Source organism: Thunnus albacares, chromosome 6, assembly GCF_914725855.1.
Source record: "Thunnus albacares chromosome 6, fThuAlb1.1, whole genome shotgun sequence".
In the NCBI taxonomy this organism is placed as follows: domain Eukaryota; kingdom Metazoa; phylum Chordata; class Actinopteri; order Scombriformes; family Scombridae; genus Thunnus; species Thunnus albacares.
The window spans coordinates 8,167,459-8,302,224 of record NC_058111.1 but is presented as its reverse complement, the minus strand read 5'-3'; the positions used below and the strand labels follow the sequence as shown (position 1 = coordinate 8,302,224).

The 134,766-nt window shown below is 38.1% G+C and overlaps 1 protein-coding gene across 6 annotated transcripts; it reads right to left on the bottom strand.

Moving 5' to 3' along the window:
• Positions 1-21,145: 21,145 nt before the first annotated feature.
• cntn5 (contactin 5) lies at positions 21,146-129,783 on the bottom strand. 6 transcript variants are annotated; one of them, XM_044354354.1, is made up of 25 exons: positions 129,701-129,783; positions 97,297-97,415; positions 84,348-84,557; positions 76,596-76,719; positions 76,308-76,483; positions 66,748-66,843; positions 62,935-63,138; positions 57,942-58,044; positions 52,408-52,589; positions 49,056-49,192; positions 48,771-48,900; positions 46,079-46,223; positions 42,188-42,315; positions 41,589-41,788; positions 39,136-39,256; positions 37,241-37,399; positions 34,158-34,307; positions 33,854-33,913; positions 33,158-33,228; positions 26,043-26,277; positions 25,842-25,951; positions 25,531-25,717; positions 25,252-25,364; positions 24,356-24,524; positions 21,146-22,070 (listed from the first exon to the last, which is right to left on the bottom strand). In XM_044354354.1, exons 2-25 carry the CDS (start codon positions 97,349-97,351, stop codon positions 21,961-21,963), a joined length of 3,375 nt encoding a protein of 1,124 aa, XP_044210289.1. In that variant the 5' UTR covers positions 97,352-97,415; positions 129,701-129,783; the 3' UTR covers positions 21,146-21,960. The 6 variants fall into 6 exon arrangements, with proteins under 6 accessions (XP_044210289.1, XP_044210290.1, XP_044210291.1 ...); XM_044354355.1 differs by having other exon boundaries at positions 41,601-41,788; XM_044354356.1 differs by having other exon boundaries at positions 41,613-41,788.
• Positions 129,784-134,766: the final 4,983 nt, after the last annotated feature.

The window sequence follows — 134,766 nt, the reverse complement described above, 5'->3', positions numbered from 1 at the left end:
GAGCCAGTGGAAGAGTTTTAGGGTCCCAATGCAGAATTTGCCTCCAGCCCTACTCCACATGGCTTTTAACCACAAATCACATAAAAAAAAGAAAATGCATAAACATGGTGAAGTTTAATATGAATGAAGGTTCTGTGCAAATACAAAAATACTATAAAACCATGAGATAATATAAGCAAATGGTAACTTTATGGCTAAATCGTGGCTTTAAGCACTGTTTGCCTTGGGTCAGCTTTGAGTCAGGACAATTAGCTTCTTAGCATCAGTATGTAGGTTTCTATTAATACACTAATTTGACAAAGCTTTAAAAAAATATATTTTAAGACTTACTGTATGTTTTTGGCTTAATTTTGTGGTAAATTTTGCTTTTGCTTCATAGCGAAACTCAAAAATACAAACAGCTGGATTCTGTAGTAGGCCTCTTCAGAAATTCACCAAATATTTAACTCTGCTAATCATTACCCAGGGAGGGCTCCAGTTAAACACTTTCACAATCATTTTTGCAATGTTACACTTGTCAAAATTTGATTTTTATCTTATTATTCTGAAGTTTTAAGTTAACGAATACCAGAGGGCTTACTTTGCAAAGTCACGAACTGTATACTTTGTAGAAATTATGGCTAACAATACATCATACTGGAATTAGTGAAGGTTTTAGGAGAAGGATCTGAATTAATACCTTGGTAAATGGAAGTAATTATACCAGAGCCTAATTGGAGTCAGAGGAATTTGTCACATTTTCCTCATGCAACAGGGGAGGATAATAATGATGATGTCACAGTATTTTGCTAGGCATGAGGCAGAGGTTTTGTCACCAGTAGCACTGGGTCTTTTGGATGACTCTTTCTACTAATGGTGCTTTACAACATCAGGGGGCCGAAGAAGAGGCTGTATCTTTAAGACAAAGTGTAAAAACGATCTCCGCAGAGAGGCGGATGTTGCAGTATTGACCGGAACCAACACAGACAAATGAAAATACATTAATAATTGAATGCTTTGCAATCAAGGCCAGACTATGAGCTCAGTGAGGGGAGGCTTTTGCTCAGTGTCATTTGGAAGGCAGCCTTGTTCCCTACTTCCTTGATAACTAACTAGCAGCCTTTCCTAATAAGATAGCTGGTTTGGCTTTAGGTAGCAGAGAGATAAATCATCGGAGACAGTTAACCTTCCTGGGCAGCGTCTTGTGGCTACACTGCAGTTGTTAGTGTGTGTTAACGTCATATTTCAGCAACAGCCAGTAGGCGCTTGGTCAAACTGCATCTTAAAAAAATATTACAATATATTATGTTCTTTTTATCAGTATGGCTATAGTACTGTACTTGTGAACTATATAAGTCTTGCTTGGATGCTTCAGCCGATCAAGTAAAAATAATTTCAGCAGCATACCAGGAATATTTTGTCAAAGCTTTGACAAGCATGTCTTGCTTCAGGACCACACTGACATAATGAATCTGCCAAAAACAGGGGGCCTTAAAAGGTTGCTTCCTTTGTGTTGTATAACATTTTGATGTTCAACTTAAAGAAATGGTACATTTATTGTTTGAGACAGGGCCATCAATCATGATGCCCTAATATATAACAAAAATAATGGGTAATACAAATGGAAACAGAACAATGTTCCCAATATAAAGTCATGCTGGTTCTTGATAATTGTATCTGTATTCTCTGATGAAAGAACTCATCATTATCTTCTATCACCTCTGAAGTGGTAAACGATTTCAAAACGATCTGATTTCAGTAGCTTGCTATAGGTGTGACACAGTGTTAAGCCTATTTCTGACTTGCGACACACGCACTCGAATTGCCTCTGGCAAGAGTGAGCTACAGTCAGACAGCTGTGAGGACATGGATCTGGAACGAAGACTGGCCTCTGGCTGCACCTGAGGAATAAGCAACAGCGTCTGCATCTCTTTCCCTACACATATGCATTTGCAGTGATGAAATTTCAAGTCTGGCAATGAAACCAAATAGAATCCTTGAGTGATTCATTGGAAGATGTGTAACACTCCTCGTGGTCACTGCTAAAATCATATTAAACTTGCATGTGACAAAGCTGGCTGGGGTGCCCAGTTGGCCTGGGGATATGTGTTCATTGCTGCCGCAATAATGTCCTTGCAAGCATTATCCATTTGGTGGGATATGACCATAGGAAAAGCTATGGTTCAGTGATCAGGTAATTCTCTGAAAATAAAGCTAAATATGCAGTGCATTCCAGCTATGTGCTGCTTTTGGAAGAATTATGCTGAAAGTAGTCTAAAATATTGCCTTAACAACACACCGGTAGAGACTTGTGGACAAGTGGTTTGCTGTACGAAGCATGGCTAATTGCAATCTAAAATAGCTGCCTGTAGAGTCTTTGAGGGAAATTTGGTTTAATTAAGATGATACTCAATAGAAAACTGTGTCCCTGTACTCCTCCCTCATAAAGGCATTCGCACATTCATATTAGTCATGCAAACATGAGTCTACTGAGAAACAGTGCACATGTCTTTCTCTGTGACTGCACCTATGGAGACCAACCAAGAACCATAACATGACTGCTTGGGAGCATGCACGCACACTGCACACACAAAACACACACTTGCTAGAACCACACAGGCTTTTTGCACACGCTAAGTGGGTGAGACATCTTTCACATATCGTACATGGGGGCGAGGGGGGAGTGGGGAGGGGGAGTAGATATGAGACACACATCTTTCCATGTCCTCGGTTTAGTTAAACCGGGCCACTGTGGCCTTGCCTGATAGAGAATCAGCAGCTCAAATGGAAAAAAAAGGCTTGTATATCACCACAGATATCAATAATCCATGCACAATAAGCATTGATTAGCTCCGCGATGAATTATGTGCAATTCAGACAACTTCTGATTCGATATCCTCTGACATCGCTGCATCACACATTGGGGCAGTCACTGTGTGTGTGTGAGAGGATGTCTGGTCTCCTTGTGGCTGTAGAAGTAGGGGGGGGGGGGGGGGGGGGGGGGGGCGGGTGGTGGAGGGGTTGTTGGTTCCTAACATGCCCCAGTCAATTCCAGCTCTCGTGCCATCATTCTGCAGCAGCAGTCCTCAGGGGCGCAGTTTGTTACATCGACACAGTGAGCAGAGAAACGTGATACATTAGTGGAAACCCTGTTGCTCCGAGTTAATTGCTGTGTGCACTCTGCAGCAGTGAACTGGGTTATTGGGTGAAATATGATGACTGTGAGATGGACTACGAAAAAAAAAAAGTTTCTGCTCAATGCACAGCTCTCAATTTTCCATCTGAAAGTGCAGAGATGATAGAGTTTAAGATGTCACACTTGACATATGTATTACTGGCCGGGATGCTGCTAACAGTTCTAAGAGGAAGACATTTCATATCACATTCAGTGTTAACCATAGCTGCACAGTGCAGGGCAGCAGCATATATAAGCAAATTTAAGGCAATATTGTTGTGTTAATTATGCATTTGAGACTAAACGGATGTTTCATAAAAAAAGACAGGATTAGATAACTAGACTTCTTGTGATAGCAATTACGTCTAAATAATATGATCTGTTTTCCCCAATTAGCAATTGACACTGCCATGCATGCTCTTGATTTAAATCAGGTATTAAGGTAATTGCACAATTTCCGGGTGGCACTCAGCTTAGTTCCAGAGGAGAGCTTTTGAGAACAAGACCTGTCACTGTTTTTCCAGCTCATGATTAATGACCCTAATTTACAAGGTTTTTTTTTTTTAAATCCAATCATGCTCTGACATTTCCTATCAGATGAGTCCTTCCTCATTCTTTCCGTTGTTTACCTCCTGACAGTGCAATCTGCCAAAGTGGCAAGTGCTGGGCTCTCGTTTATGACTCCCATGTCCAGATGACGTTTGAGCTGTTATGCGTGATTACCTCTTCTTTACACAAAGAGGCATCTCTAAAGCATGTGAGTGTCCACAGGGATTCCATTTATTGCTTTTCACGGCACAGTGAAAATTGGGGTGGTAAGCTTTTTTTAGCTTGAAATGCCACGGCTGCATATGAGTAGAGTCTGGAGTCAGGTAAAGGACACATCCTCTGGAAAACGCTAGAGCTAGAGAGTAAATGCAATCCAGCACACATGAAAGCTTCGTCTATGTCTCTGCATCTGTAGCTTTTGACTTACAAATCTTCTCAGTGCACATAAGAAAGGTTGTCCTCGGGAGCAAAGCGGTTTTATTTTTTGCCTCATTGACCTTCATAAGGTGATACCTGTCCAGGCAGACCCCAGGCACAAATTTAAGTCTGGGTGATAAATTACAAGAGCTGTTCCACCGGCTTTGTAAGCAAACAGTTTGTGTGCTTTACTGGGACTTTGGCTTTAATTTGGAGCTGCAGAAATAATACTCACACACTCCGCGTCCCTGTCAAGCCAAATAAACTACTCTTAGGTACCTTCATCTATTGGCTCCATACTGTGAGGATGTTTTGGTACATCACCAATCATTGAACTGAATGTGAAAATCTGGAACAGTGGAGTAGAGAACAGCGCTTAAGAGATTTTAGAGTTACTACACTAGAGAGAAGCCTTTGTTCTTATTTTTAAAACCAGATTTGGGATCCAGGTTACCACTTCAAGTGCTGGCAGCTGCTTTTGTTTTCCTCTGAATCTCTGGGTAGACTTTGATTCCATTTTAGCTCAAAGTAGAATATTTCACATCTAATACATCATTGAAAAATGAATGATTCACTTCTCTTTATGGCCCAGAAAACAGATTCTTTCCACCTTGTCCTTTGACCATAAATAACCGAGTTTGGTTTGGAAGAAAGAGAAAAGCAAAACTGAACTGAGACTGAATTTTTAGACTTTGTGTACAAAATATGATGAGAAAATGTGACTCTTTTTTGCCAGTTTTCCTTAATAGTCAGAAGAGATTTTTTCTTTAATTTCCTGAGGTTTTTTTTTTCTTACCTCTTCACACTTAGAAAAACACATCATATCCCTGCTGAGCCGTTTCTGTTGGTGTTCAACCCCGAAACATGATGTTTTATTAGTTTATAAAAAGACCCATGGCTAAAAAAACCAGTAACATGCAATAACTGGAGTAATTTATCAGACAGTTCATTTTAACCATCTGGGACTTGATAGCACAGGATCCAGTTGATAGCCTAATCCCAACAGAAAACAGCAGATTGCACGTACTGTGTAACTGGATCATTCTCTCTCTTGTAGCTTATTCCATCTGGACAGCATGCTTTTGACCAGACATCCTTTTTGAGTGCCATTTTGGTTGGAAATGATGCCATGGCTGTTATTTTTTTCCTCATCAAATACTGGGCTTTAGTAGCTTTTGTGGAATTATTTGATACTGAGAGAAGTCTGGTAAAGTTTAGGAATAAACTTTATTTTTAACTTAGACATGGAAAATATGAACACGAGTTAGCAATACAGTAAACTGTTCTTCTTTATTTCCATATGTACTTACACTTTCATTTGCTGCTTTTTCAAATATGTTTTAAGACTGCTTTCATCATGACGAGAGCCTCCTGAAACATATTTGTTTGTTTTTTCTGATACCATTTTTCAACAAAGGTTTTTATTTAATTTTTGCAGAGTGTGCATTTTTATTAAAAACAACAGAGTTGGCTGAATGTGACCATGAAATTAGTGTATTTTTAGCAGAAACAAACAAAAAAATCCAACAGAGTGGTCACAAGTTAGAAGTTATGGGTGATCAAATGTCACAGTTTCAAATTATGTTGTTTGTGAGGTCTGTGTCCTGTTAGGTTCTTTGCTGAATGTGACTTCGTTGACTGGTTTATTAGTATTCTTCAAACAGACCTGAGGAAGCTGTTGAGACGCTCTTGATCAGATAAATCAGTATTAAGGGTTTTTATCAGAGAAAGAATTACACAGGTCCTCTGATGCTTCAGACTCTTCCTCACGGAGGCTGAATTATAATTTTTCTTTCTTCAAAAAGTGTTCCAATCATCCTCTCTTTTCATGGTTAAATTTAAAGCCCATCAGTTTTATGTCACCTGAAGTTTCTCTATCCAATATATTTCTTCTGCAGACAGAGAAAAAGGGACCAAAGAGATTAACTTCCACAGAGCATGCTAAAGAAGAAATCAAGCAAACAATTTTCCCCAAATTCAAAATTTCATCACTGTGATACTGCAAGTTCCCAGAGGCAAAGAAGAGGTATTATTATGTTTCTCAGTGATGCCCTATAACTACATGCAGTAAGTGACTGAGTGTTGGTGACCTGCTGAAACTATGAGAAAAGGCAAACTTCCACTGTAAATAAGCAACACTTGAGATTTTCAGGTTTCCAGACATTCTCTGTATAGATGTGAGCTGCATATTGTAGGTATATGTCACTTTCAGTTACTGACACAAAGGCAATCTTTAGCCATTGGCAACGAAACAAAAAGTGCATTGGAGCTCAGGCTGAATAACTGTTATTGGGTCTATTTCATGTTTGAAAAAATATCAGAGAGTTGAGCAAAGCTCCCTCAAAAGAGATCAGTTTTTTCTTACAGAGGAATGTGCTTTGAAGGAAAGGCTTAATAACTACGTAGCTTTCAATTCTGAAGACACACAAGTACATGCCTCCACTGCTGGTGATTGACTGATAGAAGCTTTGTTTGCTCTCTCCGGGATCCCACAGCTCTGAGCCAGGTAATTGAAAAGAAAAAAAAAGTCTTTGTGTGGGTCATACCTGAGAAAAAAAAAGCCCACACAACTAAAAGCAGTATGTGGCTGAAAGGAACACCAGTCACTGCTGTTTTTCTGCTCTACACAGATATTAATATAGCCTATGATTCCACGCTTAAAATGCATTTAAAATTAACTTAAAATTTTAACAGTCTGTCCGTGTGGTTTATAGAATATCATCTGACAGGTTAAATGCAGCCGCAGACTAGAAAGAAAGGCTAAAATCCTGATATGGCACAGATGAGAAACAATAAATCCATAACACTACCAGCCTCATCAGCAGTTACATAATTCTGGATGGGAACAATAGACTGATGCCCCACAGACTACATTCATTGTGCCGTACTGCATCACAGCTGTGCCTTTCAATCAAGCTTCTTTGATTGTTTTGTAATTAGACCCAGAAAGAAGGAATTTAATGGCAGGTAGTCGCCCCCTTCCAAGCGGCTAATTGTAATATAAAAACCACAACAACGACTACTATTGATAGTAACAAAAAACAATTGTCAAAGATACAAAATTAAATAACCATATTTTTCTTCACATTTTCAAGTGTACTTACCAAAACAAGACTATATCTATAGCCCCATTAAAGGCCTCAAAATAAAATTGTTAAAATGGATTATATATATATATAGACGATGGCAAAACATTAAAATAATATAAAGGTACAGCTGAGGCTAAAGTTTCAGAGGTTATAAACTGAAGTGTTGGACAATACGAATTTTGTATTTCTGTGTGTGCTGCTAGATGACAAATGAGTCCATTGTCAGTCCATTAAATAGTTGTTGAGATATTTCAGTCTGGACTGAAACAGACTGAAATCAACAAGGAAAAGGCGAAAGGTAAAAAAAAAAACAGTTTGCAATTCCAAATATGAGATCGTTTAAAAAGCAATCCCAAGATGATAAAATTCCCATGTCGGTTACTTATATTTGATAACATACTGTAAGATCATGTGAGACTATTAATAACATGAAGACAATCCACTGTAATATCTGGAGATTAAGGACTTCAAAGCCTTACAAAGAAACAGACATCTACAACAACTTGAATTTATAACCACATAGCTTTAGTATCCAAGTTTGATATCCAAGCAGGCATAACTTTAGTAAACTAGGCATAGTAGACATATGGGCCCAGCCATTTCTAAATGCTGTTCATAATATTTTCACAAAATGGACCAACCAGACTGCATTCCACATTTCTCATCACAGTCCTCATTCTGCAGCAGATGTTGCGCACAAAATGTCAAGTTATCATATTCACTCTCACAAACATAATACTAAACATTGTAAAACGAGACTTCCCGGCCTGCGTCCGATTGCTAGGTGAGTTCAGGACTAATGACTGTCTTGAGTGTGTGTAAAGACAGCTTCAAAACTGTCATCCATCTCCTCACCGGAGTGTCCTTACACCAGCACAAAGCTGGTAAATAAGCAACGGGGAGTGGAGACTGCAGTTGACAGAAGCTCAATAATCCAAGGTCAGGGCATTTAACAGACAAAGACAAAAGGCTTATCTAAACACTTTTCTTTTACCTCACATCACCAGTAATGCCAGTCAAACCAAATGAGTGACAGCTTCCACTTTAAAGATTTATGCTAATCTAAAACATTGTGTTGAGCTCGCCAAGTCAGATGTTGTTACATTATCGGACTTTATGAGCCTGTCAGGAGAAAAGATGCCCAAAACAATTAAGACAATCTTCCTGATAATTCGCTGGATGTATCTTGATTATAACTGGGAAAATATAACATCTGTCTTCAACAATTTTTTTCTATTTATATACGAAATACTGTGTACAAACAAGGTATCACAGCAACCACACAACTGTATACCTCACTTTCAACTCATGTTTGTTCTGATTTATCCTTTACTTGAAAGCACTTTCTACCCTTAGCTGTCACGTGTCATGTGATTTGATGTGCAGCTTTGCCAAACATCTCTCACTGTTAAATCTGAGATACTATAAGAAGGAGAAGAGGAGAAGTGACACCTGATATTCTGATGCTCAGGTGTGACAAATCCCTCTGCGAATGTGTCATAAAACAGCTGCAGATTATAAACAGGCTGCTCGGTGAGGGATGTGATGCGGCTGAATGATACGAAACAATCAAGAAATGTGATTATAAATTATTCCTCACCTCTTCTGGACATCATAATACAGGTTAATATCCACGGATGTTGTCCAACATCTGTTTTGCTTTGGGTAAGGATTTGTTTATTTGGGTTGGGAGGCTGATAAATAAATTATAAATAAGTTATATTTCATTTATATATTCTAGGAAAATGCATGATGCTGCATATTTTCTCTGACAGTGGATCTCAAGTGATGGAAAAATCACGCTTTTAGCATAAAAATCACAGTGTAAGTATAATTGACTTGAAAAGTCCAAGTTAACTTACTCTTACAAGACTTCTATATTGATTGCAAACATGCAGTGTGTGCCTACAGTCGTTACATATTTTAAGGTTTACATTTTCCATAACACCTTTTTATTGAAACTCATTAATTCCACTGGGAAGACAGCGTCTGCTATGTTGGCCGACTCTCCCTCTCTTGCCTCGCTACATCCCACCCCTTTCGTAAACAAGGACACATGTGCTGGTATTGCTGTAATTAGGAAGACCTTGTGTTTACAAAAATAGCATCCATTTAAAAGCACTCATAATACTGTTCGCACTAAAGACGCCTAAACATGCCATGTCAAAAATAATTCTCTTCTTTAGTCTACTGACTTCTGCTCTGTTTCTGTATCATCTCGAGTGTTTCTGAAACTTTCTGCATATAGTCACTGTGGTTCAGGAGGTACAGCCGTTATATGTATGTAGCATTTTGATATTGCTAAATCATTACCATGTTGATTTTTGAGACACATTTTTTTGGTGGATCCACCTGCCTCTGCATTCATTAGAGAGCTGACAGTAAAGAGCAACATGAAGGCTGAAACAAGGAGGATGATGTAGAAAGGTCCAAGGCTAGATTCAGTCTCAGCTCCCTGAAGTTTGATGGTGACCTCCATGTTGCTCTCATCTTCCTGCTACACTTTTTTTCAAATTATTTCTATATTTTGACTTCTAGAGCATAACTGTTTGACGAAGCTTTTTAACTAACTATATGCAGAGATTTATCTGCCACTGCTGTCTGTGCAAAATGGCTCATAAACATGGCAGTGTTCATGCCAAAGGATCAAGGCCTCAGGGACAGTCTGGTGGGAGACCAATTGAGCTGCAGCTTACATGTACAAACTGGCATTTCAGAAAGATTGAAACTGAGGGCTGCATCTCATTGTTTTCACAAACGGCTTGATCTGAGGATTCTAGTGGTCTGCCATTGTTTGAGTAACCACAAAGACAGCTTTTGTGTGGAAATGCTAAACTGAGATTAGCTCCAGCAGTCACGCAGGCTACACGGAGCATCAGAAGAGTTGCGCAGTAATCACACAGTTGCTCTGACCGCGCGGAAAGCCCTGTAAGGGGACCCCTTAAAACAAACTGTACAGCTGCTCCAAAAGAAACCCAAAGGAAATCTCTGAAGATTATCCACCAATTGCACAAGTTAAGACATCCAGCAGAATATTCTGAGACCCATATTACATTGATTTTGTGCCAGTGTACAATACAGTAAACTTATCAGTGGCTCTATTGATTTCAGTGGTTCTGTTCTGTAGGATAAATGGCTGGCTTGATGTCAAGTACGTTCATGCAAAATCGCCATTTTATTCATAACCTCCAGACTCCTCAACATAGGTTGAAAAATGTCACGTTGGAGCTGCACTTTATTGCAGTCATCTATCAGTACTTGTGGTTGATGTTGGTGCTTCCATGCAGTGCCTTTACAATAATTTCAATTTCACCAGAGTATCAGATCGTTTAGATTTTACTAACGTAAATAGGGTATCCATAAATCATTTTTCTTTGTTCGGATTGTTTTTTTCTAACCCTGATAAGAATTCTCTGTTGTTAAAATGGATAAATGGTCTCAACAATACGCTTATCTCCTCATGTGCAGTATCAAACGTGTGCGTATGGCCATTTTAAAATGAGAGGCATCTCATTTACGGTGAGGAGTTTGCACGCTGTGATGTGTGAAGAGGATAGCTCGACAGCTCCCACCATTATTTGATGATTTATTGTAATTCTCTCAGTATGGGCATCTGCTTTGTTTTCAGATCTTTAATTTCCAGCTCCCCGTGGCTCTACCCTGTCGTGTATTTTTGCCTATGCTTTGTCACAACCATAAAGAAGCTGTCTGACACGCTGATTTGTCTCAAAGACAATGATAATCAAGAAGCCCTCTCAACAGTAAAGACCTTGATGTCCAGTCCACCTGAACAGACAGTACTGCCATCTGTGGCCCATCCCAGCTGTTTGTAGTGCATTTTCAAAATTAATTTGGCTTCTGTTTTGCTCTGTACAGGAAAATCCATCTGACTAATCTACCAACCAAGGAAACACAATCAGCACATGTGACATACTGGTCTGTACGAAGGGTAAAGTGCACTGCTCTCGAGAGCAATTTCCTCATTTGAGCTCTAAGTCAATAAGGTCAAACATAGGACATTAATCACTGGAGTTAAGAAAAAAGAGAAGATCTCTACATCTCAGTACAAAGAGAAGTGGCTCTTTGCTCAACCTGTGAGCGTAAACCTAGATTTCCAGCCTACAGCTCATTAAATCTGAATTGAATTTCTTTTTAGTTGCCTGTGTTGCAGATCTGTATTCACCTCGGGTGATAAACCTCTTCTGGCTACCAATTAAGGGAAAACATTTACATGCACAGCCCAATTTAAATGCGCCACCATCAGAGCAGACATGCTCAATCACCTCCAAGTCCGTCTCATTCATCATGGTCTTACTTACAGCTGCAATCTCCTTGTATATTGATTCTGCAGCACGGGTGTATACCTGCTTTCACTCAAGAGTCTAGGAGGACATTGTAGCTCGACTGGGACTATACCCCTGGTCGCTGTTGAGCTTTGATGTTGTGCAATTGTCATACAGGGAAAACGTACTGACAGCACCTTGTGTAAGACATCAGAGGTGAATGATTTAAGCCTTGAGCGTATTGGCAGTCTGTACGGTATCGATGCTGGCATTGATTCTACAAGTATCATTGTTGTATCCACCCTTTAGATGTTGGTTGCCTGCAGGGCTATTGAGGTGTATACCGACATGACCTGCTGTAGCTAGCTATTTTATACTGGGAAGTATTCCTCTGGCCAAAGAGAATGAAGTTTGAATTCAGAATTATAGACTTATCAAGAGTTGGTTCACCCAAATTAAAAACATTTTTTTAACTGTTAATGTGCAGATTTGTGATCCATGTAAGTATTCATGGAACCGGGAAGACATGCAACTGCATTAGCAGAATGGGGGTCTGTTAATTATAAACAAACAGTTAACATGTTTTTGTAATTTGTGTGAATTCATCCTTAGAAAACAAATGTTCACACTCAAGCAACACAATCAGTTCATAACTTGGATATTTCATGTTGTAGCTGTGAAAAAAACATCTTATAACACTTTTCAATATGTATTTTAACCATAAACCGCTGTATGGTACAAACTTCAAACCTGCATAATATTACATAATATTGAGTAGCCTGGCTAAAACAAATACTTTTATCTGTCTTTTGCTTGTTGAAGGTCTGTACGTAAAACTTAATGTACATGCATATACTCCTTTCTTTCATCCTCATGGCCACAGTTTCCAATTTATCATTTAAAGACCTTTTGAATAACACAATACAATAAGCTCATTCATCTTTTTTTACAATACATCCTAGCTCCAAGGAATCTTAGGAGCTAATTGAAATCACTGTGAATAGATTTAATAGACGCTGTTGTTGTTCTTTCTGTTTTTTTTTCAACTGTGATCAGATTTAATGAGTGGTTTATACTCTATATATTCCATGCAGTTTGTCAGATAATATATTTTGATTTCATGCCTCATGAAACAAAGAGGAGTGCTTCACTGAATTATATGAAATGCTCTTTTAGCAATATCCTTACAAAAAACACTTGGTAAGTATTCAGCGTCAGAATGACAGTTAGACAGTTGCTATGTGGGTAAATGAGCTGTTGTTACTTTGCACATTTTAGATTTCAAAAATCAGGCGTATTTCAGTCAAGCTAAAATAAGAGCAAAGCTATTAGTTTGCCAGTGTGAAAGGGATTCAACTTTATTCTATCAGCCATGGAAATTCTCAGATCTCTTCTACTGCGGAGTCTGAAATGGGCAAATATGGGGCTTTCTGATAATCCAGCCAATTTAAACTTAGAGAGGAACAGCAAAGAGGAGCTGGTAGACGAGGAGAGTGTGGCCTCTTTACTGTTTTATTACTTAGTTTCACTTTGAAGGAACCCTCAGATTGCCTCAACTGATCCAGGTTTTACTGTGGCCTGCCACCCAGGGAATCTTTAAATCAGGCAATATGTCAGCCCCATGAAAGGTTCGCTGCACCTGGCTTTACTGTAAAGTAGGCAATGAAGCTGTAAAAGGCCAAGCGATGAACTGGATGCTCCCTTGCACAGCCGGGCTCCAGACCTAAGGATAAACCCAGCTTTTACCTTTCTCTCCCTCCTCCATGGAAATTGGAAGGTGGGGGCTGCAGCAAGGTCTTAGTGACAGGTCAGGACAGTTCAATCCATGAAGAAGTCAGTGCATTAAAGGAACTGATGAGACTTTGATTCATCTGAATCTAAAAGCAATGAATAAAACATTGGGTATTACTCTCAGATCCACTTGTTATTAAGGTCTTAAAAAACTGAATATATCAAAGACAAAGGAACGGTGAAGGTGGACTGATCCAGGAGACAACAGGAAACCTCTGAGAAATTCTTGTAGCATACCACATATCCAGATCACAGGTGTACTAAGTGTTATTTTCAGGAGGAAAACGGTCAACTTAAAAAAAAAAAAAAAAAAAAGGAGAACGGCTACAGCAGCTACTTTTTCTGTTTTGAGACAGGTAAATCCACCAGGCAACCTAGACACAATTATACAGTATGTGACCATCTGCAGGCACCCTGCATTTCCTGCCATCCAGATTGATGACAATTGTCAAAAACTCATGCATGCAGTATGACATTTTGGTGATTTACTGTTTTTACAGTTTTTTTTTTTTTTTTTTTTTTTTTTTTTTTTTTTACAGATGGTGAACTTCCTTACTTTCTCCATGTTAAAAAACTGTTTATGCTTCTCTTTCCTTCCCATTTAAGAAATCATTTTAATGATATCTGAGCAATGAATTAAAAGATTTGGGCTCTTCAGAAAACAAATTCCAAACTTCAAAATAATTGTTACCCCTTCTTGTAGAAAAATGTAAACATCATTACAAGAAGATGGTCGAGTGGATGAATCCTAGTGACTTTTCATGTTAGGTCACCAACAGGTAGATAATAGAAAAGTAACGCACACCAAGGGGTTGTAGTGAGGTGCTGATCACTGAAAGTAGACCTGAGAGTAGGAAAAAAGTGTTGCACATTGGCTCTATATGCATTTATCTTTGATTCGGATGACGTTTCGGCCCTCAGGCTTTCTTCAAGATCATCAATCATAGTAGTAAACAGGCACTGATATGTTATATAGGCCACAACCTCATAACACATCTAATGGTGATTAGATAATCATGTTCCACTATAAGGGTCAGAAAAAGCAATCGAGAGGCGAATCAAAACTTTTAACAATGACAGGAACTACAGCCAGTCAGTTCTCTATGTTTCATACCACATATAGAAATTAACCTACAGTGAAATCAAATGACTGTATAATATTTACAAGAGAGTATTCTAATAGTGCAGAACAGATAAAGAGAATAATATACTTGAATCTCATTGTCAACTCAATGATATATTCAAAGAATGACCTCTCATGGTATATAAAAGAGGTAAAAACCTGGAGAGACCATCTGTTACACTCATATTTATCTCCTCTTCAATTAACACAAGCCCAAGCTACTTTAACACCTACAGTATCCCTGAGGGTGACCGCCGCTGTGGTTGTTGTAGTCAGTGTAATTATACTTACCATTATAACAGTTTTAAACATCCTCACACAGGTAAAAGGAGTCATCTCAAGTCACACTAAGTTGATAATTTATCCTATCGCTTGCCCCTGTGGTAAGTCATATGCTGGAAAGACAAGTAGAGCACTGAGAACTCATATCGCTGAACATAAAAGCACTATGATATGCAAAAACATGAATTATCCAGTAGCAGCACATTTTGTTAGAATTTAATCATCCCTTTTCCTCGCTAAGATATATTGGTATTGAGAAAGTATCACTCCCTCCAAGAGGAGGTAACTTGGATGTTTTCTTTCCAGGACGGTACGCTATCGGATCCACCGTCAGAGAACTCTGACACCTCATGGATTAAATATGGATTATGACTTGAAGTGTTTTCTGTAATGTGTCTCTGTTTATTGGATATTTAAATTAAGTTGTTTATGATGTCCATCCAGATCTGATTTTTCTTCTCTGTATATCTATTAGAAATCTATTCAAAATAAATGTATTTTTAACATATTTGTATATACTTAACTAAAAAAAATTGGAATGTCTAATCACCATCAGATGTGGCCTATATAACATACCGATGCCTGTTTCCTACTATGATTGTTGATCTTGAAGAAGGCCTCAGGGTTGAATAAGAGAGAAATGCATATGGAGCCAGAATGTGCAACACTTTTTTCCTACTCTCGGGTCACCAACAGGTCACAATTTCCAGTATTTCAGTTCAAGACAAGAGTCTAAAATGAATGACTGAATTCCTGTCAGCCTCAGCTGTGCTCTGAGACTGAAGTAAACATTTTAATGTCAGATTTTAATTCTCTCCAATAAACCAGCTGTGTTAAATTATTTGTATTTCTGGAGTAGTTATGCCTTATGTAGCCAGTAGTTGCATTATAGTCAGCTCCATGTGATGGATGTTCTGGACATCTCCCTGTTTGATAGTGGTTTGTTGCTGACGTGGTGATATAATAACTTAATTAATAATAATAACTTTATTTATACAGCACTTCTCAGAACACAGTTGCAAAGTGCTTTATAATAAAAACAGAACACATTTAAAATGCAAAGAGAATAAAACAAACCAAGCCATGAAAACTAATCACATTGTAAAAACACAAATAGAGTAAAATGAAATAACATGCCATGAAATATAATGAAATCACTGAAAAGCAATTTTTAAACAAGTGGGTTTTTAACAGTGATTTAAAAGATGAGACAGAGTTTGCAGCCCCTGATCTCCTCAGGCGAGTTGTTCCAAAGTCTGGGAGCCCTGACTGCATATATTCAAGTCTGTAGGATGTGAAGACTTTTGGCACTTTGCCACTGATAGTCAAGCTAACTGGATGACTAAATGTCTCACATAATAACAGATTAACTGGAGGTCCAGGGGAGGTAGGAGCAGTAATATGTCCCCTAATGCTTACTGGATGCACAGTGTTAGAATGTTACTTAGTGTTTTATTAATATGTTTTTTCTTTTTTGTATTTTTTTATTTGTAAGAAATACTTGAACTGGTGGATGCTGGTAACCTAACAAGCTAAAAGCTAAACTCTATGATTAGGTATGTTATCATGCTAACACACAAACCTTCAAGCCAAATGTTTTGTCCCACTAGATGAAAGCATTTGCAATGTGTGTTCTTTCATTTTTAGCTTTATTTTACCTTTCTGTTGTGTACATTTTAGACTTTTGGTCTTGTATTGACTTTGTTACACCTGTAATTATGCAGAATATGAATCAGATTTGACAAATATAAGAAAAACAGTGGTGTTGAATTTGTTGTTTTGCACATTTCTTTTAAATTTAACTTCACACAGGAGTCCAGAATAAACACCATCTGTCTGTTTATCTCAAAACTAATATATAGACTGGCATAAATGTTGCCATGTATATTACTGCCTCATGGACCAGCACCACCATCAGGTTCAAACTGTATCTACTGAGGCATTACTTACACAGAAAATGTACTTTGCACATTTGTGCTTTCATCAGGAGGAAAACTTTAGATTTTAGTGACTGCCTTGCCTTTTTCTCTTGTGCCACCATCAGGTCAAACTTTGGCCATCTTCATATTAAGTTATCTACATGGTACAGTATTGACTGTGAAAGTAACAGCTAACTGGGGAGATTATAAGGGCTTGGCAGAGGTCTGCACTCAGCTGACTGCTTTCTTGCTTGACCTTTAAATCTCCCTATGCAGCCCACTTCCTCCCATATACATTGCACCCAGATTATCCACAGATTTACAAATCCATCCCATTATATTTCCTCACACAATGGGTCTGGAGAAAAGTAGCTTTGGATCCTCAAATTGAATCAGCAAGGATTTGGCTGAATTCCAAGATTCCGTGATAAACAAATCACCATTCCCGGGTGACTTTTACCTCCTGAAAGGACTTAGACCTTCAGGGGTAATTCCTGGGGATGTTGATTTCTTTTGAGTAGTTTCATAAACCATTTTGGAAATATCTGCAATCAGACATCATGTGGTTCAGCAAGGAATGAACATTTTGGTATAACGGGTAGTTTGGTATACGAGACAAATTCCAGGAACACGTTAATAGCATGATACTATAATTGCAATGCAATAACTGTTAGCTTTCTGAGGCTTGAGTTTTTGTTGAAACTATGTTGAAGGACAGTTGATTCAGTTTCAGTTTGTGAGTGAAAAAACACAAAGACTGAACTACAAGGGGTGGAAAGTTTAATCAACAGGATTTGTCTTTTTTTTTCCTTTGCAGATTCACTCTTAAATGTGCTTCCCTAATGAGGCCTCTCAGCAGGGCACTTTTGCTTTAATTTCTTATGAAGGAGGGTTCACAGTATATCAAATTAGCTGGTGTTTTTCAAGAAGTTTTGCTCTAATAGCACACCATCTGCCATCACAAAGGCAAGAGCACAGTTCTGCAAATAGTGGATCTTTGGTTTAGCTTTAAATACTGTTTGTTTGATGGAGTGTTTTGACTTCCCGGTTCTAATAAAACCTTCCTTACATGCAAATGCACTTTTTCACAATAGATTTTAGTGCATTATCGGGTCTAAATAATGTATTTTTTTTTCTTTTCCTCCAAATATCTCTATTGCAAAGACAACAATAGAAATATAAAACCAACACTAGTCCCACAACAAACCATCATGCTGAACCCACAACACAAATGTTTTGTTGTAACAAGTAATATACTGAAAGATTTGCTGCATATACAGTCTCACAAGTTCAGCTAAAAATGTAGAGCTTGCAGGGAAATAAGGAAGATAACTTAACAGTAATAACAGTCTGATGAAACAACATAAAAAAGAAAAAAAAAAGTCAGATTTTTTTATGTCCCGCAAACTTCAACAGAACAATACACTGAGCACTGTGGTTTCCTCACAGTACCTCTCTAGTACAGCTGGTTTTAGAGGTCAGAAGACAACTTCAATTATAACTTCAATAATTACTGGACTGGTGCGATACAATGCTGGATGTTGACTCGCTGTGCAAAGCTGCTCCTTTAATCCTTTTGTTCACAGTCTTCTACAGAACATGGCACACTTCCCTAATTCTCATTCTCTGCCATCCGTGCCACTGCCAGGGGGGACGAAAAGGCCGAAAATCCAAACATCACAAGCCTCCAACAGCAAACGCAAATTAGCTAGTTGCATCTGAAGTCCCAACAGTTATAGTTTTACATTTATACAAAACATATTTATATAGAAATACAGAATGTCTTATACTGCAGCAGAGACAGGAAATAACAGCAGCTGAGAAATGATCTTATCTGGGAAATCTTTCATTACCACAGAAGGTTTCACATCACCCATAAGCTTTTAATTATACAATTAAAGACTATTAACCAGACATATACATTGGTTGAAAATAATGAATTGGGAACACTTAATTAAAGCTTATTGAGAAAAATTGCATACAAAATTGAATTAGGCTGAAACCACAATTATGGTTTTTAATTCAATGGAATCTTTGAATGGTCCTAAAAAAGAAAATTCCTGGGGACACACACACCCCTTATTCTGCCATTACACCTAAATCTTGAGAAATATTTTAGACCCCACCCCTCCCCCATTTCGTCTCTGTCTTCCATAAGTGGTACCACATTAAGCACTGGCTCCTGTCTTGACTCATCAATGCCCTAAAAAGCCGTTCACATTAGTTCATTTTACCATGTTGGTGTAATTTATCAAAAACTGTGTGATCTAACAGTTTTGGTAAATGCAACTTAGTCCCTGTCCAGACACTAACATCGAATAAAAGACAGAAAACACATTGGACAGAAAGTCTCTTACTGTATGATATTACAGTTTACCTTTAACTGTAGTTTGAGCCTCCCCCGTTCATGGCAGCAGCGTCTGTTGGAGGGCCCTACTCCTCTGGCAATTTCAGGATGAGTGTTAAACTGTGACCTGCCTGAAAAGCAAAGTCACAGCTCAGCCCTCAATCACAGCACCAATTCTCCAACAACAATGCCACCGAGACAATTTAATACTTGACTTTGTAAGTTTTAGAAGGCTAAAGGACATTTGGGAATGTATGAAGACAGAAGTAGTATCAACTGCTACTTGTAGGATATTGTATTTGAAGGTTTTTTTTGGTGCAGAGGAGTCTCTCCTTGTGGATATGGTTTAGGTTTCAGAGAGAGTGCAGTCAGAGCAAAGAGGAAAAAGAGAAACATATCCCATGTTAGTTTAAAGCCATCATATTGTGTACACTGAACTCTGTTGAAATTGAAAATCCAAAACCATTATTTTCAGCAGCATTGCATAATTATAGTACATGTATTAACAAGCGGACATGTCCTCCAACTTGAAGTTCTGACCAGGGCGACAAGAAGCGTCTGTCCTGTTAAGGCGTCCTTCAGGCAGCGATGTTGAATCCTTCATCTTCAGGGTTGCTGTTAGATTATGTGTGTTGCTTCAGTATAGTGTGACTTCTCAAGCCTGGAGCTCATCCAACACAAAGATGCATGAGGTGTACACACTTTAGATTAAAATTAAACAGCGATACTGACAGTAAATACTTTTCGTAAGACCACCTTTATATTCATGTCAGAAAAAAAACAAAACAAAAAAAACCAAACCATTTCAATGATTAAAGAAAGCCATAGTAGCTCAGGTTTCATGAACCACAGCTTGATGAAAATATATACTTCTTCTATAATTGTAATTAGGGTAATCTAAAACTGTGAAACCAACCATTTGTTGATCTCAAGCAATCTGTATTAGCCCTCTAATAATCTAACATAACACAGATAACTAGAAAAGTACGGTACAGTGTATCCAAGCACACACACAGAAACTGACATTAACCTAAGGGGAGTTCATGTTTTAATTGCTGACACTATAGCTTCTGGCTCTCTGAACCAAATGGGTCCCCTTGCAGGATACATAATCCATTATCATAAATCAGATGCACCAACACAGACAGGTGCTGCATGAATAATTAAAGGTTGGTACATTAGCACTTGTGCGGAGGTATGTGTTAGAGCTGACGTCACGGAACGGTCTAAAAGCACCACAAAACCCCTCCATCCACATTAAACAGCTTAATGCTTTGCACTACAGACGGAAATAATGTACAAGTTAGAAAGAGGAGGCCAACTTCACCATCCCCCCCCTCCCCCTCTGAATGAACCAAAACAGAGAGGTCTAATAGAAGAGGAATATCCATGGGATAGACAGCGCTTTGAGCAGTGTTTGTCCTCTGTTTTGCTGTGTGGTCCTATCTGTTGTGGTTGAGCTGGTGTACCCTTGTCTGAACCTGAGCGGGTGAGCCAGGTTACTCTGACTCTGTAATGGAGAGTCCAGGGAGCTGGAGGCAGAGCAAGCAAAAGGTCTGTTCAAGCAAGCGGGCTTTAGGACTACAGATCTCCATTCTAACATTAATTACACTTGAGGCAAATTCATTTGGATTTCTGCCCAGTGAGAGATAAGCTTTTATTGCAGACAAGGCAAGAGAGGAGCCTGAGAGGAAGGAGAGATACTCTTGATGCTGCCCTAGTTGGCTCTGCAGTGGTTCTTTTTATCACAGAAAGTTTTTGTGGCCTCTAATGTCACGTGCAGGGAATTCAATCAACCAGCATTTTACATAAGAAAGTATAGTGCAGAACTGTCTGATAGACCAGCGACATTTGTTACGATTGCAGATGCAATAAAGACGGAAAGTGTCTTGGTGAATTTGGATTGTTTCGAGTGATATATTTTAGGTGCACTGTAGTGTAAGTGACGTGTTGACTAGTAAATGAGTTAATCAACAAAAATGTATCATCACTTTTTGTCATCCATTAATTGTTTGTTATTTATCAAGCAAAAATATGTTTTCAGCTTCTCAAATGTGAGGACATTTTATAGACTGAATGATTAATTACCTGAAGAAGATAACAGATCAATAATGAAAATAATTATTTGTATCCCTGGTGTATTACTATAAATATATCTATTCTAAAAGTTAAAAATTACAAACAACAAGCATTTAAAAAATATACATCACATTTATTTGTACTGACACCAAGAGTCCGTACAGAGTTGTCTTTGTCTAATGATGTGTTTTGGGTACTACAGGTAAGCACCTGTTTCCTACTTCCGTACATCCAACAGTCAACAAACTGTATCACCAAGCATTGCTTAATCGCTACCAAAAAACAGAGAGTTTGACATAGCTGACACACACCACTGTGTTTTTTCTCTAAAGGTAACACAATGTACAAAAAGCAAGTCTGGAAATAGTAAGATTCTTGGTTCCATAAAAAACTTTTTTTTCTCCTCAATGTGTGAATAAGAAAACAATGCACTTATCTCTACTGAGCTTCTGCTGCATTGCTTGTTAGGCAGCCAAGGGGTAAATTGATGCAGATAAGTAATGAAAAGAAACAGGCCGGCTGATCCCTGTATTACTACCACAGCAGCTTTCGAGGAATTGTTCACGCTCCGGAGAGCCCCAGAGCTGTAGGAGCCGTCTGGAAGTGGTTAGATGCCAGTCAATGAGACGAACACATGATGTTAAAGTAAATGATTAAACCAATCTTTCCACACAATGTACACTACAGTACAACACTACTGTGATGTTGGAAAGAACTGTGCAAATCAAACGTCCAGAGCCATAAAAGAACAAGGAACTAAAAAGGGTGTACTCTGAAGAGTCGCATGTTAACTGGCAGACTCAACCCCCTTCGGCAGGCCTCCGGCCCTTTAGGATGGGTAAGGCCAAAGCAAGCAGGCAGTCAGAGTTAATAAGGGAGCGGAAGACAGGTGGCTCCCTCCACGAAAATGAGGATGGCACAGTGGCCTCACCAGGAAGCTGAAGGCACCAGAAGAACCAGAACCAGGAGCAGTGCTGTCCATGTTAGGCTCTGCGGCAGGCAGTGCACTGAGCACTGGTTGCTTTTTGCTCGAACACCTGAGAGAAGGGAGCGGGGGTGGGAGGGAGAGATATATTTAATGCTGATTAAAACAAATATACGAATAAAAGTTCCAAATCTGCATTCATTTTTAAAACAAAATAATTTCATTGATCTTTTTAATGAATTGGTGACAAGGACAAAAACAGCAATCCACTACCCTGCAAATCTGGCTAGTCATGTCCATAGACGCCTGAGCAATGAATCAAGTGGAGAAAATGCATTCTCATTTTTAACGGGGAGCAAAGTTATGGTTTTGCTACCCCACTTTTGTCTTTTTTAAAATAAAACTTATCATACAGTCCCCGCAACACGCTGATTATATTTAAGTAGCCTACGTATATGAATGATCATTTTACTATTTTCTGCAACTGACAAAAACAGGTAATAAAAAATTTAAAAAATCACATTTTTGGACCACCCTTTGAGTTGATTCAGTTGAACCTGTCGCTGATCGTTTACCACAGCATGCTTAGGCTGTCAATCACAATCTGTCAATCCACACAGGAGTCAGACTGTTTACAAAGGTGAGAAACACACCATTAGCTTAATTGTGATCATTGACTGAAAATAGAACCAGGGTTTCTGTCAGTGTATTGCAAGCCTGAGTTGATCCCCTGCCGGGGGAATTTAAAAAAAAAGTATTTTAAGATGTTTTCTAAACTAGAATGTGTTATACAAGTAGCGTAGCTCTTTTAAGGAATAGCTCAGTGCATAGCAAGTGTGCTGTTGAGAGAAAGAGAGAGCGCGGAACGATGACGCTGCGGCGACACTGGTCTGCGGTACACACAGATGAGAGCCAGAGGACGATTGCAGCTTAGAACCAGAACCGCAGCTACCTACCTGCCATCCGGAGAGAGACACGCAGAGAGCAGGCTGAGCAGGCTGACCAGACAGAGAGCAGCTGCTCACTAACAGCTACGTGTGTTTACAGCAGAGAGCAGGAGGGAGGACAGATGTCTCACTCTGATACGACTCTGCTGCGGATGGTCACGGAGCAGACACTTTCAGTTTATAATTGTACCGTCCATCGTCTGACTAATTATTGATAACATGCTTAGTATTTTACAAATTAGAGTTTTTTATTTGATGAATGTGGGCGCTGATACACCAAAGTAAACTGAATGGGTTTTATTACTATCAAAACAAGCAAAACGACGGTGGGGGCGGTGGGCAAGTAATGTAATCGGTGCCTGAACACTGTGTAACACCTTTACACACAGTAACACATTTTACTCAGCCCTCCACCACGTCCATTTTCTCACACAGTGAAAAGCAAATTCATAACTAACAATAATAAGAGACCCTGCTTCACCACAACTGGCTCAAATCAGTGCAACTCTGAGCTCAACACACCAGGTAAGCTAAGAGTGTTTCTCAGGCGGAACAGGGTTGGATGGGATGAAAACCATTTTGGACAGGAGGTGGGCTACCTCAAGAGTGGTTTGGGAAACACTGACCCAGAAGAACAGTTGAGGAAATCAGTAAGCCACAGTTATAAGGCTCTTCATTTCTATTGCTGACAGGAATCACAGTTGTGAACAACAGTCATTATCTTACATCAAATGACATCAGATTTAACATTGATTAACCAGGTTTAATTATCCAAAATCATATTGTGATGTGTTGCTATTTCATTTATATAAATTGTTTGTCCTTGTTTGACCTTAAAGATGCCCTACTAGCCTGCAAACTACTACCATTTTAGGCTACATCATGTTTTTATAAATATAATTTCAAATATGAAATAGCCATTCTTCTAATAATCATATCCTGTCCTGTTCTTGATGCATTTTTGGTTTTCATAGCACTTTCAATCTAACAAATCTCGACTAGTGCAGGTGGCTGTTTCTTTACTGAATCCAGGAGGTTAGGTGGTGTAGAAATCCAGGAAATTTGTTTTAAATTACATTTTTTTTTTCTGAGGAAGGACCCTCAGACCCCCCACCAATTATGTATTTTCCAAGTTTGTTCCGCCATTTTAAAGCATAACCAGGCGCCCATGGTCATGTTGAACTGAGAACTGCGTTCAGTTCGTCCTGTTGCTTGGAAGTTAATTGGCTGTGCAAGAGTAGGAAGGTTTGTGTGAGCGAGGTAATTAAAACAGTATTAGCCAAAGAAAACTTGGCTCGCACAACAGCTGTGGTGACTTAATTAAGGGAAGGAACATACACATACGCTATAAAGAGAAAATAGCCTGTGCATAGAGATTGGATTTCAGAGGTCATGTAATGCAGTGTGTGGCTATGTGGCTGGGGAGGCAACTATCTAGCTTCAAGCTTACCAGAGGAAGTGACAACTCGAACTTGGGAGCTGACTGCTCCCTCTCCCCCTTCACTGAGGGCGCGCACCTCAATGATATACGTGCCTCCCTCCGGCAGTGAGAGCATGGTGGAAGGGTTAATGGTTCTTGTCACCTGGTTGTGGCCCCTCCCCTCCTGTCTGAGTAACACCTGCAGAACATGTGCAAATAGCCACTTGGTTTACACTTTTAGAACTATGAAAAACGACATTCTGACTTGCTTCAATTCATTTTTTTTCTTTAAACAGTGTTAAGATAATGAAGTAAAAGTCCTGTTCATTTTATGCATTGACAATGCTACATTAGTTGCAGTATGAGTACTTCTTGGCTTGGATGGACATAAAACTCTCCCATTTGAATCAACACTGCAATGATTGAGCAGCTATGTAAATATCTGGTCTTTTAAACAATATGCCAAAGTTACAAGACTGTGTGCATTAAAGTCAACTACAATGCCTAAGGATTTGGCCAAATAATACATTCAGCAGTTTAAAATGGTTCACTTTCAAATTCTGGGTCAATGTCAGATGAATTCATCAACTTTTATTTGATGATTTGTTTCTAACTGCAACAATGTAAGTTTCTGCATTTGGTAGAGCTCTGATTTGCCCCTCTCAATGGCTTCTTCTCCATAGCAACGGCAGCTAAAACTCATGGGTATTGTACTATTTCTCAGAAACCAAGTTGAAATATTTAAAACTTAAGGCCATAACATATACCTATACTATTGTTATTGTGCTTGTGCTTCTATTTGGAGGAACATCAAGGATAATAATTACAAAACATCTTCAAATGGGAATTTATAGAGGTAAAAAATGTTTTCCTGTGTCTTAAGACAATGAATTTGAAGAAAGACGACATTAGCAAGAGATCATTACCATGTACCCGATGACATCAGATTCGTTGTCTTTTGCCTTCACTGGGTCCCAGCTTAAAGACACGTTGTTGCCTTCTTGAATCCACATTAGGTTGGTTGGAGGCTGTGCAGGAGCTAAGAAGAGAACACAATATTCTGGATGCAATTTCCAACATACTTTATGAGTATAAACCAACTAGGTCAATTATCACACTTTTTACGAGGGGATTTAGAGGGAACTTAACAGGTAGCCCCTATTCCATATATAGTATTACATGATTAGTGTCAGTGCTGTACTCACGGGCTTTTCTGGTCTTGGCTGTGACAGCAGCACTGGCAGGACCCTGGCCAATGCTGTTGAATCCTTTTACTGTGATGAGATACAGACTGTTGCCCTCTAGTCCTGTCAAGACCATTGAAGTTTCGTTTCTTACAGTTCTTTGTTTTTGCCCGGACTCTTCCTGCTCTGCATCCTTCCAGTAGCTGACCTGTTAACACAGAAGAATGTCTTGGTGCGCTATGCATTGCTTGTGCAAAATGTCATATACAGTATGTATAAGTGCAAGTGTGCAGAGAAACGCACACATGCACACACAAAGATTGTACAAAAACCTCATATGCTCTTGGTCTTCCAGGGCCAGGATTGGGCTGTTTCCAAGTGACCCTTATTTCTGATGAAGAAATGCTGTAAGCTTTCACATCAGATGGTGCCTCCCTCGGCTCTGTGAACACACAACATAGTGACCATTTTGAAATGCAGGAAGCTATTCCTTGTGTATTTTTAAATCCATCCAACCACAGATATGAACTCACCGCCCTCAGCAGAATGGATGATGACAACCTTGCTGAAAGGCCCATCTCCCTTATTGTTATACACTCCAACCTTCACTTCAAATGGGGTAAGAGGAGGGAAGGTCTCGTCTCTGTACTTGTATGTCGTAGAGTCAGCTGAAGTAACCATCTTCTCCTTCCAGCCTCTGGTTCCGTTGGCACGAAATGCAACGATATACCCAAAGCCCTCACCATTTTGGAACTCCTCAGACACAGGCTGAAAATATCGGAAAGAAAGAAACCATCATCCAAAAGTGTCTTTCACTGAGTTTAAACACTAATCTGTTTTACCAGCACTTACGCTCTGTAACTGAAGGGGTATTATTTGCACATTCTCTTATTTAAACAGCTTCTTTGGTGCAAGCAAGCTTTCCAATTTAAAAAAAAAAAGACTCCTACCTCTATGGTAGTCCCGTATAACCAGTTTTCAATTTCCTACCCATTTACTGTAACTGTCTGCCAGTGTTAATAAAGATGCAGTCAATCTTGAGTAATGGAAACAAATCATATCTGGCTCAGTTGTGCCCATTATGTAGCTATTTATCTTTTCATGTCTGACAGGAGGATTTTTGGGAGGCAGGTTTTGTGAGCTGACTTCCATGCTTATCTATGGTTTTCCTGAAGCTGTGAAACTGGGAGCTGTCTTCCACAGCTGCTCTACACTTAATCAAATCAAATGCCAATTTATTAAGTGAGCTAAAATTTAATTAAAATGTGAGCTGCAGGGATTAAATCTTTGCCTAAATTTAATAAATGACAAACACCTGTACACCTGTTTTTGGCAACAAGTCCGTCGCTCCTGCTGTAATGTGGTGATTTGCATAGGCTTCAAAGTAATATTGTCCCCTGAAGGCATCACCCAAATTAGCCATCTAGTCTACAGAGGGAATACTGGTGGATGGAGATGTAGCTCACATTTCATTAAACAACGACCAATCACCATGACTGCCTAATTACAGGGATGGTCAGTGAAAATGAATTAGCTTTCATCAAAGTTATTATCAGAGCTGGAAATGCTTTTAAAGCGATGCCAAGGAATATAGGCCTTTAAAAAACAGCATGAACAAATTAGATAGTTAAAGGACCAGTGTGTATGATTTAGTGGCACCTAGTGGTGAGGTTGCAGATTGCAACCAACTAACCCTTTCCTCTCCGTCTCCCCTTCCAAGCATGTAGGAGAACATATGGTGGCCATGAAACTCACGAAAAACGTGAAAAACGCAAAAAATGTGAAAGGCGAGAGCCAGTGTTTGGTTTGTCTGTTCTGGGCTACTGTAGAAACATGGCGGTGCAAGATGGTGAGCTCTTCAGAAGAGGACCAGCTCCCTATGTAAATACAGAGCTAATTCTCAGGTAACAAAAACAGTGATTCTAATTTTCAGGTGATTATACACTGATTGAAACATACTTGAATATTATACTCCATTTCTGCCATGTCCGTTCCATTACATACCATTAAATTCTACACACTGCATCTTTAAGTCTAAAAACACTTGCAAGTTTGGGAATTGAGATAGTCACAGATAAGTGTGGACACAGTGTAAGAGGGCTGATATAACTGAGATAAGTCTTGTGGATGAAATTGTGGGGCGTGCTGTGCTCAGTGATGGTGACTGTGGGGGCATCACTAATGGTCCTCCCAATGGCTGCCACAGAAAAAGCAGTCTCTCACCGTCGACTCTAATGAGAAGCCTGAATGAAGCTGCAGAGACTGTTTAGTCATTCATCCTGCTTAATAACCCTGCCCACCATGACCGTCCAGGCTCTGACAACTCTCCACAGATGATTGGAGAGGCAGAACTGCTATGCGCTCACATGCCTCGACTGCCAAAAAGGGCTAACATTCTTGCTCCGTCTCCTTTAATATCCATCTCCATTGATCACTGACGGAGTCCTGATTTATTTCCAAAAGCATTTAGCAGAAACGAGAAGAAAGGGGGCAGAGCCAAAACGACTTAAAAGTACCAAAAGGAGAACACTGAATCTAAGTGGAGCGTCTCAGCATTGTCCTGTGATACTCTTGAAAACTGACAGATGCATTGATGAGTGACCAACTCTTGTACCCCACAGTGGGCAGAGAAGAGACATAATTTTCTAAGATGGACTTTAATTTTTCACTATTGTACACTCACTCACTTCAGCGTGGAACTGAATTGATTGAAAAATGGCTGAATTAAAACAAATGAGCAGACTAAATAATGGTCACATACAGTTTTATGCTGAGTTGAAGTAACAAATTGCTCTGTTCACTGGGGTTTGTAACTGAAAGCTGCATGGGTCTCATCAAGATAATTTTAATAATAAGAAATTTGGGTGAGAAATTGTTTAGCTACAAAGCACTTTAAAGAAAAAAAAATGCTCAAATTAATGCACGGCTTGAAAGGACTCTTTATAAGGGTTTTACGTCTAACCGAGCACCAATCATGGTTTTGTGTAATTTTAAGCATCCCTTGATTGTTCTTCCAACTTGGGGTCATTTATTTATTTATAAGGAGGTCGTCATTATGTTATACTAGCCAAGCTAATGACACTCTTGAGTTATAAATAGAAAATGGTTTACCACCAAACACCATCCCATCTGGAACGGACATTATCCCCCATAATGTGCCACTGAGGTGCACTTCTCCTCTTGTGAAGGTTATCTTCCCAGTGGCAGTTGGGCTTCCATACTTAATAACTACAAGAATAACTGTCAGTTGATTCCACATCTGTTCACTGTTCCCCTGTTAATATATCCTTCAACTGATCTCAATTGCAAATTCTCAGCTTCGCTCATAGTAATTCTGTACATGCTGTGCCCTGAACCTGGCTGAGAGCCAAGCTGTCCACTTGGTAACAGTTCATACATGGGTTGGTGTGAGATTTATTACATTTTTTATAACGATTGTCAAGATTGAGATTACAAACAGATATTCATAAACATCACTGGATTTATTGGGAACGACTCTGAGATTCAAGGTTAATCATCATTGTGCCTCTCTGGTGGGACCGAATTTAAAATTCACTACATCTTAATCACTTGCCCGGCGGACGTAGCTCTGTGTAATACAGGCCCCAGCTGGCCTTCTTTGAGCTTTGTCAGCAAATTTTGCAATTGTGACCAAAATGTGCCCTCGAACTCCAAGACACTGAATGGTTAAACAAATTTCTAAAAGAATAAAGTGGAAACCTCTTTAAAATGAAGTGAGCTGTGATCTTGAGGTTGTGCTGTTGTTAATGATAAAGCTGGAGTTAATCCCTGCTGTTAATAACAGCATGAACAAAAAACAACACTTACAAACATGCTCTATAAATCTGACAATGAGAGAAGCCTGTGATAGACACTTAAACACTGTGTGTGCATGTGCTGGAAATATCAGTCTGTAAATGGCATTCCCAATCTATATTTCAGTCAATAGTTATTGTTTCAACTAAATTAAAGGTTTGCCTTGACAAAGTGATGTTATTAAAACATATTTTTGTTACATTCATTCCAATAGGCTCTATGTGTTATAGTAATGCTTAATATTATATTGTATTCTTTGCTGCTGCCATGACCCCATTTCCCCTGGGACCAATAATGTTTAATCTTTCTTATCTCATATAGGTGCGTCTTATTACAATAACCACTTCAACCTCTAGTCTTGTGGAAAACAATATTTCCCCAGTAGGCTTAAGCACTTATCCCTTTGGTTTACTTTTTCGTTGAAACAGTTGAAGCCTCTCTTCCAGGCTCAACCTGCTCCAAACCTGCAGTATGGAGTTCAAATTTGGTGAAAGCAATTAAGGGGAAATCATGTAGAGTACTGCAGGGGATGGGTCTTCCATGTCTCCCCTTTCAAATTGAAAAAAGATCACTATGCCCTCACCTGAGACCCCTTACAGCTTACAGAACACTGTCTCCTACGGTACAGATAGCTGTGAAGACTGTATCCTCCACCTCTTTGCTATCCCACTGGATATAATGTGAATCTCTTTCCTCTTTGTCTATCAGACAGGTCATGGCTTCCTGGAGTTCAGTGCATCCACACCTGGGTTGTTTAATCTTTTTCTCTACAGCTATGGTTCTGACCAGTTTATCTGCTGAAAAGGACTGGTACACTATAGGTGTAACACTATTTAACTATTGAGTATGTGCTCCCTTTTTTAACTTGCTGTAGAAGCTGAGAGTTGGATAGCTTAGACTTTGAACAATCACTCAACAACACATTAGAACTTGCAAGGGAATGCTTACTGAAGCCAACTTCAATCACATTATACTGTGCATACTTAAAGAAGACTGAAGCATGTACCTCAAACTCAAAGCTGTGCTAAAGACAACCATTTAAAAGTTGCAAAAAGGTTGAAGGTTATTGGTTATTTGGGTTGTTTGGTGTTGATGAGATGCTGATGAGAAGAAACATTGTTGTGATAATTAGATACAACAGCAAAGATATAAATGTGAAAACAGTGAAAAACAGTTGGAAATTTGATGCAAATAATTTGTCAGCCAAAAGGTACAATTACTTTTTAATCAGTTTTTCATTAAAATAAAAAATAAGCTACTTATTACAATCAATACATCAACAACTGTTTGAACAGATTTTTCCATCCACTCTAAGTAACTACCTGTACACCAGAGTATGTTCCCTTGGGTGGGAAGACCAAAACATCACTGAGTGTTTAGAACAGAAAATGTGAGCTTTCCTCGAAAGGGTAGAAGTTGTCTGAGCTCCGGTGTTGATGACCTCCTGTCCTCAACTCTGTTCTCTACATACTCCGGCAAATCCCTTGATACGTCTGTCTTCTTACATTTTAAGTACATCTCCAGACTCTTGTCATCATTTTCTAACTTGAGCCGCTGAAACTTTTCCTTTATGTTTTAATTAGATCCCACTTTGATGGTTCTGGGAATAAGATGGCAAGCAAACGCAGCTCCCCAGCCCATACTGAACAAAACTGCAGCTACTCATCATATCTCACCTGAAGTGAATGCAACTGACTGTAAACTAATGCGATCATCTGTATATCTTAAAATCATTAGACCGTTTCTTTCAAGCTTAGGAACCACAAGGACTAGCGTCGTCCATCAACCATGCTTTATCCTCCTTAATAATGTCTGACAAGTATTCCCAGGCAACAAAAAGTGAAAGTTTTTAATGAATGGCACGTGCAGTACCAACCTCAACATGATTATTAACTCACATTCACATGCAGGATTTATTACTTGGTGACAGTGAAATACCTAAGGGAACAATGGCGAAGCAGTAGTTTCAGTATGGCAGTTTCACATGAACCCTGTTTCAGTGGGCTTGTTTCATGCGGATTAAAACAGTGAACCTGCGGGTTTAGAAATGTTCTAAGCAGCGGGTGGGTGCTGATAAATGAAATCTGTTTTTTTCCCCCCCTTAACATAAGGATTTATCATCACATTTTTTATCTTTGTGAGTTAATACTTTCCCAAGTTAAATGATGAATATTTACACCCTATAGGTTTCTTTCCATATTTAATCATGCAAAATATCCTAAAAATAATCATCATTCTGTGCTTTTATGCCTGGGGTTTGCAGAACTGCAGGCGCTGCTTTGTTTCAGAGGGTCACAAGCAGAAAAGGCCGGGAAACACTGGCTTATAAGATAAAGATGTTCATTTAAAAGAAATAAACTCCTAAATCACATGGTGAGAAATGATCAAAAATGTTTAGTATGTTGGTTGGGGTTATATTTATTATCATGCTAATATAACATGCACTTGCATTGGTGTTTACAATTATTGTCTTGACTAGTTCTTTCTTCAATTTGGCCTGCAGGATTTATGCTTATTTTAAAAACTGTGTGACTACAGATTACTGTAAACCTGCTTTAAGGGTGGGTGATTTTGTTGAGTCAAAGCTTTAAAGTATACTATGCAGGATTTGCCGGTTGGTGTTTGTGAACACATAGCATTCAAAGTTGGCCCTCCCTCCCTGGTTCAACGAGCGAGCAAGCGAGAGAGAGAGAGAGAGCAGCAGTGGGCGAGCGAGCTAGACAGTGAATGAAGAGAGCGAGCAGCGCTGGTGAGAACAAAGCTGTGAATCAGATGAATAAAACGTTATTTTCTGATTGTTTCACAGTGGTTACGTTCTAAAGCACAAATAAATACGCCCCCACACCTCCGCACAACCCTGCAGGAAGGTGCCGCATTGCCGGATTTTGTGTGAATGCGGAGCTTCATCCTGTCCGTTGTGGCCTCTCTGCTCTGAGTGTGTGTAGCTCAGCCCCGCCCTCGGTCAAGCAGACACACAGACCTGCAGCTCTTTATACAACCGTGACACAGAGACAGAGAGCAGAGCAGAGCAGAGGAGAGAGACGGAGACAGCGACTACACTACGAGTCCCAACCTCACACCCTGAATGCTGTTATTGGCTGGGGGCTACACACCCACTACCCAAAGGTTGATGCCCAGAAGCGTCCTGAACACAGCAAAATAATAAGAAAATAAGAAAATACAGGCAGAGGGCAGGGTCTCTGCAAATAAATACACTGCCACACACTCATAGTGAGTCATAAGTGATGATTGAGAGGGATTACTTTTGTATGAGTCCCCTGCATAGCATACCTTTAAAGCACTGAGGTCACACACACACACACACATACACATATATATAAATGTATACAGTATATAAGCACAGCCAAATGTTGAGCTAATCTATTGACTGCAATCACGTTCAAAATCTTCAAATTATACGGAAAACGTTAGTGAACTAATTATAATTGGAATTTGAATTCCAGTATAATTACTGCATGACCTGTGGCAGTTCCTGCCTCACTTTCTTAAGAAAGCAAAAGAATGTTCTATAAAGTAATCATCTTGAATTTCAACAATCTTAAAGGCCTCTCTCATACAGTATGTAGATATAAAACATTATTATATTCTTGCTGAGGAGTATTGTTGTTGAAATTCTGAGATACAATAGGAAACTGCAAAGATTGTTTTTGAGCCAGAGTAGACTAAATAAAAGCTTCCATTAACTCCTGTGTTTATTCAACCAAAATCTGAGTTTGCTAAACTGAAACACCAGACCCACTGTGACATTTTTGTGTTTTTGCACATGTGTTATCACGCTTGTGCTACAAAGAGAGGTTGTCAGAGGACTTACCTCCCAAGAGATGACCAGTTCGTGCCTGCGGCCATTCCCTCCACTAACGTTCGCTGGTGCAACTGATGGGACTGTGTGAAACAGAGAGGTTACCACTGCATCGCAGACCGCACAACACAAACTGATTTCAACATGTTTTTGAAAACTGTGGAAAAGATTAAAATATTAAAAAAAGAATACTGTTCAGTTAGTTCTTTAAGGCCAAATCCTCCATTTTTATGTGAAGGATTTTAATTTAGATAGATAAATGAAAAGTTTGTCAGGATTAAAATGGGTTTTTTGTATCAACTATTTATAATTGGAAATAAAACACTGTTTTAATGGTGTGTTAACTCAACATTATAGATGTTAACAAACCTTTAACAGCCTCATAAAACAAAACAACAAAAAAAAAACAACCCATTTCGGTTACTGTTTAGTCTTTGTGCCTTCATTAAAATACCTGTCCATCAATTTGGATTTTGAACCCTTTTTGTTGACATTTGGTTCTCGGATTGTACCTTTAATGCATTACCATAACTGTGCGTAGATACAGTAATTAGTCTGTTAATCATGCTGAAGAAATAGGAAAATTAAATAAGCCACTTCCGAATGACCGTTGACCTTTGTAATTACAACATTTTATAGATGAGAAGCGAGCGGTTAGTGAAGCGGCACACACTTGATACAGACTGTCTCAGTGAATTTTTTGCTCACCACAAACAGTGTATTCTGCTGTGTCTTCGCCTCGGGGCATTACAGGACTGGCTGCTTTAGCTGAAACACTAAACTTGTTAAAATTCATGTAAGCAGCTTATTTTCAACTTCTTGCCCAATTAAAACTGAGTATATTAACAATTGGAATATAACATAGTCATGAAGTGGCATGCGGGGCTTCAGCTAAGCTCTCTAGCCACAATAAATCATCAGCTGGAATTTGCACTCAGTATCTTGTATATGTTCTTCAGCCTCTGTCTATCACAATATGGCTTAAATGTTGTGCATGGTGGTGAGGATTTACCTGCTTCTTTAGTTCTAACTCCTCTTGAAGGTGCACTTGGATCTCCGGTCCCGATGGCATTGCTTGCCACCACTCTGAACTCATATTCCACCCAGGGATTGAGCTCCACAGCCATGGCTGACTCCATGTCCCCTGTGACTGGTTCTGGGTCTGCATACAAGAGTGTTGCGTTGTGTATTTATTTATTCAGGACAAGTGCCACATAACAGCTACATTAATTTTGTTCAATACAGGTATATAGATCGACATATGTTGCATTCCCTGAGTATAGAAGAGTGGCACATTTGTTTTGTTAGTTACCATAATTAGTTTTGTTTATTAGCCTTTCAGAAATCCCCTTTTTTGTTGTTTTGGCTCTATTTGTCTGCCCATTCAAACACAAATGAAACAATGAGGTTAAAGAGACTTTAGTGTTTTTGAAGGTTGTCACATCAGTATTCGGTAAACACTGCAGAAATCACAGACCTTTAAATTCAAACTCCCCCAAATTTGAGGGCAATGCAGCGGGACAATGATTTTAAACATAGTGACAAGACAACCGATGCATTTTTTTGTTGATGTCCAAACAGTTGAATCTTGTTGATTGGCTAAGTCTGTCACTTGACCTTAATCAACCAACTGATCATGTGTTTCACTGCTGAAGACCAGACTGAAAGCAAAAAGCTCTTGAAACATAGAAGAAGTTGAAGATGGCTGCAGTGCAGGCAGAGCAGAGCATCACCCGGGAAGATACCGAATGTCTGCTGATGTCTGTAGGTTGTAGCCTGTCGTTAACAACGATGACTTCAGGATTGTGTTAACTTGTCAAATTACTTTCTGTTCCCTAAAATGGGGGATAATGTAAAAGTTGTTATAATTCCCACACTATTTATACTCATGTGTAAAAGCTGAGAGTTGATACCTCATAGCCATTGTTTCACATCTAATCCAGCGTTCTGGTGTACGGAGCCAAAAAAAATATACCATTGTTTTAGTTCTAATGGACTGCGCAGTATTACACATTCCCTCCGGATTCACTGTGCCTTGGCACATTTTTACACCAGGTGGTGACGACACAGAATTTAGTTGAGATCTGGTATATTATGTTGTTTTGATGTCTGCCCAACAGCTTTTCTAGCAGCTTTAGAGTATAACTCATTACACAGAGGGAAGCTGATTTCAATCAATTTTCACAGTTTCTACAGAAGACTTATAGAGCTAAATCACATCCTGAAACTGAAAAAAAAAAAAAAAAAAAAAAAGATCTGGTTTTATGAATGTACCAGAATTACAAGCAGGTAACACAACTAATCTAGTTTCTTCAGGGTTGCCGTAATCAAGCTTCGTCAATATTGATCCTGCAACAACAAACAAACATTGACTGAAAGCATATCCGTGTCACAAATGAAGCAGAGGTCTCTCTATGCTAACTAAGGCACAGACGTTCAGTGAAGCAGTGGAGCTTGCATTCTTATCATCCAGAGCCGTGCACAATGAGACCACTCTGGTGAGCACGCTACTCTTCAAACATGAGCTGATAAATCTGTTTGCGAGGGGAGGGAGCCAATCCCCTTTATTCTAATCTTAACAAGCTCAACACTGACAATACATCACAGAGTCCTAATTGTGCTTTATCGAATTAAATGTAGTCGAACAGATGTGATGTGAGAGGAATGTATACAAAGTATGATTTATATATCTGTGGGGATGAATCATTATCACACCTTAAACTCTGCTGTTATTATCACACGGCATATTAAGACAGATTACACACAATGCTTAGCATGCCTTCATCCTTTAATGCTAAATGATAGTAATTGATGGTTTTTCTGTCAGGGCACAGAAGAAAAGTGGCTAATTCATTTTTGACAGTGAAAGTGCATTTACACTAAATGAGCATTGATAAGTCTTATAACTCAAGCCCAAAAGGTTAATTTCCCACTAACCGCTGATATGACACTGAATAAAATTCATACCAGTGACATTTGATATAGGCTCAAATTACTTTTTGCTAAGCTCTTCTGAACAACAGCCAAGTTCAAAACTAAAACGACAGCTTAAAAGAGAACTTCGTTTCAACTTCTTTAAACAGGCAAATCAGAAGAAAGTGTCGGTCAGAGTTTGGTCTAGAGCGAGAGGGTAAGATGCTTGATCCGTTCATTTCTGGATGAGATTTTAAAGTCAATTCACACTTTGTCATCCCTTATTCCAGTCAAAAATCATGTCAATGTGTTTTTCAAATGTACTGTTAATAGTTTTTAATATCAAAAGGAAGAAAAAAAAGGTCTTACAAGTCATGGGCAGACAGTAGTGGTACTGAAGAGCAAGTAATACCACACCAGCCTCTTAACAGACTGTTATACATTTGCAGGTACGACAGCTAATTAGCTATCTAGCCTGCAAGCTGATGTTAGCTGGTGTTACTTTTTTTTTTTTCTGGGGGATGTTTGTTTAGTCGCTCGTTCAAAAAGTTGAGATGCAGGAGAAGACGTGTGTTCATGTTTTTTATTTATTTATTTGGATCCCCATTAGCCGCTACTAAGGTAGCAACTACTCTTCCTGGGGTGTTTTGTAAATTAGATAAGAAGGAGACATAAGCAGGAAAGCTAATGTGGGTTGGTGTTCAGAGTCTGTGGCTCTTGTGTTGTTGTGTAGCAAGCTGCTGTCTGGCTCAGTGGGACCGCCTGCTATGCCCATGATAGAAAGCTGATACTACTGCTTTTTGCGAAGATTTGGCTGTATAGACGGAGAACTAACATTATTCCATTGGATTAATGCAAAGATAGGGAGAGTCATCACAGAACCAAAAAAAAAAAAAAAGCATTTCCCCTTTTTTGGTTTCAGATTTTTTCCTCAAAGGAGAACGCAGGCATGTCATTTACAGAGCAGATATGCATGCTGTAGCAGATCAGAACTTCTCTGATTCTGTTAATATATGAGAGTACCATCACAAGAATTTTGTGTCTCTTGAAAAGAGTAACCTTGCTCTAGTAGGGCTAATTTACCGTCTCTGGACATGACTTTGGCCAGGATTAAGGCCTTTGTATATGGCCCCACATTAACCTCCTAGATCTAGAGGCTGCAATTTTCTCCTTATTGATTACCTGTTTTGACAGTTTGCCAGCCTAATGAAAATGGGCTGCGGGCCTGTAAATTATAGGTGCTGATAGGACTGTGGTTGTCCAGGCCACGAGTCCAGGACAGGGTGGCTGTGGTATCTGTGATCTCCTCCACTATCACCACTCCGGGGGGTCCGGGCGGACCTAGTGGAAAAACGGTTAAGAGACAGTGGATAAATTACATGTTTGAACAGCTGAACCGCCAATGCTTCAGTAATGTCAAGATGGAAAGGAAGAGCAAAAACAAACTCCTCTCTTGTTTGAATCAATTCTGAGCCGCCCCATACTGTGACGTCTTCATCATGCATTGTTGCTATTAGATACACTAATAGATGCAGCCATGCAAGCATTAAGAAGGATGTGCAGCTGTGTACATATGGTGACAAAATCAATTCCCTGTTGTAATCTTTGCTCAAACAAACAACAGACAAGAACACGACATTCTAAACTGAACCAGGATTCAGGCTGACACAGATCTGCTGCCAAGGATTTCATGCTGATTAAGGGATACCGAAGCTTTCTTTTTTTTTGGGGAGGGGGGGTTCAGAGGCAGTTTGCCAGTTCTGCTGAGAATGACTGGTAGACCTTCCTGTGTTTTAGTACAGCTGAACATATGTTTACCTCAGTCTTCAGAAGTAAATGTAATCTGCAAGTGCAGCAAACGTCTAAGGACTCTAGGGGGAACAGCTGTAAATGAAAAGCTGGCAGCTGGTATTCTCAATGAAAACCAATGTACTGTGTCCCCAGAAAGTGCCCATTAGAAGGTTGCACTGAGAGGTACATTTGCATTTCAGGACATTGATATGCATTTTGTGTCACTACAGGAAAATTGCCCTCTTTTTAGTGTGCCCAACACAACAGCATAAACCTTTCCTGTCTTAGTGCGTAACGTTAATTAAAAATAATTATATACATCAAACTATACTGGAGCTGGGTGATTTGGCTGGAATTAATATAACAATATGAATTCTAAATTATTTTTTGATATACATGTATAAAATCATATGGCAAAATAACATAAAATTATTAAACTGCACAGCAATTTCATCAAATCTCTCTCTAAAACAAAAACTTCAACAACAAATGTTTCAATTCAATTTGCTTGATTTGAACATCATAATATAAAGTAAGTAAAACAGTTGTAAAGTGTTACATACCTTATCTACAAACCCTCATAACACAACTCTACTGAAAGTCAAAAAATAATCATGTTGAATTCTCTTAAGCGAAACTAAACTCAATTTACTTTTCATTAGATGACTGGTGCTTATAAAATTTCCCATCATTGTCAAATCAAAAGAAACCCTCATGTAAACACGTATAACCGTGTGATCGAAAACAGACCAGTCGGACAATAATCGTTATGTGACATGATCAGCAACAATCAGAAACAGCCACAGAATTTGATCACTAGACATTTAAGCCAATCTGCTTAACAGCACACACTTGCATAAACTTGTTCTTGCATACGGACCGTCTGGCCAACCATACTCACAGCGACCATAAAAAAATTAGTCAAGATGGTCAATAATTAGTCAAGGGGGCAATAATGTTGAAAATGGTCATTGTGTGATTTCTCCATCAAAACCAAATGTCTGATATCTGATGTAATTAACCAACATCCCAGAGCTGCTACACTGGTGACAAACTGGAGGCTAATATCATAGATTTACAGAAAAGGTTAATTATGTCACAGTACTGCTAACAGCTTTAAATCACCTAAAAAAACTGGTCATAGTGTCCATTCAGTATGAGAATAATATGTGAATTCTGTTTCAGGGTATGTGGTTCAGCTCAAGGGGGGGAGTGAGTCACTGCCTCCACTATAAAATGTACAAGACGTCACAGTGCACTGGTGCGCTGACAGATAACAAGCTCACCTCTAACAAGAAGTTCAGCCTCTGCAAATACAGTGTCAGCACTGGTCTGGGCCCGACACCCATACTTCCCAGCGTGCTTCAACAAAATGCTCCGTATCATCAGATCCACCGTCGAAGACTGCTGCAATTGGGGAAAGGAAAGAGTTAGGTATTAAGCAAGCCTAAATGTGCTTGACACAAAAAAAGTGTGATTCCTTTACATCTTGTAGCGGCTCATGTGGCTTGAGAGATTCCTGTTTAATTCAGGTGCTTGCTTGCTGCTACATTCTTCAGCTAGCCGTATTTTCTCTCTGTTGAAATGAGAAATGCCTAAGGCAAGACTGGGAATAATTCAAGGTCTACAGGCAGCTGTTTAGCACGAAACCTGATTAAAATTACAAACCATGCATCAGCCAGGAATCTGTTGTGCCTGTAAAGGATTGTCACTGCAAATACTTTCTCTCCCGAGCATGGGTAGAAGCAGAGGACACATCAGGACAGATGTGATTTTAACCTCCACTGTTGTTGAAGAAACAGTGACATAAACATGCCTCCCTCCTCTATAGCAAATTTGTTTTTAACTTAATTTTATGGTTTAGGCACTGATGATTCTTTTCTGTATTATGGAAAGGGGTAATAAGATGTGGTTTTGTAAAAAAACAAAACAAAAAACCCATTAAATTAAATTAAAATGGTTTAAACTTCAAGCAAAAGTCAAATAGTTGTTTGCAAATATCTATTACAAGGTTGAAGATAACAGGAGAAATATCAGAATTAGGTTTTAGCAGATGTTGAGTTTACCTCTTATGATAAAAAGAAAGGTTAGAAAAAGGTAAACAGACAAATTTTAATTAAGTTTATTGTAACACATAACTATTTGTCTGAATAAGTGACATTTAGCCCAATGGTGTAAATCTACAATGTTTTTTTCTTTTCAAATATTTGCTGCTTTTGATTCTGTTTTAAACTGGCTACCACTGCCAACTCATGTGATCCATCTAATGTAGTATATCTCTCAATAACGTGCACAATACAGAATGGTGGGCACTATCAATTTACATATGCTGTGCTGAACATAATCCCCTAATGCACCAGCTGGTTAACTATGGAAAAATTACAACTGGAAACAAGGAACAAATAAAACATTAAGGTCAGAAAGAGTTCAACATAGAGAAAAAAAAAGGTTAAAAGATGAAGGTGAAATGGCAAGTTTAACATTGCCACCTTGAAGGTTAAAGGTTTGTGTGTGTGTTTTGTTATTGCTGGGAGGATTTAAACTACATCTTCCTCAGAGGATCCTCAACCCTGTATTCTTTGGTACAATAAGGCTCTCATAATTCAAGAGCGGCTTACTTATTATGTAGGCTTTGTAAGAACACCGTGTTTTTACACAGCCATAGTCTGATAAGAATGATTAAGGTAGTCAAAGTCAAAGTCAAATTTATTTATAAAGCATATTTAAAAAACAGCCCACGTTGACCAAAAATGTTGTACAGACCAGAGCAGGTAGCTAAAATCACAAATACACAAGAAACACCGACATAAACAGCGAGGCACACGGCTCGTAGGCACAAATAAACGACACACGGGCACAGGCACAAGCCAAAAGTCAGCGACATCAGGAGGATTCAGAAGGTAGTCAATTAAAGTAAGTTTTGAGCCTGGACTTAAAAGAGTCGATGGAGGGGGCAGATTTGATAGGGAGGGGGAATGCTGTTCCACAGTCTAAGGGCTGCGACCGCAAAGGCGAGGTCAACCCTGAGTTTAAGTTTAGATTGCGGGAGAGCCAGGAGCCCGAAGTCAGCCGACCTGAGGGACCTGGAGGTAGAATAAAGGGTTAGAAGGTCTGCGATATGGGAGGGAGGGGTGGGGGAAGGGAGGGACAGCCTTTATAAACTTTATAAACAAACAGAGGAACCTTAAAATCAATTCTGAAGCGTACAGGCAGCCAGTGGAGAGAGGCCAGGATAGGAGTAATACGGTATGTTACATCTCTACAACGGTTCATTTTAAGTATAATTTTTGTCTTTATTACTTTCCTCAATATGTTTCATTGTCAATCGATGGCTGCCCCTGTCACGACCGTTATTACCTTTTCAAAGTCAGTGAGTCTCAAAACACAAATCTATCTTTTTTTGTGTGTGTTTTCATTTTCTCAGGAAGATACAATGCACAGGTGCAATTCAAAACAATTAGACTTTGATATGCTGTACATGATTTTGTGATTCAATGCAGGACTTTCATGACACAAGTTTGATCTGTAGCAGAACTGATACCTAAAATAGTTGGTAGATGGTAGATGGTAGATAGGTTGATCCACAAGATCAACATATTTGGCCAAGAAGACAATTAAATTAAAAGAAATAACATCAAACATCTGTTTACACTAAACAGATGAACATTTATATGGACAGACAGACAGACAGACAGACAGGTAGGTAGGATCATAACCAATTTGATAAATGTACTCTTACTTTTGCTCTTACTCTCGCTCTTACTGTTTGGATGTATTCAAAGTGGCCGCCATCCTGCTGAAAGTTGATTGGTTTCTGGTTGAAGAACCACTGGAAAGCCACATCCAGCGACGTGTCGTGCGTCGCTTTGCAGCTCAGCACCACGCTCTCCCCCACAGTCACTTCCACTCTGCTCGGGCTAAGATCCACACGCATGGCCTCTGGAAGCACAAAGCTGCTGCACTGTCACCTCAGGCTAACCCAGAGCTAGCGTCAAGCAGCTGCATTTGACTGTTTGATATCACCGCCAGACCGATCATGAGAAGCCAACCCTAACTTGGGTAAAAACACTCACCTTTCTCACATAAATATCTCTGCTTAGCTCAGATCTGACTGTTCACAGTGCATCTATGAGACAGAGGCCTTTACACTGTTAAAAGTGTGTCCTTGTAATATGATTCTTGAATGTGAGAGCCCTTGTTCACGGTTGAGCAAGCACAATAAATTTCCTGGCACTCGAGCAAAGGTGGGGGGTGGGAAAAATGACATTGGGGAGTGTTTACTGGTGGCCGACTTGTGCTAATTTGGCAGAAAATAAAGGCCCCCAGGGCATCACTTACCTTTTACCCACAGTATGGCAGTCATCTCTGCCGAGCCCAACTGATTCTCTGCCCGGCACACATAGTTCCCCTCATCCGCTCGGCTGGAGTTAACAATTCTCAGAGTGTTGTTCCGTAACAACATAATCCTGCGAGAAAGGACACAAAAATCAATACTGCTATGAGAAACAAATTCACGTACCAACAGTTGCACTACAAGTTCAAGCATGAGGTTATATGTTTGTGGTTGTGTCGAGTTACAAGAATAGTGATATTCACTGGGGGATGAGTATAGAGAAGTTAAAATAAACTGCAAAGATATTCTTCAAATAATCACCCACCAGAGATTCCCGTGGAAAAAAATATAAAATAAAAGTCTGTTTACAGTTAACAAGTTATTATCACAGAATTGAAGGACAAAAAAAGCATCTGACAGTTAATTGTTTGTGTTGCAAAAAAAAAAAAGCTCAAAGGACTGAAAGGATGTGAAGTCAAGAACAGTGTTTGTATTTATTGTGCAACCTACAACAAGGGAGCATGAAAATGAACCCTTTTCAGTTAATATCAATGAACAATTGAAATATGTTAATGAATCTAATTTGCAGATAGCAGTAAGTGGCCCTATCTTGAAGAGGATTAAAACACAGATGCTATTGAAGATACAGATTAAGATAATGGGGGACAAATTTTCAGTAAAGGAGAGAGGGAAAAAAAACGGACTTTTATGTACGGTCTTGATGTCAAAAACAAAGAGACACAGTAATCTTCTGATTTTCCCTTTGGGTACGGTGATGCACTAGATCTGCCTTTGAAAGAACACAATAGGCTGCCCTATTTCAGTATAATTTAAAATTAATCAAAGGAAAATTTCAGGACAAATTTTCAGGAGAACATTACACATCATCATAAAAAAAACCAAAAAAAAAAACAATGTTATGATTCTTTGTTCCTCTGCATTAATATTTCCATAAATCTAAATAAATGGTGCATTCATCATACAGAGTGCTCATGAATCCACCTGACAAACCCTTAGTATCGCTGCGTTCGATGAATCTAAACCAAAAGCTGTCAAACCAAGACGCGCATATCGCCGAGCTGTCCTCTTGGGAAACACAAATGTAATAGAGAGGAAAAACAAACTGGTAAACACCGTGTCTGCATTCATAAGTAGCCTCTTATCCACTTGAAGGACACTAGCAATATGATATCAACGTTTTGCTTTGACTTGTAACGTAACAGCTGGAGAATTAAGTGGTTGACAGATCATATAGGATATAACTGTATTCAACAACACAGCAAGCAGGTGGCAGTGAGCAGATGGCTTTAGTGCAGGAATCAAGTAAAAGTATAGTATTGTAAATCATGTTGAGCCACTGCTCTCCTCTCACTGTCCGGTGTCCGATCCTCTTCATTCAAAATGTAATATCACCATTTATGAATTATGAATATTTAGAAGTCTTTTTTTTTCTGCAGAAGAATCAAACACTTGGAAAGATGCGGGTGTGAGGTATTCTCATCTTTTAATTGAATTCATATTGTTTGGCATTTATATTAACACTAAGCTCTTTCATCATGGGCAAGGTGATTGAAATTGGCAAAGCGAAACTCATGAAGGCGTGACAAAATCTTGCCACACGATTCAGAGGCAATCTGCAGCCAGGAGACATATTCCAAATTAGGGAGGAAATTCACATCTGACAAGGACACTGACGCAGAGAGGACAAGATAGGGACTGTTGGGTACACAGAATATGCAAATTAACTCAACCATAGGAAATTTAAGGGAAACGATCACAGCAAATATCTCTTTATTATCTGAAGCAAGGTTCAAATAGGCTGCCACAGGATACAATGCATATTTACATACATACATTTTTAAACATTTAACAGTCTTTATAAAAATGACCAAATCATGCATTTTTTGAATCTAAAACAAAGAGGATGTGGGTTTCAATTGAGTCTGCCACGTACTTTCAAACTAATGGGATTAATACTTTCTATTTAAGAGACAAAAGCCCTGAACATTAGCGGAAATCCATGTTAATTACAAACCTTCATTAAGTCAGCACAGCTGTCAATGCCAGATAAACGTGAAGCTGTTTCGATTCCTCCCGTACTTCCAAGAATAGAACGTCTGTCCATCCATAAACTCCTTACTTTACAATAGGTAATGTCAGAAAATCCTTTGAAGAGTCACCCTGGCCAAGATCTAAAAACACACAGCTCCTCGTGCTTATTTTGGCTTTTTTTTTTTCCAGATAAAAATCACCCTTTCACAAGATCGATCTCCAGTTGAGATGCGACCCCCTTAAGCACACTGTGTTATCTACTTCATTAATTCACTAGTACTGTTAAGTTGCAACAGACGTCCTATTAGTGTGTCAAACTCTAATTGGATTTGAGTTTTAGATTATAAAAACATTGTATAGCAGCTCAAGAAGAATCTGTGAGAGAGGCTTCAATTACTGATTGTATAAATTCTTTGATTATGAAGGAAATGAACCACATACATATATAATGCCAACACTTAATAGTGAATGATAAATTACTCTGAGGGGGGAAGAATAACTAACTGCTTCATCAATATTTTTTTTGTGAACAATTTTCTGCTCTCTTAAGATACAACTTCATCTGCAGTCAGATAAAAACAAAATCAAGATGTCGAACAGGTATGAATCTCCCTGTGGTGTACGCCGACAACACTGAAAAATAGATTTGCAAGGGTTTGACAAATACCTCAAAGGCTTTATCAGATTCAGACAAGCCTGGGTCATTAATCACCATTTTTGGGCAATACGCTCGCTAACTTGTCCCCATCCATCAGTTCAACTGAATTTCTGTTTTTATAGAAAACAGACATGCAAAACTACCTCTGAGAACATTTTTTTTTCTTTCAATTGAAGATTAAATATTTTGCAGACTTGCACCAACCTCTGAAATAACTATGTTAAACTAATTCTTGGATACTGTTTCCATCCACCTGTTAGAGGCAGTAAGATTTGTCGCTGCCTGTTTGAAGGAGTGACACACCGAGGATCTGATTATCAACTGGCTACCCTTGCTGCCAAGGCTGTTGAGCAGACTGCTGAATCTTGGCTGATAAACAAAGGCCCCGTTCTCTCTCACTCAAAACGTGGGATGCTCAGCGGTGACTGATAATTTCAGTGGCGTCGCTCAGTTTGATTGATGGACCCTCGCCCCACACAGCCCCCTCTAGGTGCAACTGAGAGATGTTTCTCATAAAAGATGATGCATCAAACTGCATGCGAATTCCAAATGCAATTGTACGGTCTAAATTGTCAGCATCCCAGAGAAGGAGGTGTGGTTGACGATGGGTCTCCAGAGCTTTACAAGTACCTAAGGTGTTTTATTTTAGCAGTGACACTTAATTTCAGTTATAGTAATGAAACAGTGATGTGTTACAACAAGACAATTCCTTGAGGGCCTGAGCCAGAATGATAACACTTGAATTCATGCAGTGAAACTATGATGAAAAACAATATAAAGATATTGAGGGAGGCAAACTTTTCATGACTTCATACATATTTTACAGGGCAATTAGCTTTATGTCATAATATTCTATTGTATAAACTGTGCAAAAATCTGATACTATTTATAACACAGAGCTGTAAACACAGTTAATCTACCACAGTCTGCAAAGAAAATGTGCAAGATCTATCCCAGTGAAAACAGCTCGAAGGAATCCTTCCTAAAAAGTTTTGAGTATTTTAAGGGTTTCATTTAAGGCACTGAGCAGAACACTGGATCCCTACCAGCTCTGAGCTCCTGCAAGCTGCATGTAAAAGGAGAATTTCCTTACAAATATCAATAACTCAACTATAATTTTAAATTATTTTATTTTCAGTCTGTAAAAAGCAAATTCTTTTTGCTAGTGAAACGTGATCTGCTGTACCTTTTATTTGGCTGTATCCTTCTGTCTCCTCTCTTCCATGTTATCCGTGGTTTGGGTGATGCCCTGGGTTTGCATTCTAATGATACATCTTTTCCAAGTGTGGCAATGACCCGTACGGGATTGGGGACAAAAATGGGTGCTGATGCTGCAAAAAAAAACCACAACAAAACATTTTAGGATGTATCGGTAAAACAACAACAACAATAAAAAAAACATAAAATCATTAGTTAATTCATTAATGTCACACAAACTGCCAAAAAACTAAAACAATGCTGCTTTGTATAAAATGTGAGCAGCTGTTTCGAGCACAGCGCCAAACACAAGCTAATTGTATGCTACCTGTTCACCAGAAAATGAGATCACCAATGGGATTCTCATGTAGCTCTGTGACTCTTGAACACTCAAGTGACATCTGTTTGCGAGCATGACTTGACTAGCTTATTTCTGCTACTTTGTTTTGTCTTTCCGCCCCCTGGTGGTAAAAACCTTCATAATGCAGTTTAAATCAGCGCGGCTGCTAAAATGTCATGCATTCTTTAAACGTAACACTCGTTTGACCTCATCAACTGCGGCACGTCAAAGTAATTATTCAAAAGGTGCTTGAGGGTTTAGACTGACACATCATGACTCAAAATGCTGCACGAACAAAACACTAATTTGTTTCAAAGTAATAACTAGAGTTCCCACATTAAGTATTATACAGCATGCTTTAAACACAATACTGTAAATGGTTTTAAATATGCTTTTATTTACCACACTTGGTCTGAATTCTGTGCTAATTTAGCATCCCCTATTACTATTTGCACTGTGTTCTGTAGCCTAACTAATCACTGAATCATTATCATGATGACATGGTTGGATAATTTGTGCAGCTTTTATGAAAAAATGTTTTAAATCGGGTTGCCTGAATGAATAATAAATACATAATATTTTTAACAATTAAGGCTTGCTCAAGAGATTGAATTAAGCAGTAAATTTGATGTGGTTCTGCGTATTACACATTAAGGCCATCTACTGGCTGCGAGGCTTTGTCAACTGTGATTATTCAAATCCTGAATGATTCTTTATAGGTGACATTATACACAATGACAATTCAATCCCATCTGTAGCTACAGGCTGACCTCTCCCTATAACACTTGTGTCTTTGAGCCTGAGTAGTTGCCTGAGTGGCAGAGGTCCCTCTAGACATGAAAAGCAGCAGAAAACAGAGCAGTTGCTGTGTGTATTTGTTTTAATCAAAATAAGAGCAGGCTTGCAGCTGGTGGCAGCAGTACCCTTATTGCTTCACCCGCCACCCTCCCCGAAGAGCTGGATCTGGGACAAGATCACAGGCATGAGGGCAGCCGCTGCCCCCATGTAGCCTCCAGTGATCGCTCATCTGCAGGCTGTTATTAGCCATGTAATCTTTCCTGATAGTGTTTGCTTGTGGATATCTTCACAGAGAGCACAGGTCACTGGGAAGAGATGCCCAGGGGGTATAGTTATGAAAACATTCATCACCAGCTTCAAAATATCATCATTGAGGATGTGACTCTAAGGAAGGCGAAGGCACTTCCTCGTCAGCTCAGATAAAGCTTATTAAAATCTACAACTTCTGAGACTTGTGGACAATGCTATGAATTTAAATCAACTAACTAAACGGTGGTTGTTTTACAGAGATTTGAAACTTGATGAGTTAGGGATAAACATTTTAGAAGGGCTTCTACAAAAAAACTTTGCCCATTTGCAGTAAGATTTTCAAAATGCCACAGATTCCCCTTCAAAAAAGGGCATGCCACACAGACAGTAAATCAAACTGTCCCTCAGGGAAACACGAAAGGGGAATGGGTGTCACCAGATGTGTCCCAGTATAGAAGATGACAAGGAGAAAATAGTGCATCAACACAGAACAGTGGACAGCCATTCAGTACAACTGTTATGTTTTTAGCCTGAAGCCTTAAGGCTGAAGAGCACAGTTTCCTTGACTTTTTATGTCTTTAAAAGTACATGTGATGCATGTTTTGATGTATGAAAAAAAGATACAACTACTCCTTTCAACAATGTCAAAATTGTACAATGTGTGATTGGCAATCATTGATGATTATAATTGATTATTGACTGATAGTAGCAAATGCTGCTTAATAAACACCTGATGAAAGTCATTTCGACAGTGAAGGTTTGCTTTTTCTAAGTAATGGGGATTGCGATGTAGCCCGTGCTTTGATGACAAACGATAGAGCGGAGATAAGACCCTAATGGAGTCATTAAACTCCATCAAAGAAACCACTGATGTCTCTCTTCTAGTGTTTGCTTCCATTAGTATAAATCTATACCTACAAGTCATTGCTTTTCATTCTCCTCAGAATAATGTAGAACTGTTCCAGACTCTCCTCAACTTGATACGTGCAGACACCTCATTGAATGTAACCATAAGGGTCCTTCTTTTATTCATGCCGCCCACTGCCTGGGTTAAATCAGGGACCATTGATTGGCAATCAGCACATCTCACAGTTCAGCGTTCCCCACTTGCATTTCAATCTACCTTACCTATCATCCGGTACCTTATTCAGATGCCAATACTCGGTCTGCATTTTATTCTTATAGAGTATCGAGAAATATGCTTTGCAGAAAAGAAAAGTTATCTCATACAAGATATTTTTCTTTTACTGACTTGCTTGGTCTAATTTCAATTATAAACCGAAGGTGTAACTACCTAAAATCTTGAGTTCGGCATTAGAGTAGATGGCTCCATATTTATTTTCTGCAATACACTGGTACATTCCCGAATCCATCTGCTGCACTTTTTGAATGCTCAGTTCTCCATTCACAATTTCAACTCGACCCTGTAACGAGACAAAAGTGAACGAAGGAACATCACAGCTGCATATACATATAACTGTCCATGATAATGCTACATGTAGAGGTTGTATGGTTTCATAGGAGTAATTCAGATATTTCAAGGTACAATCAACAAAAGGAGAGGTTACTGTGTAGGTACCTGGGTTGTCAAGGGCAAACCATTACGAAGCCAGCGATAGGTGGGCCGGGGCCTTCCTGTGGCCTTGCACTCCCACTGGAGCTTCTCGCCACTATCCATCTGAGTATCATTAATCATTCTGACCCACTGAGGGAGGGCTTGAAGAGAAAAAAAAAAGGATTTAAGAGTAAGTATCTATGAAACACACACACATGTATGATCACCTGTTCTTATACAAAAAAAAAGAATATGTATACATGACTACATGGTCAACAGACCCTATAGGAGACAGCATTTAAATCAGTGGATGTAGTATACTAAGACTCTTTTATAACGTCCATTAAGGCTATAGTCACAACAGAAGCAAAAATTTGGTTTGGGACACACTTCAATATAAAAGTATTTATTTTTTCATCCATTGCGGCACATTATTTAAATCATTTCTTTACGCATTCTATGTTGTGTACAGCTTTTTATTTATTACACATTATTTTTGCGTCGGACCCATTTCCATACACTTCACTGATAAACCTGAGAATTAAACTACATTACATTATATAATAATAATTACTAGATAAGTTTCATTTTAACATCACAGGTTGACCCATACAAGCATACTCCCGAAACGGGGCTGACACACTTTCACTGTGTCAGTCTGAATGGGGTACTGGACATGGTTTTGAGTTTTGTCTAGGCTTAAATTTTCTGAACTGGTTTCGTAAAAGAATATTAGAATTACTCCAGAACTAAATAAAATACTATATAATTCTGTATATATTATATTGTTAAGAATATTGTGGTCAAAAATACTATACATAATAAACTTTACAGTAAAACCAGTATACCAGCACACCTCTAGCTAAGACCAACATGCACCACCAGTCACAGAAAATGCCCTAGAGATTTTCACTGCTGGAGCCCACAATTGCACTGTTGTCAGAAAGAGAAAAGCCAATATTCTCTCCTCTCCAAGAGTGGATCACGTTCATGTTTTTGGTATCATGTTCGTGACCATGTTCTGTTTTCTGCCTCTATCGCATGGCTCGCCTATGGCATAGGCAAACTAGATGACTGCCTTTCCTGAGGGCCCCTTAACCAAGAAGCTTTTTTTTCCCCCCTTTTCTTTCTTTTTCATAGCCTGCTTGCTTGTCTTTCCAAGGCTGCATACATACACAATTCCTGTCCAACTCAACATGCTGCAGAGAATTTCTGTCACAATTCTGAACGCTGTTATAGTACTGTATGACTGTATGTACCTTCTTTTCATCTTGTTGTCTCTTTCCATCTACTGGGTCTTATCTGTGGTTGTGCATTTTTCCAATTCTTGAACTGTATAAGAATATAAAAACTACAAGACCTTTTACTGGGGGCTGGATCGTTTGCCTTGTGTAGGCGAGGGAATGTTAGAAATTAACCCTAACCTTATTTCCTCTTTAATTTTCATCTCTAATGGTTTGCTATACTTTTACTTTTAAAACTATAATACCTATATATAAAAAAAATAAAAAAAATGTGTGACCCATTTATGCAGATTATACTTTTGAGGACAAGTTAAACAGTTACTGATGATGACATACTATTATTATGTGGTTAATGTCACAAATTACTAGATTTGTAAGGCTTTAAACGTCAAACCTTCCACATATATTCATGAGATGTTTTGCTTGATCTTTGTTTTCTATAAAAACTACAGAACCAATTTATCCAAATGATTGCATAGTACGATACAAACTGCCAGACCCGAATGATGCACATTGCATAATGGTTTATTTCTTATTAAGTGTTTGCAGACACCGGGGAACCCTGCCACTGGGCTGCGTCTCCTACAGTTACATGCCAAGCACATTCTTTTCTATTCTTTGCATATGGCACCTTCAGTATAATACTTTTTTTTTGTGTGTGGTTTGATTGAATGATTATGGTCAGGAAGGTCTCCCTCACAATGAAAGTTCAAACTTCCAGCTGACCTGTGTAAATTACATTTAGCGTGAGGCTGCTACAAATTAGGCTCCCTATTCTCCTTGTGATGTCAACAGAATGGAGGTTGCCAAGAAGTGCAGGGCCTTGGAAATGTGTCCTACCAAGGCTGAGACAGTCCATTATCTTGGCCCTGTGCACATGGTACGGAGAGAGAGGAATGGGAGACATGCACCCTCATAGATAAATATGGTCACGGGCAAAGGCAGTAATTCAACGAGCTTACTTGTTCATCACACTGGTTTGAAAACTGAATTAAAGTCCATCCTAAAACTGATATGTAACCACTGTACATAAAAAAACAAAAATGCAGTACAATGTGCCTACTGCAAATATAAATATGATAACTTATTAACTACTCCCTATGTGTGAAGTTTTTTTGTGATAAGCCTAGATTTGGTTAAACAAATTATTCCAGTGTTTCCATCTGTTTTACATCTTAAGATTTATGCTGAGAACACTATGCTGTTAGTAAGGATGAGCTAAGTGTAAATATTTTCTGTATCTGTAAAGCCATAAGGTTCAGCATGACGTTAATTTTATCATCTGTCTATGTTTGAGACAGTCCATATGGATCATTCATGTGCAGCCCAAAATGTATGATCATGCTGATTGAATGCACGAAACATATGCACCGACAAATGTGCGAACACGTCTGTGTATATAACCACCCAACGTAGAATAAACAGAACCGACTACCTGCTGTCTGTGTCCGTATTGACGTATAACCCAACCTTAATGGGTATTCCCTTTAACTGATCATTTTGTAAATACTGCTGATTTAATTTAAAATATGTAATGCGGATCTCTTAGCTGATATATATGTTTTTGTAGTGACGAAGATAATGAAATAGTTGTGCTCAGCAAATTCCATGGATATCCTGTATATAAAAAAAAAAACTACTTCAGATCACATTATGACAAATCTTTGAGAAATACAGATAATAGAGTCTATTACAATAAAAAACAAAGCAGAGGAGATGTTCAGAACATTGTGCCTGGGACAAAACACACCTGTTAAGGGACCTGTTCCTCTTGCAACTATAAGAAACAGCTCATTTGTTGTGGTGATGAACACTTGTTCTCGGATTATCTCAGATGGATATATAATTAGTCCTCTGACTGTTCAGCAAATTCAGATGGACTGGTATTAGCCCCCTGGCTTGAATTTGAGAATACTGTCACTTGCAAAGATTATAGCATGAAAAATCATTGGAAGCAGTGCAGAATGATCAAAATAGCTTACACAAAGGTTTCTAGTTGTTTATAGCGCTGTTTGGCCCACTATTCCTGCAATGAAATACATCAACACTTGTGCTCTTAGATGATGTATGATGGCTGTACAAAGGTAAAGGATAAACAAATCAATGGAGAAAAAGAGCATTCTTAGACTCACTGTAGACCTGTAGATGTCCTTTGAAAGCAGTTCCTCCTCTTGGATTCTCCGCTTTACACTCATAAGTTCCTGAGTCCTCCAACTGAATGTTGGGAATCTCCAGCACAGCCTGGGACTTCCGAAGTCTTGCTTTTTTGGGGATGTTTCCATTTATCTTCCTCCATGTGATTGTTGGCACTGGGCTGTGAGGAGAACAGAGTAGGATTATATACTCAACAGTACAGTGAAACAGGAGGACAAGCAGTATTTACACATATTTTACAGTGTGAGCTGAAATGATGTAATTCATAATTCATAATAAAAAATGTCAGGTTCTTTGTTTCTTTCTGTCTTGGATAAAAAATAAGAGCATTATTATTAGGATAATATGTAGAGGATATACTGTACTGTACACTCAATAGGTGTTTATTTGAGAATGACCTTGTAATAATAACTATGATAAGTACTATTGATATATTTTTTAAAAAGATAACATTGATAGATTCTCTCTCTAGTTTGGCTGTGTGGGAGAAAATTAAAAGAAACAATTAAAACCTTTAACAATTTTGAGTCTTTCTTATATTGCATGTGTGAACTGTATCAGCTTAAACTAATGCTTAGTTACTACTCATTTACTCATAGTTGGTGGGTGTAGTGCGGTAGAAAAAAAGAAAAAAAGAAACATGAAACTGCTCATAACAAGATCTGTGGATTATCTTGAGTAACCAGGTCATGGTTTCTTGAGAGACACTGCTGTTGAGTTTTTCAAATGTATTTTTCTGGTGCTTTGATCACCACAAGCTGAGTGCCATCCAGTTCCATTGTATCCAAGAGAGGTCAGACATCTCCAAATCTCAGCAACTCACATCAAAACGATCTAGATTGACAAATAGCACTACAGGTAAAAGGAAAAATATGTATTTTTGAGGGTGAACTGTCCCTCAAATGCTCAATTGCTTTGTTGTTTATTCAGAAAAAAAGGGAAACTGAAGAATCTTCACAGTTTCTAAATAAACTATATCATTAATACTTACAGATAAAAATATCTGGCTGTAACAAACCTACAGATACCAGATGTTCTTCTGCAGTTAAGTAGTGACATACCACGATGCTTATTTAATGTTCGTTCTGCTCTACATATGAATCATTGACCTTTTGACCCCTTATGATATATTTACTGTACCGAATGATCCACACATAGGATCAGGGACCATATTCAAATCAGGTTATTACAACAGCCAGAGAGAATTTTATGATTAGTGTTCGAGCGTTGCCATCTATCCCTGTTTATTCATGGATTTCCCTATAGATCCTTATGATAGATGACTTGCACATGCAGAAAGCGAATGTCTTACTATGCGCTATTAGTAGCACTCTTGTATGACAACTAGATTTGACAGGTCTCTGAAAGATGGAAATGTGACACCATACCTCCAGTGAACCCATCAATCATTTAGCCAAGATGGAAATGTTACATCCTGAGCTTTTTTATCTGTACTAAATTCACAAGGACATTGAAGTGCTCTTGGCTGCAATGGACTTGAATTAGGATTCAGAGCATGTTTTGTATTAAACAAAGTGTTCTTTTTTCATTGTGGACAGGAGTTTTATGTCACATACCAAATTTGGGGAAAAAGTCCTGTCACCTGTCAAGATCCAAGGATTGAAAAAATATTGATGCAGTATTTTTGAAAAATGTGGATTAGCATAGCAGTCTTTTTTAGACACAACATACAGTACATGATGATAATATGACACATTCATACTGTAGACAGTCACAATATTCACTCTTTACTTGACATTTATTTGACATTCATTCCAGTTGGTACCTGAAAAAAATAGAAAAGTATAATTTCACCCTGTAGTTATACATTGATCCAGCCATCAGAAGTCATTGTCACCACTAGTATCTAGTGATCTGCAGTGCGGATATCTATACAGTTCAATAGGATCAACTACAAATATCTACCCATACAGTATGAGAACCAGGGGCAAAATGTGGGGCCATGGGTAAATCAAAGATCTGTGGTGTAATGTGGGTTCACTTGCATTTTCATTTTAATATACCTGCGGGGTGTTAGAACATAAACACATTCTAACAATAGGCATAGATACTGAATCAGTACTCATGAATATGGTATGAAGTTGTTATGAAGCACTTCCTTATATTGTATGATATTGAATGAGAATTTTGCTCCAACTAAACTCTTGACTAGCCAGAGAACAGAGCAAATCTATAGAGACCTTGAGGGGCTGGAGCATGAGGGTGAATCTTCCTGAGTCCGTGGCAGGATTTCTCTTTGGAGGTTGAATTATGAGCACTAGGTATGTACGTGTTCACAGGACTGGGGGCAGGCAGAAGGGAATAGGCTTACTCAGCTCAGAAATGAGAAACTCTGCCTGTCACTGTCTTTGTATGAAACTGTTGGCATAAACTCCTGAACTCTGAAGCTCTGGTCATGTACATTTTATCACAGTGTACAAACTGAGTATTTCATACCCTTACATTGTGAATGTATTACACACTGGAGTTTATGTAAGGTGTTACAATTTTCAATTGAAGAATGTGCCCGTAGCGAGTTCTGTAGATTACATCTTAATTAGCATTTCACACAATTGCTGTGCCCTCATCTGGACTTGTTCTGTACTAAAAGTTCAAAATTAAATCTAAAAACCAAAATGTAGTGGAGGATTGATTTGCATTAGACTATTAAGATCTACATATTATCCCACCACTTAGCTCATTTGTTAAGCTTTCAATTTCTCGATACCTTTGGGAAATTCTACACCGTTTTTTTTAAAATGAGCACCTATTCAGATGAAACACAAAGCCACACTTTACAGGTATGATCTAGGCAAAAACAGCTGTCTTTCAAAAACATTAACCAAGAGTGTAAAATCTATTGTTATTAAGAGGCACTTTCTGTTGCAACTGAAAATGTGGTCCTTGTGGCCCTGTATAGCTCAATGAGTAGAGAAACTGCTAGGGTTTCAAGAGTTTGATTCCCTCTGGGGTCACTGAAACTAAAAGTATCTCACACTACTCTAAGGCAATTTGGATGAAAGCTTCTACCACATGCCGCATATTATATTTTAAGTGGAAATGAGTGGGAGAATGTGTAACCCATCAAATGTACAAGGTTTTTTGAACTACAATGAACCTTATACTTCACTGTCCCTTTAAATAAAAACAGCTACCAGCACTGCATATTCCACAGTTTCTTGTAAATCACACTGTGAAGCCAATTTTTTCATTAATTTTCTTATTTTTGTAAATCTATAGGTAGTATATCATAATCTATAGTTGGTTATAATCATTCATAGTAGCTAACCCGATACATTATTTATTAAACTGGCTGCTATTGCTTAAATGAACCGAATACAAGCTGAATCATAACTGTCTTGCACAACCCAAATTTATATGATAATATTACATATCACCTCTATTTAAAATACAATTTATTTTCAGTATACTGGACACTGTTAAACAGCCAGTGTATATTATGTTTATGTAACAGAAGCAAGCATGAATCTAACTTTTTTGTCACAGATATTCATCCAGAAAACATCCACTAAGCCTGGCTGCTGGACGCCAGACAACCCAGTAAACTATAGTGGTTTAGATGATGACAATGAGCAGTGCCATATTTTGTTTTGAACCGAGCGCTACTGTGTATTTGGTTTACAACACTGCTTAAAGAATGAACTAATTGCCTGTTAAGTAATTTTGGTCTACGCCTATATAATCCTGTTGAGCCTTGTCGGGCCACACATCATTTGTGAGCTGGCTTTGTGACCACTGCTAATGAAGGCAGTAACTGCAATAAACTGAGCTGGATTGTTATTGGCCTTTGAATATAATTGGAAGTTTTGTTCACATGAAAGACATGATAAGCCCATTTGGAAAGTGCTAATGAAGCCCTTTTCCAGCCAAAGTTGTTCTTGGTTTTATTTATCTATTTATGTATATGAAGTAACCAGAAACACAGTTGATGCTCCACAAAATAAATACCAGTTTTTATCCCACAGAAACAGAGAATCCACCTAATCATGAGTTATAAAACCATAATTAATAATCAGTCTTGCAGACATTACTAAATATATAACACCATTACAAGGTAATAGAATGCTAAGCTATTTACAGTTAAAGAGGACTATGTTTTTTATTGATCTCTTTTTCATTTTCATTGTCTCATTGTTCTCTTTGCCCTTGACTGGGACCTATAAAGTACTGTCACTGGTAAATATCACGACAGACAATCACATCAAGGAGCTATGGCATTCACACACAAAGAGCTATTCTGTCTCGTCTTAGCCAATGGTGCCATCATGCATATTGATCAACAGGAAAACAGAACTCATTTTAACTTCATTTTCAGTGCTATATAAAGGCTGCCATTTCTTAATAGGGTGCATTGATAAATCATTCATCTCTACGTAAAAGGGTAAGTCGCTGGAATCACTGTCTGACTGAAAGCCATCATGCACAAATTACTTTATTGAGGGAAGCACAGGGCAAGGACTCAAGCTGCTTGGCTGTTCTACAAGCACCCAAAAAAACTCCTGCCCGGTTTGAAAGGGAAAAGTAAGGGTGTGATATTATAATGCAGTGTCTATATATTTAGAAAATGACTTGCCATAATGTGGATAATTAATTGAAATCAAGGTAAACAATTATGAGGTTCTTAGTCATCTTAGATTAGAGATTGTTTGCACTTAAGATGGCAGTCAAGCAATGAATAATTCATGCTGAATAATTATAAACAAAATGGAGTAGGGATGATGAAAGATTATGTTTTGCAATGGAAATGATATCTTGTAATGTTTAATACCGCTTCAACTTTGCTTTGGAAAAGAACATATAGAAAATGTTTCTGAATCATTTTTGATTTGAAAGTTAAATTTTTACAAATAAATGCGACTTCCTTTTTGGTCTTTCCTGCCCATAGTTTAACCATTCCAGTTATTTTAATACGAGACTCAATTTCAAAAAAATATTTTTAATTTAAAAAGGTAACACATTTGCAAAGCATGAAACCAGAAGAGCCAACTTTATTAACTGTGTTTTTTATTTTAGTCTCTGTGGACACAAGTGTGCTTTCCCTCCTGGCAGACAACTATTACAATTTCATTTTTTTATTTTTTTTTTTCATAGACATAACCTTGGCTTTCTACATTCATAACACACCCTGAAAGCACCCAGGAAACACAGATACATTAGGGCTCTCAATTATGAGAACACATGGGTCCCTAGGGGAGAATTCCCTATTCAGTCTTCCCCCATGCACTAACATGCCATCTAACAGTAGAGCTACTATGCTATACTTCTCTACACTCACTTAACATCCTGCCTGAAGACAAGATATGCCTGGTTCCCATTCAGGTAATGGAATAATATAATTTAAAGGAGAGAGAAAAACACAAGGAGAATTATCTAAAGGATCTCTTAGCAACAGAGCGGTTATAGGCTGTAGTTTACTGTTCCTGGTGATTAATATGATACTGCTGTAATAAGCAACAATCTATATTTGTGCAATATGTCCTTGTTTACTTACTTCCCCAGAGCAAAGCACTCCAGTCTGACAGTGACTCCCTTGGCAGCCAGAACAGATGTAGGAAAATGCACTTCAATTTTGGGCTCATATTCACCCATGACACCTGGAAAAGGTTAAGAAAGAAGAATTGCAGATATTAAAACCAAGCAGATTGAAAAAGCCACTTACCACCATTTCCCATCATCCTCATCCTCTTACATTTTTACTTGCAGAGACTGGACACAGTGATTTCGAAAATAATCAGGATGCCCACTTCCTATTGCCCTGGTACCTGCTTTGAGTATGCAAACAACAACTGTGGAACAAAATTTGGCAGCGAATTTAACTTTCCTGAGGATTCCTGGTGCTTTGGCCTCTCATGATAAACACGATACATTAAATCATGCAGTGTTCAGTTGAGGGTCTGCACATTATGCACACCATCTGGCATATCTTTCAACTATCCACCTTCATTTTACACACTGTTTATTAATAGGGCTGGTAATACTGTTTTAGATCAAATACAGAGCATGCACCTGAATAATCATATTTTTGATCTCTACAAAACATTGTGGTTTTGAGTAAAACATACAAGATTAGCCAAGTTGATATGTTCTTTATTCTGCAGGTAGCATGTTATCATCTATGCACAACAACAATGTCTACTGTGCAAGAAATGGTAAAATAGGCCATGGTCTCAGAAAACAAACCATTAAGATGATGTACTAACAAATATACACCAATGACAACAGGGAAAAATAGTGTATTATCCTTAAGAATTAGTAATCCACTCTACAGTTCGTAAATACATTGCAAAGGGCACAAGAGATAACGTGTTATCAGTCTTGCTAAGTGCCACTATAACTAACACCTCCACTCTAAGTCATAGCCAGAGGACATGTTTTCTTTGTTTATTCATCTGTATGTTAAGGTGGTCATTTATAATTCACCCATTTGTCAGGATGATATGTCAGATGGCACTGAGCAAATTTGGAGTAACAAACGAAAACACCTTCATCTGGGATCTAATTACTACTATCTGTCTTTTTAAATGGAAGTCTGTGATATGAATATTATATGAGCGTTTTACTCTTTACAGAGGAATGCACACACAATCATTACATATGAACGCCATCAATGGACACACTGTTAACCCCAGCACCTTCATGACAATCACAATAAAACATATCAGACTGTATGCAGTGCTGCTCCAGGTGCATTATAACGTACATGATCAGTAAGACAAATGACCGGCATGACATTTGAGAAACCATAATTACACCTCCTACGTGTACCTGACACTTTTTATGTGATAAAATGAATGCTGCAAAGACAGAGTAGGGTTATTGAATTGTGGCCCACTATGTATGGAAAATGAGTTTTATGATATTTGTTCCAAAGAACTTTTCAATTTCAATCTCATTCTCAACATTTATGGCTCCAAAGCAGCCCTTCACATGTAATGAATTTGCAATATTTCATTGGTTCATGCCATGGTATATTTAATATCATATAAATTCAGCCTCAGTGGCTGGACTTGATAGAATTGAAAGAAATAATGTCTAGGCTTGGTGTGCTAAAACATTACCGGCCCTCATTTGTAGTGTCACTCTATATCTTATGTTCCAATTTCATTTATTAATCACATCGAAATCACATTTTTCTGTTGTGCTTTGTTCTTTTGCGAACCAATTTTTACAGTATGAGGCCATTCCTAAAACTTTTTCAATGCTTTTAGCATAGTAAGTGTTTCTTTGTCTCCGTTATCCTGTCCTGTCCAGATCTGTTATCGATTGATGTTTTAGTACAACTCCCAGAAGCACTGGTAACACAGTCCCCCTGTTTATCATTTATAAGCAGTATATAAACATCTAATAAATGGTCTATAACACATATATATATACAATATAATTATAAGCAGATATAAGGACATTTTCAAGTGTTTATTAATGTGCAGGATTGGTATAACTTATGAGGGCAGTATACACCATCTATTGAATGTGTATACTGCTTAAAAATGCTTAATAGGGAACTTATAGTTAGGTGTTAGTGAAGCATTAATACTAGAATAATTTTGAATCTAAGTAAAAATAATAAATACATTGTAAAATGGTGACACATAACTTAAAACAGACAGATTTTGTAACAAAGTCCTTAGACCTGCATGAAAATTTTAAATCCAAAACTTAAATTTCCCTTTTATTGTAAATGTAGAACAATGTATTCAGATTTTCTCATGTAAAAGTACAATTTTGTTTGGTTTACAAACAACTACCTCTTACTTTCTCTATACACTTGAATTGTTCCTGCCAATTTCTGCACAGCCGGACTGGTAATAAATGGATTGTTACACCCATAATGTAGAAAAAGTCCACCCTTGAGGTTACTGATCCTCACCTATACCAGCAACACCAGCAGTGAAATATTCTACACAAAAAACATAATAAAACAAAATGGTACTTTCTTAACAGCAGAATGTGCACATTCAGGGTAAAGTGCAATGATTTGTTTTGACTACACAACAAAAAATATGTTGGTTAGTAAAAAAAAAACCATGCTGACATCCAATATGGCTATGGGCCTATGGTCTTCAATAATAATAATAATAATTCAGAAGACACGCACATGTGGAGATGATGTGCCCCCAAACATTATGTTTCACTGATATTACTGTCATTGTGGCGAGAGAAAATGTCTTATGACAACAATAACACCCCCAGTGCTGCAGTCCAACTGGACGCTTTACCACTGTAAGTAAAAATAATGGTTAAAGGTCCAATCTGTAATTTTTTTGACAGTTTAAAATTGAATTGTAGATGGATAAATTCCAATGTTGTTTGTTTCTCCACTCATCATAACTAACATCTGCCAGTTTCACTCCTGTACTTACCAACATTACTGATTCAAATAAAGTTTAAAAATCAATAACTTAGATTAAGTTACTATTAAGTATTACTACATGTATAAAATGTCACTCAGTTTAAGAATGATAACAGCTTGTACCTTTATAGTTCTAAGTTATCACTCACAATTTCCATTATAAGTTTATAAGAAAAAAGACAAATAAACTACAAAAGCAATGGCTCCTCTTAACTGTCAAATAAATAATCAGACATTCTGGCAGGTTTACAATGATCTGTAATTTACAGGATAGCTTATGTTAAAACAAGCCAAAAACTGCATCACTATAAACAAAACTGTGCATGATAAATATAGTAAACATGATAGGTTATGGTAAACTAGAATGTAGCTTTGCAATGCTATTATAAATCTCAGGTTAAAACTTCTGGTTTTCATCTTTGATTTTTACTTCAAATAATTAAAAAAAAAACTCACAATTTGATTCCAACAGTTTAAAACCTCTCTGAAGCTCAATTGTGAAGCTCTATCACACATATTCACTTACAAGTTACTGCTATACATATACATTCTTTTTACACCAAACAGGCAAATCAAAGAGAGAATCTTTCTGCAATGTACTGTTACTTTACTGTTGTCTGTTTAAAAACAGTGCATTAGTCCAGAGTTCAGAGCTTAGCCCCGCTCTGCTCAAGGTGGATTGCAAACTGACGATCGATGACTTCCAACAGGGTATAATAGAGCCCAGATGCTTGTTTTGATTGAGAGAGTCAGGGTTGGAGCTGACAGTGGTGAGCCACACACGGATCCAGCTTGAACTGTGTAATAATCACTCACTTTTACTGAGGCACAGATTGCGGCGTCTGATTGGTCAGACTCCAATGACTGAGGGGTGCACACAGCATGGGAACATTTGGGTGTCTGCTGTGAGATGTGCCAATGTAATTTTCAGCATTTTAGACCAAAATTCATATTATAGATGGCTGCTGAACATCATGAGATTTGCAAGGGATGCCAAGACATTCTTTGGCATAATGGACCTACAGCTGTAGAGACTTAATTCGGCCATGTTGTTCTGCAGGTGAGAGTGCTGTCCTTCAGCCCATGTACCATAGCTACATATCACAATACGGATGCTGCAAAATTGACTGCTTTTCCACCACTCATGGTTGCAAAAATAACAACAAACAAAAAAAGACCATTTCTGTTTCTTTTATCCAACCATGAACCATACTAAAATGCTTATAGCAGACTGACCATAATGCACTTCTGACTGTATTTCACATCTCAATTAATAAGAGACACAAACCAATTTAGCATGGTTATGTGCTAAGTATTATGTATGCCTCTGAGGACCATTTCAGACAAGGTTATACAAATACAGAGTAAAAATCTTGCTGGAAGGGATGTAATCCTTAAGAGGTAAATTTGTGTTGCAACATTTGGAACAAACCTGGTTCCTAAACACAAAGGCCCTTTCACAGCTTCACTGGGGATGTAATCTCAGTGGTTCTTTGAAACCTTGACAATGACAAGCACTTGTGTGAAGTGATGGACGTTTCTCTGTGTAGTCAGATGTAAAAAGCCTGTAGGTGAAATCCACACCTGAATCCAACAAACAGCTCCACAGCATGGCTCCTGAGAGGCTAGTATAAAAGAGCGAAATCCCATCCACAGCAAGGGCCATTGATTCAGTTAATTTTATGCTGGAAAATGATTTCCCTGATGGCTAGTTTCACCAAAGCACATTGTGAGTGAAGAAGGCTCCCCACACTAATGTTAAAGCATTGCTCACTATCTATTTACAGTGTGTATGGAATTCATAACGCCCTCCACTAACATGAGGCTCAGCAGAACGCAGACCGCCCCACTTTTATTAACCTATCTGATCTGAAAAAAAATCTCCAAATGCATTATGATACAATAAAATGCACCAGCAGAAGATTTTCATCTGTGCTAAACAGGTTCAGAGGGAGGAAGCCCTGTAATAGATCTAAAAAAAAAAAAAAAACTCTAAAAAACCCAAACGTTTTTACACTTTCAATACTTTGTGTGTGGTTTATTCATTGAAATCCATTAGATTTGTCTGGCCTGGGCATTCATACAAATCAGTAGCTATCATGTGTGAGAGGTGCTATAAATCTGAGAGCCTCACCGTCTTTTTTCAGTGTTAGAGGTGTTGGAGGGCTCAGGACCCGTGCATTTGTCACCGTGTTTTTCACCAGACAGATGTAACTTCCAACGTCAGAAGGTTGCACCTTTGAGATGTACAAGTTTCCAGTGTCTTGGGAGATGAAGCGCCGACTGTCTTCAGCAACAAATGAGGGGAACTCATTAAACACCCAGCTGTAGATTATCTCTGTAAAAGCAAGAGGAGAAGATACAGATTAGAAAAATGCAGAGCCTATTCTTCTGTCTATTTTGACTTACTCTACATGTTTGTAACAGCCCTCTATGCACTCTTTCGAAATTCCTGTGTGTTAAAAAGCTAATTATAGTGGGATGTTTCTGCACATCTACATCTCTGGTAAACCTCAGACAACTCCATAAGTATTATTCTTAATAGTCAATACTTGTAGAACAGTAATAAATGGTAAATACACTTCATGCAGAAGAGTACAGGAAGTATTATATTTTGACTGGATTGTTGACTACAGTAAGTTTGTGGCAAAGTATGACAAATAATTACTGAAGCACAAAAAAGGTTCATGCGGTCTCATTACGTGAAAGAGCAAGAATATACTATAAAAAAGGTGCATCTGATCCCACATAAAGACTACTGCTACGCTCTGAGTTAGAATTTGTTACAGCCTGTATAGGTATCAGTATAATATTGTATATACTACATCAGTCAAAAAAGAACAAACACTAAGAAAATTATTAATCACAGATAGTATGGCACAACACTGATAATGCCCCACTTGCTATCCACTTCTGAATAACTATTTAACAGAAATAATTTAAAAAAAATAATAAAAAAAAAATGAGCATGGGATTTGCACAGCAACAAAGCCTCAGCATGCTCATCAGCATAAAATGACTGCTAGACAAAGTCTAGGAAAATAATATAGAGGCCTCTATGGATGAAAAATAACAATTTAACAGGACCTTAATGAGCATGTTATTTGCAGCGAGGTTATTTTAATTAATTGGTGATAACATCAGAAAGGTAAAACTGGCATATAATAACTGAGATTTCAGAGTGGACTAATTCTAGTGAGCTTGGTTGAGTATGTGCATGCCTTTGTGCATGCATATGTGTGAAGGGTCATTACATAACACGGGCAGTCTTCTGTTATCTAGTGGATGAACCAAATCCAACAAGACAGGGCACTGAAAAGGACTTTTCTGTCTTTATAGCTAATATTCTCAGAAAAAATGATCAATATTTGTTTGTATGTTGAATCTTTTAGATTTTATTCATGTGTTTTATATTTTTCATTTTTTAGATTCCAGTCAATATGCAGTCAGGTAGGGTAAAACTCCCTATCCCTGGCAGCATGCTGATATACAAATAAAATTGCAAAAAAAAAAAATAGAAATATTGCAGATTTGGTATGAACAAATCGTGACTCTGCAGGAAAAAACAGCCAGACATGGTTGTTAAAGTGACTCTTAATAGGAATGAGTGGATAATAAAATGGATGGATGAAGATATAGTAGAGCATATAGTAGAACATATAGTAGTAGTATATAAGAGCATGCTGTTTGCTTTGTGTCTGTTGTGCATAGTTCTACACAGCCACATCCATCATTATATTAAAAAAGATGACTGTCAAACGCAGGGACAAATTAATCTATTCAGTGTTGCAAAACATTATTTCCACAACTCTTCTGCATTTGCATCCAATGGCTATATTATTTTCTTTACATTATCACTTTCCTCTTGGTAAATAATGAACTACCTGTTGTTTCAAATCAGTTCGACACTTAATGTTAGCTTAAAGTTAGTGGCTGCAAAAAGGCAGAAAGCTGAATCGAATACAAGTCAATTTTCAATTATTATATATATCATATTAATTTGCAAAGTAAACATTATTGGGGAGCGGGATGAAGGATTGGGAACACAGTTATCCAAACTGGACAACAACTGCAGGTACAACACAAACTACTGTACACCAACTGTACTCTATAAAATAGAGAATGGCAACATACCTTTCATTCAAAGGTCATCATACTTTTTAGCTTTATAAAAATAAAACACTATTTACCAAAGACATGCGTAAAAACTGATCACTAGCGCTAAAAGCCATAAAATGGAAAATAATAAACTTTTCACATCTCAGTGATTCCAAATTATTTTCACTCATGAGACCTATCTAATTTAAGTGGCATTTTAATGTCTTTGAATCCTCCCACAACCCATTTAACCCAAACATTGTTTAACACTCCCTATGCGATATGAATTTCAATTGTGATACGCTCTGACTCACCAAGGCATTCATCACGCCAGGAAATTTTGGAGATCATTTACATTTCATGTCTGCAATGTTGAAGAAATTATAATTTTATCTGTATTGTGTATTAGAGCATAATCTGTATATGTGAAAAACAAGCATCAAAATAAAGGCTCAACAGCCTGTTCAGGGTTGGCCTGCCACTAACCAATTTCTGACAATATAATAATCTATACTGTATGTGACAAAGCTGGCTCAAGCAACATATTCTGATTGTGGTATGCTTATTATATCACCACATAATACAAGCCAAAAATAAACATTGTTGTAGTAGCTAAGAGGCACATTTCTGTAGCCTTAGTAGAGTGACTGATTAAAAATATTTTTTTTGTTAAAACAATAATTGGTTTAACCAAGGTTGCCCTATTATTTACTTTTTATCTCACTGTTGTGTGACATTTACATTTGTTCCACAGAAATACAGATAAAGGGCATAAAAAATCCAATTTCTTTAAAGTTTCAATGAGTGACTGACTATTTACTGTATATAATATGCTCTGTATTGATCCACTTAATCAATCTAATACAAGCAATATAACATGTGGGTCACAGTATGTCATCATGACTGAAACCTGCATCCGGCAGCAAGACTGTAACAAACCTTAAATGACAGAAAGTCACTACTGAAATTATGCTGCTCTAACCCCATAACATCATCTCCAGTGCTTGATTCTAGTGTTATGTCAATCACACTTTTAGCAATTGAAAAGAAAACCTTGGTTAGGCTGAATGAAGAAAAGAAAGCATGCACATGTATGTGGACTGATATGTAAATGCAGTGTGAAAAAATAAACACACCTGGAGCAAAGGTAACACCTGTACTGTGACTAATGAGGCGCTTTAAGGATGAGAGGATGAGATTCATCCCTACTACACTTTAATCTGACAATCAGTAAGCATCATTAATCAATTAATTGTGTCTTTTTTTTGTCAGCTATTATGGTCGCTGATTCTACAGTTGCTATCATGTCATGCAAAATGGCATCCAGAAGCAGTAACGGGTGCTGAGGAGCACTCGGCAAACATTCCCACGGGTGCAGTGCAGTGGTGCGACAGAGCTGATGCACACAGAAAGCCTGGATGATTCATGGCTCACATAAGAGCTTACATTAGAGGACAACTGCAGAGAGGGATATTCAAGATATGCTATTAAAAAGCGGTGCCTATGCTATGCCTATGTGAAATAATTGGCTGTGTAACATTTCTTTTCATTTCTAATGATCCAGCAAATTTGATCTCTGAGAATCTGTGTTCTGGCTCTGTTTTCTCTCATTTTAACAGCATGGATGGATGGATAGGAAAATGGACGGGTACAAAAACTAACCATCAAAATAAGAGCAATAAATAAATAAATAAAATGAACAATCATTCACCTTGGCACGGCAATAACAACATTACTTGTTGTCACAGGAATTGTGATGAATAATAATGAGTCTACTGACAATCCAAAAGGTAGTGGAGAGAGGAAAATACGTTTTCTTCTAGTTGTACCCAAAGGTCTAAGCTCTTACCTGGAGAATGAGGTGGGGGGGTACACATAAGTACCACACCTTGGCCTTCACGCACAGAAACCCCTCCTCTGGTCTTCCCACTGAATGCACCGATATCTGGAATAGCATGCAAAGAAAATCTTTTTTCAGCAACACAGTCAAATAGAACAAAATGATTTGGAAACCTTTTGAGAGGGTTAGAAAAATATTTTAACCCCGCAGCCAGCCTTGATTCTCCAAATCATTATATGATTGTCTGCAGAGTGGTTAATCTCATCAATGATTAAGCAATGGTTCAGGTTAAGCAAATTAAAGTATGTGATTAAGTGGGGCTGCCACTAAACCCCAATGATTTGATGTATCAGTCGAGAGTCAACTCATATTTTGTCAGTCAAATCACCGTATACGTTGACACAACTAGCAAAAGGCAGTAACACAGGGTGACAGACTGTAAACTTTTACATAGTCTTGTCTCAAAATTACCTAAACAGATAATTGATGGAAATAGAGTGGGATGATAGAAACGGAGGACAGTGTGATACAGATCAAAGCAACTCCATTTCCTGCACTGATTCTGAGACTCTCAGGTCCAGTGTTGAATGCATTGAAGTTGGCTAAACTGCTTTTGAACCAGATGCAGACTGGTGTGGCATTTTCACATCAAAGATGATGAACAATGGCATTAAAATGTGAGTTTTACAGATGAAACATTGGATTCATGTTGGCTGTTAAGGGTGTATGGGGTGGCTGCTTTGCAGGTGTGCTGGACTTTATTATAACTGGGTGGAGGCATGAATAACATTTCTTATAATCGCTGGGAGGCTGTATAGAAGAAAGAAACATTAGTATAAAAAAAACATTAGGGGATATATAGATGTGTGTGTGTGTGTGTGTGTATACAGTACATTATTATTAGGTCTCCGGCATTTGCGTCACCCTTAAATGACACACATTTTGCACTAAATTCATTGGATGAATATCATGTACTGCAGAAAGGAAGAGATGACCAGAACAGGAAGACAAGGCAACCCTAGAAGTTGTTGATCATCACATCGATAAACTAAGCTGCTGTTGACTTTAAAATTACAGTCTTTGTATAAGTTTAAGATGCTCTTAATTATTGCTGAATGAATTAAGTATAGATGTTTTTACAACATTTGTAGAGCTGTTATGCTGTTTGGAAGAATCAGCTCTGATCATTAAATATTTGCTGAAGATATGGAATCCAATCATTGTTAGATTAAATTACCCCTAATTTAGTATTTATTTTTCCCTTCATCTTCATTATTTTCAATGAACTATCATGCACTTTTTGTTTTTTCCTGGTTATTTTTCTATGCAAGTAGAACAAAGCAGGTTGAATCTAGGATCCAAGAACTGCAGCCTTTTGGAACCTGATACTGTCAGTTTAATTTCTAGTTGATGCAACGCCAAAGAATGAAAATCAAGCGACAGGCTGCTGACCCATGGTGGGTCTCTGTGTCTCCGCCACTTTTGTTCCATCACTTTGAGGGCGAATGTTTACAATTACCCTGGAACTGTTGGATAATTATGCCTCAGAGTGACTTGTGAAACCTGCATTTCTGCTAAATTTCTGGCATATTCAAGAATGATCATGGTTCATGGCCTTCATCTGAAAATGTAGCAGTCAATTTGCAGAGTATTTCTCAAAACATCAGTGTGGTCTCTTGTCCCTTTTCTCCTTATTATAACACAACTACTACTTTTCATTTTACAAATGAAATGATCTACATACTGTAAACTGTGTTACTACTAATTAACAATTAATAATATATTTTGTAAAATGTTTAGCGTGATCCACACTGACACACTGAACCACCATGAGAAAGAAGATAGAAGAGAAATAGAGAGACTGACAATAAAAGGTTCATTTAAACCCTTTCAAAATTGGTGAGACAATGGTAAGACAAAATGGTGGGCAGGCTGACCATGTCCAAAAAGAACAGAGGAAGAATGAATATTATATGTGGTATGCTGCACTTTTTCAGTAGAATCAGCCCAAAAGAGCAGCCTCTCATACAACCTGGCTTTGCAAGTATGCAATCCACAACACAAATCAATCTAGCCATGCTGACCACTTCTTGTGCTTCAAAGAAGGTGCATCCATCACTGAATGGAGAGATTCTCAGTTCCTGACAACAATACACAAACCTTAAAATTCTGAAATGACTGTAGATACCTTCTTCTCTTGGCCCCCAATGCTATATTAACTGTTATTGATTGAACTTTTTCACCTTAAACTGATTTTATTCAATGTTCAGTCCCTCCATCCAAGCTGGAGACTGCTGGCTTGTCCATATTGTTCGACACTGACTTACCTTTTTTTTTAAAAAAAAAATCATAGTTGCCTTGGACTGCCTTCTTACTGAATCCAATCATCTTGGCCCATTTGCTATATGTGACTAGTGTTGATTATTTGTGCTAACAACCTGTCATCAGAGTATAGGGATGGGGTGCTACTGATTGTCACCATGTTCACCATTGATTCACCAGCAGCTGTCACCACCCTGTATTTTTTGACAACGTAGCTACCCTTTACCTCTTTTTTCTTTTTCATTCAAACATAAATCATGAGTTACTGCTGATCAGTGTCCTTTACTGTAGTTTTAATGGCCAGATAGGCACAAAATATATTTTCCTCCATTCATAAAGAAGGCAAGGACTAAAATGCATGAGTAGTATAATAACAAAAAAGACCTTGGGTAGAAACACTATAGCCTGTTGAACTTGCCAGCAACTAGATGTGAGTATAGGTGTTTATGTAGATACCCATTTCCCTTCAATTATTCAGCAAGTCTACATACTATGGAAATGAGTCTTAGACAACTTGCCTAATTTAAAAATTATTGAATGTAATTTTCATCATTGTGTATTTCCATTTTACTAGTGTATATAACCAACTGCTATAGCATGATAACTATTCAACCTAAAGTATATCCAGTTTAAGAGACCCATTCTTGTTGAAAACATCCAGTAACTGGGACGGTCTTTCCAGGGAAACATCCCCAGGCACATAGAAAAATATTACATTTTACATTTCAGGCAACAGCAACACTGACTGTGTGGAATAAATAAGTAATAGACAGCATGAGTGGTAATAGCCACCATGACTGAGAAAGAGAAATCGGTGAGACACCTAAGTGAACCTACAACACTGTCAAGTGCAGTGTACTGTGTAAGCACCACAGCAATAATCATTTAATGTGTAAATATTATATAAATTATTGAAGACCAACTGGGTGTTTCAGTCATTCAAGAATAAGACATCAATGTTAGAAGCACACATGTGTTATGGAACCAGGAGATGAAAATCAAATGAAACTCTGACCTATCATTTCCCTTTGAAAACTACAGTTATGTAAGTGAATCAATATTAATGACTTTTTAATAATGTAAAAACAGCATGGTCATTAAATCATCCTCAGAAATTATAAGTCAACATATGTCTGTATAAATGTTTAAAATCCAGAGATGCAGTGATGAAATTTGTAGCAAGCACAGGAGCAGGTGCTCAATGCAAATTACTTATTTCAAGATCAGTATGAATTCAATCAGTGCACATTAACTACTGATCATTTTAGATTTGTAGAACATTTCAGAGTGGGGTTGTGTGTGTCGGTCTTGAAATGCTCAAGTCAAAGCATCCTGTTAATTTCATTACTATTGTACAACTCAGAGTGGCTCGATACCTGAGCCTCAGCCAGACTCACGTCTGTAGAGAGAGAAGAACTCTTTGGGGAGAAAGATCAGAGGCCCCCTTTCTGCCTGCTGCCTTCAAAGTCACGGCTGAAAAACAGCCCAAGTGTGAGTTCAGCAGCTCAGAATTTCAAAACAAAGAGAGGAAAAGGCATCCTACTGAAACATCTTTGGAGCAGAGTACACGTCCAGTGGATACAATATAGAAAGCCTTGACTGAACCCTTCCTCATGCACTCTAGCTGGTCCAGTCTAACTCTCCTCTGATTCCCTGTGTGAAACAAGACTGTGTTCAGTTTGCCAGCTTGACATAACAACTCTCTGCATTAGAGGGTATAGATAGTGGATTGCTGTACAGGCACGTAATTTGAGCCTTTGCCCATCCTCGCAGAATTCATTCAGGCCAACCCAGCCCCAGTTAATTTAGCCCAGCCAGGCCTGAACAATTGACAAAATATTTCTAACATCATCCCGGTCTGAAGCAAAAATTTTGTTAAGCAGTTGTAAAATTGCCTCTTGACTCTTATAAATAATGACACACGCAGTTGTTGCCCATGCTTTCTCTTGGACAGAGACACCGGAAGAGGATTGATTTAAACAGATGGTCTTTATAGAGTTATTGGCAGAGAGAGAAGTTTTAATTGATCTACAGTTTTTCATGGTATTGTATAAGCTGTTTTCAATGTGTCAGTATCCAACATGCCTATTGATTTGTATTAGAAACGGTACAGAATATTAATTGTAATCGACAAGTTTGATGTGCATAGAAGCATAGAGGTTTCTGTGTCTGTTTTGCAACAGTCTGGTCTGGTGTGTGTGATCATACCTTGACAATAAGCAACATCACTCCAATTAGAGACTGCAGATGAACAGATACGCGCAGCCTCCAGAAGACCAGAGTAAAGGAAAGGCTGTCAGTATAGAAAGCTAGCTGTTGTGGATTACAGATCCTGGTAAGAATCAATTCTGTCTTGTGGACATTAATGCTATTATCAGAAAGAAGTATTTTTGTGTGTGAATACATGTCAGCTGGTTAAAGGACGTATATTAAAAGTGAAAAGACACAAAAATGTTTGTGTACCTTCATCAAATATAATGACCAAAATCTTTTGGACCATAAGTGCGCTGAGCTTTTTAGCTGTTCTGAGCAGGTAGGCAGTGATTAAGATTGAAGTACACCACCGGATTGGCAATGACACACCCACTACTGCTCCTCTCCTTCCACTGGGGAACAGTAGGCACAGAGCCAAAATCTTAAAAACTTCTCCAGTGACAAACTGGTATGACACTCTTAAACAATCATAAAGGCAAACCAGCCAACAAACGCTTAACAAATCACAACTAACATTGTGTTTTCATGTTTCCCTTACAGTACCTAACCATTCAGGTCAGGTAGCTAGCAGATCCAGCCTTTCCTGCAGTGTATAGTATAGACTCACCGTCAGGTCTGTTATTGAGTGTCTTCACTAACGTCAGTAGAAATTTAATTTTTATGAACTATAATATTTCAAGCCCAAATCTGACCTGAACTTGCAGCATGGATACAAAAATTGGAAATTGTGTTTGGACCACGTTGCAGGGGTTTAGCTTGCTGTATATAGTACAGCAGATACAGTTTGAGAATAATGTACCCTATCTAAAAAGGGAGTTGCAAGGAGCCTGCTGACTGTATGTAATGTCTCAATGTACATTGATTGTACAACACAAGTCAAAAAAGTTGGTAATTCAGTTTCAAGTCTTAACATCTAAAGGCATGTAATTACTTTGAAAAAAACATTTAGTTTAGAAGGAAAAGAACTTCTCACGTGTATCTGAACTACTTAAAGCCTTCAACAACTGTGTCAATGCATGAAAATGTGCAGTGCCAACATGAAAAGGGAAGAATAAGTTGAGCTCCATGCAGAGTGATAAATACCCACCATTTGTTATGGAGAGGGAAGGTTCTGCATTCAAATGTGTGCTGCAGGGCACCTCTCTTTGTTTCTGTGCCTACTCTTTTGAAGGGTCGCATTGTAAAGAAATGTAGACTGAGTATGAGACTATTACACATTGATGTTGCTGAATATTTGTACTGCATAAAGCTGAATACATAGAGTCACACAAATGTGCAACTGCATATGCTGGGTTGCCACAGATGACAAATTTGGTCATGGGGTGAGATGACTAGACAGGATTTCTGTACACATCTTAGAAAAGCTCAGAGGCAGCAACAACTACTGAGCTATATTACTGACTAACATGTGTCTGTCCTGTTTTAGATGGACATGTGTCAGAAATATGGGGTTATAAAAGGTTTCAAAAAGTGAACATGTCCATAATAAGGCAATTTGATTCCTTTGGTGCTCCATTAACATGCACCTGTTTTGGCAGTTAGTGGGGATATGGGGTGGGACTCCCGTGAGATTAGATGGAAGGACAAAATGGTGACGCCTGTGGAAGAGACTGCTGGGTTGATAGTGAAATATTTTATTGGGGCTTTTCTGTCAGAGGTGAATGGGCATCTGCCATATCAGATTTATTACCTGAGAGTGGATCTGAAAATTATTTTCAAAAATCAAATGTGGAGATGGAGGAGTTCAAATACCAAGTCTGGGCTAAATGCATCCAGAGGCAGAAGGCTTGTTGTTTATTTCAAAAAAGATTATAAAGTGAAAAATACGTTAAGTATAATTTATCTAAAAGTAAGAGATCACTGTGTGCACAGATAAGATGTGGTATATTGCCACTACATATTGAAACTGGAAAATAGAGAACTGTGGTTGAAGATGAAACAATCAGTGAATATTGTGAACTAAATGAGGTGCAAAACGAAATTCATTTCACTCTCTACTGTCCCTCACATCATGATTTGCAACAAATATTATTTTGAAAAGTTCATGTTCCAGGTTTAGATTTGACTATAATTGAGGATGGAGCTTTAATAGAATACCTTTTGTACCTAATGTTTTTGCATTTTCTGAATATATTTCAAAAGTGTGGGATAGGATAAAAGATAAAATCATCATACTTGACTTTATATGGATAAAAGACTATTTATTTATGAACTGCATCAGATATATAATGTTCAGTATTAATGGTTGCATATGTAGATTTTGTATTGTTTGGGATGTTTGTTTAAATGTGTATATTATTTGTTTGTGCTTGTGGTGCTGTGTGTATATATTTGTTTAATTTGGATATCTCCTGGGACTTTATGTGTAAATTGTCCATATTCAGATGTTAATTTGTTGTGTTTTTAGATGTTGGTGGGTTAACATGCTGTAACATTTGGTTTGTTGTTGATAAACGTGTCTGAATAATTTTATGAGGGCCATTTATATGGCCCAAAAATTAATTCTCTCTGAGTGACTTTTCAGATCTCACCACAACAACAGTTGGTGAGATGTGGAATGTCCTGCCAGTGTTGCCAGATTGCATTGGGCTCCTTTTTATTTAATTGGGCGGGCTGTGATGATTTCGGATACTTTTTGTACTGTTTGGGCGGTTTCCACAAACGCAAATTACACACAATAATTTATTTCCTGTCTGCATATACAGATTTGTTTGTATTAAAAAAAAAGGTGTACATGCAGACTGGAAATAAATTCTTGTTTGTAAAAATTCCAATAAACTGGCCCCTCTTCTCATCTGAGTTCAGAAGTCTCATTCATTTCAGAGTTATCATAATAAGTTTCCAACTTATAAATAGCATTCACGTAAACGTCCAACTCATAATTACAACTGGGAAAAACATTTTTTTCTGAAAGCACCAATGTATTCAACCTCACATTTAATAATACGGGAGTGCCTGAAAACCAAACAAATATGGACGCCTCACAACAGCCACACACCAACGTTCAATGTAATTAAACCCAAATTTAACTGCTATGCTGTTATATTGTCAATGCGCAGTATTTTAATCCTAACACGACCAACTCTCTAATCATACATCTTGATGACATGAACGCTCGCAAATCATTAACTGAAAAAATATATATAAACAAAAAAATGCGGAATCAGTTCAACATGCAATGACTGATGATCATCAAAACAAATGTCATTTCAGTTTATTAAAACTATGTTGACAAGTTAACACTTTTTTTATTTTTATTCTGTCATAGACAGATATCACATATATCAAATATTCTGTGATAAAACATATCTGTTCATATGAGTGAAACCTTTTATCTTTTAATATAACATTATCTAAAATCTACAGAAGAGCAGTGATACCTTTCACAGTACTTCCTGTCATGCCCCCAAATAAATGACCTGTTGTTGGAACTAAAAAATCTGAAGCTGAAGTGTGGCTTGTTTTAACAAAAAGTCAGTCTATTTTAATCAATACAATGGTCTACACTCACCTTTTAGACCTAAAAGTCATAACAACAGTAATTATGTTTTGGGCTCTGAGTGCTGCAAAAACATAGGTGGACAACCTTTCCTGAACACATCCTGTGTGGACACAGATGGAGGACTGAAGCTACTTGTCTGGTAATGTGCTGTTTTTGCTAATATGGTCATCAGCCTCAATAGATAGAGAAGTTAAAGTTACCCACAGAAACACAAACGTGATTGAATAAAATGAACAATGAAGAAGGTGCACTGCAAAAAACACATTGGTCCCTTTAAACAAAAATGCTGGTAAAATATTACAGAAAGAAAAACTTCCATAATGCCACAATGGATCTGATAGATAATAAAGTGTCAAGAAAATGTACAGTACCTGTGCAAAACTAAAAAAAAAGCTGCTCATGTCTCAGCTTAAAGCTTAGACTAGTAAATGAGCGCCTACATGGTACATTGCTCATTTTTAGGCAAGTTTGATTTTTCAGAAAAATAAAAACAAAACTTTTTTCTTTTCACATACTGATTTGACCACCAAGTGGGGAGATGAGTAGGAAGAGATCTGGACAGTTTAGAGGACAGATGAGGTTACATGCTGAGGAGCAGCTTCTGTCATTCACAAACTAGCAACACTTTTTTGATGTATGTGTCTTTGCTTTACCATCTGGGTATTTCAGCTTGCCAATGCAGTGAGGCTTATATCTAAATTAGGACAGAACTACTCCTTTTTGTTCACTTTTTTTTATTACTTTGATATATATATAAAACTATATGAATGAAAACAAACTAGACTAAAAATAAATTTTTGGTTCTGGACCTGAAGAAAATAGTGCTTTTATAGAACAGAACTCCATTCCTTTTTTCTGTCTACATAGTTTCAGCCTAATCTAGCCATTTGTTTCCTCAGTAATTCCTGTAACAACTGTAAGTCCCCATAACAACACATGAGACCATGTACTATACTTTCTAGTAACAGCTCAGTGACTGAGAACGGTACACTCCCTGTAGACATGCCAATAAGGCTATTATGGTCATTGCTCCTGAGGAAACTGTCGAGAAAACCAACAATGTATTTTCCTCCCAGCATAGTGCCCCAGGTCTCTCCGTGTATGCTGCCTTAGCCTGTGATGATGTTTTGGAGGTAGGCCAGGGGATTACTGGGGGAAGAAATGTGCTTTTTCCTCTCATTTACCATTGAGACATGGCATTTGAGGGCACATACCCTGTTAGCAGTGCAACTCAATAATATCAGATGGAGCCAGTAGGAACCAGCAACACACAGCAACAAAACCTTTAGACAGACTAGTGCTTATTTTCCCCTGGACCCCTTTGACTCAGAGAGACAAAGAGCTTGGAGATAATTATATGCTTCATATGACAGCCATATTCTTCATCCCCCCCTCTCGGTCTTACAGACTGAAATGTACATTTTCCAACATAGATATAAGGAGCTCCATGCTACTGTAGAGAGTATGTCATACTATCAGCAGCACAGAACTGTAAACACAGCTTAATGAAAAAATAAAAAAGGCTACTTACATGCAAACTGCAAATAACCATCCCGACTTAGGACAGTCCCAAAGTTGTTCTCTGCTTTACACTGGTACTTCCCAAAGTCAGTGATCTCACTTGCATTGGTAATAATTAAGTTTCCATCAATGAAGCTGTAGCGGTAATCTGCGTCTGCATCTACTTCTGTCCCATTGATGTACCAACTGAAAAAACACAAAATAGAGAAGGAGATTTTAATATATTTGTGATGAAAGACAAGCTAATGAGCTGTGAAAATAGGATTGCAATTAGGAGACAGACAAATATATGTCACACCTGTATGTGGGTGTTGGATTCCCCCGTGCTTCACAGTGCATCACCACTTTCTTTTCATCAGAATCCAAAGGAAAAATAACATCATCTGGCTCCTGGATAAAAACAGGCCCAAACTCTTCACTTTCTATGGGGAAGGAAGAGATAAAGACAAGGATCATTGCAATTATCATAACAGGAGTGCACATCGGTTTTAGCATCCAATTACTTTTCCAATTGTTCCCCCAGTTTGGTTAGTATAAGTACATATTTCCTACCAACCTCCATTATAGCAAACAGGAGAAAAAGAAGAAGGACAGACCCATAGTGCGATGGAATTATAAACAACAAAATAAGACTGTAACAATAACTAGCTGGACATTCGGCAGACAGCTGATGTTTTAGAAATGTCACACCCTTAAGCTCAACCTTTAAGTCAAGTCAAGTCAATTTTATTCATACAGCGCCAAATCACAACAAAAGTTATCTCGGGGCACTATTCACACACACAGCAAGTCTAGACCGTAGTCTCTAATTTACAGAGACCCAACAATCCCCCATGAGCCCTGGACTTGGCAACAGCGACAAGGAAAAACTCCCCTTTAACGGGAAGAAACCTCGAGCAGAACCGGGCTCTAGCTGGGCGGCCATCTGCCTTGACCGGTTGGGTTGAGAGAGAGAGAGAGAGAGAGAGAGAGAGAGAGAGAGAGAGGGAGGGGGAGAGAGGAGAGAGAGACACAGAGAAGCACAGCAACAACAATAATAACAATAACAACAAGAATAATAATAGAGATATGACTAATAATAATAGTGGTAACAGTGGGCAAATATGACTAATAATAATAGTTTAAGCTACCATCCAATTACTTTCATGTCTTTTGGAACCAGTGTTGTTTGCAAAGAGGGCCAAGTGGTGACCAACAGTGCTGCCGACATGGGTCTTAACACATCAAAGTACATTTTTTTCTTGGCCAGGTTTTGGGAGTTCAAACATCTGTAGTCTCTGCGGCCAGTTTCCTGCTATGATTCCCACTTGCACATTAAAGCGATAACATATGTTCAAACAATGGTATCCGGTGGATGAGTGATAACATTAGTAAGACACTGTTAGTACATTTGTACCAACATACTATTTATTATCTCTTCTCACTGATCTTCCAGGCTTTTACAGAATAATTTGACCACCCTACCGCTGAGTAAAAAATAGACAATGTTCCATTTATCAGGGTGGAGATGTTGCAACAACACAATCTTTCCTTTTTCTGTCAGTCCTCCAACATTGTTTACTGTCCTCCTAATAGCCTGTGCCAGGGACTTTACTTTTTTTATAACAAGCTCTACAAGCAAAATTACAAGAAATAAAACAAGCCCACGGTGGAAGTGTTATCCAAAAAAAAAAAAAAAAAAAAAAAAGGCCCCAGCTGGGATTTAGACATTGTTAAATTCTGGGCAACAAATACTGCAAGTAGCTCTTATCTTTGGGTATTAATATGGTATTACTTAATCACTATATACAAATGCATGTAATAAAATAGATAAAATATTGCTTTTACATGAGAGCACAAGCTTAGTTCAAATATAATGTCAGAAAAGAATAGTTTTTTTGTGCTTTTCTTCTTACCCTTCATGTTATGGTTGACTGCATCATCTTGCTCTTCACGTCTAATTCAATACTGCTGATGTATCAATATTTAATTTCTATCTATAAGGTTTATATTAAATACTGCCTTTTGACTACATAAGGATTAAATCACTGTACTTAACACCGCTCTTACATTCCTCATATAATATGCCTTTACTTTTTAGTATCTTTCATTATTTTCCACTCTAACCCCAATAAACTATAAATACAACACAAGGGGCCCTATTTTCGTGGCAGCACAGTGACCAGAGCGAGCAGCACTATCCGAGTTTGGTATTTTCCTGACCTTGAAATTCACTTTGCCCGTCTGTGTGGTATTTTGGTGCTGAGCACAGGGTGCACAGCTGACAGGAGAGGTACCAACAGGTGGGAGGTTCATTCAAATGAGGCAGCTGAAGAAGAGTTGTTATTTTGTTGGAAATTGGGTCTTAGACACTGTGCTAAGAATAGAACTACATCTGTTTACGGTGCAATATCAATCTGCTGCCACTTTGGTGGTTTTATCAACAAGAAAAAAGTAAAAACTTGTAGCATATGTGCAGCAATAACGGATTAATTATGTGTAGAAATGTCATTAAATAAGTCAGCATTGATCTATAAATGAATAGAGGTGATTCTCTGTTGTCTACAGCTGCATAATACTGTATGAAAACAGTTTAGTTTCAGCTCATGAAATCCTTTCAGCCATATGAAGGCAGCAGGACGGCTTTGTAGATAAATGTGCAACCTCTGATTTCAAAAGTGCCGTGCAAGAGCGCAGTGCCATTACACATGGACGTCCACTGTGTTTACCATGATTAAATCATGTGCAAATGACATCAGGCTTTAACAAAATAGCAACATGCATTTCTGAACACATCATATCTTTCTGGTTATAACTTGGTATTCTGCCTGTTTAAGTGGGAGACATCGGATTACAGGGGTTCACCACATTTTTTCATTATTCATTTCTATTGTCATTATACTAAAGAACTATCAAAAACCTGCATTATCTGCCTCTGGCTGCAGATTTGTGGTGCTGCGCGTTCATATCGCAAAACTCTGCGCCTTCCAGACAACAATATGACTTCATGAAGAAGCATCTTTCCATTTGTTGAGCTATTGTTGTTATGCTTCACCATGATTAGCAGGTCACAGCAGGTATGTTAACATGCTTTAATGTGCTGCAGCTGAGTAGCTAATAAGATATCCAGCCTGCTAAGTGAGGTTATTGCTGCACTTTTCCTCAGGGAATGTTTAGCGGTGGCACACTCAACAAGCTAAGATGCAGAACAACATGTGTGTTCTTGTTTGTAAGTTAGATAAGAGGGAGACTTTAGCAGTAAAGCTGATGTGGGTTGTTGTTCAGAGTCAACTAGCCAGCCGCTATTAGGCTCAGTGTTGACCTCCTGCAAGATTTGATTTGCTGTATCGAAAATAAGGACTTGAAAGAATTTAAAATCTAAATTTCTCCCTTTAGGTTTCTGATTTTTTCTCAAAAGAAAACAAAGGACAATTGATTTACAGAGAAAATGTGTATGCTGTAAAAGACAAAAAGGCAATTTAATTTCAGTTGGACTTTAAATAAAATCATCAGGACAAAAATAAAATGAAAAAACATTACAGTTGAGATTAGATAAGCAAGTAGGCTGAAGGCATTATTAAACCAAATACATAACTTCAAATTAAATCTAAAGATAAATGACATTTCTTTATTGCCTAGCAACAATGTCTAAAAGCTGCTGAAAGTATGTCAACAGAGTGTTACAGAACGTTGCAACAAAAAAAGTACTAAACATTAGGATGTTATGACATTTAGTGTTAGTGTAGTCAATTAAAAAGTCAATTAAAAGCTTGAATTATCAATGTTTTTACAATGTAAAATTTGTGAAATGTTATTTAATACTTAATAAAAAAGTATGACTACACCTAAGCCAAACTGTTTCTTGATCTAAGGTGCTACTGTTGGCAATTTAAAGCGGCTCTCATTTAAATTTGATCTCTTCTCAGCACAAATCCAGCAACATATTGATGTGCTCACTGGTCTGGTGTTTTCTGCTTGACTGTCCCTGCTGCAATTCTCCTCTGTTCCTTCTGAGTACTCTACTCTTTGATCTAGCCTTCTGTTAACACAGAAGTTATGCACTTAGATGGGTTCCTAAGTATACTGCGTCTTCGAATTTCAGATTTTATAACAGACAGCGGAACCCTATGTTCTTCTTCTTCAGAAGGTTTCTTTATGAGATCATGAATTTATGAAGAATGTAAGCCCACTATACAGATAGTTAGTGTTTTGCTCTTTGTGTTAACGTGTGACTGCACAATACAGGGGCTGACTTTCTTACTGTATATAGATATTCATGTTGTCTGTTTAAACACACAGCGTTATATTGAACATTTAGGTTTGGCTGGCGTTGCATTTGCTCTGATACATACGTAAAGAACACAACAATGCAAGTCACCAATCTTGAGTATTTCTCACTATTTAAGAATGATTTGATGACAAAAAAAGAATCACGGCTTTCTTCTCTCACTTATGTTTAAATAAATAAAGACCAGACTTAAGGCATAAAACCAGCACAGCATCATCAGGCTCTTTGACTGATGACATCTGTAAGTTGTAGCCTACAGGAGATCATTAACTGCAAAATGTGACAACTTTATATGATGGCATTATGTTTTCCAAACTGTCCAATTACTTTTCTTTTTGTCTCCTAATACTAGGGGAGGGTGTATAAAGAGGGCTACAGTTCCTACACTGTTCATCTTATGTAGACTGTGGCAGTTCTGTACTGGGGCTGGGTCTTTGCCATATAAAAACTTTTCATTGAGTGTCCTTAAATAAGTGAATTGTAATAGCTAGTAAGTGTTGGCCAGTATGTGTGGTCAAACACGATATAGCAGCCTTGCCCAGTAAAGTGAAGTTGGCATTCTTTGATTATAAAATAGTAAGTATCAGTCAGTTGTGGTCACTGTCAAGTCACTGTGAAACTGTGTGTGGCCAAGTTGCTTGAGAAGAAAGTCGAGCTCTACAGTAAAGTTATGCTGTGCCCTCATAACTAAGCATAGAACACAATCCAAATGAAACAACCAGGACAGTTGACTTATTTTTCAGTGTTGTAATGATATCAGTTAGAGATGGAGTTCTGTCAACAAAACAAAATGACCATCGCAGCAACAAATGCTGTGGAACCTTATATGACATGTATAATTTATCTCCATGAAAGAAAGGAGAAGGGACTTTGACATCAAATAATGTGGGTAAAATACACTGTGTGTCTGTCTGCCCCCTTTGTCCCTTTAAATGTCTCTCAGTGGATGCCTGTGTGTATTTATATCCTCAGCAGGAACACAGAAGGATATGTAGCTTGTGTTATGTTATGTAGCCTACTGTAGGTTGTTTGTCTGAACACTGAGGCTAGTGCCCTATAGCTAAGAGTCGCACTGACAGAGTCTGCAGGGCTTTGAATAATTCTGAATGTCTCTGGTGTTATTTATGATCATTTATTGGTTGTTCAGTCACCTGCTGATGGTGTGTGATTTATGAATGAGCCTGTGCCCAAGGTCCTGAAAGTCCCTTGTGAGAATTTCTTCTTTCTTCTTTTGTTTTTAAGATGTGCTGTATAATAAGCGATAAAATGAGGAGTAAGGTTACTGCGGATCGTGTAGATTGTGTAAATCATGTATTTGACACATACATGCATCTATCATATGTGCATTGTTTCTTTTTGATGTGGAAATAAATGGTTTGTCTAAGTTTACTAATCAAATGTTATGCAGTTTGTTGTTTTACACCACAACAGAACATGACTACAGATTTGAGGGTGCTGTTGTTGGTAAAATGACACTTGTGTTTGTTATCCATACACATAGTGAAATGTGCCAAAAAATGGGTGAGCATCCCAATGGAAGTCCAGTATTAATATTAAATGATGTTTTGACCTATCATAAGGGCCTGCAGCGAGTATCAGGCTGTGTCATCATGAGTCTACTGAGACTTCTTCCACTATCCTACCTTTTACTTTATTTCTGTAGATGACTTGTATGAATCGGCTTCCGAACCTCTCCACTGCTGAAACGAGCACTTGTAGTTTCAGAGTTCATTTAAATGGACCCTCTAAAAGAACAGCTGGCCCCTGTGATTTACATGGGCAAGAACTCCCACTGAATGTGGATGTAAACACCTTCAAATGAAAGCTGAATGTAATCACTCTAACCCTATAGTTATTTTTTTCATTTCGACTACAGTGCACTGAAGCAAAAGAAAAAAAATAAGTGAGATCGAGTGTCATGTTTCCTGACTGCAACAGTTGAATCTCATCATGGAAAAATATGCTTTGTGCTTCAGCTCAAGGGTGAAACCAAAACATTGGTTAGGTTGACTTCAAACTATTTAATAAATGGACAATTGATGCATAATCGTCTTATTTACATTGTAAAGCTACAATGGTTTAAGCACGACAATCGCAAAGGCCAAAGAAAATTGACTCCACAAAGTTGTTTCATATTTTCTTTTTGGGTACACCTTGTTGTCCATCACTGCTTAATTACTGGTTTCATTTTTTGTGAGCATTGAAAACATTAGAGTCGGATTGCTAAAAAGCCAGATTTCAGTGCTTAAGGACATATGCTCTGTGTGTGTGTGTACAAAACACAAACACAGAAGTTGTTTAAATCACTCAACTTCAAGTGCCATGGCCATCTCTCGTCACAGAGCCAAAAAGCAATATCCCCTTTAAGCCATCACAGGTGCATTACTTTTTGGCATCCATTTCATTCACTGAACATCAATCCAGTGCAATGGTGTAATGCTCTTGTCACCGCTGACAATGGAGAGGCATTACTCTCACCTTGGTTATAGAGATGTAAGTCATTTTATGGCTACATAGTGATAATGCTGCCAGAAAGTAAAAAAGACAGAAAGATAGGCAGAGAGGCACCAGAAATGAAGAAAAAAGACTGAAAAGATGGCAGGAAAAAGCTGAGAGGCATAATGAAAAATAAAAAGAAAGGAGTTTATTGTTAATGCCATCCCCATCCCAGACGTTCTATCTGCCTTTAATGTGACTCATTTCATTTTTCCCAATGTGTACTATCCTGTTTGCCAATTCAGCAGCTACAGCTAGATTTCCATTAATTAAGCGCTCAAGATGCAATAAGCATGATGTGATTAATCATATATTAAAGCCTCAATGTGTCATTATATCCTCTAGAATTATTCATACTCTAAGTCAGGGCAGCAAGTGACCCATGTAGATATATGACAGTGTGTTTCCATGCTGTGTTTGGAGCATTAAATCTTCCCTTTTGACAAAGATATCCATCATATCTATACCTGCTATACTGACAGGAACACAAGGAGAGCTGGATATTGCCATGATCCCACTTCAATTTCACAAAGGGCATGACCCTGGTCACTACAGCCCATGCACAGTGATGATGGATAGTTGAGTTTCAATTCCAGACCGAATCTAAACAGGCAGTAAGCCTGCACACATAAAGTGAGACCAGAGATGGCAGACTGTTGGCAGAGTGCAGAGATACTGAAGCAGAGTGCATTCACACCAATTATGCTTTGAGAGGTTTATTCAAACTCTGGAGTGTCCACCTTTTACTTTGTTTTTGTTTTTTTATTGGTAAGTGAGAAGAATACCAAGCGTTTACATTAAGAATGCCTGAAAATTCAGAGCTCAGTCTTGCATGACGTGACAACAAGGCAGTTGGTCAGAACTGAAAATGTAATTCAGGACTAATAAAAGGGAATGACCCAAAAATGCAAATTTATCTTGATAGAGGGAAGCAGATGCTGACATTTGACAGCAATTACTCCTAACAAAATAACAGCAAACCACTCTTAACAGGTAATCATATTCAGCTTTCTCTTCCTGTTTTCTTAAATAATGAACACCGCAGCATACAAAGTATACACAAGTGTTCATTATCCTTGGCTAAAGTTGTGGATGATGCCTACGCAGGAAGACATGTTTGTACCATTTTTGAGCAATTTGTTAGGTTATGTTACTTTTATGTAAAAAGGTACAATGTGTTTATATTTGTTTTGTATGTGAACTTGAAGAAACCAAAAGCAACACTTTTCAATTTTGGTTCAGGCAAGAGCGAACAAACTGTAGCTTTGACCGCATCATTAGTTTTACCTTCACTCCTGTAGTCCTCCTGAGAGCTGAGCAGACTCAGGGCTGACAGGGGGTGACTTGAGAAAGCAGGCCAGTCAGGAGTCACCAGTCCACCACTGTGGTGTTGTCGAGGTCTGCTGCGTGAGTTGAGCAGTGACGAAGAGCTGTCTGGTTTCATTCGTAACACTGCTGCATATGATATAGGCCGTGCTGCAACAGCTCTTGCAAAGTCTGGAAAAAGAGGCGAAACAATGAGGAGTTATATCGTATATAGGCATGACTATGGTTTTAAGTAAAATTGGTCATAAGTACTCAAATGACAAATTTGGCCCAAAGAATTGTGTTTCAGTTAATGTTTGGAAATGTGTATTACACTATAAAGTGATGCATGCAAAATCAATGTGTTATCCGAGCACTTAGGTCAGTGACCAAATGGGGAGACAGAATTATAAAAATGCTAACTTGATGGTTTAAGAGTGTAGCTTGCTTGCTACTTGTTTGACTATAGGCTGCATTCAGATCTCTGTAATATATATAGCACTACTCTCTGTACTATCCTCTGTAAACCTGATGAGATCGAGTCAGTTTCTCATGCTGTGAGGAATAATTTACAGCAAAAAATGGTGTTCTACAGCAAAGGCAAGCGACAGCAGGATAAGGAGGTATTACAGTTCAGAGACAGTTCTGAGTGAAATAGGAGGAAAAATAATGTATTTTCCAAAGTCTGCAGAAAATACATGCACTGTTGAAAAATATGGGCATAGTATTTGTGATGTAATACATTTTTGAATTTTTTTTTTTTTAAATAGTTTGAGAAAAATCCATGTTTAGGCAACAAGGTGTTGGTTTGGAGATTTGAAGCCTGTGTGTCCCTAAATGTATTCCTCTGTAAGACCTGAAATCTACTTAATGGAACATTAATACCCCAAATCACCACCAAGACACCTGTTAAACACATATGAAGTTACCAATAAAGACCATCATTTCTTTTGTAAAAAAAAAACACCCTATATTACTAGAAAGGGTATGTCCCCTTTGGCTTCCATATACTCAGTCTTTTTCCTGGAGCATCTAGCATCTAGTGGCCATTAGAGTAATGTGTAAAGGCACTTCTGATGTCATAGGTGAAAACATGAATTTCTTCCAAGGTACCACAGATACGCTGTATAATCAGGAAATAACTATCATCGAGGTCTGAAATGGAATAAAATGGTAAGTGTGACAGAGCAGGAGAGAAATAGCATCCTTTAAAGTCCACAGAGGTTCAGAATATCCTCTCTGAAACATCAACTACAGTTGAGGCTGTCACTAGTCATTGCTGTCACTGCAGTCTCCTACAACTTCTACTAGTCTTCTACTCCACGTTAAGTAGGGCAATGTGCCAATATCTTGTCTTTTATGATACTATAAATATAACAACTCAAGATTACACAAACAATTAAGTCTCCCATGACAGCTAATCATCACTACATTTTATTCCAAAGCAACAGTATAATACTTCTAAAACAAGTAGATGAAATTACGGATGATATGGAAGTGTTGCTGTATGTATATAATGCTTAAAGAAAAATGCAAAAAAAAAGAAGCTTGAAGCTCATCAAGAGTCTAATCATAGTTCTGGAGAGGGGGTTGGGGAGTGTTTTGCACTACATGATAAAGTGCTATGAAAGAAATGAACAAAAATGAGAAATAATTATGTGCCCTTGGGGACTTGTCAACTGCAAAAAAACTGTTATCTATAAATGGAGAGCGGGAAATTACTGTATTACATATTCTGAGGAGAAGCAGGATATGGAACTCCATTTGAAATTAAAGGTATTGTGAGTTTGAAAATTGATAAGCAAAGCAATTAGTACTTGGTTGGTAGTCAGTTAAATCATTTATCTTGCTGAGAATCAGCTCAATTGAGGTATACACCACATTCCCACTGCTGTTGTCCACAGTTCACTAAACAAATGCAGAACCTTCCACTGTTTCAGAAAAAATGCCTTTTACTACAGGGAGAGTTAAAAACCACATTAATTTCAACTACTAAGACAAAACACGATACAGTGTCTAAAAATAAGGCATTTATTTCTTTAACCCGATTTGTTGAAAGCTACTTTGATGATATTTTCATAAAATGTGGATATAGTAGCGCATATTTTGATGTTTAACATGCATTTAACATACCATACAAATTATCTCTAGAACAATGGTTTTGCTGAACATTTGGTTTCCTAACATCTAATTAGTCTCAGAAAAATGCCCCTGTACTGACATTTCTATAAAGCCATGTTTTTTGAAAGAGTGTTTTTACTTACTGTACCAGCAATTACTGAGTTTAAAGCCTCTTCGTGCTAACTATTGTTCTCAGTTTGGCTCTGTTTTAATGATTTGTCAGCATGTACTTTTTACATTGCATAGGCTGTTTTGTAACTTTTTTTTTGCTTGGTTCTAATCTTTTAGCTATGAACTTTTTAAATTAAAAATATTTGCATATTCATAGATTTTGGATTTTTCCAATGAGGGGAGTAAATGTCATTTTAAGGATTTCTAAGGAAGTAATTGTTTTGAGGGAAAACAATATCAGACACAAATTGTTGAGTATTTTTATGTCTTGAGCATGTCTGGAAGGGACGTTGATGTTGTTGATATACTCAGATTCTGCTTATGAAATATGAAATGGTTAATCATGGCAAATTAATGCTTAACTGTTGCTGTTTTTCTTAGACCAAACCTTTCCAGAGCTGCCTTGCACATCTGGATTATGAGATTAGCACATTAAATCCAACTAATCTTCCTGTTTCTCACATTCATAAAATACTTTTAAATGAAGGCAGTGTCCAGAAAAGACTCTACAGCTGTTTTATTTGACTGGGACCAAGATGTCAGCAACAGACTGGACTGTCAGTTCATACATGTACAGTATATACATGACTTAACACAGCCCAGCGTCTCTGACTGAAAGCTGTAGTGATGTGACAGTTGCAGTGAGGTTGAGAAGAGCAGTGAGTCATGACAATAAGACGGCTTGTTGAAAAATAACTTGATCCTGTTAAAAAAAGACAGCTGCATTGACTTCATTTAGCCAAGGTTCAGAATACCACCAGGACAAAAGGCTCATTTCTCTCGCTACATGGGAGATGTAATGTTGTAATGTTTATGTCAGTGCAAGATGACATGCTTCTGTCACGCCTCTGTCATCAGACTTAATTTGTAATTGATAGTAATAATTATCTTATTGTAGATGTCATACAGTGACATATGCAAACCAAAGATTGAGATGTATCAAGACATATCAGAAACATGTTGTCATTGTACCCTGAATCAAAATCAAATTGTGGGATAATAATGAGCTTCTCAAACCTAAAATAGCCTCTCCCTGCAGATTTAGACCAACCCAAAGCCATAAAAATAAACAATATGTTTATCACTATGCATATGTGACATACTGTTATAGACAACAAAACATTTAGGCATAGTGATCAAACTGCTTAAACCATGCTATAACGCTCTTTAATATTGGCATGTCTGTGTAGTTAAGTTGTCACAATTCTGATATATTCAGTTTAGCTTGCCATAGTGTCAAACATCAATCAATCAATCAATCAATTTTTATTTATATAGCGCCAAATCACAACAAAAGTCATCTCAGGGCATTTTTCACATAGAGCAGGTCAAGACCGTACTCTTTACGTGTTGGTTTAACTCAATAGCCATTTTGGAGGTTGTATTTTTGGAGGTTGTAGTTTGTCCATCCATCCATCCAATTTCTGTACCTAGAGGGTCACTGAAATGTGAGATCCATTAAAGTAAATCCACATACTTAAAATCTAATGTACGTATGATAATAAGGACAAAGTAACAGGAACGTTTGGTTTTTTGTTCTTTGTCCAAGCATAAAATGGCTGTTATCTCTTTTCGTGATAAAGGTTGTCTCTGATGTCAGCTGGCCAGTGGGTTCAAACCCAGAACCTTCTTTCTGTGAGGCCACAGTGCTAACCACTGCACCACCCCAGTTGTAGTTTGAGGCATTGCTTAACTGTACTGCATAATACTCAACGGTATTTCTTATACTCTCTCCATCCCCTATCAATGTCAGTGAAGGTAAAATGTGTTGTATTGGATTGTACCTGATGTAAGTAGGTCTCTCTACACTTATAAACTGCCAACTCAGTAACAAATCTTGGCTGCAAGGTTGACTCCAACTACAGAAACTGGTAACTGGGGATAGTTGGATAGATTTTCTGACATTTCTCATTCAGTTGTTTACTCATAAAATAATGGGGGAAAGAAATGACAATGTGTGCATGCATATGTGTCTTACACATTGTTTTGTCAATGAAAGCACTCAAAAGTAAAAACATTTAAATGCGAACCCAATTCATGGAGAAATCTTGAAAACACACATAGATCTCTAAGTAACAATGGCCTGTTATTTTGCTTTGTGCAATATGAGAATTAGCAAAATTATTGCATTGTTTGGCTCTTGTTATTGTATGTTTATTTGCATATATATCAATACACATCCTTATATCTTTTATGGTTTATACATAGTTTCAAGGGTATTCTGTCTTTACATGTTTGCATCATGATCTGTGTGTTTCATGTTCTGTGTGGAAAACAACATTACAGGCTAGGGCTAAATCCTGACAAATACAGCATGCTAAAAAAAAAGAGTCTCTTTTGTTTGTTTGACTACTGAAGCCGACAGGCACATGCTCTTGTCAGCTGTCACCTTCATCTGATAAAAGCAATGACCCTTGCAGATCCCACTGATCCCTATCTTTCAGAGGGTGCAAAATCAAAAACACTCATTGTTGTTGAAAGGGCTGCACCTGCTGCATTTTAGGGAACTCTAAAGCAACGCCATCGGTGATCGTTTCAGGTCTTAACACCATCTTCATGATAACATCACCAAAGGAGACAAAGGCCATTTTATGCTTGGACAAAGAACAAAAAGCCAAACGTTCCTGTTACCTTGTCCTTATTATCATATGTATGTTAGACTTTGAGTCTGTGGATTTACTTTAATGGATCTTACATTTCAGTATATTATATAAATTCAACTTTAGATAAACAAGAGTAAGAGTCACGAGGCAAGGGACTTAACATGTAAACGCACCGACAACATAGGTTAAGGTGAAGCTAAGAGAAGATGACATGTTTTAGTGGAAGAGAGGGGAGACCTGGGGAAACTTAAGACTGGGGAAACATACTAGAAAAACTAGAAATACTCTGCTTGTACTAGATCTACTTGTATTAAGCCATTGTGTTGGCACAGCACAATGTGTGAGTCTTGGACTTGTCTGCATCCACTGGACAGTGGTGTGAAAAATTAATTAGAATAACATACAGTAAGTAGGTGAGACGTTCAAGGGGGCTCAAGTATACGGACATGATTAGCCATAGCCTGTAAGATTAATGAAGACCTTCACAGGGAGATTATATTGACTGAAGCTGATTATGCTTGAGACCATTTATTCAGTGGAATATCTTTACAGATAGAACAATCCATATATCATATGCAACCTCACCGCACCTCCTATCACAGCGGACTATTCACTAAAACCCAGTATTTTTTTCTGATCCATGGTGTACTATGGGGATTGTAACAGTTACTTCAACCTTGCCAAAGTAACAATGAAACCACAGTGGTGTATGGTATTAATGTTGTCATGCCTCTTAACGGGGAGTGTGGAAGTCTCTATTCAACATGCTCTGTTTTTACTGATATTCATTTTTTATTTAATACCAATATTGGAGACACAACAGACAGTTATGACAAAAAAATCTGACGTTATACAAGTTTTATACATCTAAAATATTAAGCAAATGACAACAGACTTTTCTAATTGGCACTATGTGGCACATGATAGCAAAACTCTTCTTCACAAACATTGGCATCGGCACACAGACTCACTGTATTTGCTCATGTATTCTAAAATGCCAAAATCAAAATCCCCACCTACTGATGAAAGTGTTGATCACCGCTCACACTCAATAAGCATGACTGCCAAGACATGAATGTTGTGGACAATATCTCATGCTTACAAAAATCAACAATTACTTTTGTTTTCTGGCCTCAAGTTGTGAGTATAAGAGAGGCTGTCTTAACTCAGGTTCTCCTGCCAGTTGGAGAAACTCCACGAGTCCCTGATGGTCGGACCGAAAATAGATCCCACAGTTCTTGTATTCAGTAAAGTTTAGCTACACAAAATTATTAACCTGCAGGACCGTGACTACCTATTATTACTTTATGCGAGCATTGACCGGCATGGACTATGTCGTTTGGTTTAGTGGGATGTCAGTGAGAAGGACAATAAGAAGAGCAGTTAACCTCTATGGTGTGTAAGTGACTTTTAAGAAAACTCCACACACAGTATTTAATGTTTGTTTTTCTCGGTATACAATCACAGCGATATATTCACTGCATGATCCAGCTATGTGTAGTGCATGCAAATATCTATCCGTTTCCCCATACCAAACCATATTTCTGATGTATGACTCTTTTGCCCTTGGTGAAAATGACTTCATGCATCACTTATGCAGCCCCACACATCTATATTCTCTGCAACCCACTTTTAATATTGAGACACCTAAGAGTTAGCTGAGGAACAGCTGAATTACCGTTCCACACTTTTACACTCCAAGCAACACTGTAGTTCAATCAGGGGCGGGCTGGGGGAGAAAAAAAATGGCCCTGACATCATGCCTGTCCGGCCTACTTTTAAACATGAGAGAAATCTAATTGTGCTGCCCTTTCTGCTTCTGCATGATTTAAATATGTATGGAATGAAAATGACTGGACAGTGGAGACAGGTACAAAGGAAAATAAAATAGAGCAGAGGAACTATTGTCTTCAAAGTGAGCATTTTTAGAATATTCAGTGAGAACAGTAGGTCAATAATCCATTACAAAAGCCATCATGTCAAAAGGATCATAATAGATAAAGACTACATCACACCCCTGGGAATGGCTGCCTGTGGCTTCAACTGCTGATAATATTGAAAACCAGTTTGAAGTGCAGCACTCTTACTAAAATGTGACATATTTCTTATAGTTGTGAGTGCTAAAAGCATACTCAGCTCTCAGTGCTGTTTTGACTAAAGTGGAAAACCGCTACTTTCATGGATTTTCTTTGTTACCTATGGTCACATTAGTCAAGTAACTGTTTGGTAGGATGGACGACTATCCCAAAAAACCACAATCTACAGATTTAACATTTGACGCTGTTGTCTCTTAAACAGCAAGCTGTTTTTTCTTTCTTTCTGTATCACAATTTAAAAATCAATACCATGATGGTATCTCCACTGCAGACAAAATGTGCAACACTAATCTGGTGAATATGATGTCAGTTATTGATAAGGTAACACTCAGCTTTTAACGTGTGGCTGATGACAGGAAAAACAAGTTCCTTCCAGAGGTCTGATTAAAGTCCTCCTGAGAGTCATCCCTCCAAAATAACCCGAACAGGAATGAGCTCAGAAAATTTCTCTCAAGGCCGAAGAATGAAGGAAGCAAACAAAAGTAAAGACATTGCTTCATGTCATTGCTTCTAATGAGACAACAACATGCCTGAGGACAATACTGATGTATTGTGTGTATCTTCTTTTCAGGGTCTTTATGTGATGCTCATAAAATTTCATTTGTCTACACTGTTTCTATTATATCTCTTGGACACCAGAATTGAATAAATGGACAAAATGGAACTTTTGGACAAATTGTGATCATTAATGTGGACCACGTGCATTTCTCTGCATGAGGTTATGTTCAATTCACCATAAAAACAAAAGTATTGCACCATAATATGAAATGAAAGTGCCAAAAGCTCTGCATATTTCTTAGTTCAATAGATCTTATTGTGCTGACCGTGTCAAAGAGGTACCTCCTTTTTCGGGGCACACATAGCATTAATCAATCAATCTCACGACCCTTACAACGTGTCTACACTGAAAGCGTCTCAGTCGAATTTTTCAGTCGTCCGTATCAGTTTCTACGTTAATCAATACAACTGTCTACACAGATTGCGTGTCACATGCTCTATAGGTGTACGACAGTCACTGTGTATTGGGCTCTAAGTGCTTTAAAAACATAGGTGACTTAAAAACACTGTACTGTGCCTACCGTGTAGATGCACACGCACACGCTGCTTCTGCTGCTCACGCTACGCTTTCTGTATAGACACAGTGTTATGCATATAGTGGCAATGCAATCTCAATCAGAAAAACATCATCACTGTTGGTCTGATTCTTCTTGCAGACTGCAAAAGTGTTTTTTGGGGTTTTTTTTTCCCCAACAGCTAGCTGGAGACTGTCTCAAAATACATTAGGTATATAGACTGTGTGCTTAAAAACTAAAGCTGTATACAGCACTGCACTTGGAAGCAGGAGACAAACTGAGGTATCTTATTCATGCATATACAGCACTGTATGCTAATGTAAAATTAGAGTGACCATAATTTATTGTTCATTCAAGGGAAATCATTTTGTGATGCCGTCACTGCTGAAAGGTTAATGACTTGCAGTTTAAGTATTTGCATATTATTATATTTGACTGAATGTAAAAACATGAACAGAGTCAACAACAGAGTCTCTCCTTTCCTATAATGTCATTCAGATGCGTAGTGTGTTAAACAGGAAGCTCATTTCACAAAGTTTGTTTGAAACTTTTAATTGGTTGTGTTCCAGAAAATCGAGATATGTTTACCTCTGATGGATAAAATGGCAAATTTGGTCAAGAGAAAAGTAGACATGGTCACAGATTTCTCTCCATATTAGTATGGAATGTAAAGATGGAAAAACAATCCTCTAGTAAAGCCCTATAAGGCCATTAAGAGACTAACAATTTTTCTGAGAGGCAATGCAGTAAAACAACAAGGGTCAATGTAGATACCTATAATGAACAAGCAGAGCAAATTCTGTCAGTTCTGTTCTATATGCACCCAACCAACCATTTGGTACCAAGAAACAAAATCCTTTGATGAAAAATTAATGGACAGAATTGACTCTGAAACTGAAACAAATAAACTGCACAAGTCCCTGTTTATACACTAGATAAACTAGTTGAAATCTTGATAAACAGAAAAACTTTTTTTTTATAATTTATTCTTTCTAATGTAATACTTTGTTCATTAAAAGAAAAATAAATAAACTGTAGCTGAAGCGACATGTTCTTGAGTATTCTGTGTGTTTCTATATCCATATCTTATAGTTGCTTAAGAAAGCTAAGGTTAAAGTTACTTCTCTAAAAAGTACACTTAGTTTTCGAAGATACTCATAATAATATGAATACTGTAGCATAAATGATCGTTTAGAATCAACTCTGAACTACTCATATAATTTATAATATCTTTAATAATTTTGTACAAACATCAATAATATATATAGTTATGAAATACTGAATGAAATTCATTCTTTACACTACTGTGGGTCTATTCATTGTCCAGTCCCACAGTGGACCTTGGAATACCAGAATCTATTGATTTTTCCACCCAGTTTTGACATTTCTCTGTTCATTATGTTTGCAACAACAAAAGCACCTACTGCAGCAGCCGCAGCCTTTGCTTTTATTTCTCATAAAGCAGATAGACACCCACGACAGATGAGACATTTCTGAGAGATGCGGCTTAAGTGCTAGTGTTGGTCTGAAAGCCTTCAATAATCAGTGCACTTCGCAGTTACTCCACACTGCAGTTATTGAGACGTTTCTTTTTATTGCCTTGACTTTCTATGATTGACTGATGAATATTTTACACATTATGCAGTCTAATCCACTTAATCATTTTTTAAAAAATCTAAAATGCTGATGAAAAAATAAAAATAATCATTCTTATATTTCTTTATCCTTGGAAACCTGAAAGGATGCAAAGCGGTACAGTATGTGACAACCAGAAAATGGAGGTATCGGTTTCCTTTGATGAATTAAATTTTACTATATAATGCCTTGATCTGCTTCAAGAAGTGCACGGTTGAAGTATGGCAACATCCACCACATCGTATTGTCACCTGATGTATCTCTGCATTTTTAAGGTTTACCTAAGGCGACAAGACTTGATAAATGGGTGTTAATTTGAGGTTTACTGTTTATCCAATGATTAAGCCGGATCTCACGAGTAGGGGTGACATTAGCAAGACATGACACCACTGAATAGTAAACAAAGTGGAGATGGAGTACAAGAGTGTGAAAAGGGTTGATTTATTTTGTTGTTTGAGTTTCTGAAAGTTGGTTTTATAGTGAAGGTGAAGTTACCTGTAAATCTTTTGTTTGGGGGTTTTTGTTTTACAGCCAGTGGTTATCACTATGGTGTTATCTCTGAGGGTTTTAATGTGACTGCTTTTGAGAGCATGGAAAGTTCCTTAACTCCATTCAATAGTTTTTGTGGCGTGAATAGCTACACATATAATCAAATAAGTAGTGAGCTTTTATAGCCTCACCATTTCTCCTACACATCCCCATGCTTCCCTCGAATTACTTTCACACACTCTCTGGGGAGGCAAGTGTCACACTTTAAAGATAACTGTTTAAAATGTTTTTTGATTAGAATACAACAAACCTCCGAGTGCTTTTGTAAAGAAAACCACAGTCGTCTTCCCTTAATGTTGAACTGGCTTTCACCCTGACAGCCTTCATACAAGTGGCTAACTCTATCTGAGTGTACTACACTGTGCCTTACCTGGAAACAAAGATGTGTCAACCTGAAAAAGCTTTGCTGTCATGTTCATTCTGCATTGTTGCTCTCTGTACAGTGCATCATTATCTCGTCTATGCAAACACTTAAGATTGCTAACCAATTGTGCAAACTGCCAGTATGCAACAAATTAGGTACTATATGAACAAAATACACATATTTCATGAAAGTAAAATACCATATGGACCATTAAGAAAGTTGTAAATCATCTTCACACGATTGAATTGTTTGCTGTTGAAATGGTAATGAAATTCGGGCGACTTTGATGGAAATGAATCACTGCAATATGTAATATGATCTACAGAAATAGTCCTATGAACACAAATCGTTGTCTTACCCAAGGCTAGCATCTTCGAAGTCTGTGACTCAAAGAGGGGAAGTATGACCAGCTATGAGAGTCCATAGACTCAACAACTGACCAATAGACTCTAAAAACTAAAAGCAAGGGAAGGTGGATACTTCACATGACATCAACACAACACAGCAGGCCATCAGCCTGTGGCGTGCAAAAATGCTCCTATCTTCCTGTCCCTCCACACCAGGGATCCTGCCTTTCTCCTCTAAAATTCAGAATCCAACAGTCCCCGGAGACAGGGCTCAAACCAGTCCCTCCAGGATTTTGGGGAGGTTTTTTTGTGACCATTGTGGCCAAAGATGCCTTATTTTGCAGCAGCTTTGCTCAAAAATGGCAAAACCATCTGCAATGTTTTATGTTCTCTTATTGCAGGAATTGAGAAAGGAAAATAATGCAATTTTTTTAAACTACTACCAATAAAGAGTCATATGTAATCACTTCCTTTGATAAAAAGCATACTGCGTATAACAGAAACCATATTTCAGCGCTATTTCTTAATTCATTTTCTGAACATGAGAACCATGCTCCAAGTTATATAAAAAAGAAAATACTGTACTTGAGTTCCATTTATAGGCTTTAAATAAATATAACATATAAAACATTAAAAAAAATTGTTTCAATTCCAAAGTGCCCATTTTTATTTTGGGGGTAGATTATGCCCATCTTTGCTGTCTGAACGCATCAACTTGTGTTCTTCAGACTAACTGAATGCAAACCTCATTTGGGAACATCTGGGGACTGTTTTGCTTGGTCTATGGAAGTCATTTTTGTTGGCAGGTGAGATTTGTCCATCTTCCACCTGAATGTGCATCTGAATCCTTTCTGAATGTGCTGTGATGACGTAAGTTACCACGACATAAAATGCGACAATTTGTCCAAATCACAAATGGTCTGTTGATTTGGCCATTTCATGTGGAAAAGATGTGATAATTTAGCACAATTGCAAGCTCACGCAAATATTGCAGAGATTTCTTGAACTTGCGTAAATTGTTGCAATCGCAAATTTGCAATTTCCCAGAGGGACTGTCAAATGTTAAGAAACAGTTGCCTTCATTTAATAGTGTGATTTAAGAAGTAGACGAATAAAGTCAGCACTGTGTGTTTGATTCCAAGAATTGAAGCTCGGAGAGAACCACAGAGTACATGAACCTTCCCCTGATGAGTTGAAAGAACCAGCGAAAGGGCGGAATCCATTAGACTGGCAAACACAGTCTAGACTGACCGAAGTAGACACTTGATCTGGAATTTAAAATTATGCACTCACTGCTAATTGCGCTAGCAAAGATATGCTACCAGAAAACTCAGCTCAACTGATAGAGCAGAAGACTCCCACGTTGAGGTTTTGATTCCTATTGGGCCACAAAAGCAAGAGAGCTGCTTTAAAGATGCTTCTATAAATATGCATATCCATTGAATGGGGTTTTATTTACTTTTTTAATTAGGAGGGTATACATAAAGCAGTGTTTGTCTGGCTAATTAACCTTGCTGTTCAAATTATGTCATGCAAATGTTGGGACTGAGGAACTACAGTGGTGATGTGTTGGATGTTTTTTTTCCCGAGAGTTTCTGCTGTTCACAGCCACCATACACCTTTACTGATGAGGTATAGAAAAACCCTGTCAAGAGATCTCAGACTGAAAATCCTACAAGAATAGGAAACGTTTCACAAGCCATGGCATCTTCCCTTATTCTCCGATTTAAATGAAAAATTCCTCATTTCAAAGATGTGGATTCTTTCCTCTCGAAATGTGAAAAGACACAAATCCCCTCTCACATCTATAAATGATGATTCTCCCAGCTGTGTCCCATTTACAACTGCCATGTCATTACAGTAAATTTCAGTGCGTACTGTACTATTTCTTCTAATATCTGTACTTAAGAAGATTATTCTGTACAACTATGTCTTACTATTATCTCTGAACACCACCTTGTGAATTTCCTACCTGAAAGGCCACTGATGACAGACAGGAGGAGAAATGGTTTCCATGGTGACCCCATACTTGTTGAAGAGGGTCCCTTCTGTAAGAATGTTAGCAGTTCTGCTTCTTCATTAAAGCTTTGCCTACAAACAGAGAGAAAAAAACATGAATTATTGGGAGGATACACTTCTGGTTATCATCTACATCTTGAAGCACACTGTAGAACTCTATAAATGTCAATTCAAATCCCTCTGCTGATCTCTTTAGGTGACATCTTTGCATTTAGTTTCATGTCTCTCAATCATAGCGATGTTCACACCATGCAGTGTGGCCCAGAGGCAAGTTATCCCCACTCCACTATTTTATGTAAACTAATCTAATATATTACATTTTTTATTCTGACCTCAGTGTGCAAACCATAGCTTGACATGGAACAGCAGTTTCTATTTATGTAAAAACAAATCAAAGAAATAAAGTGAAGTACAAAACTCGTTGATATATTAACTGTGTGGATAAGTAAAGGAACAACATCTGTTAAAAAATGACATTACATAGCTTGTCTCTTAAATAATTATAATAGAATAGTTTTTCATTGTGACATGAATTTTCCATGCTGCATCGAAATCAAATCACAACAGAAAAAAACAAAGTGAGAAAATCAAACACATTTCATGGTATCAATCAGACTGTGATTGGCACCCACAGCACTAACTGGGCTCTGAAATTGGTTGTCACTCATTTGTCATGTGTCACAAAAATCCCATTTTTTTCATATATTTTACACACAAACATGTACCAAGCATAAAGTAATTTTCACCTTAAAAGCAAATGAAAAGTAAAAAGGTGTTACCCAGATACTGTGTGTTATATATAAAACACACAATTTGGGTTTTCTCATGTCAACTTCCCAAAATCAAATTGACACATTTATGCTCCAAATACAGAATGCGAATAGTTTGTGAATAACAGCATGGTCCTTAGGCTTTCAGCTTGAGCAATATGCCGCTGCTGCTGTGAATAAATGACTCTTAACAAACATTGCATAAGCATTCAAACACAAGGGTGTCTCTAAAAGATTGAACAACATGGAGAATCTGGATGCAAAGTGGAATGGCCTTTCCTTGACTGAGTTTGTTATTTCCTGTATCAAGATATGTCTGAGTACATTCTCATATTCATACCATACAGACAGACTGTCTGAACATTACCATCCATTTATAAAGGGTTTGTTCAATCTGTGTTTGGATTCATTTCATCCAAGTTAGAGATGTGTTATTGTTGCTATGTTTACCTGCATTTTTAATAAACCCTGCACACTAAATTAAAATTCTGGTGCATCTAACATCAGCTCTCAACCCCTTCCATGCACATTCATAAAACAGAGCCACACCTATGATGCAATATGCAGTATGTACGACTCAAAGTTGCTAAACAACAGTTATTTTTCCATTAAGCAATGCACATTGTGTGTATTCTTGAGTGTACCTTTAACTGGGCACCTTCTACCCAATCAGCAAGTATCTTCAGTGGCCAGTGGATATAAAACATGTATAAATGTTTCTTTGAGGACAAAGCCGCTTAAGAGGTCACCACTTAAATTCCACTATCAAAACATGGTGATGCAATAACATCAGGTGAGTGACTAGCTGCACATGGACCGTAGAGAAGCCCCACTATTCTCTATGATTGCATTCCATCCATTCTGGCTTACTAACATGTGGAAAGGGATTTTTTTTCCCAGTACAACAAAGACTCTGAACATGCACTAAAGCTCTGTCAGACTTATTTATAGTTCAAGAAGGAGCAAGAGGTGCTGGCTTGCCTGGCTCACCCTCCACAGCCTGACCTCAATGAACTTCTGTGGGAGAAGGCAGACAAAACAACTACTTTTAAAGTGTACACATAAAATAACAAGTTAACATGGCTCATTGCAATTTCTTTAAAAAATATTTTGAATGACAAAAAAAAAAAAAAAAATCAAACAGCACATGTAACAAATGAGACCACACTAAAATACATGTCAATTAACTGATTACAGAGGCAGAATTAACACGGAAGGATTGGATAACTTTAGATGACCCATATGTAATAATCTATGTGCTCTTTCAGTTACAGTCAAATTAGTTTGTTGTTGTTTTGGACTTTCTACATTCATGAAATGGTTGCGCATCAACAATCAATGTTCCAACAATACTGAAAAAATGTATTGTTCCCCCTCATTTTGAGGGGGAACAATATTAAACACAAAAAAAACTGCACCTATGCTTATGGAGAATATATTGCTGATGTGTAGGCTTAAAAAATATGGAGAGTAAAGTGCGCCGACCTTGTTATTCAACCTCCTTGCTATTCACCTCTGCGCAAAAAGCAGTCTCCATTTATCTGATATTTTGAGTCTCACTGTCTGCATGTTTGAATGCACACTCCCTTTCCTTGTTTCTCTCTCTCTCTTGTCTCGCTAACAGTCTCCCTCATCTTCATTTAAGTTGTCTGTGTCGTTTAGACCATTAATGCAGTGGCACAGACAGCTCTGAGGGTTGAGGGAAGCATGTCCAGATCCAGCAGGAGCTGTCTCACATTCATCATCCTCCTCGTCTTTGCCTCACCTCATTTGCTCCCCATCCTCCCAGAATGCACCAGCAGAAGGACTAGTGGGTTTAACAATTAGCAATTAGACTATCTGTTATTTAGAGACAGCGAGAAAGAAAAACAGAAAGAAATACAGATAGAGACACGATTATCCCTTTCATTCCTTCTAGTATAAGCTGTTTTTGCATCTTGTTCTCCATATGTAATCTGCTATTCTATAAGGGGGGCCTTTTCTCTACAGTTTTTGGAAATAAATTAACTAAAAATGGGGAGTGACATTTTATATTGCTCTCTCTGAGTTCTCAGTGTCTTTGCTCACTGATGTAGGGAATTAAATAGTTGAAGGTCTGCTGTCTAGACAGCTGTCGGCACAGGCTGGATACAACTGTTCTTTTCGGAAAAAGGTTTTAACCCTCCTTTATCTCACTATGACCTTGACTGAATCTCACTTGCATACAGCAGCATAAACATAAAACATACCATAACAGTGTGAAATAGAGGGGCAGAAGCCCATCGCATACATTAAATAACACAAATCTGCTTAGGAAAGGAAGCCTTCTCTCAGGCAGTCCCTTTCTTTTCAGCACTTCATTTTATTATTGGCTATATCGGTCAGCTTGTTGTCATGCAAACCCTGGGGTACGTGTTGGACTGACCAACATCCTAATCAACCCAAAAGTTGATAACTGGAGTCAGAGGCACATCTTTTCCTCCAGAAATTCAACAGCATTTTCTTTGTCTTATCATCTCTGGCTTGAAGGGTATTTTTTTGCAGAATAGAAAACAAAGTCCCTCCAAGACCTTGTTCACTCTAGACCTGCTCTATGTGAAAAGTGCCCCGAGATAACTTCTGTTGTGATTTGGTGCTCTATAAATAAAACTGACTAGACTTGACTTGACTCCAAATATGTTTAGAGTGTCATATTAAAACCTGTAAATTCTACACTTTTGGTTTGGGTTATTTTGAGAAGTGAGAGCAAAACTATTCAACCTACTGCCAAAGAACACACAGACTGTATTTTAACATCTGATAATTCTCGGAAAACGTGTTAGATCAAGTGGAGCGAACAAGCAATTCTGACAATATCAACAATGTCTGTCACACATCCCTCAAACTGTGAAGTCGTCAGACTGAAAGACCGGTAGATAATTTGATGTTTTGCCTTGCAAAAAGTGGCACATAAAGCTAAAACATTTCATGGCTTACACACAATCAAGATGCATATAAACAGTTAAGGAAGAAAGAGAAGAGCAAAGACTGAGCATCAGATTAGTATCAGTAGCAGCAGATAATCATCGTTGTGGTATCAGTATTAAATATGAAACAATCTCCAACATTTAACATCACAAAGGTACAAAAACAGTGTATTTCAACTGTATTAACTCTGTTAGAAACTGTGGTAAATGTAGATAAAATAAAATGTTACTGTGAAAATACTACTTCTTTTAGTTAGCTGTGACTTACAGTAACTGGGTTTCGGAAAGGGAATCTCTCTTGTCTACTGTCAAGTATTTATCATTCTGAGAGAGCAAGGGTCCCTTGTGTATATCAAATAAAGTAGGTCTGCACTCAAACAACCCAAAGTTCATCCCACTTGACTGCTCAATGTCTCACAGAAACTCTGCCAGACATGTCATTTGTGGACTCATCTTTCACTTTCCAGTCAACCATATATTTTATACAGGAGGGGAAATTGGTAGAATATTTTTTTTATTGACTAGAGACAACCCCACGCACAACATATAGGCTTCAGAGCATAATGGTGAGAAAAAATATGCTGAATTAGGAAGGAACAACTTTCAACGAAAAATGACAAGCAAAACATAAACATAAAAATACACAGTCCACCAATTAAATAGACATAATCTGAATGTAATTAAAATATTCTTATATAATATACGATGCTGGCACTCTCCTGCCATTTTCACTAAAGCACACAAAGTGTTCTGCAGGCTTTAACTACTGAAACTGGTCCAGCCGGGACATCATATAACTGACAGATGCTTTCATGTGTGTTTCTTCCTGAAAGAGGGATCTCATCTGTTTTGTCTTTCTTGGAATAGCCTTCAAAAACAGCACTTTGCACCCTGGAACTTTTCCATGTGTGTGCTATATACCGTACACTAATAGTGAGGAGCTGGATACTGCTTCGGTTCTGTCCAGGCTATCACAAACCAGTCAGACGGTTATTAATGAGGTAGTGCATGGAGTGCAACAAGGTACGCTGACAGTTCTGAATGTGATGCGTCTACGTGATCTCATGGTTGTGCTTCCACAGGGCCTGTTACACATTATACTAATTTGCACATGGTTTGCCAAGTTCCGAACATTACCTGATAACATTCCTGCACCAGCTACATTTTGATCAACCACTTGTTGCAGGATTATTGTGTAATTTCAAGACAATACAAGACAGGAACAGAGTAATACGCTTCAGGAAGTGTTGTAAAATTCTATTAATGATCTGCTCACTTGCTGTAGTGTGAGAATCTATTATGTATTCTGACTGGAACTGTTGTAATTGACGTACCATGTTTGTCAGCGTTGACATTTTGTGTTTTATTGGGGGAAATTCACCAACTTGTTATGGATTACTCAACAACTAGCCTGTTTCTTTATTCATGCTTTAACACAAAGACGCCATGGATGAGACTTTTTGACGATAATAGAGAAGATAATGCAACAATGTAATACCAGCATATACCCAAATCCTGATTGTAATTATGGTTTTCACACTCCCTCGTCTCACCTTATCGCCACTTCCAATTAACATGTATCTGTGTGCATCAAGGAAGTTCAGTTTATCTAAGGATGAGATCAGGAATGTAATCATTGCCATCGCAGTGTGACACAGTTAAAGTAGTATCAAATAAAATATATCAAATAAAAAACAGTCATAGCAAGCAGTAGTAGCAGTAGTTCTAGTAGAATCAGTAAAGGTACTGATGCCGGCAGCAGTAGCGACAACAGCAGCAGTAAGAACAAAAACATCTGCTTTCTCCTCAGTAATCATTTGAATATAATCATCCGAAAAATGTGTCTGAGAGGCAGTGAGTGAAAGACACTCCACTGTTCTCTGTGATACTCATCTTTGCTGCAATTGCTCATTGATTCGTGGATTTTGTGGAATGAACACTTGAAGACATGGGTGTGTATTACTGATATTCTGCACAAAATAAATCCCTATTAGCACCTGCTCTACTAATATAAATATCAGTGACTTTTTGTGTAGATCTCAAATATTGTAATAAAGATTGATTATGCTTACAATACAATAAGACAGTCCACATACTAAACCAGACACAGAAGCACCACATGCCAGTATAGTTTGTTGCAGTTGTGCAGACACGTTGCCAGAGTTCCCTTGAAAAGCCACCTGTGAGCATACCTTCAATATGACCTACTTCAAAAGCTTCATTTTACAGTACCTGAACCTGGACAATACTTGCTCTCTCTATCCCCTTTCCCACACACACACTTTCATCTGTATAAATCTTAAGGCAATTGTACATGTCATCGTGTCATCAGAAGAGCAGGAGTGGATTTTCCATGAAAGTTGCTCTGCCAATTCTGGAGTTGGTAAGATTTGTGAAACTCTTCCTCCATGTCTGTAGTGTGAACGAAAGCAGCATAAAGCATACAAGGTTACAGCAGTCACTGTTCAACTGCTTCATACTATTACAGCTTAATGTGATGGGACTGTAAATACATACTAAAATATTTAGATTGTGATTAGTCACAGTATATAAATATGGAATGCCATATTACTGCAAGTGATATTGTTTCTTTGCAAGGAAAAAAACTGTATGAATAAATTATGTTTGTATCTTTGTGTTATGTAATGTCCTAACTATTAAAGTATTTCTCATAAAAATATAATTTGCATTATTACAAATTGAAATCATTTACGTTGTAGGATGTGTAATTAAAAAAAAGGCAGGAAACTTTTTTTTTTATAGACATTTTTGTGTTTTAAGAGACACAAACAACTAAGCTCTTTAGAATGACTCTCGTTACACACATGCTGGAGGTTTTAATCCCAGTGCAAAGGGATGAAGTTAAAACATGATAATACGGGGATTACTCTCACCACAGTTTTGCTCCTTTGGCCAAAACAAGACCTTGGTTAATAGGACATCTTTTCCAGATTAGCCTTTTAACCAAGTCATGTTAAAAACCATGGCAAACTCTCAGAAACTCAAATAACAGTGTAACAGGTGTAAGTGGGGACGTGTAAGTGGCTACTGATAAGAATTTCACCATTTTGAGTTGTTGGACTGGCAGGAAAAATCTGGGTGAAGTGAACACTGTAAATGAGTAACTTCCACCAAGGTCAGCCCTCTCTAAATTTTCATCATTGAGGATACCCTTGAGCAAGGTACTTTACTGTACCCCCATTTATTCCAATGGAACGACACAGTGGCCAGCAATAAAACGCTACTTATAGTGGAAAAGTGCACCTGTAAAATAGCTGTATAAAGAAGGGAATTGCTAAAAAAAGAACATCCATACTACATTTTTAAAAGGGTTTAAGTAGAAGGCAGCTACAGTGGTCTACCATTTGTCCCATTATCTAAACCCTCAGTTGGTCAAGTTCCCACTCCTTCACTTGTCACTCATCTTGATGAGCTGTCTGCTTACAAACGCCATGTAGCCTGAGGGTGAGGTAAACAGCATCTATATAACCATCAAAGGTGTTGCAGAAACAGGTGGTGAATGCAGCCAATACATCCAACCTGCGGGCAATGTCAATGCTCACTTTGTTTTTGCAGACCGTCCTCACTAGAAAAATGACAGCATAGGTCTAAAAAATTCAGGCTGGAAAAAACAACCTATAGTTACATTTGCGCCATCTGGTGGCAGTAGTAATTATGACGCTGGGAAGTGACGTCAGTTGTTAAGAGAGGGTTAGTCTCGCATTACCAGACCTATCTCCACAGCGCTGTGCCAGCACTGGAGAAAGGTCTGGCTACACCCACTATCAATTGTGCTATAGGGGAAAAAACACTTTGGGTTGTATGTATTTCTTTAAACCAATCACAATCGGCTTGGGCGGTGCTAAGCTCAGGATGCAGCGATGGTGCCCTTGCTAAAATAGTGTCGGGGGAGGAGGAGGGGGTGGGGAATTGTTTGAGCTCTGAGGTTGTTGTTGTTTCCTGCAGCGACGGGGATTTTGATAACGTTAACACCCAGATATCAGAAGGGGAAGAGAATGCCACCTGAAATAGATGACCAATGGCAGGATTATACCCACCCATACATCTAGTGAGTCAGACTAGGAAAGGGTGTGTTGGGTGGATGGCTAGATAGATAGTGCAGGGGACCACCTGTTTCCAACCGTAAGTGTCATGTTTCCAACCGTGAATCGGAATTTTTTTTTTTAAACCATGATGTCATTGTGTTTACTGTGGCCATGACGATGAAGGTTGCGTAACTTTAAGGAAGTATAAACCATGTTTCAAGTGATCATTTTAACCCAAACTATGATCTTTCCCTAATCCTAACCAAGTGGATTTTGTGCCTAAACCTAACCAGACCTTAACCACAGCATTGTCACACCATAAAGCATAATTTTTTTTTTTTTCACATTTTTTCACAAATGCCCAAATTGATTTTTGTAATAACGTTATTAAATAACATTATGTTCATGGACAAAAAAGACAGAACTCAAACTCATGTGTGCAGCATACATGTGCTAGAGTGATGTTGTATTTCATCTTCAAAAAAGGCAAGCATTTTGGATTTAAAAGCTGAATAATAATCGTTTTAATGAATACTTCATAAGCCATCATCTAAACAGTTATCAACACACATTACACCACTATATAAAACTTATATATTGGAAAGAAACTCTAGTCCATTGTCAGTTTTATTTCAAAAGCCCTGCACTCGTACAGAGTTTTGAATAAAAATGGCTTTCCCTGGTACTGACAGTGCAGTAGAGAGGCTATTCTCCACTGCTTGAAACATCATGTTAATAACAATACAGCTGAGCACTCCGCTTTGTTCTTTTCTTTTCTCCCTCTTACTCACAGCACACACACACCAACTTCTGTTTCTACAAAAAACATATAACCATTGATGCTGGTCAGTAAATTACACTTTAATTTCATTATTCTTATACACAAAAAAGCTTGTAAGATGCTTCCAAATGAATGCACTTAAGCTCAAATCAAATCAAAAGGCTGCATACTCAAACACTTTTCTCAGCCTCTTCCTGTTAATCAGACAGTGACCTTCATCACGACCTCTTAGCTTAACTGTCAGTTACATTATGTTTCATATTGCAGTTCAGTGGACTAAGGACAGGAGTTAACAGTATGGCATACAGTGCACTGGAGTAATAGCCTAAATATAGTGCCTCAATTTCTTTTATTCAATCGAGAATAGTTTTAGAATTGAGAATCGATTCTTTATTAAACTGTGACACCGAGAATTGGAATCAAATTGAATCGTAAGACTCCCCCCAAAGATTCCCACCTCTATGTAGTACCACTAAAAGGTTTCGAGCACAAAACTCATCTAGGTACATACATGTGTTTGCATTCCCAGCACAGTAAATGTGACTGAAAGACACCGCTGAAACGCCTCTTGTTTGGACGGGCCTTAAGACTGCAGCCATACCAGCAACGCTGTGATGCTGTAATGCTCATTGTTAAGAAAACCAAACTGTAATATACATAAACCAAAGTACTGTACAAATTGAAAGTTTGGTGCTAGAGGAAATGCGGAAAGTTCACAAGTGCACCAAATTGCATGGTAATCCAACTGACCAACAATGGCAGAGAGCAACTGTTGCAATTGAGCAATTGTTGGTATTGTTGGCAATTCAGGAAATTGAGGTTTTTAGCTTCTACCTAAAAACCTAAATGTCAGACAACAGTCCCCTCTCTGCTCAGAAAAATAACTGGTTACTGCAAGACCGAAGAAGAATTTGACTTTTTATGGATCTACAGAAGTGTATGACATTCACCAACCATCGTATAAATTACCTACTTGTGAATCGTCTAAACATGAACGTCTAAATGAGTACCACAAAAAAACTGTTTATTTAGTGATTATAACTAGAGCCTGACCAATACTGGATTTTTGGGGCCGATGCCAATACCGATATTAGGGAGTAAAAAAATATCGATATATCGGCCGATAATCTTATATATGCACAATATGTACATAAATGCACAGTTTTTGCAATGACCCCTTTGATATGGTTATCAAACATTTGTGACAAAGATTTGTGATGGAGGCATGATATTTTACAGTTTAACAGTAAACTTTATTGTATAAAATGACATCAGTGCACTGAAACAGTAAACTTCACTGTGAATCTAATAATCATCCCCCCAAGTAACTAAATTGGAAGAAAAAACAGAACAAAAAAAAACATATGTACGTATATATTAAACTTGAAATAACAAAAATGATCAGTGATGCCAATATAATTATAAAAAATTAAAAAAATTAAAAATCAGTGCATATCAGATAACATTTAGGCCGATACCGATATATCAGTCAGGCCTTAATTGTAACTGATCATTCTTGATTATTAACTGGCAATCACAACAATGCTTTTTTATGCTTTTTTAAAAAATCTTAATTGCACCATATAGCCTAAACAGTTTTTCCTTAACTGAGGAGCTGTAAGTCAGACTGCAGTGATTATGTCATCCACAGTCAAATCCTGGAGCTGCTTCATAGACAGTGAATAATGACACAACTCCTGGGACACTATGACAGCACCCACAGTGATTATAATGGGACACAGGGACATTTTATAAATCACAGCTGAAAGCTCTACATTCAAATAAAACTCATTTGGATGCAATATTTAAAACAAAAATCCTCTGAGCCCACAGCATCATTAATGCAGTCTGGATCAGCTCCAAAAAGGTCACCTAATGCTATTGTGATTGCTAAGATGCTAAGATTTTCAGCTCACCGTCTGTATGTGCAGATACTTAATATGTTGTTTAAAATTAGCTAAATAGCATTATGCAGGTTCTGTTTTGAGTGGAAAGTCCTTACAGGAATATTTTTTGTACTTTTTGTAACTATGGTATACACTTTTTTTTTAACAATCATTCACACCCTTTCTCGATGTCTCAGTAGCATACTGACATTGACGGATAAAAATAATGACATCCTACTAGTCTAACAAGAGCAACATCAGTATTTCCCTTTATTCATTCTGCAGCGGCGCACTGGCGTAGCAAGTGTGTGGTTGAGTGAGTGGAGAGAGCGAGCGGCGGAAAAGTGACAGTGAATGCGAGCGGAACAGAGGAAAAGGTTATCAGTAAGTTGTCAATCTGGCAGTAAATGTACAGCACAGACTACAGTGTGTCGGTTCATAAATGCTGCAGCTTCACAAGACCAAGAAAAGTCTCATATGTTGTTACTCCAACTGCTGGAAAAGTGAAGGGGTTAGCTCCGAAGTTAGCGACAATGGGTTTGCCTAACCTGACCAAGCTCACATAAGGTGGACTGACATTTAAGGTGGACCAGCTATTCTCATTTTAGTGTCAATCTCAGCCGCTCCTAAACAGAACAGAAAAATGTCGGGCTACTGAGTCTCTCCCATGTCCCCCCCCTCCCCCCTCCACCACCCCAAAGCAGTCAACCTCGGGGAAACGCTGAACATGAATGTTCCTAATCAGCTCATTATTGTCTACAATGAGGTTTACAGGCATAGAAGCCATGTCTGGAACAACAGTGGGTATCAGGATTCCCATGAGACGACATCTCCCCCTTTGAAGACTTTTAGTTATTTATAACAGTTTTCCATTTACAGAGTGTACCCTTCATGACTAACTTCCATCCAACTCCGGGGATGATGTCTATTAAAATAGGGTTATCCAAATGGGTAATGACAATGTAATTGGTGAAAACAATTTGTTAATTTTTTTATGTATTATGTGATGTAATAAGTATCAATGAAGTGTCCTAAAACCTCAGTGAGCTGCTTTCAATTGCTGTTTGGCCTGTCACGATAATTATGTCATTGACTTATCATATGATATATGGACATGACCTTGATCATTTTTGCTAATTTTGAAATTGCCCATTGTGTTTACATATGTGTTTGTTTACATAGGAATGTCACCAACATTTTCAGCCAACATGATGCCAGAATAAATAGCATAACTTCCTGTGTGTGGTCTATCTATTTGAGGCAAATAACCTATTTTTAATCAATACACTGATTCCTGAATTGATATTTTATTCATTATTTACACTGAGCAGCGACATGTGAACCGGAGAGCTTTTAGTTTCTTCAAACAACGGCCAGAAGTAGCCTGTTTCCCGCTCACAGTGAATAAATCCTCACATTTAGTACTTTATTTGAGCCATGTTTATTTTGTACCATGTTAACCGCAACTGTGGCATAAAATGGTCTTAAAATGACAATAATATCGTTTATCGCATAATCATCCAACAAAAGTAGTTATTGTGACAGACCTAATTGCTGTATTAATGTATCTGTTCACTGCTTCTTTTGATGCTTAACCTTCCATTCATCTGGAAAAGGACGCCTAGAAGTTTGTGTCAAATCATGCCCCAAAACCTCTTAAAATTGGAGTTAAAGTGTAAGCTGGATGATTGCTGCTACTGTCTGTAACAGAGACAATTAAGATTATGTTTGGTAGCCTTGCAATGAGTCATCACAACAAGAAAACCATGAAACTTCAGCCCTAAAAAATGCTGCTCATACACCATCAGACTATTAAGTGTGTATCAGAACAGATCCCCCACCATCTCCCACACAGAGACAGTAGAGACAACTTTGTTCTGCCCACGCTTCACTGGTATACATTCACAGACAATGGCTAGTGTAGATAAAAAAAAAAAAAAGTGATTGTCACACAATACAGGAGAAATTCCTGGGGATGAGTGCATATTTTCAGACTCCGGCCTCATACCTGACATTCAATTGTCTGTTATGGTTGAGGCAAACGATGTGTGAATACTCAGGAATGGTTTCCTATTCATTATCTGAACAGTTTATCCACCTCTATCTCCCTAGTCACAAGCGACATCCCAGAAACTACTGACCCGATTTTGACTAAACTTGGCTGAGTGATGTGTCTTATTCTTAGAACCAGCATTTCAAAAAATTACAATGATTTGCCTAAGGGGCCCCACAGCAAATAAGTGAAATAATCTGTCCAGTCTTTTGATGTACCATCACAAATTTTTGTTGAGATGCAATTCATCATAAGTAATTTCCCTATACTGACACAATCAATTCGTCTTTCCAGATGTTAGATGTTGCCATTATTGGTGGGTGACATCATTTTTAAGCATGTCTTTTTTTGTCATCAAAGAGGCTCCATGTTTTGTTAGAGGGACAGATTCAGGTCATGTTTATTTAGTCTCTGCCTTTGGCACAGGATTGTTCAAGTTCATAAAAACTGCAATGCCATGTCATTATGTAACAGCATGTAGGCTAATTTCTTAAAAACTAAGAATTAAGCTCCCATGATCACCTATGATATCACAAGAGTTTCCCCTGCCTATCAAACTCAAAGCCTTTTGTTGACCTTCCACTTTCACTTCCTCGCACACCACTTTCAGCGTCCCACTGGGCTGTTGTTCTCGTGGGGGGCGATGCCAAGGTCTTGCGGCCTAGTACCCGTAGCAAACTGATTCTCTAACATATCACGTAGCCTACGTTGCCACTGTATTACCGTACATCACACAGTATATGCGCAAGCACATTAGACTACCGTATATGACAGTTGTGGTTGACATTTAAAAAAACGAAAGACGATAATGAGCTCAACCACGTGGTAGGCCTCACATGACCACGGTATTCCGGTAATGCGGTTATCGTCACAGCCCTACAACGCACCACACATGTTCTCCAGCCTTTACCACCTTTGTCTCGAAAAAATCCAGGGAAAACCCTGGAACATCCTGCTGCCTTCAACAGATTTTTGAAAAAGCCACATGATTAATCAACTGCGATAACGCAGTGTAGACAAAGCCAGTCTGTACACCGTCCTATCCTGACATCAGTGGATGTTCCCACACACACAGTTCTCTTCTGTACATTTTCCTCATCCATCCTACCACCAAAGCATAGCTGTCTCAGGTCTCTCGCTACCACTTTTCACCCCTCAATGGTTTTAATTGTCCTGATGACCTCAATCAAAAGACAATTACCAAAGGGAAGAGCAGTACAGGCAATTATTGTCTTCACCATGAGACAGCGCACACCTGAATGGAGCTAGCGTCTTTCACAGTGGTAAAATTACATGTGCAGCCAGTGATGGCTGTCGTGATGAAGAAGTGAGCATGAAGTATGTGCCTGAAATCTTTGGTGTCCTGAGAGAAGACTGAATATGAAAAGACACTGACACTTCAAAGCCCAATGAGCAAGGTGCTATGGTTTGAAGTGGCACACATACATGAAGTTATGCAGAGGAATTCAGGGCAAGCTGAGATGAGTTGGAAAATAGGTTAAGAGGGACTGTGAGCATATAGACATTTTTTTTACTTTAATGTTACTCCCCTATAAATGAAACAAATGTACTCAGAATTTTTAAACTCTCTGCATTCGGGCTTACAATCAGCCGATTATTGATTGTGTGGATTAGGACGTTTAAATTCATCATTGTTTCAAGAATCGATGCAGAGATGCTCACTGAGGCTGATGAAATGACATTTCCTGGATCGAGGAAGGAGTAAGCCTCAGAAGTGCTTATCATCTCTGCAGCTTTTGGGTATCATAGGAGAGGCAGCCTGTTATTTTGTGTATTTACAAAGGCATGAATAAATCCATGTGACATAAAAGCTTTAAAAAATGCAAACACTTTCGAATGCTGGTTAATATATTTGACTCTGTGTGAGTTCAACTTTATCTTGATGCAATGTCATATATTGATATAATATAATGATGCATAATGTAGTCATGCGATGTTAAATCAAACAGCCAAATCAACATAAATTATACAACCAAAAAAAAAAAAAAAAAACAAGCACAAACTGCATCCCTGCTGAGTTTGTCAAATTTTGAAATGCCACTTTAAAATGTCACCTGTTTTGTCAAAATACCAGTACATTCACAGTCATCGCCACCATCTAGTCTTTTAAGTAGGGTTGAGTACCACTAACATTTAAACCAATACTGGTACCAATACCCAACGGTACCTTTATTCAGTACTTTACTCTCTCTGTAATAATAAAGTAATACATAATAACAAAGCAATACTACTTTGTTACTACATATGTAAACATATGGTCTCATCCATGTATTTAGTAGGATTAACATGCTGGCTAACAGTCTGTTACCTGAGATGCTGCAGCTACACCTTAAAAACCTGATAACGGCACCGATGTTTTAGTATTTGATTACAGATCCATAGCAGTGTCTGGCTGTCACAGAATAAGACACGAATAGACAATTAAAATCTGTTAATTACTGAAAGAACAGACCGAGGAGCAATAAAAGCAGCTGTAGCTTGCAGAATATGTCTAAAGTATTGCTTATTTAGTTTGTGAAAGTGTGACGTCCTTTTCAGGTTCAGGATGATATTATAGGAGACACGCAGCTGTGCGGCATCATATTTTATGGACTTGAGACGCAAAGCATTTGGCTTATGAAGAAAAATAATGAAGTTACAAAAGTTTTTCTTGTGATTGATTCATGGTTCACCAATTTTTATTTTATGAATAAATATGAAAATCTGCTGTTGGTGTCGTCATTCCACAGGTAGTTTTCCTGATCTGCTATATTATAATCACATATATTAATGTTACTACATTAAAGCAGTTTCCACAACAGCCTGACTGTTTACTATCTCATCAGATCAGCTGACCATTCAATAAAGACACTGGATCAAAGGGGTGTTGCCGTCCTGTAAAAAACTTCCACAGAGGATACACCTGTGGTTCCTCGTTCTAAGCTCCTCCAGGAGCCTCCTCTTTCCTTGTGTCCTCGAGGTGCAATTAAGAGATTTTGAAGATCCACAACAATGGTGGCGGGAGATCGGTTTCCAGGTCATGTCCGGAGGACAGAGGAGAAAAGATGCAAGGAAGCATAAATTAGCTTAATGAATAGCACCCATGGTTAATGGCTTTTCCCGGCTTTTCCCCGCAGAGAAGATGGCTGGCCGGATCCATCCAGAGATCACGCATGGTTAGTATCATGAATATCTCTGCACAAATTTGTCCAAAACTGATGCATTCAAGTTAAATCTGATAAGTTAGTCTATGTTCTTAACACAATCTCAGAGACCCAACCCTTCAGGGCCTGAGTGGACCTCCTGTCGTCAGGGGGAGGATGTAACATTACATTAATTTTTGGACGAGAGTTGGAAAGAAACAATGTGCTGTACATAAAATGACAATACAGTTGCAACATAATTCATTCATTCAGTTTTTGTTTGTCACAAAGTACTTGGCAATTAAAATATTTGCAGTGGAGCACCTTATATGCAGTATACCCCCCCTACCCTTCCCAGTCAGATAACACCATATAGATTCTAACTCTGTGGGAAACATTGCACCCTATCAGCATTTTGCCTCTCGCTTCTAAACAATGTTATTTTCTTGAAATATTTGTAATGAGAAGTTATTTGTATATTATATCCACTACAGAGGCCACCTAGGGAATTACACTGACCTGAGGATGAGATGGTTGCCAAGGGAACACACACCCTCATGAAGCCTGTTAAAGGCATAAAAATGATGTGTTTTTATTTCACCATGGCTGAAGGAAGGTGAAAATGTTTTTTTTTTCTTTTGTTTCTCATCTTTTAAATATGGGGAATGCATACATACATGCACATAGTACAAACACTGGAAACTACAAATCCATGAATTCAGAAAATTAATTACCTCAAACTGCCATACTGGGCTTTTCGCACTATAACTTACTGGTGTCACAAATCAGAGTCACTTGCAAATAATATGCCACATTCACACACTCTAATTTTCACTCACATATGCACTATAGAGCCCTGTAATACGATGTCATGCCACTGTAACGAGTTTACACCTCATTTCAAAATATAGTTTAATGCAACAGTTATGATTTAAACAGTCAGTTTCACATTAGTCAATAATAACACCGTCCAGCAAATTTTTACATTTCATTCTAAATGTGGTATTTAAATAAGCAAGTACTCATTATCTCTGCTCAGAGAGTGCATGTACAAACAATCTGAGGCTGATCAATAAGCCTTAGATGAAAAGTTTCTTTGGAACTGATGCTGGCTGAGTCACGCTAACACACCCCAACCCACTCCATTTTGTTGTGGCAGGGAAATATTCACGTTTTTCTTCAGTAATCTGCTCTCTAAAAGCAAGCACTAGATAACAGCATGGTGTTACAACAAAAATGAGGACTTGCTTTGTTACTCTTGAGATTTGTCAGTAAAAGAAATTGAAATCTTTGCCAGTATAGTTTCAAATTCAAACAGTTGCTCACTCACAGAAACACCTGAAACCATATGTGAAAACTACTACATTTGTGCATGATGTTCAATTGCGGAAAACAAAGCATTTTGCTAATTAGCCAAACCTAAATAATATAGACACTAGATTACAGAGCACACACCAGAAAATGTTTTTTTTAACATTTTATCCACTGACCAACTCACACAAAGTTATTTATTCTAATAACTAACACATCTTTCTACCATCAAGCATTCAACAAGGCTGTAAAGGAAGATGAAGAAGAGCTGACACCTCTGAGCCAGGCGCACAAATGCAGCCGACAGAAAAAAGGTGTCACAGATTTTAAACTGGTAAAAGGATTAGATACAGTCTTAAGAGTGAGATGGTGATAAGCATGAGTCCATCTGAGGCCCTATTTCTTTTGAGATGTCATTTTTTGTGGACGGCGGTTTATTTTATTAGATTCCCATCTCTGACACTGCAAAAGCAGATTATAGAGAGGCACTGCACTGGAATACCTTCAGTGCCATGAAAGACATATTTACCTCCAGCGACAGCCTGATTACCCACACCTGAGCTTAATCAAGGAGCCGACAACGGTGCGCTTCACTGGATCAAATGTGCAGCTGGTGATTTGTTGGAATGAGTTTTACTTTGCATGTTGATTTTTATTTTCCAATTTGAGTCATTTGAGTAATTCATAAATTCTTTTTTATCAGTCTTTTTATCTTAATTGATCAACAACATCCATTTGTTAAATCAGTCTGATTGTTTGGCATCCCTTCCCGAGATCGAACCTGAATTTGATCTTCCTTACCAATATCATATCAATCTTATCAATAACCGTTCTTACTCTTTTACTCCACTATTCATCAGACAAGGAGCTCAGTCAGAAATGTGCAAACAATTTGGATCAGAATAAACTAGCTGCTTCTGAGAGAACATTCATTCCTTTTAACAGAGGCAGGTTAAATCTTTCATCTATTTGAAAGATTTGAAGATGTCATGTAAATGTTTTCCATTTACTTTCAGTTTTTCCACAAAAGCTATACTCTCTCTGTGCATAAGCACTTGAGTAAAGTCAAAACTGTTCCCTTGGGACGACGCACCGCTCGCTCCTCTGTCGTTTGTCATTTACGAAAGCCGTCTCCCATTTTTCTAAGTGGGGTATCTTTCCCAAGGGATCTTTAAACATGTGATATTTACAAGTTTCGGGAAAATAAACAGAAGTCTTGTCTTCTGCTTATTTTTGTGTTTTAACTCCAAAAGCGGTATATTCTGATAAAACTCTTGCTTCAGTACGGAAACAAAGCAGTGAGCTGAAAACGTCTAAAACAGATTTAAGTTTGGACGTAGCCTAGCGCCAGTCTTTCTTTGCCTTACTACAGAGCATGTGAACAAAAAATCATTTTGTCTAGCACTCACAAAAAGTTTCAGTAATCTGATTACATTCAGAAGAAAAACAGCTGCCGTGTACTCACAGCCATTGATGCAAGTTGTGTCTATCTGGAAATGGAATAAATATGAGCAAAAGACTCTAAAATTCATTCTATACCTTGGTGTTGTAAACAGTAGCTACTCCCACAGAGACATAAACATCTATACAACATCACAGATTCAACACATAGCAAAAGAAAAGCAGTATAGGCCCTGACTGAAGCCCCCCCAGAGGTACACAGCTGGTTACTCATTGTATACTAACTAGGGATGCAATGATTATAGATTTTGATGGTGCGGTTATAGTCTGAGGATATGCATTAATTTATTTCACAATACTACAGATGGATAAAATCACACTGTTTTGCTTTGAAGCGGGAGCACAACATGCACACTTCACCAAGGATTCAGCATCAGTAGGTTGAACTGCTGCAGTACCAGAGGTAGTCTTAGGCTAAAGTTAGAAAAACATAAGAAAAATGAAAATAAATAGTCCGTGCCAACATGAACTTTGATTTCTAATATTTTAAATACAGTATTTTAAATCATTATTAATAATATAAGATGAACTTTATTGATCCCCTAGAGGAACCTAATGTAGGTAATAAACTGAAAATCCTGTCTATTATTGTTTTTTTGTTGTAGTTTCAGTAAAAATGCAAGAAATAAATTGACAATATCTCTTCTGCAGGTTGTATTAATCCCTGAAATGTCATTCATTAGATCCCATGGTATAGTGCTAAAAGTCTACAATATCCTGATGTTAAGTTACACCTGGCATATGTACCTTCCATACCTAGCATTTACTCAACACAGATGGCGGGAAGCAACAGGATGTAAACGGTCGCACTGAAGCTTAATGGATTACATGTCGTTTTGTTGAGCATTAATTTAAAAAACGGTGCAATGCTCCTTTTCCTGCTGTGCTGCTGTTGGTTTATGTTGTTAAAGCCCAACTCTTAACTCACCGCTGTTCAGTTGATTGTAAGTGACACTTTTATATTTAATTCCCTACCAACTCAATGTTTTATTAAGTATCTTGCCACTAAAGTAATGTGTATTACCTTCACTGAGATAACAGTGAAATCAGTTCATCGCTGCATCTCTAATACCAACTATAGCGTTTTAAAACTCGAGAGATCTTAGTGACCTTACACTTGATGAAGCATTTCACCAATTTAATACATGGCACATTCCACTTAAATCTAAGTTTGACAGCCACTAGTTGTTTTGAACCCTTTGAAAAGATTTTTAAAAAACCCAGACACGACACATCATGTGGGCAAACTTCTACTGAATAACAGTAGCAGAAAACAGCTGTAAGAAAGCAGGTGTGTGCAGAGACTAACAAGTGAAGGCTGTTGCAGTTAATGCTTAATAGAAACTACAACATCAACATTTCTTGCACCTGCTTCACAGTAAAAGCCAAGCTCTCTCCGAGCTCCGCATGAATATCAGGTGCTACATCTCATTCTAGGCAGGTATTTTTTTTTTTGAGAAAACTCTCTGCTGTAAAAGAAGTAATGCGCTAACACCGCGCTAGGCCTTGTTAATGTTTAACACACACACCGTCTCACCCAAGAACTTCCACCTGTTCCGTATCCATCTAGATGACAATAGGATAATGGGGGCAGTTGACACTTCTCATGTGAAAAAAAACCCGTCACAGACTACATGAAGCCCCGGATACTTAAATGAGCCAATTCAGCTGTTTAAAGCTGTTATGTAGAGACATTCAAAGGGCAGCACAGTTATGTGCTTTGGAATAGCTCACATAGCAGAAGGCCCCAAAAGAATAAACTTGTCTTGAACAAAACCACGTCAGAATAAATTTCAAGTTCAACTTTTTATTCATTCACATAATAGTGTGTGGGCTCAAAGAGATAGCTCAAAAAAAAAATTATAAAGCAATAGTCAGCTACAGATGATCAATGATCACCCAGGGACACCCAATGGTTGACTATCACCTCAGTAGGTTGGGGTCCTAATCTCTTAAAAAAAAAGCAGACTCAACCTTCTGTAAAGGTTTTGTTTTGTACTAACAGATGAGAGGGGCAGACAGGTCATGCCATGTGGTGAATTTACTGGATCTAAAATGGCCTGTGGTGCTACATCTGCCCGTGCTTAATAAAATGGTAAGCCTAATTTGTAGATTATGCAGTGTAGCCTGGAATAAATTACATTTCGCATTCGCTTAATTGTTGTAATTAAAATCCTTTCTCACACCACAAATTAAGCCCATTTACAGTATGACAAAGGGCACAATCCCTAAAAGCATCTGGTTATTTCAAAGTCTTAGAAATGTTCTTTCCTTGGAGAATAAACATGAATTAATCGATTCATTCTGACCTTAAAACAATGACAAAACATTGCTTTTGCTACAGGCAGTGACTGGGATACACTAAATAACCCATCAAGCCAGGAATATCCCTCTGTACATAGACTAAGCCCAGTTTTGTAGTTATGTTTTAACTGTTGCATTAAAAAAAGATGGTGTTTGAATCCTGACAAACATGAATATATGGCATGCACAGCTGCATACAGATAACACACACACATACAGAATATTACATCTGCATAGTTTTGCAGAATCCTGAGCTTGGCCATCCTAGGCTGCTGCACACACATACACACATTCACCCACACCAGATTTGAGCACCTGAAGCTCAGTGTTTCATTTTGTCCTTATTCAAAGGCAACGGCTGAACACAGGTTCTGTGTGTCACACATTATGCTTTAAATGAGCTTTGCTGAAAATTGAGATTTAATGAGTATGTGATCTGGCACATCAGGGGCCTGTCTCAAGGCTCATTGTTAGATCTCTACAGCTCAGGTCAGCACAGTTAACACATCCACTTGTGCATTGCATGAATGTTACATTGTTAACAACATAAAATGTCAGGCTACTTAAAATGAATTAATCTGAATCCGGGCCAGCCACGATGGTGTTTTATTAAGTTAAAGTCGTATACGTAATGACACTGAGGGTGCAGCTCTTACTGGATGTATCAGCACGGATACACTGAACAAAACAAAGGGGACAGAACTGTGTTATGAAAGTGGAAGATCAGCTAACTGAGATTCAAAACTCTGTGGTAAAGTTTCAGGCTATAAATTACAAAAAACACAGCCATCAGTGCCTTTGGACCTGTAGTTGTTTTTCTGGCAAACAGCAAGTTAGAATATCAAATTAAATCAGAACTTATCACATGGCAACCGTGTGGGCACTTCACTTATATTTCAGACTCTGATGGAAATTATGGGTTGCCTCTAAGAATAGCTTTTATCCCCTCTATGTTACAGAATCTTACAATATGTCAGAATTGGACATGTGTACTTTCCTATTATTATACATTCATGTTATACCGACTCCCACTAATCAGTGCTTTCCAAAAATCCATTAAACAATGAAATAGCAGTGGTACAAACTGAGTTATCCCCTGATGACATACTGAAGGCGAAGAGAGAGAGAGAGAGAGAAAAAAAAAGGAATTGCACAGATGGTCTTTTAAAAGCCTTTTCTAAAGTTTTGCTTTGATGGTACAATCTCTGTGAATTAGCCATGATACTTTTAATCCTGATTAAAATTCCTGTTTTGAATTATGTTGATATCTGAGTGAAAGCAGAAAAATGAAGACAGAGAGCTGAGACGCACAGTGAGTGGCAGGTTGGAAACCAAGTATTAGACGTGTGGTGAGGTAAAGGTCGCTTCTAACATAGCAGTAATGTGACCTGATTTCCCCTGCTCAAATCAAGGGGCACAAGTTGCTATGGTAACTATATTATGGCCTTAAGAATTAAAGTTGGGTAGGGAAGGTGCTTTTGGAAAACCCTTGCAAACTCGTTTCATCTTCTAAAAATTGCCTTCATAGAAATGCAATCGAGTTGTGACAGAGATAAGTATTTTTTATGTGTGGTCAGTGTTAAAGAAGCACAGTTGAAAATTGGAGCGCAACAGCCACTGAAATGAAACTATGGGTTTCTGTGTCACATGCTCATTCCCAGCGTAATGCTGTACAGTCCCATGGCACATTTGTGGCAATGATATATAGATCTAATTAATTCTCAATTTATTTGAATGCGATTTCCACTGTCTGGCTCCCTAGATGCTCAAGTGCCTTCATCTCCTCTATGGAGTATACAATGATGCTACTAGCTGGTTGACATTAGCGACTGAACGGGGGATTAGAATCGTTCATGATTGCTTTGATCTGTGATCATTAATTGTAATGAATAGATAATTGTTAAGGTAAATTTGATTATGCTGTTGCCCCAGTAAAAATGTGAGTGAGTATAAATGGGAATACTTAAACCCTATACCTAAACTCTAAGATTCAAAAAAAGGGTTCTCACTCGCTTCAGAACGCATTAGACCAAAACATTAGGATGATAACATTAGATGAAAAGACAGCATTGCTGAAAGAAAAGACAACACAACAGCTCATAAATATTTGACTTAGTGCAACTTCAAATCGCCTATTAAAACATAGCCTAAAGGGTAGGACATAGTTTCAGTGTGTGAATTAATAAATGAAAGACTTTTACCACAGTTAAAAACTTCATTTGAACTTCAACTCACCAACAGGGATAGAAGGCATCGAGTTTGTGGAGCATTACTAGCCTCAACATAACACACAATTAGAGAAACGCTGGTCAGATGGACTGACATTATGAGGGAAATCTTAAATTGGGCCCATAACAATGTAAACTGCAGTATTTACACACTGCTTTTATTTTCATTTAGCCTCTTCAAGGGATTTAGGGATTCTTACATTATCTGTGTACATACAGCGATACATATAACCATAACTAGTTATCACATTACTATCTGCTAGACATTTACATCATAAACTGTTATCTTAAAGTGAGGTACATCAAGTGATTTATAATAAAATCCATTGTTGAAACACTCAAACTCTCAGTGTATTTTCATACAATATAAACTGAAATTAATGGCTGCCTGAATGGTCAGTAAAATACAGTCTTTGGAAAATGGTTGACAACAAATTATGTACACTTAATATTAAATAGAATAAAACATGCTGAAAATAGAGTACGGTCCTTGAAGACAAATGAGACGATTCCATTAATGTCCTCCCTCTGAAAAATGACTAATTAAAGTGACTCGTTAGATACAGTAGATACATTATGTATCTAACAGTATGTGTCTGTTAGACACTCTTCTGTGCAGCAGATGTTTTGAGTCTCTGATTAATTACAGACCTCCAGCTGCTGACCAATTGGAAGCTGCTTATCAAAGTGTGAGGTGGGAATTCAGCAAGTCAGCTGAATAATTTTACAGCTGTATGGTTAAGTTGATAATTTGGTTTCTATTATTTTGATAGTGTTAGGCTGTGTTATATTTGCCAACAATATTGTTGTGTCATCCCCTGCTGTCACACCTCCCATTAATCTCCCATTATGTTAAGTATTCAGGGTTTCCAAACCAGTGTATTGCGAGCCCAGTGGTATGGGTGTGCGATATGACGATATTACATAATGAACAATTAAAATGTTTCCATGATCTGCCTTTACGGAGTCATATCGGTACAGCAGCACTTGCTGTTAGCTTACACCCGTCTGAACATTGTCACGTCGCCAGCTCCCCAGTTAGCTCACAGATTTGACGCTTGGTAGTGTGTTAGCAGCAGTTTTAATGTCCTGCTAGGAAGCTCATCTTCTTCACATCATGTTAAACTGACAGCTAGGCTGCAGGTAAACGCCACCGCTTAGGGGTTAGCTCGCCTGCTAACTGAAAGCACTAACTTCTGTCAGCTCTGGTGTACTGTGTTGGTGTTTTTTTTTTTTTTAATGGTGAATATCCTGCTTGTTATCCGAAACGACACACTAACGCTTCTACACAACATCAACTGTTTGCTTTTCAGCTGTGAAATGAGTTTGGTTGCACTATTAGTTTGGTTTCCAACTGCAATATCCATTTTAAAAAAGACCAAATAGACTGTCACTATTTCTAATGCAGCTTTACACACTTGCTCTTATTTATGTATGGAACTGTTTGTGTTTTAATGTCATTTTATCTGAGTCTTTCATGGGTGAGTGTTTTCTTGTTGTTTGTGAGCCCATAACCTAAGACAAATTTCAGCAATAAACAAGACAATAAAGCTTTTTGAATCTTGAGTACTGTTCAGTAACTTGCAAATAGTCTTAAAAACATGAAAAAGAATCGTGGAATCCTCCTTTAAGGAATAGCTCAGTACACAGGTTGCGTGCATAGCGAGTGTGCAGTCGAGAGAGAGAGCGGGGTTTCCACCAGAGAAGTTGTTAGACCTAACGCTGAGAAAAACTCGGAGGAGCTGCTGAGATTGTCACTAAAATCAAAATAGCTGGTCCACCTCAATGGAGTCCACCTTAAGTGAGCATGGGGTGATGTTGTGGCTAGCTTCAGCGCTAACCCCCTTCACTTCAGCCGGGTGGCTTGAGAAGTTGTAGCGTTTATTCTCTGACAAATAGCCTAAACTCTACACTCAATACCCTGTTCACTGCTAACTTCATACTCTGCTCTGGTCACCACAGCCTTACCATCACACTCTCTCTCTCTCTCTCTCTCTCTCTCTCTCTCTCTCGACCGCACACTTGCTATGCGCCGACTTATTCCTCAAAGGATCCGAGCTTTAAACCGCCGTGCAGAACAACTTCTCTGGCGGAAACCCTGGTATTACACTTATTGATCAACCGGACTGCTGGCGTTTCCCAAAGGTTGCTTATTTTATCATTTTATTAACATCTAATCATTTTGAGAGATTTTATAAAGAAGGCTGAACATTGACTTATGAATTACAATGTCAGCAGTGTTAATAAATGACTCTACGTATCGCTACGATGAGATTTGTTTTGATGCATTTTTGTTTTGTTTTTCAGGACCACTTGCTAAAAATCACTACATCCATAATGCTATCCGCAGCAGGGCTGACAGCTGATATCAAGCAACTGTGTAAAACCAAATATCAGTATTCACCACACAGCAGTAGCTTTGAATAAAAGCTTCATACAGAGGCTTTCTTACCTTTATTTCCTGTAAAATGCATCAGTGCTTCTGTCTTATCCCGATGCCTAATGAAGCCTCACATGATTCTCATATCTGGAGGACATTTCAGTATTAAGTCTTACATTTGTTAAAGCATGCATTTTGTACACTGATGTATTTTCTAGTTGATATCACCAGTTCAAGTCGGACATTCACTGTGTGTCTAGTTCATGTATCAGACCGGGATTGTCTGGGATTGATCGGTAGAAAAAAATGAAATGAAACATAAAATCCCTCCTCATCAATCATTATCCCTGCATTATTAAGTACTGTAATGTCATTACATAACAAAGATATTAAAGGAAATATGCTACATCTACCTCACTCACTCAATGTTTGTCACAAGAAAAAGGGACAGCAAAGTGGTGCACAAGCAGAGCTGAAGCAAAGCAGCCCTCTTTGTTGTATTCTGACAGATACCTCCACACGCATTTCATCTCTCGGGATGCATGACTTCGTACTTACTGTAAGAAAGGTGACCCTAAAACACTCCTCCTCCTCTTTTAATGTACAGAATTGCTGCCTTCTTTTCAAAAATGCCCACTAGGCTGCAAGAGACATTACTATGCAGCTTCACCGTGAGTTAGTAGACACTCAGAAGGCCTCGACTGAAAGATATCTGAGAAGTTTTTAACAGCGTTTTGACCTTGGGTTACTGTTACGGATTCTAAAAATGTTTTCGTTCTGAAAGACTTGGTGTTATTCACTAAATGGCATGTACGGTGTATGAAAGACACGGCTTTGAAAAACAAGTTAACAGCGAGTGACGCACAGGATACAAAATCTTACTCATGATGCTTCCACACTTACAAGTAGAAGAACATGACACAAAAATTCTGTGTTATGGCGGATGAAACAATCTGTACAAAGATCATTGAAAAAACAATGTGCTGCATGTTATTTGTTTTAGGACATGTTTTTTATAAGAAGCTGAGAAGTAATTTCACATTAATGAGCTAACAAAGACAATTGTTAACCAACAGGGCCTGAAGACATTTTCATTAGGGTTAAAGATTGAAATATAAAACACTAATTCTACATTATTAGGTATGATAGCTAAAAAGGAAACATGAAAATAAATTGATGTCTTGAGGTGCCTTTGATTTCTGTATGTTGATGCTTGCCAAGAGTTGGTCTCTATGTCTTTGGAAGTTTGGCATATTAAGATACCACACCAATAGAAAACAACTTGAAAAGAAAGGTTCGGGCCCTGATTAATTTTAAGTAGGGTAAAAAAAAAAAAAAAAACACCACCGACTAATTCTTTAGGGGATCAGTGCCCTAATGGGAAACAGAAATAAATACGAAGCCGACTGCAAGTGAGAGACTTCTGAGCATGATGAACCGAATAACAAACCAGATAAACAAAGATATAGAATAGATCAACAAGAGGAACATAGTGCTACAGCAGGTTCAAGTAAAGTTTATGCACAAACCTCGCATGTCATCCCCCCTTTTTCTCCCATTTCAACCTCTTTTTATCCCACTTACTGTCTGCCTGTATTGTACACTTAAGCAAAAATAATCAAATCAAGCCATAAGATGTATAATATGTTATGACTTCCCTGAACCTGAAGGCCAAAAGTATGTGAGTAATTTCAGCTAATCTTTCATTTTGAACTATCAGCGTGATGCAGATATTGCCTTAGACCCTGCATTTGGCTGTATTTGACTCCCCTGAAACCGCATAGCCTGTTTTTACACCTTCATCTCGCTAATCTGTCTAGAGCATGAGATTGTTAAACGTTTGGAAGATAAAAAATCAAAGAGTGTTGTGCTTCATCATGGCCCTGGTAGATAAGGCCCTTTACTGTCACATAATATCAGGAGCTGCCTACTGAAAAACACTCCATCCTCAGGCTATTCCCCACCATCACCATCATCATAGCTGCTCTCTCCGTACCATCTTCACCAATGCGGTACTTGATGTTCACTTCACTGACAAACTATTTCCAAGACAAACCTACTACCACCTACTTCATTACAACACATCAATATGACTAAAGGAAAATTCCTTTGTGTATTACATCCAGAAAGTTTGCTTTAACTGCCGAATGCTAACAATAAGGGGCAAATATTTTTGATAATATAGAAGATAAATGTCCTTTTAATTCATTTTAATTAATTTGTTATCTGACCATTCCAAAGAGGGTGTGTTCTGGCTGGCTTTTCCAAAAAAAAATTCTAATTTCCAAATATTGTTCAAAAGCTTACTCCCTGGTTCCACACAAGCAATTAATAACCTTTAACATTTTCTCAACCATCCATTTAAGAAGCGGTACAAAGGAAGCCTGCGGGTATCTGCAGATGACTTGTTTAAAGTTAACACAATGGGGACAGCACAAAGACAAACAGATAAAGGAAGTACATAATTAACAATAACGAGGCTGTGGCACATACAAGCCAACCAAAACAAGTTATTTTGACCAGCTGCTAACTACCAAAGGAATCATAAGCTGCAAAAAAATCAAGAGAGAAAGGCCACACATTGATGCTCTCATGTCACTTTTGTTTATTGCATTACTGTTTAACATATGGACACATTTTTCATGGTGGAGGGATGTATTGCACAATCAGCTGGCTGCATCAGTATAACCAGATCAGAGCTCTAACTAACAATGCAGGATGAAGATATGAAACTAGAACTGTTTTCCATAAGAAGGATGCAGTGCCGTAATCAAATTAACAGTGCTTATTTTGTAGCTCACACATGCTTTAGTATGTCGACATCAGTGTGACTTGTCTGTTTGACTCATTGGACATCAAATCCGAGTCATTCATAACAGTGACAAGTGGAGGAGGGTGCTGAAAGTCGGTCTTTCTTACGCAGATGCTTCTAAGCAATTATATAAATTAAGTTGTCAGATGGGTCCTGAGGGACGTTTGTCTTCTAGGCTCAGCAGGACCAGTAGGGCCCCCCCCCCCCCTCCTCACCCCCCTTACAAACAAAGTGCTAGATAGGAAGGCAGCCAAAGACGGGTTTGCTTCTGTCAAGATTACCAACATTTCCTAAAAAAAGAATTTCTTTAATCTAACAAATGCATGCCATCTCAAATCTTACCAGGGAAAGATGCCCAAGACCTACATTCTTAGTCACTGTCGTGTTTTGTGAACAAAAATTACACCCTTGCATTCTCTGGACAGTGAAAAACATGTTTACAGATTTCAGGATGCAACACTTTCTAGCTTCGTTTTTTGTCACCATATAGGAATAACTACACAGTTCTTTCTAATGTACTGAAGCCTACACAGTCATACTGTATCGCTGTCTTGGAATATCTTTGTTCACATCATACAGAAAACAGACAACACTCCTCAGGGACATGTTTGAGTAGGAAGTGTGATCTGCGAGACATTTTTGTCCATTTTCACTTGATTATTCTTATATGTAATATTAATATTTATATTTAATTATAGATTTCTAAATGAAAGTAGGACTCCCTTGGGTGCTATTGTCTTGGTGAGACACTTTTCTTTTCCTTCCCTCTCTTGTCATTGCTGGGATGCATTTTTTTTTCAAGTGTACCAAGGGCTAGCCTTCACTAAAGTTGTCATTTTCAATTAACTATACCCTAAATACATGTCTGTTGGCCTATGTCGATAATCATTTAATTTAAGAGGATGGGACAGCTGTAACTTCAAGACATATTCCAATCCCATCAAGGTCAGCTGATCTACTAATTTGCATTTCATATCACACCTGCCCTCCCCCCAAGTGGATTTACAAACATTTTAAAGCAGTTACCACGAGCAAATAAGTGATTTACATCAGATAAGGATAGAGGTAACCTCTGATTTGTACCACGTGAAACAGGCACAGCTGTTCATTCCCTCTATCTATTCCCCTGATATGCAGGTGAATCTCCTTTTGATTAGGGCTGCGTCTGCTGACTTTAAACTATACATCTCTTTGTGAGATGAACCGTTTTCAAATGATCTCACGAAATTAAACTAAGCGGAGGTGTGGGCTAATATGAGAATTGTTTAAGCACATTAAGTCTTATGAAATATATATCTAGATTAAGGGATAGGTTCACATTTTTCCAAGTCTATCTTAAAGCAATACCGACATGCTCTTATTTGCACTGAAAGATTTATTAGTCGTTGTAATTCTTTCTCCTGACAAAATCCACAGTCCTCATTCTGCGCCGAAATGTACTCTATCTGAAGCTAATGTGAGGCCTCGCTAGTCTGAATTAGAGAAATCAAGTGGTTATCTTCCAAAGTTGCTGTCTTTTTACTATGAAGATTCCTCTTCATGAAGATTCCAGCTGTGTTTCCTGGCTGAACCGTAGCAGAGAGAACAACAAAAAGCCGGAAATTGGTGCTAAAACACTGTATGATGTCCACTGAACTTTAGATTGCATTTTTCCCACAGAAGAGCTATGGATTTAGTCCCTCATGCTTTACATTGAAATTGCTTCATTAAGGCTTCTCTCAGTATAGACACAAGGAACAATTACAGCAACCAATAAGTCTTTCAATACACATACAGGAACGTCAGCGTTGTTTTAAGTAGAGCTGAAACAATCAGTCAGAAATTTAATCAGCATCTGTTTTGATATTTGATTAATTGCTTCAGTCATTTTTCAAACAAAAAAGCCAAACATTTACTTATTCCCACTTATCTGCTGCTTGTTTCTGCTTTACATCACTGTAAATTTGTGTTTTGGACTGTTGGTCAAAACAAGAAACTTCAAGATGTCGTCATGGACTCTGAGAAACAGTAATTTTGTCTTTTTTTTTTACATTTTGTACACTGGATTGATGAATTATTATAATCTAGAATATAATCCACAGATGAATCAATGATTGTTAGCTGCAGTTTTAAGAATTGGAAGAATGTGAACTTATCCTTAAACATTATGGCCAATTATAAAAAAATCACTAGCATGCCTTCAAGTACGCCTTCCGTAATTTATTCTTAATGGATGTTGAACAACACTAACAGGAAACTATGGCAGCATTAGACTATGCAATAGCTTACATGATTGAAATGTATCACTGTGAATAGACTACATACCATTTCCTTAATTAAAGGTAAATACTGTTCCGGTTTATACGCTAAAATGATTTACTAGTTAGTGTCAGTAATTTGAGAGCAGGTTCGTGTTGGTGCGGGAAAACAAAAGGCTGAATGATTTTGCTGAATCAGCTCCAATTTTGTTACATTGTAGCAAAATGTAATATTGATTGCCTCTGTGTTGCAAACGATACAGTACAACTACCATACAGTATACGTGACACAACAGTAGAAGATGGATGTGCTCGACTCACAATCCTTCAAAGTATGTGAATGAAATTGTGCTCGGAGCAGAAAAGGACTGAGTGGGACCACTTTTCTTTTGTGCATATCCCTCTCTCACATAGACAGACAGTACACACACACACACACACACACACACATGCATCATATAGTATGTAAGTCCGCCTGAGGGTCAGGACCCTGCTATATGTGTCACAAGAAATTTTTGAGAGCCATGATTCATGGAAATAGCAAAAAAAAAAAACATATTTCCTCCACAGAAAATTATAAACACATTCATTACTTGTCTTTATGTTGACTTTTTTGTGTTTTTTCTTGTAAAATCCAGCCTCTAACACTCACGTTGTTGTAATTGTAAATCCATCATGTTGTCTTGTTTGGTTTACATCAGTATTTTTTCCATCAGTTTCCGAAAGAATCACTTCATTTGAACATAATTTGTGTCAAATTGTGGAGAGATTGAGCGGAGAAAACACAAACTAGATTGTGATGTTTTCAGAAAGGGAAATTAGCGTGATTTAAATCTTCACGAGTCTTGAATATTGTAGTGACATATACTTAGTGACTTTAAATTATAAACTTGCCTTAGTGTGACGTTGCTTTTTAGTGTCTGTGAATGGACCTGCATTAAAAATGAAGAAAAGCCAAAGCAGCTTGGGGGGGGGGGTTTACTGACAGCAGACATACTTTTAAAGGTAGTGTTCTCCTTTGGCAGACTTTATTCTATCTGCCACCGCTTCGCTAATTGCTGTCACCGAAAACAACCTCAAACAAACTTCAGGAAAAAAAACTGTAAATAATATTCCTAATTGAATAACGGCTTGATAATGCCCCTCGCTCTCTCTGTATATCCTCTGAACACAGCCCTGAAAAAGCCAAATCAATGAGATCAAACAAGACTCCGTAAAACCCCCCAAAGCCACAAAAATAACCCTCACTGTCACCAGCGCTGTCAGACGATAGTATTATACTAAACAATCAACCGCAACCAAGCCGCAAAATTAGAGCTGGGGAAAAAATTTGCATATCTCTGATTAGATCATTCCTGTGGGTCTACTTGTGTGGTAAGTGGTGTGTTAGAAGCCTCCTGCTCTGCTAATCTAAAGATGCACTCGCCAAAAAACAAAAGGAACCTGCCTCTGCCCTGGCAGGAGAGCTCTATTTTTCTTTTTCTTGGACAAAATATTTTCATGGATCCCTTTGAGCTGCTGTCAAAAGCAGACCTCAGACCTCAAGCCCACTTCAGTTTAAATACATTTCAAACTGTTTCTCTTTTCAATGCTTTTTTTAGGGTTCAGTGTGGGACACCTTTAAGTTGACATAAAAAAAATAAAAGATTTTTCAACTTGCTTAACAAATAGCAGACTCATTTTTGATAGTTTGTAGTGTGTTTGGGTTTCTTGACACATAAAACCTTTATTTTTTACTCCATTCACTCTTAAGGAAAAAGGCACAAGTGATTTAAACAAGCAGAGGAGAAATAACCCAGACTGAAAAGCAGGCAACTCACACTTTGAGAGATGACAGCATCCAAAACCTCCTTTTCGGTGGTTTTTATGAAGATAGTATCAGCAGCATCGCACAGAGAACTTGTCTCTCTTTGAGCAACCTGCGTTCACTCATACAGCTGTAGCTACATTAGAAAAAACCCCCAACTAAAAACAAATGGAAAGTAAAATAGTTTACTCACGGAAATACAAGTGGTCAGCCGCCTCTTTGCTTTTTTCTCTCGCAGTCGATACCGGTGTGTGCTTGTCTCTCCCTCCCGACCCAAGCGGCGGAATGGCAGCGATATCAAGAATATCCAGTGAAGTCTCTGCCGCTCTATCTGGTTAGCCAGCGTAAACACAACATCCTCAAGTACAAAAATTATAATACATATTTATATATAGTTCTTTCGGTGTCCAGCTCTTTCTCTCCAGCGCCAAACCTTTTTTATCCACTTCAGGCAGCTTTCCGGCGATGCTGTGCGTCGTGGTGGTGGACGGACGTTTGGTTTGGTCTCCTCTCAGTCAGCCTCCACCGCAGCAGCCGGCTGAGGCTCTCTGCAGAGCTGCATCCCGCCTCACTGGTGCTGAAGGGAACAAGGTGGCCCTCGGTTAGTTATAAGGAGTGGCATCTCATCAGTCTCCACCACTCTGCAGGGTTATCAGGGTCAGAACATTTGTTTGTTTACTTTTTGAGGAGGTTGAGCCCTTTTAGAAAAATTGATTTAATGAGAAGACTGAAAACTAATGTAAAGATAGCTGTTATATATGTCCCCTCCTTTTCCACTAATGGAAAAGCTAGTTTGACAATTAACTTAACAATTTTACCAGATAGGTTAACAAAGAGGGAGACTAGATGCTGCTAAATCTTACATTTTACCTTTAAACTCTAATTATGTTATTTTCAATCACAAACTCAAAAGTAGCATCTTCTGCATTTTTTTTCGTTTTAGCAAATCTTTTTTAAATTTATTCAACCAAGTTATTTAGTTAGCTTAGCCTAATTGTTTAAAATTCCCTGTTTAGCTAACACTGATTAGCTGACGTAGCTAACGTCAAATTAACATTAATCCTTCATTCATACTGGGAAAAAGTTCTTCAGTGTTGGGTCCAATAGAGGGTATACAATTAAGTGTCTTAAAGACAAAAAATAGCCTACTCTATATAGGAAAATATTTCTCCCGTCTTCACTGATGCAAACTAGTCTGATGCCTTGATGACAAAATCAATTAGCAGCATAACCACGCCTACTCACTGTGTAACCATGAGTTTTCAGTGCCCTCCAGTGGTCACAGTGCGTAACTTTATGTCGATTATGAACGTTTTCTTTTGAAAGTACTTACCGAAAGTATGATTATGCTATTGTGTCTGACTTGACGTATGTGCAGATGTTGTTACTCGTAGTGACCACTAGAGGGAAAAATGACTTGCACATCTGTCTATGATTGAAACGTTATTTTCCAAGACCCCGAGAACAGCGTTTGGCTTTGAAGTCAATTTGACATAGTGGCCAAATCGTGGAATTACAACTTCCAGGTCCAACAGGGGCCCAAAAAATATTTTTCCTGCTCACAGTCATGGGAAAAGGAGCGGATGTAAAATGGTGGATTAATCTTTTTGAGCATAACAACTCCCGCAAAAGGACTCATTTCACTATCAGAATTTTATCCATTTGGTCCAATCACATTTTGATGTCCAGAAGAGCTGCAAGATTGAATTGTTTTATCCCCATTCAAATTAGCCAGAGGGCAAAACCGGAATTAAGGTGTTTCAGCTAGCATTTCTAGTGAGCACGCACTATGGGTCCATGGGGCCCGTAGAGCATGGATGTATAAAGAGTGGCGCATGAAGCCAAAAAAGACACTGGCTGTAAAGAAATACCCAAATGAAAACATACTGTGCATGCTCTACGGGCCCAATGCATCCATAGATTATGCTAAGTAGAAATTTCTGCCAACTTCCGGTTTAGCCCTCCAGCTAACTTGAATGGGGATAAAACAATTCAATCGTGCAGTTCATCTAGACTTTCACAATGTGATTAGACCACCATTTCGATGCTCAAAAAATTTATCTGCTGATTTGCAGACATCTCTTTAACAATGTAAGTCTATAGGAAAGTCTTTTTGGGCCCAGTAGCATCACGTTACATAATTACACAGCTTGACCTGATGGGAGTGGTCTCTTCCAAGATGACAATGCCCCAAAATCATGTGAAAATGATATGAAATGGTAGCGAAGAGCGCTGTCTATCACATCGGTCCACAATCTCCCATAGGTGTTCACTTGGGTTGAGATCTGGTGACTGTGAAGGCCATAGCATATGACTCACATCATTTTCATACTCATCGAACCATTCAGTGACCCCTCATGACCTATGAATTGGGTCATTGACATCCTGGAAGAGACCACTCCCATCAGGATAGAAATGTTTCATCACAGGATAAAGGTGATCACTCAGAACAATTTTGTATTGATTTGCAGTGACCCTTCCCTCTAAAGGGACAAGTGGACCCAAACCATGCCAGCAAAATGCCCCCCAAAGCATAAGAAAGCCACCTGATCCCCTCGCTGTAGGGGTCAAGCATTCAGGCCTGTACTTGTTTTTCCTTTAGTTTGTCACCTGTCTGTAGCTAGAATGACATGACAAGGAGTGTTTTGGCATCCTAGCAGCGGTGTTCTCACAACTTAACCACTTGAATACCAAGCGTATCTTACACACGACTTCATATGTCTTAACCGAGGAAACTGTAAACAAAGGAAGGGTCATTATGTAATACCAATGTTCCAATGCTCTGCTTGGTGTAAGACTTTGGTGCCGGTTCTACTGAAGCCTATGGGAGATGCATGGAGAAGCACACTAAAACCCAACATATCTGTGTTGTATAACCTCTGATGAAGAAATGCTTCTACCAAATGAAAGAATGCTTCAGGGAATACTGACTGATTTTTTCCAAATGTGCGCATTTTTTTATTTGCTGTTGGTCTCCAAATAATATCCAAAGATGATTATAGACATACTTTACAGCGCTCATGGCGAGTCCAATTAAAATGCTCACCATGGCAAATAAAAAAAAAAAGTTGCAAGTAGTGTCCCTTGAAAATATTGAGTTTAGGATGAATAAATATTGTTAACAAAATCTGTATTCTTCATTCCTCCCTCTGCCTTTTAATTTGATCAGGGGGCTGCTTTACAATGATTGACAGGGACAATAATAGCTAATATTATGGGAATATCATGTATTCAAATTAAACCTCCTCTGATTATTAACTGTACATTGGTGGGCTATAAACTAACACTTAGCTATAAAACACCATAGGTATACATTTCATGGCTATCAGGGACTTTTAGAAAAACTTTAAAAGATGAACTTGATCATTAGAAAATAATGCATTGTAATTATGAATGAAGTAATCTCTGCCATGATAAAATCAATACCTGTAATCCCATTTGTCTGGTGCCCTGCTGTTCACCTGGTCACCATATCAAAAACTGTAGATTATGTTACATAATATTAGCTAACGGGCTCAGACTTAATTTAGTTAGGGTGCTGTCACAGTTCAGCTGACTTACTAATGTTAGTCTGTTACTAACCTCAATCACATATTCATAAGACTCCCCAGTCCGTTATAAATATAACATAACATTGTGAGTTCACACGCTACACAGTGATGTAACGGCCCGTCCTTCTTTTAAAGTTTCCTTGGTCATAACCACAAACTCACAAGTTCCATTTGAAGGCAGCACATGTCATCTGCATTGACGCTGATTTGATGAATTGAATGTTGCAGTTCCTCATAGTGGCCGCTAGAGGGGAGTAAAGACTTATTACACTAATTACGCTCAAGTAAACTGTCGCCTAGCCAAGATGCAGACGGTAGACTCGGCAGAAAACTATTTGGTAATCTTGCTGACTAGGCCGATATTAAAATCTGTGTCAGTGGAGATGCTTATTAGCACTAGTGCTAGCTCAGCTAACCTCATCGGCCATATAGCATTCCGTCTACAGTAGAGTCTCATATTAAAAATAACGTTTCGCACATGTTGACTCCACTCTGATCAAGGCACACTAGCATTGTAATACTTAGTACATTCCTGAATAATTCTAGCAAAGAAAACCTTAAAAATAAAACATCTAATATTGACTGGAAAGCAGCGTAGACACATTAATATAAACAGGTGTAGTCACACACTGTGACCACAGGAGGGCTCTGAACTCATGATTATACACTTTTTTGCTCAATTGACCTAAATTGTTTTGCTGGCTAATTTACCCTAATATCATTATTGGAAATGATACTTTATTGGAAAGTGTTGGAAATTAAAGTATTTATTGGAGATACATTTTCCAAACTTGTCACTTCCAGAACATTGTGTGACAATGTGAAATTTCTCCAATCATGTCATGTTTCCTGTCAAATTATCTTTTACAATAGAGGCATTTACCTCAAACTGACTTTCATTAGTGTTAGAGTGACAGTAAGGGGTTTAATGTCTTGCCCCAGTAGTTATTGACAGGTCAAGTGTCTATTGACAATTGGCTGTAGATCCATCAAGGCCTCACTAATCAATAGGCCACTTTGCTACCTCATTGAGACTCAAAATCAGATTGAGAGGGTCCTTTGATGGAGAGGAATTTGTGTGAAGCTTGAGACGACTTGCTTGGTTTTCTTTGTTTTTTCATTTGTTGCCTTTGTATTGAATTTTTTTTTGTATGTTTGTTTTAAAGCAGTTCTCCCAGAGGGACCTACACTCCTGTTCAATGTATCCTGTCTTCATTTATAAACTAAAGAACGTTGAAGAAAGTTACAGAATAAAAATCTAAATGTAAAGGTGACCGAGGCACCAGATGGTGATAAATATGAACATGTACAAAAAGAATCTTATAAATAACATAAAAGAAAAGGCATGTGTTTTTATTATTTCCATCTGTTGGATTACTTGTTTGTAATGTAAATTCACATTATAGAGTTATGTAAAAAGAGAGGTTTTTTGGATAATGAAAGTGAAAAAGTACTTGTTCAGTCCAGTGTGATTGCTCCTTGCATATTCTTCCCCAACCCAAAGGGGCACTCAAACTCCAAATTCTTAAGAGAATACCATACTGTCTCCCCACATTTAATCATTATGTATTTATCCACTACCTTGCTCCTCTGCATTCACAAGGAACTAAAAAGTGTATGTATGTCATGCAGCAGCACCCCTGTCCTCTTAACAGAACATTAATGGTACTAGACTGGCGAGTATAGATTAGTTCCTTCTGTTTCATGT

Coding starts and splice junctions, on each gene's coding strand:
- cntn5 (XM_044354354.1), bottom strand. CDS start 97,351: ATGGGGTCACCATGGAAACCATTTCTCCTCCTGTCTGTCATCAGTGGC. Junction 76,720..84,347: donor GGAGGACTACAGGAGTGAAG/GTAAAACTAATG, acceptor CCTTCCCCATAG/AAAGTGAAGAGTTTGGGCCT. Junction 42,316..46,078: donor AGGATACAGCCAAATAAAAG/GTACAGCAGATC, acceptor CCTTTCTCGCAG/GATTATGTTGTTACGGAACA.